We start from the raw sequence: 144,179 nt of genomic DNA on the forward strand, positions 1-144,179 counted from the left end.
TATTTTAGATGCTTTGGGAAAGGAGTGAGTCTGCAAATTTGGTCAGGGTCTGTGCTTTCCTGCTTCTGTGGGAGAGAGCTGGCATTCTGTCCAGCCTCACTCAGAACTGGGAAATGTCAGCGTACGTAAAACCAAAAAGTACTGAGGAAAAGTAAGAAACCAAAATGGAGTCAACCTGATTTTATCCTGGGAAAAGTTTTGCACCGACTCATTCCGGGATGGCTCGCTGTTCCTTGGGGTGGGCTTGTACAAACTGCCGGCCGTGGCTCACACATCGGCATCATGTCTGCTCACTGTTGGGGACACACCGACACTGGGCTCAGGAGAGGTTTGGTGTCTCCTCATGTCTGAGTGCACATCATGCAGGTAAATTTTAGCCAAAATACGCCCAAGCTCTGGCTTTGTTCTTCTTGCATGCGTTGCAGGAGGAACCTGCTGGTGATTTCGTGAGCGGTTCCCCCGGGGAAGCCTCCCAGTTACACACTGGGTGGGATGGTGAAGGCAGCTGGTGCAGCCAGTCTTTCTGGTTAGTGACACCATCCTTCCCTGCTGTTTGTCTGGCACAGTCAGTGATGGCAATTCCACAGGTTTTAACCTTTTTTAAAAAATACATTTCATTTGTAAATCCCTCAGTTTTTCCTGTGGAGAGGAAGACCCTGTGTGAGAAATCTTAGATTATTAACAATGAGCCTTTTGTGCATCGCTTAAAGATTGTGGCCACTGGGGTCTTTTCTAGACATGGGCATTCTCAAAAAATACTCATTACACCTCTTGTCTGGGCATTTGTTCAGTCATCTGTCTGGGGAAGCTCCCTATGTCTAAAAAAAGGGCTGATGTCAGGTTTTAAATGCTATTTTTCATACAGCAGCAACGGAAAATGATGCAGCTGAATCGACACTGCAATTCCATGGCATGTAGGCAGGTTTATTTTCACATGTATGCCATGTAGCCTGGTTTCGCACATTACAGAAAACGGATGCTCTCTGGCTTGTCTGTAAATCGGATTTTCCCCACAGAAACTCCTGCAGACGCCTGGGAGGCAGAAGACCAGTGTGTCTAGGCTTATTCCCAGGTGCTCCCCACTTCCCCGGTCCCCCTGCAGTGCATCTCCCTCCTCGGCTCCCCGAGCTGCACTGCCTGTGCCATGGCTGCAGCCCAGCCAGAGCAAAAGAGGAGGAAATTCCCGACACACAGTGAGCCCCCGGAGTGCCTGCTCCCCGAGCTGCCGAGCTCTCGCCGACACGGCTCCGCGAGGAAACGTCGATGCTGCGGATGAGGGAAGGGCTGGCACGCCGCTAGGGCTAAAAAGAATGGAGCTTCTGGGGTTACTTTTGTTCTGATCCTGGTTTATCTCTCGCTGTGTGACTGCTTTTTAAAATTTCCCTGCGTATAGACTTCTGGGGATACTGCGGCTTTCTGTGCCACATGAAGTCATTGTGAGGATCAGTTATTGATGGCTGTTAAAGCAAGCTAGCTATTAACGTTACTAAGGGGGTTTCCTTTTTTTTTTTGTTACATTAAATGTATTTCAGCAGTAATGTAAAATTTTAATTAAATTTCATCCTTCATGACACCAAGAAAAGCACTGTTATTTTACAAAATGTTCACATCTCTGACGAGTGTAACTTCGTCCTCATTTTTAAGAAGCTAATCCTTCTATACAAAATATGTATAAAACAAATTGCTGCATTTGTGTTTTTTTTTCCCTTTAGATACCTGTAACAATACTATATTATAAAGATGGAAATTCTCAGACAGTCTTTTCTGGAAAGAAATGCAGCTTCCTAAAACTGTATAAATAATATCTGAAAGGAGATGTATTTGTGCTCTCCTGATAATGGAATAATATGGTGCCTGTGTATATTTTAATCTGGCATTCGGTGATTGCACAGCATGGTGATATAACAGTCTTCAGATTTCAGAGCCTGGATTCAGCAGTAGATGCAAAATTGTTTTCAACAGGGTGGAGAACTGTAGCAAGGGATGAGACAAAGCTGTTCAGTGATAGACAAGGGTTTATCTCTCCGATTGCTAGTAGTGTATGTTTTGTAAATTAGGATATGACGGAGTATCTATTTATATGGCTGTTATAAAAATATATGGGTATGTGTTTGGAATGCGTTTTTTCAAAAGCAAGCTGGATGTGCACTCCTGTATGTAGTTAATCATTTTACTATGATGCTTATATCATGAAAGCTCAACAATTGTTTTACAAAACCCCCCAATATTATGATTGTTTGTCTTGCTTTCCTCATGATTGATAAATTCGTGGTGCATCAATACATCAAAAGCAAGTTTATATACTAAGACAGGAGCCTGTCATATCAAGGACAAACAAAAACATTAGATAAAAGGAAACTGCTACCTTACATTCATGAACACCTGTCAGCTTTTAATAAGACAGCATCCAATACAGACCAAAAGACGTATCCTGCCTCGTATCAACTATGCTGTCTCAGGCTGGGGATTTGACTTGTCATATTTGCTTCCCATGTTTCTGCAGTCAGAAAGTCTTTGAGAGAAAACTTTAGTTCTGATTTCTTACTGATGAGAATCACATTTCCGTTGACAGAGAGCTGCTGGGTCTGCAGTTGCTGCAGTCATTTGGGTATTTTCAGTAAGAGAAAAAAGCTTGTGCCTGGGGTCTAGAAAGTGTTCTATTGCTTCTCCATAGCCTGAATGTGTGTTAGAGTGGCTGAAAAGAGAAGGCAGAAGAGCCAGCCCACCATGACTATCCATGCTCCTAAAACAGCGCGCAGAAAACACACCAGGCATTGGAGGCTTTGGGCATTGTACCCATAGTGACTCAGTCACCGCTTGCCAGGGAGGGAGGGTCGTCACGGGAGTACAGGCAGGGGCTGGCAGGGAGAGAGGACCACCAAGCTGCAGGAAAGCAGGTGCAGGTGGAAAGAACAACTAGATTTTGGAAACGTGCGACGGGAAGAAAAGGTGGCTTTAGCTGAAATTGCGAGCTGAGACCCTGAGGACCTGGGTTCAGTCTTCACTTTGGCTTGGGCTCCTTGTTTCATAGTGGGTAAAACAACTTCAGTATTTCTGTCTTTCAGTCGCCCATGGGCACCCGAGAGGTAGCAGTGTATCTGCATGCAATACCAAATGGATGAGGAGTTACGAGTAGTTGCAAATACAAGTCAAGGTGTCCCTCAAGACCATCTCTCCTTAAGATAACCGAAATACAGAAAAGCTTTTGGTCTACAAGGTCCAATCACCTTAGTGTCATTCTTTCTTTGGAGATACTTCCCTGGGAATTTCCCCGGCAGGGTTCTGGCCAGTTCAAGCCTCTACCACCTTTCCCAGAAACTGTCTGTTGCTTTCAAAAGAGAGGTTTGTCCTGCCCTGGCACAAATATTTGCCTTTCGGTTTTCATCTGATTTCAGTATATGGGCAACACCCACTATTCAAGAAATGTATGTTTTCTGTTGCTAGAGGAATTGCTTTTCTTTCCCCTATTGACATCAATCACAGGAGCAAACATCTTCCTGACCCCGTGCTTGGGTTATGAAGCTGCAAAACCAGCACTGCAAAGGAACTAGCACCAACCTGAGCCTGTGTTGACTTAACCAACCCGTCTTCCACCTCTGTTTTGCACCCATACTTAAGGGGAGAGAGCACAAAACCGGAATTCCTGCATCTCAGCGAGTATCTGGAATAGCACAAATAGGACGTGTGTTTCAAAGGGGGTCTGGACACCTAAAGCTCCGGTTTGTTTGAGACATATTGATCTTTCGTGGCCATACGAGAAGCTGTTGTACAGGGGATGGGCTCATGTCAATGTTATGCTGCAAGAACTGTCCTGTAAGACTTTTTTTGTCTGTGTATTTCAAATCCCCACTTCTATCACGTCAACACTAAAATTACAAATGTCCTCTCAAAAATCATTATGCCCAAAACGTTAGCAAAAATTACTTTTTTACCAAAATTATGGTGCATTTTATTCTCCTAGTGCAGCCTACTGTCTGTCTTATTAGCCCAAATTTGCATTTGATGAAACTGCATGCCACGGATTTTGTCAGCAATTATCATTCTTTTCAAGGGAGGATGTTTGTGATTTGGGCTGAAATATGCTAATTACCGAAAACCATCGACACGTGAAGAACTCGGTATTTCAGCCTACTCCCTGTACCACCGAAAGCGGCGAATGTGAAATACCACCTGTCAAGCGCTCGCAGCAGATTTGGTGTACGTTCTGCGGCGTCCTATGGAGTCAGAGAGATGTGGGAAAGAAAGTGCTGGAGGATGCGATGTTATTGCTCACCCCTGCGATTTGTACACGGAGCAGCCTGGCAGCGTGGCGTGGCAGGAATTCCTCAGCTGAGGCACGGAAGGCAGCATCGCAGCGAGCTGCCGAGCTCGCTAATGCTTCCCATGCCAAAGGGGAAAAAAAGTTTGCGGGGGGATTTTTTTTTTTTTTGTTTCTTTAAAAATCCATACTTGCAAACCAGCAACTTCCACACAAGAATGACATCGAGGATTATTTTGAACGTGCTTTAAAAAGATTGTGGGAGAAGGGGACTGCTGATTGTTCAGAGCAACGCAAAGCTGTTGCTGCCTATTCATTTCATTCATCCTAAATACCCAGTCACAGTTTAATTCCTAGATGTACTGTATGCCCTTTCGTATATAATCAGCCTAATTTGTCTTCAGCTGCAAGCAAGTGAACCAAGATTCATTTAGTTAAGCAAGCTAAGCAAAAACATTCTTTGCTCACAGATGGGTAAGCCAGCCGATATCTTAAGATAAATGAAGGGAATTTTGTTTTCTTTTCTTAGCTACTGTGAGGAGTCCTGCGGACAGAAGAATGACAAAACAAACTCTGTCCCTCCATGTTTTTAATTAGTTAAACAGGGAAAGACTAATAGATCTCATCCTGGAATCTGGAATCCTAATTTGCAATATTGGATGTTGTTTTGACTTCAACTGGCACTTTTAACAAATAGACTTTTCACTAGAGGTTTTCAGAAAGACCGTGTGTAATATTAGATGAGAGGTACTTAATTAATGTAGGAAAGCGCCAACAAACTATCAGCCAGCACTGACTTGTCTTGGATTTGAAATAAAAGGTATTTGCTCTGTGCTGCCTGCCTAGCAATTACCATTAAATGTGTGTGGATTTAGGCCAATTCTTAATGAAAAAGGGGCCAGCTCACAACAAATGTCACCCGTGTTGTCTTGGGTTACGCTGATAATGTGGTGAATGAATCAAACAAACTGCAGGCATTAAATCTGGCTCACCCCAGGGCAACCGGGGGAAGGCAGAGATCGGCTATGACCCCCCTTATCCTCGTGCCTGGTCTGAGGGCACGAGGCAACAGCCAAATCTGCGTGTCACACCTCTCTCCCGGATAGCGAAAAGATTTGCAAAATAGCTGCAATAGGACATTGCATTGTCAAAAGAGAGTGTACACAGAGGAAAGTGCTGAAAATTGAAATCCTTTTAACCCCAGCGATCATGCTGAATAGTGGCAGGACTTGCTACTAAGAGAACTGTACAACCATTTTTCAGATGTATCCTTCCTCCTGACTGCATGCAGGTTAAAGCAGATGGGGAGGGGAGAAAAGTGCACCTTCCCAGGCTCTGGCATTTTCTTGGCAGAGGAACAAAGTCCAGGACAAGTTGCAAGTGTCTCAGCCCTGCATCCCAGTGTTGCACCCTCACAGGCTCAGAGAAAAAGTGAGCGCGGACAACTCTTGCTGCCTATCTCCCTCTTCCCAGGAGAAATTTGAGAAGGTGCAGGAGCAAGGGAAGAATGTGTCCCATTCTGCCCTCTGGCTCCAAGGGGACAGGGACCCCCTCTAACTTGGTCTGCAAGGGGAAGAGGCACGGTTTGCTCTGCAGCCAGTGGAGAAGGAGATTTTGCAGGGAAGGGGTTAGGAGAGAGGAGACTAGATCTCTCCAAGACTATACAGGGAACCCACAGATTATAAAAGCCGCAGAAATCCTGCCACTCCTTGCTGAAAGGATTTTGCTCATTAGATGGCAGGGTGATTGCCTTGGGATCGGTAAAAAAAGAGAGAGCTGGATCCCCCTTTTTCTGTCTCCTACTCCCTATCTTCATGAACCACAGCCATGAAGGTCCACTCCCTGATTTCTCACCTGTGTTCGTACAACGGGCAGCAGGGAGCAGGTTGGCAGCTCCCATGAGCTTCAACATAACAGCAGAGGTAAAAAATCTACTAATTCCCTGGCCTAAGGTCTCATGTCATCATCATTACCTTCCTTCTCTTCTTTTTGAACAGTTTCCACGTAGCAGCTTAAGGTAAAGATTTTCTCTGCCACTGTCCTACCATCTCTCCCCTGTCCTCTCCCTGTCTCACCATCTCTGGCCAGTCTCTACAAGAGAGACTTTGTGCACCTGTGTATGTTTTTTTCTAATTCCAGCACTGTGCAAGATGGATTTTAACCCTGGCTGGGGCTGGGTGTCCATGTGCCCTGCCGGTGGATAGAGCCTCTTCTCCATTTCAGTCTCCTTTAGGTGTTTGAGCTCCTCCCAGAGCAACCAAAAGCCAAAGTGTGCCCTGGGTATTGCTCCCTCCCAAAACACCGGCATTCCCCTAGCCTGCTCAGAGATGGAATTCAAGGAGGCAGTGGTGGGCTGGCAGTGCACACCCTGAGAGACACCCGGGGAAGCTTGGCCCCAGCTCCTTTAGCAGTGACCCGTGCAATGGTTGCATCATTTTGGTCTGGCTGTTCTGTGGGACTGCAGCCTCTTCTTCTTGTCTGTCTTTTCTCTGAGTGTTTCTGTCATCACCACCGAAGTTTTCTGGGGACCCACATCACCGTCCCCAAATGAGAGCAAAGTGAGGTATGACTTTCTGCTTTTGGGATGCAAAATGGAGCTTCTGCCTCCTTACAAGTCATTTGCACTACGCTTCTGTAGGTACCCTCTGTAATCTAGAGGTCTCTTCAATAGAAAATTAGTGTCCCAGGAAAAACAGCAGGTGCTTAGCACTTCCCTCTGTCCTGTCTGTTTCTTTTTGGGATATCAGGTTGCTCCAAGGTGGCTGGGCTTTTGGAGGAGATGGTGAGTGAGTCCACCTTGAGTGCGGTCCATGGGAATTGTCTGGGCTCATCCTGAAGCAGGTGAAGGTATCTGCTTGGAAAATAAATTCTGTTTAGACAACTTACTTCTTTAGGTTAGCTGGGCACAGCAGCCAAATGAGGATTTTCCTCATGATCTTAAGGGAAAAAGTGCAGAATAAGCTGTGGTTATACGGGAAGGACCAATCATGGATTGCACTGGCCACTCATGGGTGTAATCACACCTTCAGTCTCACAGCCCTCAGCTTTTCTGTGGTAGCGGCGGTCAGCTGGCCTTTCTCTTCCCAACCAACTTCAGATGCACTGAGGGAGCAACCTTCAGTACCCACCCACAGGGCTGGTTGCCTCCCATTAAACTCCTCTGGCCCCCTGCCATTTGGATGGGCAAACTGCTATTCTTTCCGTTGTTACTCTTTTTTTTTTTTAAAAAAAAAAAAAAAAGAAATCAGACTCATAATGTGTTGAATGACTTTTTCAGCTACCTGGTTGTGTGTATAATTGAAGGAAGTGGTTAATTTTTGAGCACAGTGGGTTATTCACAGCACTAAAATTAGTTTTGCTTTTGTTAGACCAGAGATCCATTTGCCGCTAACACAGTTAAGGCAGAAACCAGTATTTATATGAGAGATGAAAAATGCATTGATTGACTCAAACCTTCTGTGCCACTGAACACTGTGCAGCGATCTAACTAGCGGTGAAACAAATAACTTATCACAGCATTGGAATTACATGCACGTAGCGGGAAATTCTCTTTTTTTTTTTGTTCACAAAAGGACTTGATCACATGCCATTATTCAGAGAGTAGCTGAAATCTCTGCAGGCCTTTACTCTGTAATCTAAAAAGCCCTTTGCTTTTTACTATCGTAGGCTTTGGCAGCTACAAGAAAATGCAAAATGATGGCTGTGCTTGTATCGATTATCATCCTAATTCTGCTTCAAGTGAAGTCCATCACAGACCTGCCACAGCCTCCCATGGGAGTGAGTGCAGGCTGTGTATAATTGCAGTTACTTTAATACAAATTTACTTACTTGACACTTGAAATTCTGCATTCTTGCTGCAGTTATGCTGTGAGCAGCATTAAATTAACTGACTTCCAGAAAAAGGCTGAGACCGCTCTTGCTCACCTATACTATTTTCTGATGGAGGAGTGACAGTCCCCTACATGGAGTGGGTCCTGAAGCAGCGCAGAGCTTTTTTTTCTGCCTCCCCTGGTCACCTGTGAGATTCCTCCGACGTACTATGTCTTTGTGATGGATACGCTGCCCGCTGGCAATTGCTCATTTTGATGCTCTGCGTGACGTCTCTGCTTCACATCTGGCTCCTTATCTCGTTATTTATTTTATGATCTCTCTACCCGTTCTGATCTTCAGTCACTCCAAATTCTCTTTGCTGCCTACTTCTCTTGCTCGGTTTGCTCAGTCAGCGGCCCCGCGTCTGGTTTTTGGGTCACAGGGAACGAACAGGCTCTGGTTGAAAGCCTCCTTCTTCAGGTGGAGAAGAAGGTGACATCTTCTAATAGTTCTAAAGCTGTTCAGTGCCTTTTATCAGTTCTTTGCATTGTCCGAACGCAGTATGTATAGCCATTTAGCTTTGCCAATGGGGTACCTTCAGCGATAGCTTTAATTCATTCTGCACAAGAGGGGGTCACGAGGCCATGGCTTTATCCAGAGTCTATTTTAGGTTTGTGGGTTGGGCGGAGAAACAGAAATTGAGCAGTTTCTACCATCTCTTTAAGAGGTGCAGTGCAAACCTGGGCAACCCTGACGCTGTGTTGTGCAGAGGAACCAGCGCATGGGAAGATTCGCCCCCTTCCAGCTGCTCTATCAGTGCAGCAAAGCCTCTTGACAATAACGCTTGAATTACCTGCTTCTGCTGTGAGCCTGGGCAAGATTAGGACACCGATTTAACCTCATATTAGATCCTAGGTGCCTCCATGCAGCCACTTTTTGTGTACTGGGATTGGCAACCTATGCTACTTAAAATCTGGCTGCTACTTCTGCCTGCAGTTCACCAGCTGCCCGTCAGTGCGACATCCAGATTCTGCAGGGAGCTGCGAAGGAAGAGGCAGAGCTGTGTATCACAGCTGACTTGCATTTCATTTCAGAGAAACCTCTCTGCCCTAAAATAACTGGAACGCTTCAAAGCATCATTTACAAACATTAATATGGAGAATTCCAGGTACCAAGTGGGTGCAGACATCCAGATAAGTCTTTAGAAAATGTCTGCCCCAAAAGTGGAGAAGTCTCAGATTTGTGTTTTAGTATCTATCTGCCTGCCCTGTTTCACTTCTGACCTGTTGCAAATGTATAAATATGTTAAAGATCTACAGCTAAATGTCAGCAAGTTATGCCTAGCCCTGCAAAATCTTATGGATTCCATGATTGGTTTGGGAGGGGACTGTGCAAGCCCAGCTGGTAAGACTGTTCAGATCTGTGACCTTGCGATGGGCCTCTGGTTCCCTGGGTCAAGTGTGGACCACACGGGCTTGGTAGATGTAACCGAAGACAAGGACTGTTCATACAGCCGATCTTTTCATGGCCGACGTATGAATGGACTTGTTCCCACACATCAAAGCTCCAACGGTCCTCTCCACAGAAATCCTCTGTTGTCTCACAACGATGGGATGTGGCTATACTCTGTATAATTCTTTTGCCTTTTGCTGAAGAAGGTATGAATTTGAGCCGAGGTGATTGCGTCACCTCCTGGGAGCTTCCTGGGTGTCTGGAGCAAAAAGCAGGGCTTGGGAGGAGTTTAGAAGTGATGCTCACACAGAGACTTTACTTCACCACATATCCTCCAGCCTTGGACCAAAGGACACTGGCTGATTAGGCTGGAGGCAACTCTGTAATAGGAAGCGTGCTAAAAACCAATTTAAACAGGGAGAACACAGGGCATAATTTGCGCCACATCATTTTTATCTCCTGTGATGGTAGGTTCAATCATCTTGCAAAACTGAGCTTCCAGCTTTGCAGGTTCAGAAGACCCGGAATACAGATGGTTTGCACCCTGGACTGGTCCCACCATGTGTTACACCAGTGCACACCGACATGCACTTCATGGCAGTTTGTGAAAACTAACCTAGAGATGTCTTTTCCTTCTTAGCCCCTTATTCTCCCCTTGCAGGTGATCAAATACACATATTCATTTGACAAGATGCTGCTTAAATCTGATAGGAGAAAAGAGTTTGAGAGTGGGTACCAGCTTTACCAGGGCAAGTTACAGGCAGCTTCTGGCCAGTGGCTGAACCCTAGAGACTGTGGGAGGGTTACAATGACACCCTGGAGGGCCCTGCCCCTGCAGAGAACCAGGAAAAGAGAAGGGATGTGCACATGGATGTGTGAAACTCGGTGCCTCCATGATCAGGCTGGGAAGTTTTTCACGTGTGGCCAAGAGGTTTTACTGAATCTACCAGTGCTTACATCTGTTGCAAATGAGTGGCTGTAGGAAGCACTCAGAGAAATATAAGCCATGACTTTTTTCCCCCCACCCATTATAACATAAAATTAAGGACATGCCAAAAGACACCAGCCGAAATACCGTGGGAAGGACCTGGTCACTGGCTGCCTGCCCTAAGGACTGAGGGAAGGGGCTGGGTCCCCAGGGCGAGGGCAGGAACATGGGCTTATAAGGGTCCCTGGTTCCTGCACAGCTGAGATGTCACCGGCCTTGCAGTTGAGCACCGTAGATACTACGTGTGCTTCTGTGGTGGCTTGATAGGCAGCACGTTTTATTCCCTTCTGAAAATGGGCTACAGAATTCACTCTTACCTGACAATTGCACATAGGCAGGGAATTTAATTTGAGAGAACAAACTCCCAGTCGCGAGCTTTTCCCCCCCTCCCACCAAAGCAGTGTGCTGGAGGACCAGTGTCCCAGCCCTCTCTTCCCCAACACTCAGGCACCGACGCGTCCGCAGAGGCTGAGGCTGATCATCTGTTGCATCTGGAGAAACTTTTTATCGTTAGAGACTTTTGGGTTTTGTTCAGCTGACAAACAGGAGTTATTAGAAACTCATTTGCATTGCAAGTGTGCATTAAAATGCATGAGGTGTGTAAGGCTGGGGCTGGTGGAAGAAAAATGCATGCAATTTGTGGAAACTGTGGCTTGTTATGACTCCTGAATTGGCATATTTGTATGCTTCATTGTTCTTAGATTTGGGATTTTCTGTTTGTCAGATCTAGCGTGTGTGACATACATACAAGGACAGACTTTTCTTTGTTTTTCTTTCACCAAAAACCTTTCAAAGCAACCGATGTCATAGCATAGCCATGACTACTGGGCGATGGGCTAGATGACCCAAGAGACATCCTGTCCAGCCTGAATCATTTTTTTTCCTGGAATACGCTTGCCAAGCTAAGATATTTCTTGAGAATTCATCACGCTACAAATCACAGTTGGGGAATGAATACAAATCCTGTTTGATGTCTCCAACTGAGACAGTACTTTTAATCCTCCTTTCTCAGTTGTCTAAACATGGTAAAATTGAAGGCAAGATTAAGACGTGTTATGCAAAGGATCAAAAAATATTTCTTGAGACATAATATTAAGAGGTTTTTTTTGATTTGGGGATCCCAAATGTTTTTCCGCAGAGGTGCAAAGCCCTTTGGAAATGTAATATATGCAGACACGTACTGAATAACAGACAAGCTCGTTTATCTTAGTCCTCTTTTGCAGGATACTTGGAGGAACTTCATAGATCTTGCAAAAGCTTACGACTCTTGCAGGTGGAAAAATCACTGGTGCTAAGAGAACAGATTTTAAACTCTTAACCACTTTTCATATGCTGCTGTATGGGACCAAGAAGTCATAATATATGACATAGCATGTAAAATGTTATGTCAGTGATTATATAAATTGCATTTCTTCTGGTCTAACAAATACACAAGTGAAAGTTATGAGAATGTATCACAAATTAGATATTCCCACATAAACACAATAGATATTAGTTCTCTGTTAGATGCATTCAGCATTCCACTCAGGGTCCCGATTTACTAGACAAGGTCCTTTTTGATCCCCAGACTGACGCTGAGCAGCCTCGCCATCACCTCCATGAGCTCTGCAGACCTCCACTGTTCAAACAGTACCTGTTGCAAGTCACCTGGGTCATCGTCACGACGCAAACCAGTGGGCCGTGAGGTGGGTTACAACACACAACTCCAGCCCCGTACAGAGGACGGCAGCATGAGAGAAGCATCAGTGGAAAAGAAGAAAGAAATTTAACATCTTGCAGTTTTTATCCTCCAGGCAACAGGACAAGCTGCGGAAGGAAGGATTGATTGACCACTGCAGCTGCTGCCTAATGCTGGACTTGGACTTCAGTAGCCAGGAATACGGTAGGTGCAGGGGAGCTGCAGAGGGACGGGGAAAAGGGGGAGCCGGGGAATTCCCTTTTGTTCAGAGCTGCTCTGAGTGAGAGGCCCGAAAACTGGCATCCTCTGGGGTGACAGAGGTGGTGACAGACAAGCCCCATTTCTTGTGAGGATAACACAAAGAGAAGTTGTGCAGCTTCAGGCAAGAACAAGCTGAAAAAACCAGGGAAAAATACAGTATATTTTTAATGTTTGTGTGGCACTTTGAAGCTGGAAATTGTTATGAGTGCTAAATATTATGTTCCCTAATGTGTAAAACGGTGACTAATACTATTACATTCTGTCATACAGAAGCCCTTGGGATGCAAATTCAAAGAGGCACAATAAATAACCATAAAATAAAATAAAAAAGAAATAGGAGGAGAACAAACCTCCTCTTCCCGTTTCAGTGTGAACGTGCTGATTGACAGCAGACTTGCAGAGACGTTTCTCCTCCCTGCTTGGGCTGCAGAGCCCAGACCCAGCGCAGGGAGAAGAAGGGATGGCGAGAAAATGTGTCTGACCAGCTACTGCCTTGCAGAGCATCTGCTGATGGGCACTGCCCGACGACGGGTCCCCTCAGCCTGTGCAAAACCCGTGGTCACAGATCCCACTCTTTTCCCCTCATCCCTTTTCGAGCTGCTGAACATAAGCCGCCACACTGCCCGAGCCCTACGCCTCCGAGCCGTTAGTGCAAAGCCCTGGGTGGCTTTTTGAGAGCCCATCAGCAGCTTCTCCTACAATAGCCCTGCTTTCAAACTGCTGCTTGGGGGAAGCGGCATCTCGCTGCCACCCACTCTCCCGACTCCCGCCGGACACCGCCAGCGCTCTGCAGTCAAGGATACGGCCCTCCTTCCTCCTACACTTTGCCTGCAATAATTTTTTTCTCCCTGAGTTTTTGCATTGTTTGTGTGTGCCGTTGTCAAATGAGATTACTGGTCTGTAATCAGTAAGGGGTGGGGAGAAGCAGGATTGTGCCCAACCAGATTACTTGCTGCGGTGAGGTGAGATGACAGCCTTGGTGGCCGGGGGGGATGGCAGTGGATGCCATTTTTCCCTACTTGAGCAAGGTTTTTGCCACAATATCCTGAACTATCCTTGTAGCCAAACTGGCAAGATGTGGTTTGGTTCTCTGGGGGTCAGTTCTGGGGCTGTGACGGTGTAATGTTTTTGCCATTGAGCTGGGCAAGGGTCAGAGCACACCCCTGACAAGTTCCCGATGGCACTCTGACAGCTGGCAATCCTTACAGGCTCTGCCACAGGGACGGTCCCAGCTCAGCCACCTCTGATGCCCCACGCCGTTGGGGATGCCTTGCCAAAGCCCCAAACTGGTCGCGGCCACAGATGTCCCTGTGGGTCCCGCTGGCCACTGCTGCCGGCCCTGCGGAGGGGCAGGGTGCTGGAGGCAACGCGCGGTGGAAAACCCCACCCAGTAAGAGAGAAAAAAAAGCCATGGGATTGTTTCCCTAAATCCAGATATAATAAGCGGAGCTTGATGAAATGTGCTGGGTGAGTGCGTCTTACGTGCCGCTGTTTCTAGGGGAGCAATTTTTTTTCTTTTTGCTTTTAATTAGCCAGGCTTAAATTAGCAGCATCTACTGTTGATATTCCTCCGTGAACAGCTAGAACACTTTCAATCAAGAGCCTTATTAATATGCTAAAAAGTGATTTGTTTTGATTTCAATCTGGAAGGGTTTCCCCCCCTCCCAAGTTTCCTTTTCAGTATCTTCTGCTCTAAATGAAGGTGAAATTACTGTGTCGTGGCCATATAAGAGAGCTCGGGTTATCTGGGGAAAGAGGGAAGACTTGATGGAGAGTTTCAGAAACTCCCGTCTGGGTTGGTATTTGTTCTGCTGTATTTTTCTATGCTGCAACAACACGCTGCCATGGGATGGCAGGAGACTCACCCAGGCTGCTGTGCTCCCTCACAGGGTAATTAAAATGAACATGACTTCGCTTCCCAAAGGCATTGGGACTCTTCCCAGCTGCCTCCTCCCCTCCCAGCCTACAGTTTTGGATAGGAGAAAGGTACAAGTTCTTTTATTCTTTAGTTCCCGAATCCATTCACCAGTATATTTGCATTACTATATTCATACTGCAGATGACTGATGCTGGTCTGTGCGTAGAAATATGTCCCCAGTGAGCCTCACGCATGGTGGAGGGTTTCACTCAGTCCTGCCAAGAACATCAGGTCCAAGGTCTGTTTCCTTGCTACGAAGTTTTTGGGCTGATGTGGCAGCAGACTTAATTTGTTCACTTCTCTAATCATGAAATCTTCGAAGAGGGGCAGACATCAAGATCGAAACTGGGCCAAAATGGCAATGAAGGCGTCTGAGAGCCCGTTTGGGGCTGTAGAGCATCAGAGGTCTCCTCCCCACCTTGCAGCAGGATGGTGGGACTTGGTCAGCCTCTTTGTAAACGCTGTAGACTGTGAGGTCTTTAAATACATTTCTGTGAGACACCCAGATGGCTATGGTTGGGGGTTTTTATTATTACGTTTTATTATTATGAGTGTTTAGAAAACCCTGCAGTGTATGAAAGCCCCACCGTGTTATGTGTGATGCATATACGGAGAAAGCTGGGGAAATGCTGAAAGAAAATCTGAAAGGGACCAAATTTCTTGGCCTTTTAAGCCCCCTTGGCAGAGCAGGAGTGGCAGCAGGAGAGCTGTGCCTGCCCACCCTGCACCCTTGCAGGACACACTCGAGGCACCCAGACCCTTCTTTGCCACTGCGCTGTGGGGGGAGGCTGGTGTGGGCAGAAGTTTTGCTCTCCCTCACTTAATCCTAAATTTTATAGGGAAAAAATTCATTTATAAGTGGTTTGGATTTTTTTTTTTCCTTCTGAGAGAATCCCAGAGTTTGTCACTGTTAATCTGGGTGATGTTCAATACCAGAGTGTCTGACTTTTTCAATTAAGCTATTTCCAAATATGGATTTTTCCTTCTATGAATGTATGAGGAAAAGTCAATTTTTTTTCCTGACCAGATCTAACTATGAGACATGGTGGACTCCAATCATGTGCGTAAAGTAGAAGAGTCCTGATTCTTCAGATGTAGGTTAAACTCATTCATGTTGGGCTTGAACCAAGCAGATTGTGAAAAGCAGTGATTTACACAAGCTGGAATCATTCGGTCTGGCACTATTGCCTCAGGCCGGTTGTGTAATTATGAGTTCTGAGTAACAGGACGTTATCTGATGTTCATGCCACCTCCCCAGTCAGGTATACCTCCCAGGAGGAGACATGGGGGTATACCCTCAAGAAGAAAAAGGAGGTTATCCCATATTAGAGTGAGAAGAGGACCTTAGTGAGGGGCAGTGAGCTCCCCATGCTCCCCAGGCAAGGGGTGATGCCTTCAGCTGGGGACCTGCCTGCGAGGCCACGAGCCAGGTAGAAAGTCAGTCACCGAAGTGGGGTTTTGAGTAACCTGGAGACAGGACTGATGGGGCAGACTGATGGACTGACAGACAGATGGACAGAGGCTGTGGGACTGGCACAGAGAGAGCATGTCAGGGTGCTACAGCCCTGGCTGCGGTCTGTGCTCAGGGACCACTTCATCTTCAAAAAGCCTGTGAAGAAAGGGACTTGGATTCCCTAAATATTGCCCTCAAAGGGAAGAGTTTTGTGACTGAGGGGGATAAGAGCAATGCCTCTGAATGACATTTGCTTTGGTGGTTTGGAAGGACAGACTTTTGATGTGTGTTTTCAGTGTGCCTGTCTTCGACTGCAATTCCTCCTATCTCCGGGGAATTGGAGCCCTGCGTGTCCCTGGAAATTAAAACTGGCTTCAGTGGTATTTCCTGAAATGTGTTTTCATCTCATTGAATCTGTCCTAACAGCAGCCCCGAAGCACCCAAGATTTCATTTTCATCTAGTAGTGATCAAAAGCAACATCAGCAAGGAATAAATACACAAAGCCACACTGCGGGGACATTAATTCACATGACAAGGCAGTGCAGTTTGCTTTATTAAAAAAGAAAGCTCACGTGAGGGTTTTCTTGGTCACTGAGTGTTTCAGTCACTGTGAACATCTGTATTTTGCAGTCTGGTATTTTTCTGGGTCTTGGCTTTGAGGGAATAAGTCTTCAGCTCCTGTGAATGAAGCTGCGGCCCCGGTGAAGGTGCCTGAATTTGTGACATGCCTGGGACACAGGCAGCCGAGGCAGGGGCTGAGCAGGGAGCCCGGCTGCATCGTGCTGGAGGCATCGGTGTTAATGGTATTTGGCTATTGGAAATCTGCTCGCTCATCCTGGCAAGGACAGGGAGACGTTTTGGTAAACATCTCCCTTTTCCCCAGCACAAATATAACTTCTTTGTTTACAACGGCAAAAAAACCCCCAACCCCCAACTAGGTGGGCTGTCTTTCACATGGGTTAAAACAAGGCAATTCCACCCAAAGTTGCCTGTGACCGAGCCGCCGGTTGCAGTCCAGGGCATGGAAAGCTCATTTTGGCTGCCCTGGCCCTGAAGTTATTCTCACCTCGATACCAGGGCCACCCCCTCCTGCCTGCACGCTCACCACCACTATGCCAGGGCAGGGGGAATTTCTAGGTTACTTTTGCCTGACAGCAGACGCTTCCCCCTCCCCCGACAGGATGAGCGATGCTGTTCCCTCGGCACATGCTGTTGGGAGCAGTCACCAGCTCCGCTTCCCTTACCTGGTCATTAAGCAGCAAAGACATTGCCATTTTGGATTCAAGGCTTGCAGACAGTATGCTTTTAATTCAAGTAATAAAACTAGAAAGGCTTTTTCAGCAACACAGCTGCCAGAAAGCGATTCAATACTTTTGTGTTTAGACTAGCTGAAAGTGGGAAGAGATCAAAAACCATTCCTGGAGGAAAAGAGCTGCTGCTTCTCACCAGAGAGTTATTACAGATTGCAGCTGACGTGGGAGATGTTGCCATTGTGTTACCTCTCTGGAGGTCCCTGAGGTAGAACAACAACAAAAGTTTATTTGGAACAGTAAAATTATAAACTAGATATATTGAAATGTAGCGAAGAGAGAGGTTGTGGAGAGCAGGAGTGCTTCCCCTGGAAACACCCTGCTGATGTGCAGCAGTTCCCGAGGCACGCGGGGATTTTTATTCTCCAAGAGTCTTCTGCAGCATATCTCCAGAGTTGGGGTAAGTGCTGGCCCACATGGCTGTTACTATGGAAACTAGTATTTTTGCATCCTAAAAAAATAGTCATGTAAAACCCCTGCAGGTTGTCAGCCCTAGAGCTTTTTGCCATTCGGCAAGGAATAGGGCTGTCAGGCGTACAGGGAGAGCAGTGCCTTTTCCAGAAGCCTGTCCTGCTCTTTATCAGTTGAGGGTGTTGGGCACCTACTCCTGTTCAGCCATCAGGGATGGCTCTGGGGAGGGGAGCAGCTGGGTGGGAGCCCATCACTGGGGACATGTGCCTCAGCAGAGCCAGGTAAAACCAGCACAAAACGCTGCCTCCTCAGACCTTCACCAGTTCTGGTGTATCTCTGTGGCTATGAAATTCAGACGGAGCTTTGGAAATGGAATGTATTTTGCAGCATTATCAGCTGCTTCAGTCCACGGCTGCTACTCACAAGGAGGAGCTGGAGGCTCTTCGGAGAGCTTGGGGACATGGTGTAATACTGCAGCTACACATCCCAAATGGCAAGGAGGCAAGGACACCAAGGTGGAAAGAGTTCAGGGCATGAGACCCCCACGCAAAGGAAGGAGCTGAAGTACAGGTTTGGTCCTCTTAATAACCACTTCACTGAAGGCATACAGGGGACAATGTATTCAGATGTTGAGTTTCTGACATGTGCTGAAGAGTTCTTCTCCAGAATTGGGCTGTTCTTCGCAAACCACCAGAATTTTTAGCTGAATCACTGAGATGGCACTTACTCAAAGTATCAATACAGCCTCCCTCCTGGCACCCGGCACAGTGCCCGTGACCCCCTGGGAGCAGAGGAGCTTTCCTGGCATGAAGCAGGCATCAGAGAGCTGCCGACTGTGCTATTTTGCACATATTTTTCAAAAAAAAAATCTTTTTCTGTGGCGGTGAGAGCTGCATGCACTGATCTTGCATGCGCAGGCAGCTCCTTCCCGCTAATGCATGGCTGGAGGACTAGGTCTAATCAAATGCAATGTAAAAACTCATTTATTGAGGCACATGTAGTTAGTCTTGTTAAAGAAGAGAGGCAACTGTTTGTCAAAGAAGCACCGTAATTTTTGGAATGTCCCATCTACACAAAGACAAGGGAGTATGACACAGCAAAGTCTCCGTTGCTTTGGCTTTTAAGCAGGGAGAATCTCCTTAGAGGATGGGTTATAAAAATTCTGAGTAGTTTATGTGATCTTCAGAGACTGCATACTCTCTTCTGTTGTTTACATCAACCTTTGAGTGACACGGTTATTTACCCTAGCTTCGTGACTTTCATCCTCTTTGTGGTGCCACTCCACTGCACAGGGGGGATGTTCCCGCCCCTTTGATGTGTATGTTTGAGGCCTGATTATATACTGGGAGGACTCTGCTTTTTTAAACAATAAGTACCTAATATATATACTTGCATTTGTGGACTGTAAAAATTGCTGTCAATCATTTATTACAGGGTGACGGAGCTGGGCATCGCCAGGCAGGCCGCACTGCCGAGCAATTGCCTTGCAGCAACACGTGCAGGGCTAGCGAAGGGGAGCGCTGAAGTAGCACGACCTCTCTGCTGCCCGAGACATACATTTCCGAGCTGCTTTGCCCACAGCGAGATAATGTCCTCTCGGTGCCATCAGCCAAGCGGCGCTGGCTCTCCAGCCGGCGGTTTCGGCATCGCCCTGGTGGCTTTCTTTGCCACCAGCCATCTTTTTGCCCTGTTCTGGATAAAGCACAAGTCCCACAGAAATGATTTCAAAGTACTGAGCACAGAATAAGGCAATGGGAGTGCCACAGGTTATTTACTCTCATCAGCCTTCCTATCCAAACCCTACTTTGGTTTTTAAAACAGTAGCTGTGAACAAGCCCCTTTTCTTCCTCCTTAGTGTCACCTCTTTCTCACTGTGTTAAGATGCCTCAAGACTGTTTCTATATTTTCTCCCTCCTATTGAGATGCTTTTATAAAAACTGAAATAAAACTTGACTCAGGTTTGTGGGTACCAAACTTCAGTCCCACCTACTGTTTGCTTTGCAATGCTGCCTGAAATATAATTTTAATTTCATATTAGTTGTTTGAAAAAGAGGAAGCCCAATTAAAGAGATGAAAAGGAAACCCCTTAATGGCACTTTTCATGAGGAACCCCACAATAACAAAGCAGCGTGCATGCGAACACAGAAAGTGAGAGATGATGAGCCCTACTGTGCCTGTCAGCTTGGCTTCTGCATGCAGGGGAAAGAGAACAAAATTTACAAGGATGCTACTCTCTGAAGTGCTACGTGCACTGCTGGTGAGCCCAGGAAGGAAAAAAGACAGCCATTCAAAGTAATTGAAGAACAGCCATAGTACTAAGTGAGCGCGCTGAGAAAATAAAACCCATCACATTTAGATTTTCATAGAAACACAGAATGGTTTGGGTTGGAAGGGACCTTAAAGATTATGCAGTTCCAACCCCCCTGCCATGGGCAGGGACACCTCCCACTAGACCAGGCTGCTCAAAGCCCCATCCAGCCTGGCCTTGAACACTTCCAGGGATGGGGCGTCCACAGCTTCCCTGGGCAACCTGTTCCAGTGTCTCACCACCCTCACAGGAAAGAATTTCTTCCTAATACCTAATATAAATGTACCCTCTTTAAGTTTAAAGCCATTACCCCTTGTCCTATCACTACACTCCCTGATAACAAGTCCCTCCCCACCTTCCCTGTAGGCCCCCTTTAGGTACTGGAAGGCCGCTATAAGGTCTCCCTGGAGCCTTCTCTTCTCCAGGCTGAACAATCCCAACTCTCTCAGCCTGTCTTCAGAGGGGAGGTTCTCCTGCCCTTGGATTGTCTTCGTGGCCCTCCTCTGGACTCACTGCAACAGGTCCATGTCCTTCTTGTGCTGAGGACTCCAAAGCTGGATGCAGTACTCCAGGTGGGGTTTCACCGGAGCAGAGTAGAGGGGCAGAATCACCCCCCTTGACCTGCTGGCTATGCTTTTAAGCGTTAATTTTAAAGGATTAAAGGGTGAAATTAAGTATTATTTGCTTAAATATAAAAAGCACTTTCAGAATAACAGCCCTTTAAAAATAAAAAAAACCCTCACAAGAGATTACAGCCCAGAATTTCGGTTTTGATAAGACTTTGCCCTTTTTTTTTCCCCCCACCACTGAGCACAGTGTTTTATTAAGATTATAAACTTAGGCTTTTCAACAATTCTAATGGGGCATTTTTGGGGGGTAAACTATCACTTTTGATAACAGTAAGCAAATAGGAGACAGGATGTGGAAAGGACCAGAAAGCTCTCCAGGCGTACCCGAAGACTGCAAAAGTCTCTCATTTTGGGGGGCTCCCCAGACACCCAGCAGGCCCCTGTTTTTCCAGCTCAGCAGCCAGAACTGGGGTTGACACGAACACGAACTGTAGGCGCTTATTTAACACTCACACAAATTTATAAAAGCCATACCAAACTATTTATTTTGTGCCTTCCCCTCTCACCGCGGCACCTTCTAACATCAAGTACTTCTCTCTGCTGAAGGGAGCAAACAGAAATTGCTTCCATCACCTGAAGCCGAGAGCCGGGCTATTCAGCCTGCGATCCCCCTCACGAGATGACACGACCAGGCTCCTTAATGACAAGCAGGAGCGTGTGATTTTCAGCAGCAGTGCTACACTACGGCATGCATTGATTTGCTAGAAAATCGCTTTAGAAGAGGTTAAGGTGTGATGGATTCAAGTCAGAAACAGGGAGTACAATAAATGCCCGAAAGGTACCTCTGAAATGTGACTTTCCCAAGAAATTCTTTAACAAAGGGAACTGAAAATGCCCCGTCTCCACATCTCATACTTAGAGAAGTATGGAGATGGTCTATCAGGTCACCCGCCAGTGGATATTAAGCATTAACCTATTTCAAATGTTATGTGTATTTACCGACAGAAACGGAATAGGTCAAACAGGTTTCTGGCTCACAATAGAAGATGAAACGGTGTTTAGTTCTATATATGAATACCTGCTCGTGTAAATTGAAGTGTGTGCAGGGGTGACTGGGACTATTTCATTGCTGCCTCCTGTTTCTAAAGAGTTGTGTATTTTACCCCATGAAACAAAGCCTGGAGTGAAAGGCATCGGGTTATAGTAAACAATGAGACTACCACACAGAGCACATGGTTTGTGTTAGCAGAGTACGAGTTTAATAAAATAGACTTCTTGCAACTCAAGTTGATAAATTCATACTCCTCCTTGCTACAGTACCTGAATTAGAAACACCGTCTTGCTTTTCCTCTAATCAACCAAAAAAAAAAAAATAAAGCCAATGCTAGCCTTCATCAACAGATTGCCCTCTCCTAACGTACCAGTAAGCCTCCCATACACACCTTATGTTGTTCATGGTGTTAGTTGTGGACTTTTTGCTATGAAGGGAATTTAGGGTTACTTCTGTAGGAAGGCCATCTGAACAGAAAGATTAAGATGCATCTAATGCAGCCACCTTTGTCTCCTTCCATGTGCGTTTCCAGGCTGTCTCATGCTATTTCTGATCTCATGTATGTCCTGACTCTCCCCTACATCTACCTCCCTGCCAGCAGTCACACATCCAGGATGGGATTTAAGTTGTTTTTACTGCCAGCTTCAATCAGATGAGTTAGGGTAACAAAGGAAACTTTCAAAAAATCAATAAGCAGTTCTATGTTACTGTAATTGTTTGCTCTCTGCATTTCTCCACTTTTCTTTAGATATATCCAGTGTTTGATGTCATACAAGAGAACGGCCAGCCAACACCAAAGCCTGTCTTGGGGGGTGGGAGGAAGGGAAAACCCACCAGAGATGGGAAAACCCACCAAATAAAACCCCATCCCGAGTCCACGAGCAGATGGCTGCTTGCAGAGATCAAAACTGGACCGCGTTTCAGTTCGACTGAAGGGATTGTATAGGGCAATCAGCTTTGTGCTGACCTCCATGAGCACAACCCAGTTGCGGATGGAAAGCGCTCTGCTCTAACCCGCTCCCCTCAAACTAATGTGACGCTGGTGTTGTGGTACAAGGAGGAGGCAGGGAAGAGCCTGCATTTCAGACCTGAAACACATGGCGCGTGTTGCAGGGCCACGGCAGACAGGGTGGGTTTGAGTGTCCTTTGCTGTCCCTCTACACCCAGTAATTTCTGAGGGGTTGCTTAAGCAATACAAAATCAAACGTCTTCTCTATCTTAAGGACAGAAGCTGTACCACTTCTGGATGACCACGCTGTTTATTTTTGGTGCTTTTTCATTCATTACAGCGCACCTAGGGCTGTTTTAGTATCATTTCCAAGGAGTCTGGCTTCTTTCCTGGTATATACAGCATCTCTTATGGAGAACATATGTCAGGCAAGGCCCACAGACATGATAACTACAGGGATAACCACACATGGAGCATGCAGAGGCTTTTTTTTTTTTTTAAATATTTTCCACGGCTTAATAAAAGTTACCCATTCCTGAACATTCCCGGGGCATGCAAGCACTGCCCTGTGCCTGCGGAAGCACTGCTTTGCACTGCACCGGCAAGGCAGGGTCTCGGGGCCAGACCCACAGAGATATTTAGGGGCCGAACTTCTATTTCAGACTTCAGTGGGAGGCTGGTGCCTAAATAGGAGTTGAGCACCTGATTACCTTTGCAGGTCTGGGCTCGGGTGGAGGCAGCCAGGAGGTGCTCCACGTCCCCTGCCTGCCTGCGGGAACCTCCTCCGCTCCTCTCCGGCTGGCGGTCGAACCGTGGTGTGGTGCGACCCTGGTGTTGTGAAGTAGCCGTTCTCCGACTGGTGACGGCCTGATTCACAACACCAGCTGCTGCACGGCACCTTGAGGTGGCCACCCCCGCCTGGGTTCCTGGCCGCCGGGGTCCTCCACGCTCTGCCCTCCTCCGGGGTCCATCTTGCACATCGCCACATGCTGGAAAGCAAAGTGATAGGGTTAGATCTATTGATCCCATGGGTAATATACCCCTACCTGTTTAAAATATGTAAGTGTGAAGGTTGTATGTTTCCAAGCGAAAAAAAAAGAGAACGATAAGCGGCAAATTGGTGCTACATTCAAGACCTACTGCTTCATGGAGGTGGGTGCTGCAGCACGGTGCCGGTAACGCGTACAGCTGCGCTCCTATTCATCTCCTGCGCTCATCTCAGGAGGGATGGAGGCTCGCAGGTGGGGGAAGCAACCTAGAAACTCAGCCAAGCCCTCAGAGACACGGGAGAAACAGGCTGCTTTTTCACAGATCCCAGGACGTTGTCAGAAGGAGAGCGGCGCCCCAGGGACCTCGTGGCTTCCCGAGCATGACGCTGCCATTTTAACCCTCCCGTCTGCACCCTGTCCGCTCCTCCATGGTGGGTGAGACACCAGTGTGCATGTGGTCAGTTCCCAGAATTTGCCCAGACTGTTGGCATTCCGGAAGGTGCCCTCACCCCAGAGGAGTCGTGCTGGGACCCACGAATGTCCTCATTTGCAGCCCTTCATTCCCCTGCGAGGACCCCATCCCTCAGGAGCTCGCAGAAGCTGAGGGACACAACCCACTGGCGACCAGGAAAGCTGATCTTCTTTTAAAAACACAACAGGGAGTTACAGATTCTGGGGCTTTCATATTGCTCAAGGGCAAAAGAAACCTCCCTCGCCTGCGCGGGGCTGAGGCTGGTGAGCACGCCGGCCATGGCAGCGCGTTCCTCGGGCAGCACCAGAGTTCAGTGTTGCAGGGCCACAGCTCTACAGGAACGGCTCTGAGGAGAGCACAGGTCCAGGCAGTCCCGCAGCTTTTCAAGCAGGCAAAAAAAATGTGGAAACGAACACAGGCTTCTCCCCGATTCCCCTCAAAATGCTGCACGGGTGCTACAAGGGTTTGCTCAAAACAGTCAGGTCATTCTTAATGGGTTACCAACAACTCCTTACTGGGCTAAGCACATGCCAAAAATAAGTAAATAATAAACTTCATCCTGTGTATTACAGACTTTCCTCAGCAACCAAAAACCCGAAAGAAAGCAGAGTTTCTGTGAATCAGCTCGGGACTATCCCTGGGATGAGGACCCACCGCAGGAGTCCTAAAGCAAACTGGACAGAACGCAAGCGATGGGAAGCTTAGCAGACCTCCAGGCTGGGCTGGGCTTCAACAGTTCTCCTGAAATGGGTTAGATGTGGAGGCAAAACTTCTGACCCTGATGACGAAGGGAGCATCGTCCCTGTGTCCCCGCCCCAAATTTAATCCAAAGGAAATTCCATGCACTGTTTTGTCCCAGCAGAGAGGGGAGACGTGGTCACATTTAGTCCCTGGGCAGAAGAGCAATTAACATATGCGCTAATGGAAGATACCCCCAGAGAGACAGGTTATGCAATTTGGTGCCTGTAGGAAATGAAGCCAAATTTCTTGACACCTGTGCACGTGTGCGCACTTGTAAAGTCTCCGTCCCATTGTACTAACAGAGCTTTGATTTAAAGAGCAGTTTCTGTAATTTTTATGTGTTGAAAAAAAAAACCCCAACGTATTTATATTTTATACATATCTATTATTCAGCCTTCAATCCTGAAAGGAAGAGCCTGGAAGCCGAACTTGTGCTGTGGCTGGTAATGCCGGATGAAGGTAAGTTGTCCCCCCCGAGCAGATCTCTCACCACACGCGGTGGCACCGAGCACACTTGACGAAGCACATTGTGTCACACACGCACAGTCACGCCAAATACCTTTTTGTACGTTCTCTGTTCTCTGGGAACACTAAAGTCTGTCACTAGTGCTGTGGGTGGGAAAAGAAAAAAAAAACAAACCCAAATTATATGAGCCTTTTTCAAGGTTGTTTAAATCCTTCTGAAACCTTTCATGCAATCTGCGCTGAAGCATATCAGACTACTTAAAAAAAGCAGGCTACTGTATATGCATTGCTTGCTCCCTGGAAGAAGCCGATTTAAAAGCCCTTTTAAGTAAAAACCGGTATTATATGTTGTACAAGTGAGAAACGAACACTTAATCTACTTTCTCTCCCCTTAATGTACCAGAGACAGAGGTTGGTTTTCTGCTTCTTTACCCCCTTGGTCAAATAGTCTGACATAGTCTTAGAGTACGTCTGAGCTGAAATTTTAATATTCTCCCATTTTTACTTGGTGTGATTTTATTCAGTCATCTACTGGCAATAGCTTTCGTGTTCTTTAACGCTATGTTGTTTGAAATCTTTCTTACGATTTCAGCTAGGTTACGCCTGTAAGTGTACAATCTCCTAAACAGCTGAGGAACCAGCAGCTCGGGAACTGCATTTCCCCATGCCACCCGGCCGGCTGGGTCTAAAAACCCTGAGGAAAACCGACAAAACCAAAGATTTACGTTAGGATGACACTAGTGCATTAGGAGAAGAATCTCATCTCCTATAAATAGGAAAACAAACTTCTCAGTTTGGAGGGAAAAAACCCACCAACACACAGAATAAACCCCACAATAGTGCAGATAATCCTGCCTAGGAATTAGCATTTTTTTCATATTCAGAAACAGGAAAATGTAACGAGAAACCAAGTTCCCAGGCGGCGAGCAGGATTCGGGCGCAGGGTCAACGCAGGACTTGGGACAGCAAGCGGAACTCCCCCCCCCAGCAAGGTTATCACCGCCCGTAATATCCCACGCAAATAGATTTCCGTGCTTTGGTCACAGCAGTCTATTAATTCAGCCCCCTTGTCTGGTACATCTTTATCCTCTGCAGGTTAATCCTGCCAAATTCCTTTGCTGTAGTACATGTCACACAGCATATAATATCCAACAATGCAATTTTGCTAATCCTGTTTTATCAGCTTTGTTGCCCTGTCTGGTCAATCCAATGGCAAAAAACTGCACATAAGGTTTTTGCCAAGATCTCCCTCTCTTTTCCCCTTCCCCCCCCCCCCAACCCCCGCTTTGTATGGTTTCAATTAAATGGTTTGAGAGCAGAACATAGCATTTGGATATCCGCCAATGTCCTTCAGAAGCAGAATGTCAAGGCACTTAATTATATAGGTCTCCCAATTCTTTCAGGCGCCCCACCTACCCAGTCAGATGAATTTACTAAATGCAAGTGTAAAAAATCAGCTCAAATCTCTTTTTAAAACACTCTCCACGCATTAAGGACTTGAAGATGGCTGAATAGCGATATATTTATCGCCCATTATCTTACTAAAAGATTAAACAAATGAGTAAAGACTGTCTCATTAACAGTTCTTTGTTGTCTTGTTTACTGTTTAGTGGACTCATTAACATTAATTATTAGAAGAGGAACATCAATTATTGCAATAACCTTTGTCAAGCCTCGCAAACTGACTGCTAAACAGCAAACGGATCCACGTTCCGCATCAGCCAGGATTTGCACGGACAGAAAGAAGGAAACAGGAAAGACCCCCGAAATCTCCGACGTGGCTCTAAGGCAGCCGTGATCCAGCGTCGCGTGTTAATTCTGGCATCAGCCGAGCATCTGCTCAAGACCTCTAGGCAGAGAATAAAAGGGTAAGTAAATTCTGAGCTTAACTCCGCAAGACTTGGTGAGATGTGAACAAAGGGATCCCTACTTCCTCTGCCAGGCTGTATTTATTACACTAATTATTTTAACGCAGGGAACAGCCCTTTCTCTCCCTCGTCATCAGCGCAGCGCATACGCTTGTATAAACATAACTCAGACTGCAGCATCGATTTCAGGATTTTCCTTCAACACGCTGCCGGAGCTGACTGCTTTACTGCCTCCGGCGAAGGGCATTTTTACACCGTTACAAGATATTATGGCTTGGGCTCCCTTCTCCTCCTCCTCCTCCCTCTGATTTCTCTTTCCCTTTGAGAAGTCCAATCCCAGGTGGAGATCTCCTCCTCTGCCTGAGCAGAGATTCAGTGTTGCATCAGTGTTTTAAAGACACCGTGTATTTCAGCAGCTCTGGCAGGAGTTAAGTATCATCAGCAGCACATCCATTATTTAAAACACGGCGAGGAAGAAGGCTGAGTCACTGCGCTGGAGCCGTCACCTCCGACACCGTTTCCCAGCCTAAATACAAAGTGCCAGCCTGTGCCCAAGAACAAAATGAACCTTTCCAGAAGAACCCCGAGCCAAATCCAGGGCTTGCAAAGATTATATTTAGATACAAATAGAAACAAGGGCAGCTAAGCGCCGCACTCTTTGCAGATGCTCCCACTGCTACACGCCGTGTGCCACTGCGAGCGAATATGCGGATTGCGCCTTACGCCAGCCAGGTTTTAAGGAAGGTACCCTTGCAATGTCGGAAAAGCTGCCCTGCGATGGCCACCCCACGCTCGGCATCACCAGGAGCCTTCCTCCTTGCCCCACGGCCCCACCAGCCGCCGTCCACCCACACCTTCCCCTCGCTGCCCCTCGGAGCGCATCGGCTCTGCCTGGATCTCCCCCCCCTGCTAATTAAAATGTGGGAACAATTAAGCTGTTTGCTAAATTAGCGATTCTGGCCCCAAAGCCTCCTGGCCGGAGAGAGGTCCGCAGAGACGGCGTAGCCTGTTACCTCGGCGTGAATTTGTGCTGACAGGAGAGTCCATCCGTCTCCTCGTCTTTAGACAGCTGTGCTTACCTAGCAGAATGTAAACATCTCTGAACTTTGCTTACTGGATAAAAGGAAGCATTCGTTTCCTATTGCATTTCCTCCTACAAGATCAATCATACATGCGGGCCAGACGCAGCATCCCTGTGTTTGTAATTAATCTCGTAAAGGACGAACATCTCCTCTCAATCGATTGCTGTATCTGTATGCAGCCTTCCTGCAAGAGAGGGAGTAGAAGAAGAAAATAAAAGCCGGTAGCAGAATAATAATCAGCTGGTCCCTTAATAAAGGCTGGTACGTGCTATATATGCACAGCAAGATGCTTTTTTGGCAAGCTGATTCTCTGTTGGAAAAATCACCTTGTAATCAATGTTAATCATTAACACTGGGGACCTCAGGATTGCTTTTAGATGTCCTGATAGAGGGACTTTGTTTCATCACGGTGAAATTCAAAAGGATTTTTTGGCTTTTTTCTCCTCTTCCACATGCCTTACTGTCTCTTGCTAAGTGTTATGGGTTACAAAACTGAACACCACACGGTTTGTACACTGCCCTGTTTGCGCAGAGGAGACTCCTTCCCACCAACACATCTGCCCCAGAAGGACCTCTCGATCACCTTTTCCTTACTACGTATGGAAATGTTTAAAATCCAGACTAAGGAAATATTTGTTCAAAAACAAAACCAAAACTCCACACCACAACCTGCTAAGATCATCTACTTCATGAAGAATAATTTCTTCCCCTCTCAGGGAAAAAAGAGGTGTGTGCAACGTTACTGCCCTTCCGAGGTCGATGGAGACTCAAACTAGTAGGCAGAGGGACTCAACCGCAGAGCATTTAAAAAAAGTGGGAAAGCAACTGCTCTTCAGCAGTTCCTAGGACCCAGGCCAGGCTCTTCCTACTGTTTTAGATCTGTCTGTTCCATTGCACAAAATGCATCGAGCTCACTGACATTTACATTGGGCCAGCATATTCTTTACGACGCAAAAATAAAGTGTCTCCGAGACACATTTAGACGAAACGTATGCTTCTGACAGGCACCGTACTAGTCGAGGGTATCACTGCCTGTTTTGATTTAAAGGAATAATATGAAGATTTGCTTGCTGAATACAATACTGAGACAAGTCAGAGCCTTTCCCCCGTTGTCTGAGTAGCAGCAGGACAGGGCTGCTGCAACCCATTACAGAGCTCACTCCGTGGTACTTCACACAACCTGCTTTACAGGCTTGGAGACGAAGGTCTAATGCTCATGTGATCAAATATTCAGAAGTATTGAACTGTACGTGTCTGAGAGGAGGAAAAAAACAACACCATACATTTTAGGAAACGGATTTACAACAGTAGAGAGCAGCGCAAGTAAAACAGCACTTCAAAATAAAACGCAGGCGTGGTGTTATCTACCTGACTGCCAACACTACAGCCACATCAGCAGGGCCTGTGAAGACCTGGAAGTGTCCTTCTACCCACCAGCAGCCCACCGTTGGAGCAGGTATTGATGTGGTCCTTGCCAAATGCTCTGCTGCGGTACAGCCTCTTCGGGGACAGAGGCTGATCCGTTTTATTTTGTACTGTTCCTTTTTTATTTAAACATCCTTTAGCTCTAGAAAAATTAGTTTTGCCTCAAAGGAAAAAGGACTGCAATAGGCACAAAATACTGAAGTGTACCATTTTCTTTCAGTATACTTAAATAATGCAACCTTCGCTTAGATATAGGTAGGATTTTAATTAAGAATTGGATGCCAACACCTCCATTTTAGAAACCCTTTATTGGAAAATACTCACATCTATGCGATAACAAGCTGGCTATTATCGGGGAAATCTATGTCCTATTACCAGATTGCCTGTTCATTGTTTGGTGAAATTACCAGCAAAACCAAGTGACAAATCACTGGTTTGAATCTTTCTGCCTTTATTCACCCGCTCCCTGCGCCACAGAGGCACAGCCCCTGGACCGATGGTGCTGGCACGTAACCCAAAATGATGATGGACACTTCAGGAGGAGCATTTGGACACCTAGCCCCTCACCTCTTCCTCCTGGTCACAGCGAAGGGCATCCTCCCCGACCACCAGCATGGGGATTTCCAGAGCCGTGAGCTGAGCAGAGGCTCAGGTGCCTGCATCGCTCTTTGGATGCCTCTTCTCTGCCCCGACTTTATCACGGAAGTCCTGGATAAAAAGCGTAAAGGTGCAGCAATTAATAGAATCATAGAATTGTCTAGGTTGGGAGGGACCTTTAAGATCATTGAGTCCAACCATTAACCTAACACTGACAAAACCACCACTAAACCATGTCCCTCAGCACAATGTCTACCTGTCCTTTAAATACCTCCAGGGATGGTGATTCCACCACTTCCCTGGGCACCCTGTTCCGATGTTCGATAATCCTTTCAGTAAAGAATTTTTTCCTAATATCCAACCTAAACCTCCCCTAGCACAACTTGAGGCCATTTCTTCTTTTCCTATCGCTTGTTACTTGGGAGAAAAGACTGACCCCCACCTTGCTACAACCTCCTTTCAGGTAGTTGTAGAGAGTGGTAAGGTCTCCCCTCAGCCTCCTTTTCTCCAGGCTAAACCACCCCAGCTCCCTCAGTGGCTCCTCATAAGCCTTGTTCTCCAGCCCCTCACCAGCTTTGTTGCCCTTCTCTGGACACGCTCCAGCACCTCAATGTCTTTCTTGTACCAAGCGAGGAGCCCAAAACTGGACACATTACTCAAGGTGCAGCCTCACCAGTGCCAAGTACAGGGGGACAATCACTTCCCTAGTCCTGCTCATCACACTATTCCTAATACAAGCCAGGATGCCATTGGCCTTCTTGGCCACCTGGGCACACTGCTGGCTCATATTCAGCTGGCTGTCAACCAACACCTCCAGGCCCTTTTCCACCAGGCAGCTCTCCAGCCGCTCTTCCCCAAGCCTGTAGCGCTGCATGAGGTTGTTGTGACCCAAGTGCAGGACCCAGCTCTTGGCCTTGTGAACCTCAAACCATTGGCCTTGGCCCATCGATCCAGCCTGTCCAGGTCTCTTTGTAGAGCCACCCTACCCTCCAGCAGATCAACACTCCCACCCAACCTGGTGTCATCTGCAAACTTACTGAGGGTGCACTCAATCCTCTCGTCCAGGTTGTTGATAAAGATGTTAAAGGGAACCAACCCCAATACCGAGCCCTGGGGAACACCACTTGTGACTGGCCACCAACTGGATTTAACTCCATTCACCAATTCAGTAAGAAGCATCTTGCTTCCCCTGTCTTTTGTAACCCATCACTACTCAGCACCATTCTCATTGATGGAGAAGGGATCTGATTCCCTGCTTTTCCTGCTTTGCTCAGTCCCTGGGTTTTGACAGTTCAGGGTGAAAAAAAAAATCTAAGTCGCTCCCTTTCTGCCACCCTCTCTTAAAAGATGCTGTTTGCAGACACTGATTACTAAAATTAAGGCGCTGTTCAAACATTCAGCGTTTGATAAGGTGCAGAGAAGATACAGTCCAGCCACAAGCTGCAGGCAATATAAAATACAAACGTGGTAAGTATTTGACTAAAGGGCAAATGGTAAGCCCAGGGCTGGGTATTGAGCGTTAACCTACACTTTTTCTCTGTGCCTGTTTAACAGGGGAATTCAAGACACTTGGCTGGCTTGGAAGTTTTGATGCCTCGCCAACTGCCTTCAGGCTGCAAATCTTAGATGATATTTTCCTGTGGCATTTGACTTCTCAAGCCCAGAGAGCTCAGAGGGGCAGACAGAACGGAGGTGAAAGTAACCCATTAAAAATGATAACAAACTCACTGCACCTTCTGAGTAAAACTTGCGCAGAGTGAAAAAGAAAAGGAATTTTCGTATTTGTATTTCCTCCATATCCATGTGACCATCACCGTCCTTTGCTCCTATGTGTACTGCTCTCAAGGAAGACCAATAAGTGCAAACGTTTCTTCAGGCTGCAATTATTTTCTCAGCCTTGATGACTAAAGGGAGAGTCCTTCTCCTCATCTCCTTGCTTTAATAAAATTAAAGACTAATATTAATGCTAGTTCCTCCCTCCTGCCCTCAGCAAAATGCCACAGATAGATACCTCGCAACTCTTGTCCGCTATACCTTTAACAGGCAAGTCACAGTCCGGGGACAGGGAGAACCACCATGACATGATGGGCAGGTTAACAGAAGGTTTAATAAAGCTGTAGGAATTTGAGATTTTCTTCAGTGGTGTGGCACAGTGCCTCTCCTAAGGGAACGCTGCTACATCTTCAGTGGATAGGAAGGATATTCATCATCCACGACAGGATCTCAGAGACCAGCACGGATGTCGTAGGTCAGGATGGAGATGTACCAGCAGAGTTGAGTGGGCGAGGTCTGCACAATGTACCATTTCTCCTTCCAGCCAGACATACCAGCTGTCCATTACCACACCAGCAAGAGAACAACATATATGCATCAAAAGACGTACATAAGAAATCCAGGTCTGTCACCTTACACAAATGCAGCCTTTTTAGCAAAGGGAGTTAGGCATGGTTGAGCCTTACATGGATAAAAGGATGGAAAGCACGTCCTTTACACACTTTCAAATCAAATTACGCTGAGATAAGAAGTATCAGAAAAGCTGACCAGGGGTCTGACAGTGCTCCTTCTTAGGGAAAAAGACCCCAAACTCCTCCAAATTCTATCTGCTGTTTGCTATGCTTCTCTCACAAGTAGCCACCCTTCTGTTCACAGACCTACAGAGGCTGGAGACACATGTTTCTCAAAGCAGGTAGGAAGATAACAATAATTAACGGAATTATTTAGTTCTGTTGAAGCCAGGTAAAAATAAAGATCACCATAGGAATTCAAAATAGCTGGTCCCAGCTATTGTTTCCTAACACCCACCCCCACTCCCTCCCAAACCAAAACATCCCCTGAACAAATCAAAACAAAAACCCATCTCAAAGCAACTCTTAAGGCTAAGGATGCGAGAGCTTCCCTTTTCCTTTGCAGAGACCACACTGCAACCTATGTTAGTGCAAGCCAGCTGCACAAAGCCAGCCCCCTCTTTTTGTTACCAAACCAGTGAAAAAAACATGAATCAAAGTGCAAATACTTCAGAGATTTCCCATTAAAGCTGCAAACTTGACAGAGAATCACATATGGTCAGTCGTACCACAAACACGAAGCTGCAGCCCTAAATCCAGCTGGTCTCCTTTATCACAACAGGATGTGTCTGTCTAGCAGTAGTCACCGAAAGAATGAAGTAATCTAGGGTCTGGAAGATAACAAGTTGGAAGGAGGCATGTTCGAGGATTTCAGCTTAATTAATAGCTACGGATTTTATTATCCTCTGCCTCCAGTTTTGCTCTTAGTTCTTTTTCAGACTTGCTCGCCATTAATGAACAGAATATAATCAGGAAAACCAAGCATAGGAGAGTTTAATTAAGCATTTTTTTGAAAAAACAAAAAACCCAAAAAACCCCAAAAAACCCCCAGACAAAACCAATCAACCCAAACAACAAAAGACCAAGACCACCGTGTATTTGGGATTCTTACTACACAACATCCACGTCTCTGTCGGGGTGGGTGTGTGTTATTATAGCACTAATCTGTTTAACACAAACAAGCACAAGTATCTGAGGACGAGAATCCATACCTAAAGACATCGCTGACAAAACATACCCACACGTGCAAACAGGATGCTTGGGAATGAAGCTAAGCTGGGCTTATTTGCACAAATAAGGGTGCGTTTTTTTTTTTTTTCCTTCCCCGGCAGAGCTGACAATAAAAGTACTCCTGTCATCATCGCAGCCTCCTACAATGTTAACATCGCATTCTTCTCTGTGTGTGCACGTGTGCAGGCAGCTTTTGTTAGCGTTTGTCTACATATAATTTTGTAATAGGTGTCTCTCCGTGTGCACTGGCTTGTGTGATAGCGGTTTAGAAGACAAAACCAAGCCCTGCCTTTAATATAGTGTTATCAGAGGCATCTCCCTTGGGGAGGTGTTACGGCCATCTAGCAGACACCTAGATGAGATACGCGCTTCTTCGGAGAGATATTGCCACAAAGCATTTGAAAGAAAGAACGGATGCTCAGCTAATAGATGCGCATAATTACTAATCTGCGATGTTCCTTAATGGGAGATTTTGACAGGCAGTTTTGAGAGGTCTCACGAAGACGTGCAATAGCGCTCCTGAGTTTTCGACTCATTCCCCTGGCATCCTCCAAGCTTAACTTTTATTAGCTTTAATTTTTTTTTTCCACCCTTCAACAAACATTTGGAGATCCCAGCCCATCGCTGCCCTCCCCTCCCAAGGGCGTGTGTCAGAACGGAAAAGAGCATCCAGGTTTCCCTCGTCTTCATGTGCTGGGCACCGGTGCTGCATCGCAACCGAGCAGGGACGCTTCTAGCAGAGGGGAACATAAAGAGGGCACTAAAGAAATGAAATGGAGTCGCCAGTATGGAAAAGCAATTCCTACCCAAGGTGGAAAATTTAAGGGGAGGGGAAGTGTTGCCACAGAAACACATCTCGGGAGGCCAATCACCCCAAATCAGCCTGGAAGTACAGGGGATCATGTTTTGCTCTCAATATGGGAGCTGCAAACCATACCTACCAGTTGGGTGTAATGGAAAAGACCGGAAATTCAGAGGGGAGTAACTGGACGTATTTCCCCGCGCCTTTCCTCTGCATCGCTGCACCGCCAGCACAGCTGAGGGCAAGATTTCCCACTCTTGCTATTCCCCTCCTGGAGAGGCAGGGTGGCCTGATTCACCGCTCAGCTGCTTTTGCTCCGTGTGATTTCAGGGGATGGCCTAGATGTGCTGCCGGGAATTAACCCCTCGCCCTCCTTCCCGCACTCCCCGTTTTGTTGTGAAACGCAATATTGAAAGAAACCGTGACGATGGCGACGCGTCTTGCTGAGAGAGAGCAGGAACGAGCGGCACAAAGCACAAAAAGTCCCAGCCCCACTTGCAGACCGTTTCGAGTGTTTTAAAGCGGCGTGTATTTGGCTTTTGTCCCTGGCTTTCCTTTGCCTTTGCATCATACCTGGCCACCCTTGCAGGAGGTTCTTGCTAAAAATCCCCCATTTGCTGCATTGTCCATCCCAAAATCACAGCATCCCAACGCTTCAAGCAAGCGACCCAGAAGCTCCCCGGCTTCACCCAGCCAAAGGTGACTTTGAAAAAACCTCGGGAGGCCACGCGTGTGACGGGTTAACGCTATTAACTATTTTTTAGAAGGTGAAACGGAGGCGTTGAGATCCGAGGGCAGCAAGCGGCAACTCCCCCGACCGCAGTTCACGATGCAAAAAGGCCCGCCGAGCGTCTGCGGCGGATCGGGAGCCCTGTCACGCATCGCAAACGTTATTTTGAAAGGTTTTATAAATAAATCCAAAGGAGGTTATTAAATTCGCCACTCTGTGTACAGAAGGCATGAAAAAATTGTTGTGAATCGGGTAGGTAAATAGAAGCCTAACTGCAAATAATAAAACTACATAAATAATACAAGAATGATGACTAGATTGCTGTATTTTGAGTGGATTTGAGGCAGATGTGAAACAGGTGGTAATTATTTGCTACAGAGTAACTGCAATTTACTTGAATTAACTGCATAATACATTTTGGCCACAAATCCTTGTATTCACGCAATGTTTTCTGAACTTCTTTAGGGACAAAAAAAAGAATAAATCAGCAGCGTATCAAGTTGCATTTTACCACGCCACTTGCATTATTTTTTTTTTTTATCCTCCATAAAATACAAACGTTGAGGCAGACCTCTGAGGTCGGGCAAGCTGCCAGGGCGGCAAAGACCAGGAGCTCCAGGCCGAAAATGAGCACTGGCTCCACGCAAGGGCTCCCTTCCCGCTGGTTTCACCCCAAAATGCCAGCGCGGAGGGACCACGCCACGTCTCCTGCTTCTGCACCCAGAAATTTCACCCCTGGTGTCTCCGTGGGCCAAGCGATGGGCGTGCAGGGTAACTCTGTTCCTTCAGTCACGGCCATACCTACTACATCTCTCCTGGTTTCAGGCACATAAACGAATTACGATCATGCTCCAGCGGAAACTTCCTCTTCAATTCGGCACGCTATTTCTTTCAGCACACAACGATGAAAAAATCTTAATTGGCTTCAAGACGAGCCTGTTAGGTGTATTAATAAATTAAAACGCCACAAATAAGAATAGCAGCGCCTGAAACTCCACCAGCAAAAAACGCATTAAGCAAAAAGTATTAAAACCACCGTGCGAGGCATGTATTTGCTATATTTAGCTTTTTACCCTACAGGATGGTAATCCTAAAGTGGAATGAAAAACGTGCTGAATCACGACGTCTAAAAAAGTGTATTCTTCTTCAAGAAAAATGTACCAGCCACGTACAACTAAATCTGAGCACTTTTCGTCCTACATTAAAATACTTATTGAACTGCAAGAGATTAAGGAATACCTGAGACCTTCCTGAATGCACGGTTCAGAGCAGCGGGGAATTAAATCAGAATCCATGTACTCGGAAGTTGGTATTCAAATTGTTTCGCGAAAAGGGGCACTCTATCTGTTTTGATAACCCAACGCACCATGACCGCTTCAGAATACATGCATTACATGAATATCGGATCCCATACTGCCTACCTTATTCAGGAATAAGGGCAAGAGAGCCGATTTCGGCAATGCTATTCACACACGTTAGGATTCAGTCCTGCAAATCCTTCATCCGGTGGCGACGCTGATAAAATTGCAGGGAAAAACACAGATCCTTGCCGTAATTCGCAGAAGTCTTGTCTATGAAACTTGTCAAACGCACGGGCAATGCGCATAAACAGAGCAAGCCTCTAAAAATGCAGACAAATGCTAAATTTTTGAAGACATATTTTAAAACAGGAGGCATATTCTGTCAGCTGAAGAATTATTTTCAGAGAAACTAGACGTATCAGGTTCCTACCTTGCTTGAATAAGCCACCAATGGTGGCAATAATATCTTTTTTTTTGAAATAATTTTCTCTTTCCTCTCAACAAGCTTTACAGATGAGAATAGGAAAAAAACCCACACTTGAATTAAGCAGATGCTTATGACATTCCTCCTGGCAATATAATGTGATTTATTGAGTTATACTGCCGTCTTCAGCTTTTTAACCAGATTAAGGCTGAAAAGAAGCCGGCAACTAAAACATTTTTCCATTTTTATTTATATTATACTTAGTTATGTTATATTTTTAGTTAAATAAACTTGTGGAAGAGTACAGAAGCTACAAGACCTAATGGCCCAGATACGTAATTAATCAGATTTGAAAAGCACGGGCCATTTATCTACATAAAACAAATAGAATCTATTCTATTAAGCTAACCCATTCAAATCACAAACCTGACTGCTGCTAGTGAGAATATTTTGCTTGGCAAAGGTCCTAAAGGTTCTAAAATTATGTATGCTATTTTTATTTCCTCCTTGGATTGGATTAGTTACTAAGCAACTGAAGAGTTCAATTCTGTTGGTTAACAGCCATACTGTATTTCATAAAATCAGTTACGATATAGGACCTAAGTGCCCATGAAGAAAGGATAGTACAGCGGGCTTTTGGAGGCTATTTGCTTGCAAACAGTTTTGTACAACCAACTGTCCTGGCTTATATTTTAAATGCATGCAATTACTACCTGGGTTGCAAGTTTTTTTAAAGTTTTATCTCTAGGTTATATTTTTAAGAAAAGAGGGATGTCTAAGTCAGTATCTTCCTTGACAAGGGAATCTGATCACTTTTCATTTCCTAAAGATCCCGCTAAGGAATCAGAGCTATATCACCACAGCACCATATAATGCTCTTCCGTGCATTAACCAGAAATAGGACACGGTTTAATCAAAAAAAAAAAAAAGAAAAAAAGAAAAAAGTAAGAAGTGGCAGGGGAGATAAAGAAGATGCCCTGAAATAGCTCTTACTCCTGAAAATGGACAAGAATTCTGGCATAAAGGCAGAATACCAGCCACATCCTTTAAGGCACATCCAAAGGTCCTATCTTTAGCCGATCCGTTGCTGTCACTTCTAAGTATATATGTTCTTCGTATGGCCGTACTAGGGAGGAGAAAATACTTCAAGCCTCTCAGGACTACGAAACGTGCTGCTCACTGACACCGAAGCCCTATAAAAGCTCCACTGTGCGCCAAGCTGTTCAACTTCACAAACTATCTACCAAGCCCCCCCTTAAATAGCTTAAAATGTGGAGCTGATGGGCGGTCTGATGGTTGATTCCTTTGGCTTCGGTGTTTCCTGGTAACTTCAGACCCTGTCAGCTCAACCTAACCTCCTTTTGCAGACTCACTCCTGTTTGAAGACGAGGTTATTTCCAATACCCCCATTTTCGGTTTGTTCTGTGGGGTTTGTTTTTTTGTTTGTTTGTTTTAACCCCAGATGAAACCTCTGACACCTAGGAGGAATGAAATATTCACTTTTGCATAAGGTTACTGTAAAGAAGTCCCTGGGAGAATTGTGTACCACCAGACATACCCTGGCACCTATTTTGAAATGGAATCATAGAATCATGGAGTGGTTTGGGTTAGAAGGGACCTTGAAGATCATCCAGTTCCCACCCCCCTGCCATGGGCAGGGACACCTCCCACTAGACCAGGCTGCTCAAAGCCCCATCCAGCCTGGCCTTGAACACCTCCAGGGATGGGGCATCCACAGCTTCCCTGGGCAACCTGTTCCAGTGCCTCACCACCCTCACAGTAAAAAATTTCTTCCTAGCATCCAATCTAAATCTCCCCTCCTTCAGTTTGAAACTGTTACAGACGACCGTGCCTAGGTAAGTTAGCCTCCTCTCTCTCTCATTGCCACTCTTCCACACCGATGGGGTGGTGTGGCTGTGGTTCATGAAGGTGCTCAGACACCCCTCAGCCTGGCAGAGCCCAGGGATGCTTCTGGGCTGGACATGAAGAGCACACGCTTGTGTAACCAGCCGCCACGTCAAGCATCTTCCCTGCTCATGTGCAGCTAGGTCAGGTGAACTGCCTTCCTTTCCAGCCTACAAGAAAAAAAATACTCTGTTAAACCCCGCAAGGCATTTCTGGGCTGAGAATGCACCAAGAACCCAAGTTTGCTTGCTTAGCTGTGAGGAAAAGCCAAGCTGAAGCAAAGGGGTTGCCCGGCAGGGCTTCTCTTCCCTGCGCAAATCACAAGGAAATACCCGGTGAGCAGAGGGACAGAGAGAGATGCTGCAGCGCGTATCAGTCCCCGCAGCTGCCTACGCCATCCGTTTCTTCTACGCACCGTGTTTAAGCTCATACCCATAAATAGACGCTACTGGATGATGGCAGAAGTAATTGGAAATGCTTAAAGCAGCTACTCCATAAATCATTTGCATTCACTGGGTTCCACCTGGGCCCTTGCTGTACTCTCCTTCCCCTGCTCGCTTTGACAGGCAGCGCACAAAATGGGTCACTTTCTACTCCCTTGAATATTTTATGACTCAAAAGGGAAAAGCAAAAGGTCGGTGTTCAAAGGGATTCCTTGTCCGTGTCTCTGTGCAACTTCAGCAATCTGGGTAATCTCAGGAGCAGACCTTTCAAAGACACACACAAGACCTCTGACAAAATCTCTGCCCCGGTATCACAGTGCTTCCTCCTTGCTGTCTCGAGGCTAACACGCACACCAAAAAAAAAAAAAATCTACTTGTAAATACTAAAGCTGACCCACAGCATGTAGTGCACTATTCTGGAAACTAGTTCAGGCAATTCATCCCCTTCTTTCAACTACGGTCTGTTCTTTAAGCATCACTCTTCTACAAGTTTTAAATGAAGCAACACTTAAAGAAGCAGTAGTGATGTTTAAAGAATGCCTACACTGGTATCAGGCCACCTGACTGCAAGACAAAAAGGAGCTTACCTTCCTGCAAACTACCTGTTTGCACTCAAACCTGCTCACTTAAGGACGCGCAACCTCTGCACAAGCAAAGACCATTACCTGAAATCTGTCAAATGAGCTATTTCAAAATCAAACGGAAGGGAAAAAATCCGTAGTTGTGACACCTCCCACCTCTGCTCTCCAGCCAGTTGCAGGGAGAGTGAAATTTCGATCGCTGCTGTGGTCCCGTTTAAGCCCAAAGCCGGCAGGGCTTTACCAGCGAGAGCTGACGCTACAAAGGCCACCAGGAGCACCGATGGCTTTTTTCAACAAGGTGCTGCACCACAAGATAGACTGCTGCATGACCCAAAATAAACGCTCTTTGCGTACATTTGGGTACAAAACACATTTAATTTAAATTCTAGGAACGCCTCAGCTTTTCCACCAGGAATTCCTGAGGGATCACTCTGAGTCAGGAGGGAGGGAGACAGCAGAGACAGAAGATCCTACAGGGTCGATACTGGGGAAGGTGGGGAACGAGGGCGAGCAGCGTCTCAGCACCTGCTAAACCAGTGTAGTCATTTTAAATGATGTTTAAATACCGATGTTGAATAGCGACATGAATGAAATGTACTGGAAAACATGAAGCATTTAAAAATCAATGGGTGAAGTATGAGATGCTGATCTGCAGTTCCAGTAAAGAAAAGTCAGCATTGCTAGTAGTCACGCCACGCTGTGAAACCTCAGAAGCGAGCCGGTACCCTAACACAAAGCACAGCACAAAGCCAGCCCTTAGCCAGCTTTTTAGCAAGCGAAGTTAACGCGGTTGCAGGTATAGGCACTGTTAGACCCAAGAAATAATATGAGAACCAACGTTTCAACACCAGAGTCACCACTTTGCAAACTAACTGTCCCACCATCTCTTATAACCCCACAAGCACACCACAGGAAAGCCCTTCAGCGATCCCTCTTACCAGATGCAAGGCTTTCTTATCTGAGAAAGGCTGACTTGGTGGTCTTCCTTTTTGGCATGTGCATGGTCATCCTGACTTTAGCAGGACTGCTCACGCTCAGGTCTACTCAATCCACAGCTGAGCTTTCAAAACTTCTTATTTCGAAGAAAATAAATGAAGTAAGGAGGTTGAACCTCACAAAGGACGGAATTCTAATAGAAGTGCCTCACCAAGCGTGAACTCTCCTAGACCTTCAATTTATTTTCCAATACAAGTCTATGGTTCTGCAGCCTGCTGCTGCGGGGGGGCTCTGCATCGGTGACTCCCAGGACTTCCCTGCAGCAAGGCATCATCATCTGTTTCCATGCAGGAGCTTCGCCCTTGCAGCTCTAGCCCTAACTGCCCCAAACTGCTCATACTGCAGTACACAGGAATTGCATTTTAGGATTTTCAGGTGAACCCGTTCCCCATACCATCCCAGGAAGGTATCAGGAATAGCGTGGTGAGCTGGACTAGGGAAGTGATCATCCCCCTGTACTCGGCACTGGTGAGGCCCCACCTCGAGTACTGCGTTCAGTTTTGGGCCCCTCGCTACAAGAAGGAGCATGTCCAGAGAAGGGCTACAAAGCTGGTGAGGGGTCTGGAGGACAAACCTTATAAGGAACGACTGAGGGAGCTGGGGTTGTTTAGCCTGGAGAAGAGGAGGCTGAGGGGAGACCTTATCGCCCTCTACAACTACCTGAAAGGAGGTTGTAGTGAGATGGGGGCTGACCTCTTCTCCCTGGTGACAAGCGATAGGACAAGAGGAAACGGGTTCAAGTTATGTCAGGGGAGGTTTAGATTGGATATTAGGAAACATTTTTTCACTGAAAGGGTTATTAAACATTGGAATAGGCTGCCCGGGGAGGTGGTGGATTCACCATCCCTGGAGGTGTTTAAAAAAAGAGTAGATGTGGTACTTAGGGACATGGTTTAGAAGTGGCTTTTGTCAGGGTAGGTTAATGGTTGGACTTGATGATCTTAAAGGTCCCTTCCAACCTCAGCAATTCTATGATTCTATGATCTCCATGCAAGCCAGGCTGCTGATTTAAACAGGAGTACTTGCAGGTTTGCAAAATCAGGTCACAGGGAAAAAAAAACCAATGCAGATAATTCTGTTTTGTAATGCCTGAAGAAGGTACGTGTGGGAGAGATGGGGTTTCTTTTCTAGGAAAAGAAATAGGCAGTGAAACTCAAGGAAAGGAAAATGAAGCCTCGCTTCTGAATTGAGACAAACTGCTGTCTTACTGGCACAAGTAAATTAAAGGTGAAGGCTTTGTCAGGAGCTGTGCTCTCTGGAAGACAGCTAGAGAAGAAGAATTTAAGATTTCTGGGACAGGAAGAGTCACAAGAGATGAACAATGTATGATTTAATTATCCAACTGGAGGGATAAATTAAGCTTTTGACTTGGAGCTGCATATAAAGAGAGCAATTAGACATCTCTTCAAGAAAATTAGCATATGGTTTAAGAAGGGAGAAGTAGTTTAAAATGCTAGTATGAAATTGTTAGTTATATGCAATAGTAATAGATCTGTAGGCTATACGGATTGAACTAGATGCTCCACTGTTTTATATCAGTATTCCTTTTCCAAAGCCAAAAGACCTCGTGCTGGTTTGCACTGTCAGATCTGCCCCAGTTGAGTCCATCTTCAGTGTGGACACACAGTCTCCACCTCTCGCCAAAGTTTTCTCCATTTCCAGACCCACACGGCTGCTACGTATCTTGGATATGTATAATTCACAGAGTATTAATCCCCTTGAAATCAGTATGTGCTGTGAATTTGCTCTTGAAATGGGCTCTGCATATACATGCACATGCTTAGCTTGAGTTCCAAGTTTTCGTGACAGACTTTTCTATAATAATACGCTGTATGAATAACCTAGTCTTCTTACAAGAATGTGTGTGCGTGTATATTTATGCACCTTTACTCTCCAGGCTTTGCTGGCACCGCATGAAACAATTCCAATGAGATGAAGTGCAAAACTTTCAAAAAAAACCCCAAAACATCTCCATCAAGCTTCAGATTTTCCAAGAGGGGAAATCAGTACGAGTCCTTTGACCAAAATAAAACGCTGACAATCTACTTCTAGCTAGGGAAAAAAGCCCTAAATCATTAAAAAAACCCCCAACTTAGTAATAGATTTAAGGTTTAAATTAAGTGATTTTACAGTTCAGGAGTGTATACAAGCTTATTCTCTACCCTGTGCACCAACTTTCAATAAACTATGTCCTCTGTTTGGAAACCTGCCAAAAATTATTGAGAGAGATCTCATCAGTAGAGAGGCAAGCACTTTTGACCCCGTGTAAGATTTTGTTATGGTATCCTTATTTGAACAAGTAACAATTCTGAGGAAGTCAGTGTTTGCTCTGCTATTGTATTTCTATCTAGCAGCGCTTTCCAGAGCGAAGAAATTGCTCTATCATGCGTGCAGAAGCACTTGGCTTGCACATAAAAAGTCCCCGGAGGGTTAAAAAAAACCCCAAACCACAACACTTTTGGAAACCCCCTCAACACGCACACAAATTGCACACCAAAGAACCGGCTAGTATAAATCTGAATGCATTTAATACCCAAGCGAGGAGCAAGACAGCAACTCTGAAGCAACAATCTCTTCTTTTTGTGTAACTCGCTGTCCAACAACATGTTTAAAAGAGTAATCATTGTCCATTCATGATCTTTCACCGTGCACTTTTATGGTTAGATAATTAACTTCTCTAAACTAATGCAAAGAAAAAAAAAAAAGAAAAGGAAGAAAGAAAAAAAAAGAAAAAGAAAAATCAGTGCAGTTTTTTAGTGCGTTAATATAAGAACACATTAGTTTAATTTTCCATTGAACAGATTCGCATTGCTCTGAAGCCCTGGGATCTCAGTGGTAAAAACCTAATGTGATTTGACCTCTTTTATACAGAAAATGGGTTGGTGGAAAGAAGATATAACAACTGCAGCTTTACACATTTCTTAGATTCACCAAGTTTTTATGACTAGTAGTACCGGAGGGGAAAACATTAGGAGTACACACACACACATACACACACAAAAGGTATCACTGTGTTAGTCACCAGTTAGGAACTCAATCTTGTACATCTTCTTGCTATGATAGAGCACCAAAAATGACTAGGAGGTATGTTTACAGTGAAAAATAGCAGCTCTCCCTTTTATAAATCAGAGAGCCTCACTTATTCCAAGCTGAATTTCGGTTATGAACGTTTTTGAAAGTAAGAGCAGTAGGCATCGTGATGACTGGGAAAAGTGTCCTTGGTGGACATCAACTGCTGGGGTGCCACTGGCATCAACTGAGTCACCAACGAGGTCCTTGCCCGCTTGCAGGGGACAACTCAGGCGGGAGCAAAGGTGTGCTCAGGCTGCAGCTCGCAGGGATAGACCCCAAAAGCCTGGTGCTGGCAGGAACCGACCTCTTCACCCACACATTGCACTGGTGCTCCCCCCCCGATGGGCAGGAACAGGTCTTTAGGACTGGGTATATTCATGCTTTTCTCTTTCTATGCTGACACTTGCTGCTTGGGTGTCTTGAATTAAACACTCAGGGTGGGTTGTCTTTTTTTTTCCCCTTCATCTGTGCAAATCCTTGAAAATGCTGCTTTCTACCTTTTTGGAGCTGCCCTTCGGGAGCAGGTTTTTGTAACAGCTGCCCAAGATGACAGGTGAATATTTATCTCTCTGTGTGGTTTAGGTGTGCAACTGCCCTCGTCTCCCACCCTGCAGGTCTAGTTCATGTGGTCCAGGCAGCTCTTCTGTGGAAGCTGTTAGAGAAACGCAGGGAGCGGCCTGTGGCTGCCAGATGGCTACACATCCATCCATCCATCCATCCATCCAACCATCCATCCACCCACCTACCTATCTATCTCCCACTCCCTGGTGCTATCCCATCACGCAGCATCAACTGTGAGCTCCAGTGGGTAATTAATTCTCTCCCTTGCTTCTACTCAGGAAAGTTTCCATTCTGCATTGTAAGTTTACAGCTATGCAACCACCAAATAAGCCCCGAGAAGGGGGGAAGGTGGCCACGCTGATGTTAAGTGACTTGCTCAGTGTCAAACATCAGCCAGCAGCGGAGCCAGGAATACGAGCCCGGGTCCCGCTCGGCGCAGGCAGCACACGCAGGCATTGGGAATTGGGAAGCGGGTTTGCACAGCCCACACCAAGGGTCAGTAATGCCACGTAACAAGGCATTCCTGGCAGAGCTGTATCAGATTTTGCTCTTTTGCAGCTACGTTTGCTAGTTTATAAAGTTTTGCACGTACTTCTGAAAGTGAGTGCATGGTGAGGAAGCACTTGAGTACTTGAGCCTTGGGTTTTTTGCTGTCTAACACCACCACCAGCAGCCCATACAGAAACCCGCTCAGACTAAACTACTTGGAAAAGACAAAAGATCATGTTAGTCCCAGGAGAAAATAAAATGACCTCCCTATCGCTTTCTGTGTTCAGGGCAGCAGGCTGAGTACAAAGTACCATGGATGTAATTTAGCAAATACAGGTTGTAAACACTTTTTATAATACACTGCCCCAGGCCCTTTTTTTGTGTAACACCATTGGATACCAAGGTTTTACATGGCAGGGGGGTTGGAACTAGATGATCTTTAAGGTCCCTTCCAACCTAAACCATTCTATGGCTCTGTGATTCTACGACATGCCTACCTTCCTGTACATACTGGTCGTCAGGGAGGCACAGCACGCCTGAATTACTGCTAGCATGGGCATGAAATATATGAATGCACATCTTATAAAGGCTAGTTTTGGAGGATTACTAAAACCCCTATATTCCTTTGAACAATTAGTTCTGGCAGCAAGCCCTTTAATCCAATAAAGCCTCATTATGTCACTAACAGACCTCACACAACATGGAGGTCGTACTGCCCCTGCAAAGCAGCCCACGTGAGGGTGAATTAGCTGTCAAGGACACAGGTCTGGGCTGAAATTACCCTCAGCGCAAAGGCAAGGGATTCACACCGAGTCGGGCTTCTCTCTTACAACATCCACAGGCTTGGAGCTCACTGCAGAAAACAGGAGACGCTCTACGGGCTTCAACAGGCGCCATGTAAGGTACCCTAAATGGGGCTTTCCACTCTTGGGCCACCCAGCCAAAGGCATTCATTTACCATATGCTAATAATGGGCGAGGAAAAGCCTCTGCCGTTGCAGTAACAGAAATAACTACATGATGCAAGAATGATGACCTCCAAATGAGTTTCCAACCAAAACGTCCTTAGGCGAGGAGTCTCCTGTGCTACAAGGGCAACACGCAGTGAGCGGGAAGAGTTGAGCAACTCCGGCTTCTTCATGAGACCTCTGGCCAGAGGCAAGAGAAGAATGAAGGCTACAAGAACACAAAACTTGTGAGCTCCAAAGCCCCATGTTTCAGAGGGACATAAGGGGATGTGCTGTCCCCCTTAAAAGCAGAGCCCTGTGTGCAGAAATGAACCTAAGCCAATGTCCCGCCATCTCCCGAAACAAATCAGCTGCCACTCTGTGGATTTTTTTTTTTAAATTTAAGAATAAAAAGGATACTGCTATTGTGCTTTGAAATTTTATGATCTGTTGACCTTAGCGTCAACGCCCTGCCTGGTCAACGTTAGTGAGAAGGGCTGAGGGGGTATTTCCAGGGCTTTGGGGATTGCTTCACTTCATATGTAATTTAGTTTGCTTTGCTTTTTTTTTTTTTTTTGGCAGCAGCCTCTAGAAGCCAAAGGGCCCCACAGCATCGCCACTGGGACCATTTGTGTGTGACGTCTGCTGCGGAGAGGTCAGAGCTGAGACCAGCACAGTGGCCACCGCTTCTGGCCACCCCCTTGACTTCTAATGCACCTCACACCTAATGAACCCCCTTCACTTTTGCTTTAAAGCACACTCCCTCTTGGTTCACGAGACTCTCCCCTCGTTGCACCAGGTTCAGCCATGCAGAGATAAAGACTCTGATTTGCTTTGCAGAAGGTAGAGCAAGATGGGGAGGGGAAAAAAAAAAGGCACAAAAGCACCAGTTATGGAGGAATTCAGTGTTTTACCACCACACCCCCAGCTCCAGGCATCAGCTCCAGTCAATTCCACTCAGACAATAAAGTCATTTATCACTTGATCAGGTTCGATACCTGATGTAAAGCAGATGATTGCTTCCATTGATTCAGATGAAATATCCGAGCAGAGCTGTGGCTGGCCGTGGCTAGAGCGCATGCACTGTTTGTGATGGTTTAATAAACCATTGATTACAAAATGGAGCCTGATAAATCCTGACGGGGCAGATCTGCAGCTGTACCTCTCCTCTGGCTCCTATAATTAATGGCTTAGTACTGTGCTGCTGCTAAGTGAGGACCAGCTCTCATCCAGAAGCAACAGCACATGTTAGCGACATTTATGCAAACGTGCGTAATTACTGCACCCAGCATCACCGACAAGGTCACTCTTTGTTTTGGCCAAGATTTTCTCGGTGGAGACCGGCAGCGTTGGCTGGGGATGGCCTGCCACAAGACAGACCACTTCCAATGCCAGGGCTTCAGCTGCCTGCGGGGGCGATGCCGCGGCCGGGGCCGGGGGGCAGGAGACGAACCCCCTGGCAAACGAGGAGGTCAGCCCTCAAGTCAAGCAACCACCAGAAGATGCTGAAGGAGAGATGCGGGGATCGACTGGGCTGGGGAAGGGACCGTCCCACTCCTGGTCATCACAGGTTTTAAGAAAAACTTCACATAAGACACCCCTTGACAAAGGCCCAAAGAGACCTTGACAACTACAACCTCATACAGCACCTTTCTCCCAAGCAGCAAAACTGCAGCCTTGTTGTGAACAGTTGTTTAAACGACTTATTTTTATTTTTCTTGCAGAAGTGCTGGATTTAGAAGATCGCAACCAGCCCGTGAGCCTTGCTGATAAGCGAGAGAGGAGACATGGAGCGGAACCAAGTGGCGTTCGTCTGTCTGTGCGAACGCTCCTGCGCAGCCCCAGAGCTCGGCCGTGGCTCCGGAGGTCTCCAGCCACAGTCCCCATCATTGCCAGCTCTTGCCTCTTATGCGCATGGGTGACATCAGGAGAAAAATATTACGTCTTTCTGCAACGGATACATATGCTCTTCTGAGTATTTCAGTATCAAGCCAGGCTAATACACATCCAATTACCAGTGGAATTGCTTTACTCTTTAACAACCTATTAGACTCTCCAGTCAAAGCGAAGGTGCCAAGTATCAGAGAAACCTAATAAAACAGCTGACCATTTACATGAAACTCATTTAACTTCACAGTGTTTTAACAAGGTTGCAGCTTCACTGATGATTCTACAGTTTCAAGGCAAACCCCCAAATCCTTAAAACATAAACAGAGGAGACTGGCAAAGAGAGGAGAGAAAGGAGAAGGGATTTTGTCTTAAATTTTTATTTGACTCCCTCCAGCCTAACTGGAGACAGAAAAAGACACATCATTTATAGATAACACTAGATTTTATCATGGTAAATTCTTGCAATTTAAAAAGGTGACTTTGCCTCGTTCAATTTGCATGGAAAATGAGCTTTCCTTGGAAACGTAATGTGTAGATCTACAAAATACGTTAAACAACATAGGGGTTATTACTGAGTAATGTCCACCAGAAAGTATTCATCTGAGTTAATTCTGTTTCCCAAATGAAATAAAGTGCAACAATAAATAATGGCTAATGTGTAATTCCATGTAAAGTCAGGAGCAAGCTTTTCTTTCATTAAACTTGGTACAGTGTATATGCCATGCATTTTTAATACCTTTAAATAATTTAGGAGAAATAGCGCAGACTAAGACTGACAGGAAATAGTCTAAGCTCCTAATTTTAGGAAACAGCCTACAAATGAAATTTCAGGAGGATATAACTTCTTGATTAAAGGCAAATTGTTGTTGTCACACCCAGAAAAAAAAATATTGCATTATACCTTATTACTCTAATGCATTACATTTATTACTGTAATTTAGGAGAGTACCACAAAGATGACAACCAAAGCATCACAGCCTGGGACCTCACCGTGCGACGTTCTGCCCAACCACTGCAGAATGAACAGCAACGATCTAAAATTTGCGATGCTAAAGCAAAAAATGGCTCCTCTCGTAAGCATGCATCAGCTTCTGATTTCTGACAGGTGGCATTCCCGTCTCTTTCCATTTTCTTGCTGGCTGGTTCTTAAACCTCTCTCTCCCTCCTCCCCACCCTGTCACTCCTGACCCTTATTTCCCGCACGCGGTATTTCTGTCCTTCCCGGGAATCTGATGTGCCTGATAGACCGGGCATGCAGGATGCTGATTAGCTCCGTGGGCTTTAAAGTTTCCCTAACCCCATTTCTCAGGTAATCTCAATACAAATGCCTATCTACAGCCAGCACATGTGCCAGAGGTGCAGCAGCTCACCTCTTCACTCCAGAAACGCCTGCAATAAATCAGAGAAAAGCTCTCAGCCCAGCTGTTGAAAGGCGGGGGTTGAATCAGCCTGGCTGAAGCTGGGACTTGAACCCAGATCCCACCCTGCGCTTCTGCTCTTCCCTGCAAGCTCCTCCCGCCGAAGGGTGGGTCCATGGAGGGAAAAAGAAAAGGCAAAGTACAATGCACGAGCTTACGCTGGCAAATAGTAATGCGAATGAGTAACTCCACTCACACGAGCAGTCTCCATAAATCCCAAACGATGTTTGTGTTCAAATACTTCCTCCCACGGCTGCAAAATGTGCGAGGAGGCTGAGAAAGAGTCACCCGCAAGTAGAAGGAATCACGCGACTTGAAAGTTGTCCTTATTAAAAATGAACTGTACATATTTACCGAAGGAGTCTACAAGCAACCTCGTCCATCTCCCTTCCTTCGGTCAACGCAAGGAGAGACCAAGCTGCTCCGGAACAGACCGAAAAGGAGATGCTTTTTCAGCCAAGGGGGCTGACACAGCTTCTGCTTCCACTTGGGGGATTAGCTGCAGAAAATACCTAGTTTAAATCACATTTTACAGCTTGTGTCATGCCAACTAAATAATTTAATAGCCCCTTCTGGCTTTAAGATCTCTTAGTCAGGGAGACGTACCTATTGCACCACAGGTGGTAAATCCCTCTACCAAAAGCAGAGTAAACTTGCCCTTGAAAAACAGGGTTTTTTTTTGTTTTAAAACCAATCAACCAAAGCCCCATGCAAGCCAGCGGGTATTTATGGTGTTACGAAAGAGATCAGATGAGTTATGGTAAAATCTTAGAGCCTGGAACTTTTGATGAGTTTGACCTAGACTCTAGAAGACTACATAAAATGACACCTCTTGCCATGAAACACCAGTATATTTGCAGAGGAAATCGTACATAAAGAGGAACAGATTACAGTATGAACCCAATTTAACTCTACTAAAAGCTACAAATACCTAATCTACCACAGTGCTTCAAAAACTGAAGCCGAAACATGAAAAATCCAGCCTTCACACAGCGTCCTGGGCTAGAGGGGCCATATCAGGTTCATCAGAAAAAAAGCAAGAAAAAAAACAAAAGAGAGGAAGAAAAAAGCTGCAGCCGGTTCCTCTCTATCTGAAGGGGACTAGGGTCTTCAAAAAAGCATAACTGTACTTAAAACTCCGTTTAGGGGACTTCTACAGCAACTAGGTATCAATGAAGTAATGGATTTTATGAATTCCAATTCTACAATGTACTTAAGGCAGGACTACTCGTGCGCACAAAGTTAGGCATTTATCTAACCGGGCTTTACGTGCAAAAGCAGCACCCTTTATATTATTCTCCAGTGTTTGCACGGGAGACCCCTTCCTGAGCAGCAGAGCTCTTTGGAGGAGAACTGCTGAGCCACTGCCTTGCGCTTCACACCCGAAATGCAGCAGCTCAGAAGCCCCTTCGACATCTCCCTCAAAGTCAAGCAGCACAAGGCAGGTTTCCCCACACAGAAATGGACACAAGACTCAGAAAGCCCTTTTTCTTTTCTTTTTTTTTTTCGTTTTCCTTTTCTTTTCTTTAAGGACCCGTGCGACATCGGGGTGCTCAGTGCTTGGTCCTAGTTAAGTCCCAAGCCCAGCACTTCCAGCAGTGCTGGGCAGCAAGCCTTGGGGCTCCTCATGAAGGTGCAAGCTTGTTTTTTTTAAGCATTAGCAGCCTCGATATTTGCAATGATTTCAGTGATCAATTAAGATACAAAGCCCAAAGCAGCTTCAGCACGAGGTGGTGTCATCGAGTGCAGAGGAGGAGGGCTGCGGGGCACCGGGATGCCAGATGTGATGCTGCTGGTGGTGCTTCCACCCCAACGGGCACGTCTTGGTCAGAAGGGTCCTAAGGAGAGCAGCTGCCCTGCGAGGGTACGCAGCTCTTTGAAGCACTTGTATCTTGATAAAGTTTTCTCTGCCCAACTGCTCCGAGGCTTACAAAAAAACCCAACCCAAACAACCCAAAAACGACCAGGGGAAACTTCTGGCCTTAGGGGAAGAAGCCACGGTGTCTCCCCTTTAAAAGCAAACCAAGGATAGGAAATTCAGTAAAGTGTAGAACAACTGAGTGAATGAACTATTTAGAGGTTTTGTTCTTTCTGCTATATAGCAGAATGCATACATGTTGTATATACCTTCCCCCCAATTTTCAAATAAGGAACGTGCTTCTGTTATCCTCTGCACACGCAACGCCTCTCCACCAGACCTTGCTCTAGTATTCTGAATTTTTCAGCAATTTCCAACATAATTTAAAAAAAAAAAAAATCTACTTAGCAGAAAGTTGTTCTTCAAACCTAATTTAAAAAAAAATAAAAATCTACTTAGCAGGAAGATGTTTCCTCTTTTTACTGCCAAATCTTTCCACCTCGTTGCTAGTTTCAGATGCAACGTGTGCAGCACCCAGGGAACCACTGACAGATTTAAGGGCCAGCCCCTGATGCCCGTGAGGTGTTTTGGACTAGCACTTTGGGACCAATATCACTAACGGGCAGGTTCACAGTTTTCCAAATGAACACAGAATAACACCTTCTCCTTTTTCATCCGGACCCAGCAGCAGAAAACATCCAACTTCTGGGGAAAGGTAATAGAAGTGCTCCCCATCAGTAACAGCAGAGCTTTCTAAACTGTTTTTTTTATAAAGCCATATACAGCATAGAGCTAAATAAATCCTTTTTTTTTTTTTTTTTTGGTAAGTCCTCACTTGAAGTGACCTGCATAACTTAAAATGCAGCTTTATTATCTAATAAAACTTCCCATCGCACTGAATTGCCCTGTGCGTCCATGCACGCAGAGATGAAACGCGTGTGCGTGTGTGTGTGTGCGCGCGCACACACACATGGGCGCACAGACACACGCAGCCCTATCGCACGTCCTTGCGTTTCACCATCTGGCATCGTTCTAGGGATGAATAAAACCAAAGTTAGGTTTAAAATACCACATACACGCCCAGGGAAGGAGAATGCGGGAGGTTTTTAAACAACCTACGTGGAGGCGCGACGAGAAATACGAGGCAAACCAGTGAAGACGGCGGGCGCGTGTTAGGAACAGAAAACACACGTCTACCGAATCATCAGACCACAAAAGTTACAACTGTATGCGTTTTATGTAGCATAAGTAAGTTGCAAACCAGCACGATTGATTAAAGCTTGTTCGAGTCTAGAGGAATTGAAATATGACAAATGCTAATGTGACAGAGAAATGTCAAAATAGATGAGGAATTACACATGCCAGTGGCTGAACAAAAACTAGCTGAGATTAAGTCAGAGACAAAGATGAAATGCCAGATTGCCTAAAGCTAATTATCTGGACAATTAATGGAATGCCTGCAACTCGTTTTGATTATTAAGAGCCCAGTCTATTGGAGAAAGGACAAAGCTATTTGCAAAAGTCCGCACTGATTTCCTCGGAAGAGGATGCTGGCAATGAAGTGGAAGAAATTCTTACCCTGGAGATCACTAAGCCAGCTGCTAAACTATGGTACAGCCACGTCACCTGGTACCAAAATGATACCAATCCCTTCCTTGGGCTGTCACTGGTGTCAAAATTCAATGCACATCTCATTTCCCAAGCCGATAATTTGACAGGGATCCTAGATAAGGAAAAATATTTGTGTGTCTTCGATGCTACAAAGCAAGCAAGACACGTACAAGTATTTCTATACCTTGACCTGCCAGAAATTAAACTGGACTTCCTCCTCTTCTTCCTTAATTTTATCATGCACCAGTTTTCAGGAAATTCCTACATTCTTCTATATTTATACACTCGAGAACTAAATATGGTTCCCAGATAAATTCTTTATGTGATGACACTTCTTAAACTGCCCACAGACCAGCCAGATGCAAATACCTACTCACTCATTTAATATGAGGAAACATAAGGATGTTTAACAAAAATATTTCCCTTCTTAAAAAAAAAAAAGAAAAAAAAAGAAAAAGAAAAAAAAAGAAAAAAAAAGAAAAAAAAAGAAAAAAAGAAAAAAGAAAAAAAAAGAAAAAAAGAAAAAAAGGAAAAAAAAGAAAAAAAAGAAAAAAAAAAAGAAAAAAAGCTAATCCCAAATCCATAGATGCTATATATAGAGAGTTATCTGTGCCTTTTTCTACATTACCGGTAGAGGACTATGTTAGTATCTGGCATGAGAAATACCAGGCAGGTTTCCCTAAACGCACATTCATGACAGTAACAAGCACGGGGGCCATGTTCTTTTGAAGACACAGTACTACATTTTAGATTTTTTTTTTTTTCCCCTTTCTAGTGACATCCTGGGAAATACGTATGCCTTCCCCGCTGCCATTCAGCATCACATCCATCAGCTGCAAGCCACTTTACCTGAGACAGCAGAGAGTAGGAATAGATGTGACCCAGCCCCGGTGTTCCTCCAAAGGGTTTTCCCCACAGACAGTCCCTTCAAACACCAGCTGTAAATCAGAGCGCCCATCTCGACCGAGCAAAGGCCCGTAGCGCAAACGCCCAAGCCCGAGCTCTGCTGGAGGCAGGAAGGCGAGTGGCACGGACACAGCCAGCTCTGCTCCTCGGCCAGCTCTGACCCACCAGGAAAACTCCCGGGGATGGTTTTATTCATCTGGGCTCTGGCACGGACTGATACAGTTACGCTGCTTTCAGCACTTAAGCTTACACCTTTGCGCTGCATGTATATTCATTTTGCAGGCTTTTACATCATTTAACAGCTCAAGATGTAGGAATTTCCAGAGCTGCCTTGATCCTCAAATGAGGATGTGTTTCAGCATAGGGATCAAAAAGCCAAGCTGTTCCTGCTGCTTGTTTAAATTCGGCATTGTTCCCTTAAAAAGGGAGAGCCTGCAAAGGCAGCGCTGGCTACAGAAGGGATGGCAATCCACCGCACTTCATGGGACAGTCCCTTTGCCAGGCTGACACCAGTTTAACATGCTGTGCGGAGATTAAAACTGGTTTTACAAACACAATTCCTGAACAGGCACCGGATTTTAGCCGAGGGGAAGGCAGCCAGCTTTGCGGCAGGGAAACCAACTTCAAACAGGCGTACTGGGAGGGAGCCCGCGCCTTCAAAACATGTTTTATCCATCCTTGGATGACAGGCGGGACGACGCATTGGGGAAGCTGCACTTCCTATTTTAGTCTCTGCACAAGATGGGCTGGAAAAGGGACTGACATTTAGGGTTTCAGAGCTGATGTACCACCTCAGCAAAAACCTGTTTGGTGAGCAAACACAGCTTTGCTGACACGGCGCCGGGCGCCCATCTAAATCCCGGACCAAAGCCATTTCAGTAAAACCCCAATGAGTTTTACAAACACGAAGAACACGTTGCACGTTATCCAAGAGCAACAGCCTTTGGCCCCTCGGCTGCCCGTGAAATCCCGACTCCCCAGCGCAGCGGTCACGGCGGTTCAGAGGGGGATCGCACGCAGGACGGGTGGTCACCTTGTTTTACCTCACACCGTTGCTAGAACTCAGGCCACACTCGATTCCCACCTCCAGGAAGCAAAAGCAGAAAAATATTTCAGACCCACAGGCTTAAAAGGTATTTTTTTTCCACCACCCTAAATGCTTTTGGTCATTTGTTAAACATTAGGACACTTTTCAAAGTATTTTATCTTGCTAACAGTTAAGGGTTTTCCAGGCCCTTAGAGAAAAAATATTAATATTTCATCTTTCAGATGGGCCAAATCTCTCTTTTTTTTCCCCATTTCAACTAATTTTCAGCTTCTGAGATGGCGATTAACATCTTGGTCAGAGACAGGAACGAAACCTCTCGGCATATCAGGTCATACCGGTATTTGGGAAAATGTGCTTATTCCCTTTTCAGCTTTTATTTTGGCTTGCCAAAACAAAGAAATCAGCCGTTTCCCAGAGGAGAGCTGACAGACGTGCCGGTTTTCAAGACACAAATGTGATGGAGGCTGGTGCGAAACCAGCCACGCACAAGGAAGCGGGAGCGCTCTGTCCTGTGGGATGAAGTCAAGGCAAGGAAGGGGGCGAACAAAGGGCACTGCAGGGTTTCAAGGGGGGAAAAAGGCTCATAGGTCTAGCTTAGCTGCTAGAGTAATGTTTCCTGATCTTTGCTCAGAAAAGATGATTTGAGGCTTCGAAAGATTCCCCCCCACCCTCCAAAACAGCGTGTCAGAATAATGCACGCTTCTGCTGACCCCACAGGAGGCACGGAAATCGTGCCGATCCATCCTGCCGATGCCACTGTCCACCCAGTATCTACCATGCCTGTGCTTTTAAAAGGCTAAAAAAAATATCTCTCAGTTTTGTGAAAGGATATTTTTTTCCTTCAACTCGGGATTCTAAATTTCTAAAAACTCTATCTATACTCGGACAGGCAACGCAGGGGGGAGCATCGTCGCGGGAGTCCAAATTTCTTTACAGGCTTGACAAAACCCAAGCCATGGCGAAACACGAGTGAGCACAAGCCGAGTGTTGCCCTGTGCTTTGATTCCCCTCGTACCAGAGGTTAAGACACTACTGAGAGATGTATCGCAGGCTTCCGCGCTACAATACATCCATCTCGAGTGCAGACGTGAAAGATCTTGCAAGACTGAGGCTTTGGTAAAGCAACAATTCTGTATTTAAATGATGATTTGTTTGGACAAGGTTTTCAGGAGGAATCCTGCACAGCAGCTGTTCCCAGCGAGCTCAGCAAGAGCCAAAGCACTCATTTTTATCCTACCTTTTCATAGCCTTAAAAAAATGGCAGCTCTCTCTAATTGACTACTCTTTTCACATTTCAGGCAAGTTTTTTCCATTATGAAGAATAACCTGTATTCTCCTAAGCCTCATAGATCTTAATCAGAGGAAGAGATGATACACGAGGGGCGGTTCCTCCTTTTCTAAAAATTCTGCCACAGTGGACTTCAGAAAACATGAACATTTTTAGTCAGGGAACATTTTCAGCCTCCAAATAAGGGGAAAGCGAGAGATTAAAAAAAAAATAAAAGTACATGCATGCACATATTTGATTTAAATTATGAAATCCTATTCATGAAAATAAATAAGGTATATACACAAGAGCTGGCCCAAATGATAGCCCTGTTGTCCCATTAATCATATTTATTGCAAAAGTCTAATAATGTTATCTTTAGTCCCAGCTTCTGCAGCCTGTAATTTAACACAAGCACCTTTTTTTCGGTATGCGAATCAGGTATTAACGCTGTCTCTTTCAACCTCTTTTGTGCTTCTAAATTAGAAAACCCAAACCTCGTTTTTCTTCAGATATGAAACACAGTCAAGGTCACTGTAAAATAAAAGAGCAATTAACTTCACAAGCAAACTGTTGTCCAGGAGTGAAATACAGTACTCGGGAAAAGTGGCTAAAAACTAAAACTATTCCTACAAGTGACATCCCTTGTTGAGGCTAAAAACGACAGAAAGCAGCTCCAGAGATTCCTGTCAAACTAAAAAAAAAGAACAAAAAAAAAGAACGAAGGAGTCACAGAAGATATTTCTCCCCCACTTAATTTGCTCACTGTGCTTTTATTGCTGCAAGGCAGGAAGGTTTTGATAGCTCTGACACTGGGAAGCTGGCTCTGTCTCCCCCAGCCCCATCTTCCCCCTCCCCAAAATGAGCCCCAAACACCTAATGAACATCAGCACAGAATTCCCCATTGTGTTTATCAGTGAAATGACAGAAGTTTTATGAATTCTCTGAATAAAACTCAGGATGGAGCTGCCCTAGCTGAAAAGACAAAGAGAAAGCTACCATTAAGGGTTTGGAGTTGATAAGTATTTTAAAATACGGAATTATCTCGGCTCTGACCCTCCTCTAAAATCAGCCAAGATTTTGTAACTGGGTAAAATTAAACGCGTTATCAACACACAACTGACTGTGCAACACAGCAAAGATAAATTATCTCATTATTGCCATAGAAATCAGATGAGGCGTGCATAGTAAGTGACATATTAAATGCAATTATAAAACCCTACTGAAGTGATGTTAGTGACCTGACATATGACAAAAAAAACCCCCAATGAGGCAGTGTAGAATCCAGGCTGGAAGATGCGCTGATATTATTTCTATGCAGCGTACATCAGATATGAAAAAATACTACTTAGCCATCGGTACAAATCCCATAATGGAAAGGGCTGGAAAAATTTAAGAAATTATTAACATACAAAGAAGGGGATATCTTCAAGAGAAGCAGAGCTACCCCCGAACGCAGCGACCCGCAATTGCCAGGATGGGGTGAGCAGGTCAGGAGAGCCACCTTCCCGCATCGCCCACCTCCGTCCCCTGACGATCAGCTGCCAGACAGAGGCATGTCCCCACTTTTCGCATCGGCAGTGATCATTTTCCAGTATTAACTATCATAAAAATAAAGAATGAAGGAACCACGTGGCTCTAAGAGACCGCGGGGAGCCCCCTACCCCTCTCCTGTCTGCAGTATTGGTGACCCAGACCCCTCCTGACCAGCATTAATCCAGCTCTCCTCAAACACCCCCCTTGGTGCTGGACACCCCAGAACCGCCATAAGCAGACTCTCTGCGGCTTCTTTCTTCTCTGTTGCCAAGTTGGGTTTTTTTTGTTTTGTTTTTTTTTTTTTTCCTTAAAATCTAACCTACATTTTCCTCGCCGCAACTTACTGCTCTCGATCCAACTCACAGCAGACAGACCACAGGCTACTCCCCGCTCTGAGCAGGGCTTTTACACCTTCCCGGGTGGCGCCACCGAGCCAAGAGACCCAGTGACAGCTTGCATTATTTCAAACTTGCCATCCATCCTGCATCTCATTTTCTAAATTCCTCATCGTTCGTGTCGTTAACCTTTGCCTTCCCTTATATCTTTCCTGAAGTCCCATGCCCCGAGGTGGACACACAAACACTCCAGCTGAGTCCTTATCGGTACCAGCTACCTCAGAGGGATTAATTAGGCATCGTACGCGCAACAACTGTTTGCATCCAGCGAGTCATCTTCTTGCAGCGGTATGTCACGGTCGACTTGCGTCTAGTTTGTGTCATTTTCTAACTTTCAGACTATGGAAAAGACACCCCTTCGGAGTTGCCCCTGCCCAAATGCCACCCTTTTCACGTGCCCGGTGGAACTGCACCCTGTGTAAGAGCACGGTCCCCAGTGAAAACCGAGTACTGACGGCCACAGGAAGACCATGGCAGGGCCACCTCGCCCGCAGTGACTGCTCTGAAGGAGTGCTTAACTCCACCTTTCACCATCAGCCTCTCCCTCCATCCTTGGTGGCCATGGCAAGCCACCAAATGAGAGACAAATGGGAGACAAATGAGCAGCCTGGCCCCCAAAACCTGACCCCCTGCCGCTGACTGGAAACAACCCAGCAAACATTCACGACAAAGCGACTGCTCCCCACTGAACAGCTCAGCATCTTCCCAGGAACCAGAAAACGGGAGACCTACATGAGTTGGTCTCTGCTTGAGGTAGAAGCTCTGCGGAGCGGTCAGGGATGGCTCTTCCCGAAACACAACCTTGATGGCTGGCAAAAGTGATTTTTTAAAAAAAATTTTTTTTTCCCCTTCTGAATTTTACAGTGAATTTGGAAAGCAAACCCCTCTTCAGGCCACGGTGCTCCTCTGGTCTGAGCCAGTAGCAAAATAGCTCCCTGCTCTATCTTATACCTGAAAGAGCATTGAGTAGGACTGGACTAATACGAAATACTAGAAAAAGTAATCAAAACCTCTGTTTAATTTGATAAAATCTGGTCAAATCAACATACGCTTGTACCTGACACAAACGCCTTGTTTTTACACTTTTGGAGAATATTTTGTAACTGATTGAGAGCCTCGTTTTTACAGAGAAGAAGACAAGAGGCTCCCGCACCTGCAGCAGGCAGTGGTCCGAATGAGATGGGGCATTGCTACGGAGAGCCCCGCTGCCTTCCTCCACTCACCAGCCCCCGCGTAAAAGAGGGTGAAAAAGGTGTGAAAAAAACCTTTACAGTCTTATTTCGCATTGCTAGCAAAGGAGAAACACCAAACACGCACTTTTTATGTGCCTTTTTTCAAGGATTCAGGGATTTTGTTTCCTTATTGAAATGAGTCAGCTTGAAACGCTTTCCCCCTTCTGAATGCAACTCTCAGCTGCCATCAGTGCCCTTGTGAGCGGCACAGGTAGGTGTTAGATGTGGAAAAAAACCAACGTGCCAGGGAGACGGAAAGAGAGCAACCATTTTCTGAGCACACTGTTTCATTCTGCAATAAAGCAAGTCGTGCTGTTCACACAGAATTAGTCTTTATCCATCAGTATACTCAGCAAGACAGGCCAGCATCATTTCTGCTCTTTTTCTTTCTCTGTACAGTTCCGTTTTGTTCCTCCTGGAGGTCAGGAAATAAATTAGGAATTGACGGGTTTGAATCCCCAAAACACAGAGGAGTAATATTGTTTAACTGTAGGTATGTTGCTGGGATGCGGTTCTTCATTTTAACACATTCGCTTTAACCATAAAATTAATTACTTGGCAACACTAGTAAACAGAAATAACCAGTAGAGATAACTGCATTTTCATTGAAGTGTATGTTAACATGCAAAAAATGACAGACAGTAAAAAGATTTGAGCATGTTTAGTTCTGTGTGTGGGGCACTATCCAAATCCTTGGGTTTTAGCTTTGAAAGGGTAAAAAGTTTAATTGGATTAATTTGGTGGTCTACTTACATTATCCAGTAGGGATATTTCGAGCCATTACGGAAGGTCTCTTGTGTTGCCCGAGATACAAACCAATGGAATCGAGGTGAAGATTTGTTATGGGCCAGAACCAATTATTTCTGCTGGGAGAAAAAGATCAATTTGTGAAAAGAATTAGAATGAAATAACAAGGTAAGAATTTGAGAAGTTTTGACCTTACAATAAGTTAACGTTTTCCTTGGAAAAATTTAGATCCAGCTTTTATTTTGCACTCTTTTATGTGGGAAACTAACGTAGGAACAAAAAGGCTATTTTCTATGTCCGGGTTGTTTGTCCTTTCTTGCTGAACAGAAAACACCAACAAATTAATTCTCCCGATTCTGCACACCACGCATTTAATCTCTCAAGTCTGAGTATCAGCTACCAGGGCTACTTTACGCTACCAAGGACTACTCGCAGCCTGTTCACTGATGGAAAGGGAAAACTGACGAAAAACGTGTAGTACAGAAGTCTTGAAACAGCTGGGCTTGAACTCACGTGCCTGTTTTTCCATAGGAACGTCAAACACCTTTTCCTCAGAGTTTAGGTGGCACCTCAGGGACCCCGCTGGAAGGTAGATTCTGTGGAAGCCCTGCCTTGCTGACACTTCGGCCCATCTGCTTTCATTATCCTAGGGAAGTGATCAGCCAGAGGCTGGCACTAAAACCGCACCAACTCTTCTACTCCAAAGAATGTCGCTCATGGGCTTCTACTTTTCCCTGCTTTTGTTCCGTGCAGAGAGAACACCACCTTTTCTACAAGAACATTGCCCAGGCGCTTGTTAAGTGACACTTGGAGCTGTTCTTCATAGAATCATAGAATCATTTAGGTTGGAAAAGACCCTTGGGATCATCGAGTCCCACCATCAACCCCACTCTACAAAGTTCTCCCTTACACCACATCCTCTAACACCACATCCGAACGACTCTTACAAATTACATATCTTTTTAGAATGTATTAATATTTCTTTAGTCATCTACCCCTTAAGTAATTAACACATTGTTGTACCATTTCTGTCTCGTCTTTCATAGAACCATAGAATCATTTAGATTGGAAAAGACCCGTGGGATCATCGAGTCCAACCATCAACCCCACTCTACAAAGTTCTCCCCTGACACCATAAATGAGTCTTAAACACATTCAGGGATGGTGACTCCACCACCTCCCTGGGCAGCCTATTCCAGTGTCTGACCACTCTTTCTGTGAAGAATTTTTTCCTAATGTCCAGCCTAAACCTACCCTGCTGCAGCTTGAACCCATTCCCTCTTGTTCTATTGCTAATTACCTGTGAGAAGAGACCAGCAGCAACCTCTCTACAATGGCCTTTCAAGTAGCTGTAGAGAGCGATGAGGTCTCCCCTCGGCCTCCTCTTCCTCAAACTAAACAGTCCCAGCTCCTTCAGTCGCTCCTCATAAGATTTATTCTCCAGGCCCTTCACCAGCTTCGTTGCCCTCCTCTGCACTCGCTCCAGCACCTCGATAGCAGTCTTTTTAGCAGAGACCGCTAACTTCTCGGGTTCACAACCCCCCTGCACTGTGCCATTCCTGCACGCAGAGGCAGCGAACGATGTTGGGTTTCACACGTAGCACAGATCCAGGCCTCGAACACAAAGACCATTTCGGCTGCCGCGAGACCCTCCCTCCACCACCCGCCAGGCTCAGCACACATAGCCTTTCCTCAGCTCCATCGCCCACAAAGTTTCTAATGAGATTTTAAGAAGTTAGTCTGATCTTTGCTCTCACATTCATTTTGCAGCGATCCTGCTCTGTTTTCCAGGCTAACGAGTTTTGTTCCCTTCTTGCTCTCCCCTTCTTTTATCTTCTTTTTGCTCCTGGGAATGGCTCCGCTGCAGAGGCTCCTCCACCAAGGACGGGGACAAACCCTGCACTGCCTCGCCCCGTGCTAAATCTGGGGACAGGTAACAGAGTTTATGGGTAGTCACAGGGTTGGGTTAAGCCCTCACCTCTGCAGCTATAGAAATTCTAATACTAATATACGCCTTCTGACTGCGTGCTAAGATAACAGAAGATGAGAACTGGGTGCGAAGGGGCACTTCGTCTCCAGCTGCGTTTCAGCTTTGGAGAGCGATGGGGGAGTGGGATACCGTTTGCAATATCCCTGTTGGATTTAAGATAGCGACTTTATTATAATTTTAAACATCTTTTAATTAACAAATCCTTTCGCAAGCCGCCATCAGCTGCAGTTTCCATGGATGCTGCTATCGGATATTGCAGCAGCAGGGGGAGGGGGAGGCCACACGCCGCTCCGATGGAGAGAGGGACCACCGCTGCCCACAGGGACACTGGCCCAAGGGGCAGAGTTAAGGCTGCTGTCACAGCCCTCTCCCCTCGGCAGGGATCACCTCCCACAGAGGCATCAGGAGAGCGGCGCTGGATGGGACACGTGCCTCCTCCATCCACCCGCTGCCAGTCATAGAATCATAAAATGGTTCGGGTCAGAAGGGACCTTAAAGACCATCTAGTTCCAACCCCCCTGGCATGGGCAGGGACACCAGTCAGTCCTACCAGGTCCTCCTGTAGCCCCACTGGCAGGAGATGAGGTCCACACCTCCCCCAAGGAGGACAGCTACGTTCAGCTCTGCTCTACACCTGAGGAACATCCCTGTAGCCCTCTCATACCAGAACGGGTACGGGCTTTAATTTGTTCATCGCCAACGTTCAATCAAACAATCTACAGTAGGTCGACTTTCTGATGGGAACCAAAGGCGATTCTTTAATTAGATTTAAGAACTGCAACACTTGAAGTTAAATCATGCTTAGAAAGATGAAAATTGAAAAATGATAACTAATGGGATTTACAGATGATTTCCTTTAAAAGTAAAAAATCATTATTACACACATGTACCCCAAGGACCTTTCCATAGCTGCTAAAAATATTCCTCTTAACAGCAGGCAATGAGAATATATCCACTTATATGGAAAGATGAACAACAAAGCTTCTGCTAAGACATTTTTAAATAAAAGTAAAGATTCCTGATTATAGACTAGAGCCTGCAGTCCCTTCCACATCCTTCTCCATTTCAGCTTCTGTATTTCTTCTGCAGCTGAAAACGATGTCACGGCTAGGTGACATGGGGACACGCGCCTGGGTTCTGACCTAAGCGACATCGATGAAGGCAGCTGCGAAACGGGACATTGCATCCTAGCACGTAAGTAAAGTGAAAACACATTTTCAAGTATCTGTCCTATTGCAAAATAGTATTTCAACCCAAATTTAATACAGCTTAACAAGCTTAGGACCTTAACACAGATTACAAAAAAGCCAGGTAGCATATTTTTAGCTAACCTTCACGTTGTTGTGGATTTCTTCACCCACGCTACCAATTCACAGAAATTATTGCTTGTGGTATAACATTACACCAAAAAGGGGTAATGATAATTCCAGGGGTTTTCCCCTGTAAATCCAAGCTCTCTTTTGCATCACGCTCATCTCTTCTGACACAGCCCCAAGGTCAACTGAAAAATCCCTGCCGACTTCAACAGGAGCAGATACAGACTCCAAATGTGCTTCATGAAAAAGATGTGTTGCCTTAATTAGCGTATAGAGATCGAACCTGTGAAGATATTCTGGCTGTAATGCGACCACTGCCCAGTGCACAAGGCTTTTTGTGCTTCCGCGCCTTCGCTCGCTCAGGTGAGCTAACCGCTGTGAGATCCCGTTCCTTTCCCACCTCTGGTTTGTGGAAGTCCACTGCCACTGCAAGGGCTAAACCACACGGTCAAACACAAGTATCCAGTGGCAGCATCCACCCGGATGCCAGAACTCACAAACATGCCTTTCTCTGTAGGCTTTGCTTAACTTCAGGGCTTGTCCTTTTGCAGGTGACACACAGAAACTGCTGTGGATGTGATGAAATCAATTCGGAATCCTTCACTAAAGTACTTAACTTTATCACACATCACTAATCTGAGTAACACTTTTGTACATCTGAACAAACTACCACGTCCCTTACAGGGGTCCCAAAAGTTTTCTGAAGGCACGTCTTCTCCCTTTTCCTTCAAACATTCCTCGATAACAACATTTACCATGAATTCTGTGGTCTTGCTTGCTCACTAAAGGAACTGGCAACAAATCCAAAAGGAGACAGAATTATGTTACGAATCCACAGACCAAAATGAAAATGAGGAGCATGTTTGATGACATAATTATAGCATGGTACGACTGTAATAAATACACTGGGACAAGACAGAAGGAAGACAAATAGCTATCGCTTTTCGCACAGATTGTGTTAAGAAACATCCTACAGAACTGGTAAGGAAAAAAAGTGTGATGACAACTTGGCATCTTTCACCTAACGCGGCACAACTCTCGCACTTTGCTAGAACCCAAACGCCAGGGGTGCGCAGCAGCTGTTTGGTGGCTCCTGGTGCGCGGCGGGACGATTACTGCTCTCGCAGGCAATGGCTGCCCCTGCCCCCCAAACCGCTGCCAACCTTGGCAGACAAGCCAAAAACTGCTTGCTTCGAGACAAAATTCTTGTCCCTTCGGTCTCTTTAGAGCGTGACAGACTAGAAGAAGCTGGCGTGGCTTCCCTGTCCCCTCGTCAGAAGAAGATACCAAAATCCTGCCACGGTTCTCTGGCAGACACCTTTTTCCAGTGCTACATTGGTTTCTAAGAAGCAGCTAAAAGTTTGGTGTTGGCAGCAGCAGAACGAACACAGCCAGGGTTTGCCAGGCAGACAAGGTTAGGTGTTTCACCAGCTCAAGGGGCCAACTGGGCCAACTGGTAGAGGAAAAACCACCTGTTCAGGAGCCACAAAACCCTGTCACAGCTTTCCTTTCACACACGTGAATGTGCTAAATCATTTTAAAAAGGTCTCGCTTGACTAGGTAAGGCAGCATTTGAAGGCTCTGGAGTATGGATTATTTGGAAGTTAGAATACATATAATAATTAGAAGTAGCGTTGTGAAGCACAATGCGATTTACAAACTGATTTAATCCCAAAGCCACTTCAGCCCCAGGAAGAATGCCTTTGTGGCTATCCGGCTGTGAGAAACGCTTGCCATTTACCCTCCTGAAAACCCAACAACCTGCTGCGTAGCAGAGACTCTCTTGGGGTGCATCCTGTTCATTCATAGACTCTGGGAGTGATGCTCTATCACTGTTTTTGTGTTTATCCCAAATTATGAATGTTTTCAAACCACGAACAGCATTAAAAAACTTTCTTGGTTTCTCTGGCAGCCTGCAGTGCAAAAACGTTAACTCCGGAGATATTCTACAATGGATTATAAATGACATTTAGTGACATGATGGATACATCCTGGCTTTGCAGTACGAAGATGATCTCAGAGTACAAGGCTTATTCCTTGTTTCACTAATATGCTGCACATGGATCAGTGCTGTCAGCAGTCTCTCTTTGGTATTTTGATTAATCATGTTAATGTGGTTTTCTAAATTGAGTTACTGTTCACATTTCTGATCCTATTTATGCTAATAGTGCGTGGGGTTTTGGTTTTTTTTAATTTAAACATTTATGAAAACATTGGTTTGTGACCAACAGGCTTGGTTTCATAGGTTATGTTGTTCCAAAAATGAAGGCAAGATTATGTGGATCAAAAACTACAACTTGCTTTCTTTTGTTTTTAACTGAGCAAATATCTTCTGGAGATTATTTTACATCTTACCCTATTCTCCAGTTCACATGTCTGTAGTGAGATTCTTCTTAGAACATCCAAATAAGAAGTCATTGAACTCTCCTGTTGACATGAGCTCAGAGAAGGTATGGGTTTCACAATCAAGAACTGGTCTAATTTGGGGGATGTTTTGCAATATGCTTCAAATGAAGCCATTTCAGACTAACGACATCTAATGAACAAGGAGCATGCCTTTCGGCTAATGGGTTTTCATTCAATACCCAAAATGCGGGATACACAGACAGATACAGCAGTAACTTCCAGCCCTTGTGAATAAATAGGGTTAAATGCACAAGTCAAGACAGACTTCCCAGAAGTTCAACATGGAGACTAACGTAAGAAGACACTAAACGTGTTCGAGATTGACAGTTGATGTCAGATCAGCCTAAGATGCCCTGAAATGACCGCACTGGTGGTATCCATGCTCCCCATTAAGCCAAGACCTGGTTCCTTTCCAATCCAAGACCTGACTCATGACTTCACGTGGCCACGGTGAGGCCAGTATTACTTTTTAGGCTCGCTAATTGCAGAAATTGCTCTCCAGCTTCAGGCGTCCGAAGGGCATGACTCACGGCGTCAGCAGGAAATGACGGGGCTGCGCAGCAGGAGGAAGGGTGACGCGAAGCCTCGGAGCAAGAGGACCGAGGGCCATGGGGATGACTCCACCATGAGGTTCTGGCACATCAAAGACAAGCCATGCTTTTATACATACGGACAGGAAAAGGAAGTTCCACCCCCCACCAACCAACGCCTAAAATTGTCGGTTATCTCCGTTGTCTCACTGAGAAAGAAAGAGAAAAGTGTATTTGGGAGCTGACTTTAATTAGTAGTTTTGCAAATCTATACCTTTTTGTTTCTACAGTCCCCATGAACAGAACAACTTTTCTGGAAGGCTGCAGGCCCAGGATGAACCATGTGTGAAAAACCTGACGCTTCTCCTCAAACAAACAAACAAACAAACAAAAGGAATGTAGAATTGCATGAAACACAGTCCTCCTCTCTTCTCCCACTGAGCAGCAGCCAACCACTCAAATCACTAAAGAAAACAATCTGCAATTTTCCTCTAGATGAAGAGCGTAGTCATTTTTGATTCATATGCACCTAACTGCGGCTTTCTGTGGGTACAATTAATCTCTCTAACGCAGCTAACAAAATATAAAGCTGAAAAAAAGGGATCTAAAGCTGAGCCAGCGGAGAGAGGAACAAAATGCAAAAGCAGCTCCAACGCTTAAGGCAACCTACGCGCATGTACACCATCTATAGATGAGTCTCTTGCTAGGAAATGCATTTATATGGATCATTATCTTCACACGATACCTATGCACTCCAGCAGCATTCAAGTGACCACATTATGCACGGCTCAGCAAACCACTTACAAACGCACGTGGGCGGCTTTGAAGAATCCTGAAATTATGTCAACAAGATGTGGAAACGGGGGCTTCCCATCTAGGGAGAGAAAGAATAGCGGAGAGTGCACGCAGAGGGGGCTGGGCCCGTCCCATCCATTGCGCTGGGACGCAAAAAGCAAGACTTGCAGATGAAGTTAAAAATACCATTTTGACTCCATCGAGGTCAGACGCAGAAAATATCAACCCCTGCCCGCATGCAGAAGATTTCATAACCACCTTTGCTGTGCGGCTCAGCTCCTACGGGGAGAAGCTGGGAGAACGCAGCAAGGAGAAAACAATAAAAGACTTTTGCGTAGGCGTGGGAAGGGGAAGATGGCTGTACAAGCAAATTGGTTTGAAAAATTAGCCGGTGATGGGCTGGGGCTGAAAGAGGAATTTCTGCATGAGCTCTGCAGAGCAGCAAAGCTTGGGAACCACAGCAGATCCCTGAAGAAAAAAAACAACCAAAACCACATGGACTTTACTAGAAGTTGCCCAGTCGTGCCCCTGTGCAGCTCCCTGATGTCTAACAGGAGCGGTGCAGCGTGCCCCAGCTTACCACGCAACTGGCCCAAGAGCCGGCTGGACAACCCCACCGCCAACAGGGTCACCTCTCATCACTGACTCGCAGCCCGAAGGACAGGGCAACCAACAGCAGCCCTGGGGTCCTCTCCAAAGGGGGTGCCAGGTACCCCCAGACAGACCTGCTGGAGTACCCAGGCACCGTGTCACGGTCAGACGGGGGGGCACTTTGCCACTTTAGGAAATCAGGAAATCCTGGAATTAAGCCCAAAAAGCACTATTGGCTCCTATTTTACCAAGCTCTGCCTCTCCACTATTTTTAAACTCTATTTAATGGAAACCCTATAGATGGGCTTCTCAAGCCCTGCGAGCACCTGCATGGCATACGTCCGGGGACGGGGACCGGCTCCGTGCTGTCACAGGGAACTGGTTCCTGCTTCCTGCTGATAAGGAAACACACTATACATTCATCTCCTTTTACAATATCACATAAAATCCTAATTACAACCTCATGCCTCCACAACAAACGCATCACACATTCAATTCGTGCACAAATGTCAGCCCTCAACAATTTTTTTTAATGTGGCTGGGTTTGCATTATTCGGCAAGTATTAAGGCATGACCACGGAGTCCAGCTTTACCGCTATTTCCGACAGGTTTTTCCCAGATATAAGCAAAATCAGGACAACTGACCAGATGAAGGAGATCATCTGCATGGTCAGAGGTTTTACAGACGTACGGCTGGAAGAGAAAACCCTTTGTGAGCCCTGATCAATGGAAATAACCAGAAAAGCACTTCATTTGATCACCTAGCAGATGTTCCAGTCCAGGTGACCATTAATCCCCGTGCCTCTCCCCCTCTTTCTTCATGTTGTTTTGAAGATAGACAGACCTGTCTTTCTTCCTTTTACAGATAGTTAAAACCAAACAAACAGTTAAGCCAGATCTTTGGTGGTAGTGCTTGAAACAGATTTTTAAACTGGATAAGAGGGACATACCGTACGGGGTTCACACCTGTCAGTTACTTAGCCACCGGCAGCCTTTCACTACCCAAACACAGGTCAGTCCTGAGAACAGGAACTCAAAAAACTTCTTCAAAATTCACAAGAGCCTTCTGCTGTGTTCGTGGTCACTTCTACGTGCTCTTATCTCTCAATCCCACATGTGAACTTTACTGTTATCTAATGATCTTTGCTAGGAACACACAGAAACAGAGCTGCATGCAAAATCCTGTAAGATTTAAGTTCAAGTGATGAACATGTGTCGTGGTTTTGGCTGGAGAGACAGGGTCCTCCTCAGACGTTGGCCACTGAAGAAAGAAACTTGACCCTTTGATCCCTCAGCTTTTATACTGAGCATGATGCATGTGGGGTGGAATACCCTGTTGGTCAGTTTTGGGTCACCTGTCCTGTCCCCTCCTCCCTGCGGGTGGGACCCCTCTATGCTTTTCTGCTTCCGACCCTCCAACAGGGCAAATTATGAAGTTGCTGACCTTGTCTGTCATAGCAATGAGTGTAAGCAAGAGCCTCTGTGCATACCATTCCTTGGTATAATCAGGACTTACCACTCAGAGTGAACAGTTTCTGAACAATATGCTGTTAATTCCAAAGTTTAGTCAGTTAGAAGAGGCCCAGCTAAAAAGTAAAATTACAAACCAGAAAATTGGTTCTTTTTTACCTCAAACCGGGACAACATGCCACGTCTACCTAACAACACACAATTAAAGGCTGCTGATCCACTACAATATTAAACCATGCTGGAAACTTCCTGTTTTTCGTTCTTTTTGCATCGAACTACATTCCCTTGACTTCAGGACAGCAAACACATTTCCAGGTGTTAGCAGGTAACAACAATCCTTCCAGCTGTAACGAAGTTCCAAGCTTCACAGCAATCAGCTTTTATCGAGCTGAAAGGAAAGCTGGATTCACCAAGACAGAAGTAATCCAGGCTGCTGCAGACACGTACAGCTTTACCGCACCATGTTGTGGTGGAAACTGTGGAGAAAAGTCTTACAGTATAACATGAAATAAATTCACTGATTAGGCAAGAAAAACATTTCAAATAAAGTAGGACACACATAATAGGTTATTTGCTCCCGTTCACCTGAACATAACCATTAAACAATTTTTAAATTACAAAGTTATCATAGTAAATGGTCTTCTGGAAGATCACGCAACAAGAATAAATAGACTCCGCATCACGTGCGAGTAGACGAAACGTGACTATTATTCTTGGATAATTAGCCTCAGAGCTGCAACATATTAGATGAACATAGGTAGTGTCATTGGATAGGCGTGCAACAAGACATACTGCGCCGGTTAATCACATGCGATTTCACCCTGTCATATCCAAAGCATTACAGATAAGGAGGCTTTGGAATGTTCACACAGGAAATATTAAATTAGGAATAAGCCATTTTTCCTCTGCCATCGGCAAGGATGATGAGGCAGGCGGTGTTCAACATCAGAATTTAAGACGACAAAAAACATAAAGAGCAAGAAAAAGACCCATTTCCAGAACCAAGAAATTGGATTAGACCAGATCTGTAGTAAAGATCTCTTTTATAGATTTTGTCTCATGTAATCATGAGAATGACAGACAAGAATCTCTGATTCTTAGGAGGGACAGACTTACCATGGGCCTAATTGGAAGCCTATTGGAAAGGGAATACAGCAGGAATATATAGCGAAAATAATTAGTGTTTAAATGTTCTTTTTGTGTAAAATATATCAAGCATGGAAATGTATTTAAGATCTGGATATGAAGCCAAGTTACTGCACAAATGGTTGAGTACACTGGAAGAAGCTGGATACATACTGTATTGCAGAACAGGTTCTGTACAGACACCTGCATTCCTTCAGGTTACTCAGATGATATCGGATAAAAATCCAATCAATGATTGAAAGATGGGAAGCAAAAGGGAAGAACAGGCCACTTTAATTATGTTCCTAGGCTGCGGTCTCACCAGCTTACAATATATATTACAGCAGAATTTATTGGCCAAACTAGCCAAGGCTCCATTGGCCAGGGAACAGACCAAGAAAGTACCAGCCTGTATCTTAAGGGCCGTCAAAGCTCAGACTTAGCAGGTAAAGAGAACAGAATAATAAAGCAGCGGATATGGTTATTTCTAGTCAATCAGAAGAGACAATGACAGTGCTCCATCTGCTTAGCTACAATCTGTGTTCCACTTCTACATGACAAACCAGAAATCCCGCACTGAACCTTTCAGCGAGTGGTACCCCAATTATGGTGATCTACCATGACGAGAAGTTAGTTGTTTAACTCTCTTTCATGATTGGAATTATTCCACATCTGTCTTCTGCATAATTATAAATGTAGGTGAAATAATCATTAGAAGAGAACACGTTTCACCAAAACTATGTGATTTTCCCCTCAATAAAGATTGCCTACAGCCACCGACTCTTGATTAGGGGACACTTTTAGAGATTGCCTTCATAGACTGTTGGGAATGAAGCCTGCCAGGACATAAGCTCAAAGAACACTACGGGTCTACATTATTGAGGCTAAGGCAACCTTCAAAATGTAAATCAGGGCTCAGCAAATGCTCGCCTATCACTCTGCAGGGAAGATCACCATCCACAGCTAGGATCATCCTGGTAGTCAGCAGGCTACACAGGACCAGGGATATAGATGGTGGCAAGAACTGTCCCTCTCTAGATGCCAAGTACTTGAAACTGATCCTTTGAACACTACACCGGAATCAAAAACATGTAGTCCACTGCTGAAGAGAAAAAAGAAAGGATGCTGCACTGTTGACTCTCTTTTATCATACGCTTGGACCACTGAAGCCATTGCTTTGTAGACTTTACCATTAACATTGGCAGTCTTTCTTCTTCCTTGTCTTGGTAAACATTACTGATATCTAATCAAGAACTCCTCCTCAGAATATTTTAATTCTGAACAGGTTAAACAAAAATCCACAGGCTTCCGTTGACAGAAATGACATTGCTGCGTTTTGTCAGCGCAGGAACCCTACCGAGCAGCAGCAAGTCTGATCATCCACACCCCTGCAACCGGAGAGAAGGGACACGTCACGCTTGCCAGAAATATGTTGATCTATGAGCATTATGCCACGGAGACAATTGAAAAAGCCATAATCAACATTGTCCCTAAAAATAAGGCAATTCAGAAATGTCACTTCCGTTGTCACAGTTGATGTCACTGAAGTGTCACTTGGAGTTAATATTAGCCTAATCAAGCCAATTATAGAGTACTTATAGTATTTAATAGGCTCTTGGATTTGACTTTTGATACAAAAATCTGCATATTCCTAGATGTTTTATGAATTTAAAATAGTTCAAAGTTCAAATCCAACAGAGCAAGGAGCCTGGAAGAAGAGATGGAGGAAAAACCCTTCTGCTGTTCAAGCCGAAAGTGATGCGTCACCTTGCTAGCGGCGGTGGGGTTTTGGCACTGCTTTGGGCAGTGACTCAACATGAATGCAAGACCTGAACCCTCTCTCACCAAGTGCTGAGCACCTCCAGCCCCTCCGCTGGGGGCCACGGTCTCATGAAGGATGCTGCTTCCTTTTGGAGGTAACACAGGGACACGGAGGATGCAGATGCATGGAGATGCTCCAGCCCGGAGCCACCTCCTTCACTCAAGAGTTACCCCAGCTCCTGGTTTGGCCACGCAACCAGGACCACCTGGTTGCACGCTGCGGTCCCTGCTCACCTAGCCCCAGAGATGAGTTTTGCTTGAAAACCCGCGCGCTGTGGCTCCCGAGTCAGAAGAGCTACTTCAACACTCCCACTCTTCTGCTGCAGAAGCAAAACTGGGCAGAAATTTTTCTGTGACATCTATTTTCTCCTTTCTTTAGTATGGAGGCTAATGAAGAGTTTCATGTACACATAATTGTCATGCACAGTAGTTTAATCTCCCGATGCGGTGTTCATGGTCTAAACACACAAGGAAGATAAGTTGAGTCTCGCAGAAATTAAGTGCTGGGGCATAAAACAAGCAGGAGGGAGGGACAGTGATGCTATTTCCTCAAGGAAGAAAGCCCTGCCTTTGGGATAACAGGTGCCCTTGAGGGAAGGTCAGAGCAAAGCAGCTACAGTGTCGGGAAAGTGACTTTGCCTTTTAATAAAATGCAATTTAGTAAATGCGGACACGCAAGGCAAGTTGGTACAAAGTCACATTTTCTTAACTCCTTCAACCCCCAAAAGGCAGGGCTCCCCCTCCCATTAAAGCGCCAAGAGCAGAGGCCTTGAAAGGGATGGGGACGAGGGGGCTCTACCCAAAGCATCGTCCCCAGCCCAGCCCTCGCCTCTCGCGCAGAGGCAGAGGCTGCGCCCCACAGCCAGCATGGGGGTCCCTGTCCACCCCCTCCTTCAGGTCAGGCTGCTTAAAGCAGGACAATCACTTTCAAACCTCGTATGAGCAGCAAATGATCTGTGGAGGGGGAAATTTACCATTTCAGCAACAAGAAATGAAAAAAAAAACCCCACCCACTACGTTACCAGGTTTTGTTTTATTTTATTTTAAAAGGGATGGGTGTTTGGAATATCTCTAGCCACCCTGAGGGAGATGAATGAATGGGTTGTCTGTGAATAAAGTGGAAAAGGGTGTATGATACAGACATTTATCACACGCATACTTATAAGCTACGTGTGGTCTATAGCATAATTAATCAGTAGTTGTCTCCTGTTCCGTACACAAATGCAGCCTCTTGTCTTCCCAGGCACATTCGATAAATAACTAATTGATATCCTTCTGCAATCCAAATACACTTCTCCCTAATGGAAGATTCTGGGAGAAGCGATTCAAATTCCTGCATGCGGAAACTCCAATAGGATACTGGACGCACGTCCCATCGCATCCTTGGTACCTGCATGTTAAATCCCTGCAGACTCCGAGGTGCCTTCACGGCCATTCTGCCACATGTACAAAGCCACGCAGAAATACAGGTATGATTGTGTATACCTGACTTGAACAAAAGGGAAAGGTGGGTAAAATTATATCCTTGGAGAATCGCGGCTGCCTGTCAGCTCTCACCACCAATGCTACATCTTTTTGTACCTTGTCCTGACGCTTAAGAGCGTGAAGCCAGAGTCACAGTCCCGAGAAGAACGAGCCCTCCTTTCCAGGCCAGTCAGTCAGAAATCAGGGGACACACAAACATACATACTTAAAAAGTAAATACAATGCATAAATTTGAGCATTTTCCCCCTGCAAATAATCTCGCTTATGGCACATACAGAAAAAAGCATTCCGCTCGGTGCAGGTCCCCTCTTCGTAATTATAACTTGCCACATCCTCACGATTTCTTACTCTATATTTACTATTCTGTTTTGCTGCTGTACAGAGTTTCCTCTGTTGCAATCAGCGTGGGTGTCTGGAGTGTGAGCTGTTCAGATTTCTGCTCCTCCCCTCACATCAACATGCTGGAGGTTATCATAAGCAGCTACAGTAAGGATCCTGGTTAGAGGTTTGCAAGATCTCACAGAAAAACATGAAGGAGTCACTAGAAAGAAGAATTTTTCCCCCCCTTAACAGGAAGTTCAGGGAACACGTACATATGATTTAATGGGAATAAATTAAAAGAAAAAAAAAAAAGTTGTGCAAATTATTTGTGGGTTTGTAAGCAAGACACAACGTAGTGAAGCATCCACTGAAACACTGTTCTTTAAAATTCAATTAGAGGAAGACTCGCTGGACGTGGAAAAAGAGCATGCATCATGCAAGAGTGCTACCCCTACCTAAAGAAAAGGAAAAAAAAAAATTTTCATACATTTTAGATGTATCCTTTCCTTCAACATGTAAATAAAAAGGAAAAAGGACGTAGTTTTAAAAGAAAAAGATCTATATATTTATATGTATTTTTATACACTGCCCTATCTCACCCCACAGTCGATCCTGTTTTGCAGACAATCGTTTAAAAAACATTAACTTTTCAAAAAAATTAAGACTGCTCAGACAAAATTACAATGATGTATTTTCAGAAGAGGCCAAATGACGGCTTGTCACATAAAGCGGCCCCATATTACCTTCTACTTTGTTCCCGTCTCATGGATGCCTCACAAAGCATTTCCATTTTACACAAGGGCGCACCCGAAGTTCAGATAAAAAGGAATCCTGCAATTGTTCTTCTTTATTTAGTAGGCATAAAACACACACACCAACGCAGGATAAGAATTCGGTGTTCTTTAAGCAGCATTAAGGAGGAGCAATGCCTGCAGCTTATGCATTTTTGTGTGTGTTTTATCTGCAAAATACCAGCACACAGGCATTCCTCAAAGAACCTATGTGGATTTTATCAATGGATCATCTCTAATCCCTCCAACATTTCATCTCTGCCTTCAGCAACTAATGAGTTAAAGATGATAAATACCATTAACAAAGGAAAGAGGATCTTTCCTTTGTTTCCCAAAGAATGCGGAAGCCTGACTTCTAGCAATGTATTTTTATATTCAGCAAAGTTCCCTAAGTGGACAATTTTGCTTCTAGCTTTGTTTATTATTCTGCCTTAAAAAAAAAAAATAATGTTTTGATCATTCAGAGGACAATCATAAAAGTCATTAAAATTACTGTTTCCTATTACGGATTGTATCTGTGTGTGTATTTTACCCTTGCGGGAAAATAAGGGGAAAACGTACACTAAAATGTACACCAACACCACAAAATCCACATAGTCTGTCTTCATTTGACAGAGAAACTCTTTCCAGCGCAAAGAAGAATTGTATATAATCTCAATCATAATCAGTCATTAAATAGTAAACCACCAAATACTAGGCATCTGAACTGCCTTTCGGATGTAAAATTTGCTATTGATAATCCAAAAGAGGCCCAAATAAGCGGCTGATGCCACAAACAAAATAAAATGGTTTCGGGTTTGTTGGTTTTGTTTTAACAAACAGTAGGGAAACTACAAAACGTACAGCTCGGTCCTACAATCTCTCCTTACGCTGGTTAATGTTTAGGTCTTCAATTAATTCTGAAGGGATTATTTTATAGAGCCAGGAGAAAAGGAATCATTAAGCACGAACAGCAGTCATAGCTTCACACACCAACTTCATTAAAAAAAAAGGGCTGAATGATACAAATGTTGTATAAATACATAAGAGAGTTTACCAAACAGACTATAAGTTAGCAAAATATCAATAAAAACCATTGACTCAAGCACCTGATTAAAAACACAGTGCATTTTATTGTTCTTTTGAACCCGTCAGTTACGAGCCTTATTGACCTCTTCTGTAATGAGGGGGCAAATGTTCTGTATTATTCAGCAAACGAAATTACTAGAAGTAACAGACAGCAAGTTTTCCCAAGAAAAACAGCTCCATTGTAAAGACTTATTTGCAAACGTACTCATTTTAAAGTTAACTTAGATGTTTTGTGGAATCTCCGCATTTATATTTGAAGTCTGACAGATATGAGTATTACACTGGAATTCTATCACAAAGATAAGAGGAACAATCAGTATGTTAAAAAAAAAAAAAAAAAAAAAAAAAAAAGAGACAACTACCTGCAAATATAGCCTGGATCTAATAAAAGAGAAAAATAACGAAGTTTTACGTAAAAGTGTAGCTTTGCTTTTAAGCCTTTTCCCTCCAAGTTTTACATAAAATTTTTAAAATTCTTTAATTTCCATCGTTGGGATTTGGACACTGTTGAGAGAAAGAAAACATTTCAGGAACAAACACTGTAAATATCTATGCTTTTAAAATATGCCGGGCATCAAGTTATTAGGATGTTGGTTCACACCCCAATTTAATCGAGGTCTGGTAGCAATCACACCGTACCATTTTAAGCGAAGCGCCTGCTATGTCAGGGCGCATTCACAAGGACAAGGCGAGAGAACGCGCTGCGTCTCAGCACATACAAAGAAGCAAGCAGTACAACAAGGGGTTTTAAGCGTGTGACAAGTCAGAGGCGAATTTTATTTTATGTTTTCAATGAATTCGGGGAAAGATAAGGTTCGTCTACCCTATTCTGAAAGCTGCCTGCTGAAATGCCACAGATGGGCTCACGCAGCACTTCCAAGAGAACCCTGCTCCCGCCTCCGTTGTTTCCTTCTACCTGATGTATCTTTATCCTTCTGAAAAGACAGATGCAACCTGATTCTCCGCTGAGGGTATTCCTGTAGGATATACAGCAGAAATTATGCTTCCCTACGTAATACAGTATTCCTCGCGGCGAGAGGCTAATGGTCATTTGCATAAAGTAATGGAAGAATAAAAGAGGTGGAGAAATAACTCTTCTGTCTGTTCCTTTCCAAGGAGTTAACATCACCTTTCTGCAGGTTTCTAAACTTTTAACTGTAATACGCAGCTGGTGGAAGCAGCTGAAAAGGATCTGGACCCGATACCAGCATTCCCCCCTCCCCCCCCATCCATGACAAGCCAGCAAAAGCGCATACCGCTACATTTAAACACGCACATCAAGATTATATTGCAATACAAGTGCACGCAAGGACAGACATTCACACCTCATATTTGACTGAAGGCAATCCTAAACCTGTACGATGCGAATACATCGGATGCCGTACTGATTATAAAGACTTTTTCCCCATGTACTACGGCCACTAGTATTTTATCACCACTTTTGCAGAGTAATCTGCAATTAAAGAAACAGCGTAAAAAAAAAAAAAAAAAAAGAAAAAGAAATATTTTAAGTCCTTCTGGTATACCCCACCCTCCCCGAGTTAAATGCAGACAGCTATAGAAAGAACATGCAGCGCTATCTATTCCGAGGCAGCACCGTGAATATATTCAATTCAAACTGAGAAGGGGACTCTTGCGGGGGGGGAAGAAAAAAAAGAAAAAAGGGGATAGGGCAGCTACATTTCCCACTGGGGGGGCCAGACCTCACTGCCAGCGATAACGCTACGTGCTCTTGCGAGCTGAAATACTTCTTCCTTCCCATAATAAAAATAATAAATATATAGATATAGATATCTGTCTTGTGTCTGCGAGGAGGAGGAAACGCTTACCTTAATTTCTTTGGGGGAAGGGGAAAAAAAAAAAAAAAAAAAAAAAGAAGAAGAAATAAATCAACAAAAGAGCCAGGCTCCACTACCTTGAAGAGAAGAGGCATCTGAGAGGACGTCGGGGAGAGGGAGGCAGCGCGGAGGCGGCGCAGAGGCAGGGGCGACGCCGCTCGTGCCCCCTTTTCCCGGCAGCAGGCACGACAATGCGCCAACACCCCCCTCCACAGCACAGCAGGCAACTGTAGCCAGGAGACAGAGGTGCTTAAATTAGAAAACCGCTGCCAGAGGAAATAAAGCGGGAACCACAGCGACCCCCTCGACCCCAGCAGCTATCAAATCCGGGAAGATATAGTGCACATCTGTTTTACGAGGCCCCCAGGGAGCTCCAACTCCAGCTACTTACCCTGTCTGCATTATTAATAGATGTTAATGGCGCCATTATATCGAAAAGAAGCCTCTTCCTCTTTATAATATGGAAATTCCAAGGGTTTTTTTGTTTTTTTTTTTTAAAAAAAAAAAAAAGAGGGCAAAAAACCCTACACACCGTGAGGCAGCAAACAGCTTCTTGGTCCTGCTAACTGCAGAACTGCACCACCACCCCCCCTCCACCCTGCTTTCCCCAGCCATCCTCAATATACTGATTTGGTAGACAAAAATCGATTCAAGGCAGTAAACAACCGCAATAAAGCAAACAGGCAGACAAAGACTTCCTGCCCATAAGCCAATTCCTGAATACGCAGTTCTCTTTTTAATAAGGTTCTGAAAAATTTCAGCTAGAGCATATACATCTATATTCTAATGCAGATGATGCGGTGTAAAGAGCAGAATAAACCCAAAGCGTTCGGATGTTCCTTGCCCATCTAAATACGTGGTTTTATTTCTTCGGCAGAAGTTATCCGTCACCTCAAAAAGTATTATTTAGAGTGACTCGATGACCAAGTATCCTCTGTCAAGCCTTTGATTTAGTTGATGAATAAAGAAATGTGATCCTAAAGTATCCCTAGGCTGTGTTTTTGTTAATGCATGGATTTCCTCCGGGCCCATTCATCCTCAAGGTAGGTGTACTGCAGTCATGCACCGAAGTGTCAAAAGACCTTCCACAAAAGATATTGACCTATTTTAATCTGATCCATGTATAAATGCAATGGAGCTACCACTGGGAATAAAGTGAACCAAAGATGTATTTTTAACCCCTTGATAGCACCGTACACAGCAAGGAACAAATTCGCATCCAACAACGAACGTATCCTCAAAGCCCGCAGCTTGCTTTAACTGCGTCTCTTCCACTCATGTCAAGAGTCATGGGAAACGCTACCGCTTACTCGAAGAACCACGTGCATCTTCCCTGCAGTTTAATATTGCTACCAGATAATTTTGAGCAGATTTTAAATAAAAATAAAATTAAAAAAAAAAAAAATTCATCAAGAAATGCCCAAAATGGTAGACTTCACCTAGTCAGCGCTGATTCCGCTCTACAAGATACTCATTTTAAATCGGATATAAAAACACCCGCAAGGTCTCAAACGGCAAAGAAAGGAAGCTATCCTTAAGGATGGCAATACCCCAGCATTAATTGCGTGATGAAATTTTTGCATAAGGGGGTGGTGGTTGGGGGCGGGGGGGGGAGGGAGGGCGGGGAGAGCGAACGTGTCAAGAATCACCTTCTCGCGTTGCAGATGCATGCTGCAGCTGTTTGCCGGCTTTCGGCAAATGAATGAGAAGTGCCGCTAATTCTTCCAAGACAAATGTAACCGATTGGCTTTGTTGCTTGCTCGCCTCTGCGGCTTTTGAGACCACGCGAGTACGCTGCAGACGCGAAATCACAGGGTCTGGCTGTATTAACTGAATTACAGACGGCGCTGATGTGATCATCTTCATCTCTCTCTCTCTCTCTCGCGCGCGCGCTCTCTAATTATTTATCCAGATCAAGCCTGACTGCTGGAAAATTAGCTCTCTACAGGAGGTAACCGAGCTGAAAGGTTCTTTTTTACCAAGAAATGATGGGCTGGCCCCTAGCAGCGCATACGCCAGCGTGCAGTTGTAAGGAAATGTCACAAGATGTAAATTTGCAAGGAGATTTCTCTTCCTCCCAGAAAAAGAAATAAGACTTTTTTTTTTTTTTTAAAAGATATGAAAATATACATATATTTATACAGACACACAAAATAAGTAACTGTCGAAATTCCTGACCCTGAACTTAAAAGGATTTACTTAAAATGGGAAGAGAGGAGATGTGTATTGGTCATACCCTCTTTCCATTGCTTTATATGTTCATTCCCGCTTGCTTTTCTACAAAAAAGTTCATAGTATTTCACTTACGCAAGGATTTCACTTCTTGCCAGCAACTGCAGAGACCAAGTTTTAGTTCTGATGCTTAGGGGGGAAAAAAAGACACCAACATTTTAGCCACTTCATCAAAGCAACTTACAGCAGAATGAACAAAAGCATAAAAAAAAAAATAATAGTAGGGGTTTTTTTCAAACTGAAGATACTGCTTTAGCCTGTAGCAATCTAAAAGCAACTGTGAATGTATTCTTATTTAATATTTATTTAATCTTTAAAAATAAAAAAAAAAGCAGTTAGTGAATCTGCCAGGGAAAAAAAGGCTAGTTTAAAAGGAATAGCTTTGAAAATTATTTTCTGATTAGCAAGGCTGTCATTATGAGCCGGCTTGCTGTACTGCATGCGCATAGGGATGTACACATTTTTAATATACTTTAATGCACACTTTGGTCCGATTCTAGTTGCGTGTAGGCCAGAATAAATTTTAGTGCTAGAGAGCTTTAACTTACCATTTGAAGCACTAAGCGCACAAAATATTGGTATGAAAACAACGCAGCCATAGGAAACAGAAATACACTGAATCTGATACCGATGAGCTTTGGAACTTAATTGTTTAAGAAGAAGAAGAAAAAAAAAAAAAAAAAGCAAGCAGCAGATTCCAGGCTGAATCTCTTTGCCTGCTGCATTTGCAGCAGTTTCAGTATGTCAAGCCTTCCCCAATCTTTTAATTGCACGGGGTGTTACGCGTGCCAGGGATGGGTAAGAATAGTTGTCAGCCCACCTGACTGCAGAACAAAGAGCAGTTTTTCTCCCAGCGTTTGTTACTGATGCTGGCGCCACACCCTGCCGTCCTCACAGAACACGCTCCTTCTCACGCTTTTCCTCCTTCCTACTCACGGAGAGACGCGATCCCTGCCCCGTCACAAAATATTAGCCATTCTCCAGGATGGCTACGTTGGGTTTTCACCTTTTCTTGAATCCCCCGCAGGTTTAATTTTTTACGGGAGGGAGAAGGGCTACGGGTACAGCTGCGTTTCCCGCAGCGCGGGGAGTCCCCAAGCCGGGATGCTCGGCGCCCCGCAGCCCCGATGCCCTTGGGATGCTGCCGGCAGACATCCCGCAGCCCAGCTCCCCTTGCCCCCCTCGGGATGCCGCTGGCAGACGAGGGGGTCTCACCCTGCTCGCTCGGTCGCAGGAGAGGGCACAGCCTCCGGAGCATTGTTTTAGACCGGGCTGATCAATCCTAGGATGCGAGGGCAGACAAGAAAAAAATAAAATGAAATAGACAAATGGAAAAACAAGAGGGGAAGACCCTTGTCTGGCTCTTCTTCCCACCTGCCCGTGGGGTCAAAATGCTCCGGGCGGCGTTAACCCCTGATGCTGACTTGCCAAACCCCGTGCTGCCCATCTCGCCCCCTCAAATCCTCCGGCGGCTCGGGGTTTGCAAGGTTAAACTCCCCTCGGCTTGGGCGAGAGCCATGGGAAGGTCGCTCCCCCACTGCTCCGCGCCAAGGCCCTTCTGCCTTTTGCTCCTCGCCCACGCTCCCCTTAGCGCTGCAGATCACACCGTACCTGGCCCCTCCGGAAACGGGCACAAGAACAAAAACCCCTGTGAGGTTAGCTACATAACACCCAGAAGCATACCGTGTTTTTTGCAGATTTGTATATAAGCGATGCACATTCCTGACTTGCTCTATTTATAACACAAGCAAGCAACGCCAAGCAAGATGCGGACAATGGGAGAACCGGTACCTGCAAAGCAACCCACGGCCCTTTTTCTGCCTGCCAGAAACATCTCCTGCGATCACCTCAGTCTTCGAGTCCCAAAATTCTGGAGGCAATCAACCTCCACAGCTTCTAACCCTGCCCTCACCAAACTTTTCCGGGAGGTTGTAGCAACAACTTGGCTGCGTTTTCGGTAGCTCCGCAGCAGCTGATAAGCCGCAGGCATCCCTACGGCCAACAAGGCAGCCCTTTCCCTCTTCGTTTCCTGAGGCACCAACGTTACACCTTCTGACCTAATGAAAGTAGCAGGAATGGTGGTTTTCCCCCAAGTTTCGGGACAGGTGGAGTTAAGGAATGGCTTGACTTATCCCGGATTATTTTTTTGCAAGCAGGAGCAGAGGGTTTACTCTGTCTTTTCTGCTTCCCTGATGGAGCACACGCATCTGATGCGCTTTCCAACACGAGCCCAACAGGGCCAAACAGTTTAACAACCAGCAACGCTATGGCCCCCGTGAGGTTTGGCACGGGGCTTCTTTTGTTTGTTTTTAAAAAAGAGCTTTTGTTCAGCTGTTCCTTGGTATTTGATACGTTATCATCCACCAGCCACGCAGCACCGAAGGGAAGACGCAGTGCTCTCGGGCTATGGCTGGATTCTGCGTCAAACAGCACAAAGAAACTGTTGCCACTTCAACCTTGGAGACGCAGGAAAAAAAATAAAGCCCCTTTTAACTTTTGATTGCATGATTCTTGAATAAGCAGCAAAGCCAGCTTCAGGAAAAAATGAAATCTGTGTATCCCAGGACGCCATAGACTACCACCTGCTGAATGTTCTTGTTACTATTTTGAAGTGGGGTGTGGGTGGAGATACCTACTGAAGCTTTCTACTGCTGCTGCCATTGCTGTTCATCGGGTACGGGTTTTCAGAAATCCCTGCTCCTAAGGAGCCTGAATTTGCATCTGCACCTCTTCTGGGATGCACTGAAGACACGAGTTCTTGCACCATCTGTTACCCGCGGCAACCCCTGCCCGGGGGACGCCAGCCTGCGGCAGCACCCGGATCTGCTGCAGGCACAGCCGCAGCCAGGGCAGAACAACAACAACAAGGTGAGCCATGAGAAGAAGTCATCAAGACCGAGATGGCAACTGAGAAACACACGGGCAGCGGATTACGTGATGCTGGTGTGACCAGGCAGAAGGTGACGGTCAATAGGAAAAACCCCAAACGCGCTTTCCGTGAGGCAGCAGACCAGTGGCTGTTAAGGCCCCTTGGCGGGGCAGGCGGTGCAGGACGGGAGAAGGGACTCGCACCCCCCATCTCCGCAGGCTTGCTCTGCCGCAAGTGGCCACAGGGCTCAGCCAGGCCGTGCAAGGATTTAATGGATGATGGACAAAGTCAGCAGCCGCTTTCCCGCAACTGCTGCTAGTCACCAGAGGTCCTGCCGTGTATCACGGGGGCAGTGCTGGTACCCGACGGCGGCAGAGGCTTTCCCGACGCGCTTGCCCGTGTAACACCCTGCTAGATGCCCCTTCACACTCCGGCTTCTGACGGAAGGGTTGGCTGGATTTGCTTGCGGCCTCCAACCTGTCTTCCTAACACTGTTAGATTGCCTTTTAAACTGATCAAGCCCTGCTCAAGGTTTAGGCAAACGGGCTTTGTGCAGTTACTTTGATGTTGCTGAAAACTAGATACCTAAAGTAGACAAATCTTAAATAAAATTAAAAAAAGCAGCACGGGGCACCACAGCTCTCAGTGTAAACAGGTACACGAGCGCTCAATAACTTTCTAAGGGAGGCTAATGGTGAGCCTGTGCAGTTTTATCCACTGGGAGGTGACTTTCTTTCAGTGTAGTAGTTGTACCTGCTGAAACCAAAAGCAGAAAGCCAGCAGAATTTCATAGGAATAGAAGTGAGCTAGCAAGTTCCCGGACCTGCTAGTTTTCAGATTGCGGATGCGCCGTTAATCCCATCACCATTCAACCTTTGCACCCTCAAACAGGCTGTTTGTCGTCCAGCTGGAGGCCAGCCTCTCGGCACACTGATGGCGAGAAGCCTGCTCCCACATCCCTTGCGCCCGACACGCTCACAAGCCCCAGCAAAGCCCCTGCAGCATCCAGGTGACCCACCTATTCCCTTTTCCAATATACGCTGTGTCTTCCCTCCCGGAAAACTCTACTCACTTCCCATTGGCTTTCCCTGGCAGGAATCTTAATCCCGCTGACCTTTCTCAATAGAAGCCCTCCTGCCTTTTTTTTTTTTTTTCTTCAATAATTCCTATCTCTAGTTGCGCTCAGGCACATTTATTTATTACCACTTTTCATTCTTCATGCAAATTTCAACTCTCTGAGCAAGTGTAAAGTTGTTGCTGCAGGTCTTTGGGGGTTGCTCCCTCCCTCCCTCCCAACCTCTTTTTCCTCCTTTGAAGTCACTCTCCTACTTAAAAAAGCCTGCCAACCCTGCAAGCTGTTTCTCGACCACAGCCAATCCTCCCGTCACTTTGTCAGGAGCCACCGGACTGTCTTTTACAGTCAGAGACAGTGATGATAAATGACAGCCTCCATAATCCAGCAAGTGATGCTGTCCAGTGGCGAGAGCCGCAGGCAGATGTGGAGCCTTCCTGCTGAGCACACCGCGGAGGGGAGAGGGCACATCACTCACCGCAGTAAATCCCATCCACGCTCCCGTTGCTCAGCTCTGAGCAGCACCAAAGCCCCCTTTGAAGGCTTACGGAGCACCCAGTGCTTCCCAGTCACTCCTCTGGCCAGCAGACATCGCCTTCACTTAAAAGAAAGGAAAAAAAACAACCCTTCCTTCCCCAAAAAGGAGGCTGCGTGGAGCCCCGATAAGCTCCTTATTTCAGTGGTCTCCAACACTGACAGCCAGGTGGACACTGCATTCAAATGCTCTGAGGATCAGATTCCTTTATCCAAGAAAGTCACCCCCATTTTTTGAAGGAGCCCATGGTGAGCAGGTTTGGAGGAGTGGAGATTCAAACCACGCTCCCCTGCCTTAGAAGGGGGTTACAAAGCAGAAGTGCCAGCCAGAAGCACCCTGCACTTCTTCCCAAAGGATCACAAACATTTTTACAAATGTTAGACCTCACAGCACGCTCGCAAGAAGTCGATAAATGGCATTTCCACCACCTCGCCCAATTCTTCGCCAGAAAAAGCAATGTTGGAGGGAAGCTTATCTATGTGTCCAAGGTCAGGCTTGGCGTCTGTGACAGATTGAGCTGTCTGAAGTCCCTGCACACCCAGCCTTCAAATCCAGAGTTAGTCACCAGGCAGTGCCTCTAACTTTTAAAGAGGAAGCTTTAAAGGAAAATGTGGGTTTTTTTGTTGTGTTGGGGGTTTTTTTGGTTGTTGTTTTTTTTTGGTTTTGTTTTTATAGCCTAGCTAGAGAACCAGGGGAAGATGTGATGAGGCTGTACTTCTGGAATCAGCTGCAACATCACCTTTCCCTGCCAGAGCAAGCTTTGCCCAGCCAGTGCCAGCTCCAAGGTCTCTGGGCTGTGCCCATCCTCAATGGCTCTCAGGACCAGTAACACAGCTGGACTGGGGTGGGGGGAAGGCAGAGCATAACTCACACTGGTAGTACCTGGGGTTTGTCCAGTTTTCTGTCTGGTCCTTCCTTGGCTTACTTGGACCTGGTGATCAGTCAACAGCAGAGATTTAAAATACAGCCTCTAGCACCTTCACAGAATCACAGAATGGTAGGGGTTGGAAGGGACCTCTGGAGATCATCTAGTCCAACCCCCTAGAGGTGACCCCTGGTTGAGCAGGGTCACCTGGAACAGGTTGCACAGGAACGCGTCCAGGTGGGTTTTGAATGTCTCCAGAGACGGAGACTCCACCACCTCTCTGGGCAGCCTGTGCCAGTGCTCTGCCACCCTCAAAGTAAAGAAGTTCCTCCTCATGTTTAGGTGGAACTTCCTATGTTCAAGTTTGTGCCCATTACCTCTTGTCCTGTCACTGGGCACCACCAAAAAGAGCCTGGCCCCATCCTCCCGACACCCACCCTTTGAGTATTTATAAGTGTTGATAAGATCCCCCCTCAGTCATCTTTTTTCCAGACTGAAGAGACCCAAATCCCTCAGCCTTTCTTCACAAGAGAGGTGTTCCAGTCCCCTAATCATCTTGGTAGCCCTTTGCTGTACCCTCTCCAGCAGTTCCCTGTCCTTGAACCAGGGAGCCCAGAACTGGACACAGTACTCCAGATGCGGCCTCACCAGGGCAGAGTAGAGGGGGAGGTGAATTAGAGGGGTGAATTGTCTTCACCGATACAAACTTACCACTGCGTGCCAAGAGTGTTTCCACTGGCTTCCAGTAAACCCACAAGTCCTCAAGGGTGTCTTGAATCCCCTCTCTGTTCCTAAGCTCCAGTACCTGCTCCGGCACGGCAAGGCTGCCCATCGCCTCCAAGCACCTGTGCGACGTGAGTCACTAACTCCTAGACAAGAGATTTTTTCCTTTCTTTAGGATAGAGTAATCCTGTTCTGCTAAATTATCTAACTCTGAATTGGAAAGCAGGTGGTAAGAGACTCATCTGGTGCCTTTTGGAGACCCTCTTCCCTGCTGCCGGTCTCTGGGAGGACACGGTGCCAAGGGGAAGGGGACGCGCAGCCACGACACCACTGCAGTCAATAGTACCGCTCAGCGACGCCAGCGCTTTTTGTCTCAACCTTGTGAACAGTTGTTTTAAGAGGTCTTGATGAGTCACGCGGCTCAGGATGGGAAGTCCGTGGCGTGGCAGCAAGCTGAGAGAAAACCTGGAGCTCGTGCTAACAGAGCTGCTGGAGGATGCAAGAAGTGCGAGGCGCATCGCAAAGGCAAAGGGCTCTCAGCTCGGCTAATGGCACCGTGAACTGGCACCTGAGACAACTGGAAACAACCATTTTCCTTCAATATGCTCCGAAAGCGACGACATCACTATCTTGATAGTTAACCAAACTAATAATTTACAACTTTTTTTCAGTCGCAGTCTTAATCTAGGCTAGATCTCTCTTCAGATGCATTCCAACCTAAAAGTCGCACTTCAAAATAACCTATTTCTTATTTGTCAGCCTCCAAGACAAACACCGGTTTTCACCAGAACAAAGAGCATCCAAAAACTCAGGCAGACCTATCCATCCCCGGGTGAGCTCCACGTGGTGGGAAAGAAGGTGTGACCCATCAGGACACCAAGGAACTTGGGTCCAGCGTCGCACCTTCCTGCGCATAAAGCCTGTATCATCCTCCAAGACTTGCATCCCTTCGTACGCTACCCCTTGGTAGGGAAGATGGAGAAATTAAATTGATTCAGCAGGGAAAGCGAAGTCTTTCCCAATGAGGAAAAAACCCACCATTTTTTTCTCAACTCTGCCTTCCTTGTTCATGTTTTTCCCTCTTACGCTTTTAAGAAAAACTGAATTCCAAATTTACACAAAAATTAACAGTACATTGCTGAATTACTAAGGACCACATTGACTACAGAGGATGAACAGCACAAGTCCACAAGAGAAACTGCTGTTTTACATCAGCTAAAGAGGTTGCCATTTATTTTTTATCTTGACATTGCTGTTCTTGCTCTTTAAGTATAAAAATATTAAAATGGGATCAGGCCCTTCAGCTGAAATAAAACAACAAAATCCTAGCCTCCTGGCTTGTTAGAAAGGCCAAACTTCTTCCAAACCACTCCTAATTTTAATTTATTTATATGCAAGACAAGCAGTCGAAAAGACCAGACTCCCAGCTGTTTTTCCACATAGCAAGACCCGCTGGGCAAACAAAACCGTATTCGTTATTTACCTTGGGGCAGGACCCAGAGTCCTTAACCAGGTTAAGGGCCCTATTGTGTTAATCTTTACATTAGTCCAATGTAACGTGCACCATATTTAAACAAAATAACGTCAATCCCTCTTTAGCGAGGGGGCTGGGGGGGGAAACGACACGACGCCAACCCCCTCCTCCCTACACACACATTGCGGCATAATCTGCCACCTTCTATAAATGCTGCCATTTGTCTTTTCTTTAGATGCATTGCAGGAATATTTCCATATAAGCCCTATTATAATAAAAACGACAGTGTGACAAACAGCTTTGCAAATAGGTCTGCTGCTCCAACAAAGCACAGGCGCAACACACTGATTTGCAGAAACACCCCGTATAATTCACAAGTGCTACTAGTTGATTTGAAATCCAGTAAATTTAGGCGGTGGCTTTATCTTCTCCATCACGATGCCTACTTCCTCATAGAGAGCTGAAGATGTAGAGCATGTGCTCTGCTCCCGCAACCGTTCCCCCAATCCCTTCCCTCTCCTCCCCTCCAATTTACACTGATTACGGGTTTCAAAGTCTTGGGAGATTCTTTTTTTTTTTTTAAGTTCTATTTAAAATGCTGATTTTTACTTGTTTCCTTCTCATCTAGATCAATACCGCACAGATGATAAATATGTACCATTTACCATTTATACTTTTTCATCTGAGTATGGAATATCCTAGAGTAAGCTTAGGAAAAATGGGTTCCTGGATAGCACTTTATTTCCCCTCTTTAGACTATTTCCTGTTTTATCTATAATACAATATATAAGCCTGAGTGTGTTCTATTAACACCGACTTCCATTATGACATTCAGGTATTAAGCGCAGCAGGAAAGAACGGCATCTCAAAATATTCACGGCTCATTTTAAAGTTTGTCTTCTAATTTTATGATGCTACTTCAGCATATACATTATCCTTTGCAAAACAGCGCTCCAGCGTTCAGACACCGCCGTATCAGTTCTCTATTCAGTCTCCACGGAGAGATGAGAAGCCACCATTTTCTTTTCGATACATGCAAATTAAATTGTTTGTCTCTACAGAAAGTGTAAACCACAGAGAATTCCGCATTTCAGTGGTGATACTGTCACCTAGCATTAAAAACAAGTATTAATTTGTAAATGAACCTCCTCGATCGTGTTCAAAGGAAGTAATTAAGCATTTAATGGACTAACAAACCAGCACAAATATTAGTTTTATTATTTCCAAGGTACCTCACAACTGTGTAAAATTCCCCTCAGACTGATGATAATCTGCATCAGAACAATCAGACTTTTGTACAACACAATTTTCAGTAGATTCAGGCTTCCTAGGGTCTGGCACAAGCTATACAATTTATACTGTTTCAAATTTAGCAAAACATAAATAGCTGCTTAGACATATCTGGGATTATTAGACTTGATTTTACATTCTAGAGCTTTTTTTAAAAAAAAAAAAAGCCCATAACAGCGACTTGCAAGTACCCTGCTTACTAAATGCTACAAATTCTCTAGTAATCATGCAGTATTTTCAGCACTTAAAAAAGCTCAAATACATTTTTCTAGCAAGAGCACTTAAGAATGCCTTATCTCATTAAAATAAGGGTTTTAAACAATGCCTACATTTAACTTACATAATGCACTAGGTTTTCTGTAATTATCTAGTAATTCCAACTATTCGGTAATACAGGAGACTTAAAGCGCAGCTTAGGAGCAGCAAGATTTGTATTTTCCAGCAACCCTGTGAAACTCTGGTGAAGTTAATTCATCGCACCGACGTGAAAAGAAACCTTGAAAAACAGTCAGGCAAAGTAGTTTAGCAGCCGTATACAGGGCTTTTCTTTAGCTCGAGGCTTTAATAATTCCAAGCGGTGCTACTTCACAAATAATCTTTCAAACTCTGAAGAGCCGCGCTGCGATCGGAACCGAAGCAGCACGAGTCGTGGCTCTCTTAGCAAGGCTCAAAAATCCCGACGTGCCCAAAGATACGTTCCTTAACTTTGTTTTCCCGCCTTTAAAAAAAAAAAAAAGGTCCGGCAGGATGCTGGCTGCCAGACAATCACTTTGTTTCAGACATTTTTATTAGACAAAAGGCTTACAGTTAGCGCTGCATTGTGCCCCACCCAGCCGGCTGAGAATTGTCATCTTCTCACTCCGTTAGGCTGGAGGGCTGTATTGCAATTTTCTAATTAAGCATCCCCTCCCAGACATGTGTCTACCTTAAAAAAAAAAACAAAACACAACAACAACAACAAAAAAAAACCCAAAACAAAAAAAACCCCACAAAACACCACACCAAAATCCCAAACCACGCCAACATCACACTCTCTTTCCCTCCCCTCCCAAATAGTCTTTCGGCAGGTCAGCCCGCCGAACGGAACAATGAAGGAAGAGGATAGCACTGACCTTTTCTTTGTAACAACGTCTCGCATCTCTCCCTCTCTTGGCTGGTTTCTTTAAACTAGGAAACCGATTCTTTAAAAATCAGAATTACCAGGAGAAATAAAAATAACCCCTTTCCAAAGCACCCACACCCCCGCAAAAAAAAACCCACAACAAACCACAAACAGGCAAGCCTATATTGGTCAACTTAATTTCCCTAAAAATATTTTGAGAACAAGGGGTTTTTTCCACCCCCGCGCACCTTTTTAAAAACACAGCCTGCATCAACCTCACTTTATCGCCATATGACATATTAAATGTAATGGTTAAAAGAAAACAAAGTAAATATTATTGCTTCCTCTCCTTGCACCATGCGTATATATTGACACTACCACACAAGTGCACAGTATGTGAGAAGAATGTTAAAAACTTTATACTTACGAAACCCAAGTCGTAAGATTTTCAATAAACACATGAATTTAACCACCTAATTCATAGGAATAGTAAGGGACAAGTTTCTCATCAAAGAATGTCACATTTACTTAATCACTATTTATGGGAATGATGAGGCAGCCGTACCTTAGCATTAAATACCAAGTACACAGCATGAGAAAATACTGGAGACGCTGATACAGTACCAGAAAATATTTTGTTTTCCAAACAATTTTAATATCATGTTCTCCTAGGTCTCGCTATGTACACTCAGTTTAATTAACGACAACCAGTAGCCCTTATCCAGCTTTTAAAACTCAAGCTTGACGAAGACTAGCCAACAACTAACTTGTGTTAACACAAGTCAAAATGGAGCATCATTTAGCCTGATGTATTAAAGGGAAAACAAGCAGGTAGGACACGGTTTTCACTGTGAGGACCAATTCCCCCCTCTCTTCTATTTCTAAAACCGATCTTATGAGCATCCATGATTTCTCCCCTCCACAACATCCTTTTAGAACCTATTTTACACTTCCAGATAGCCATCACGCATCTATGCGGTACTTGGCAGTTTCCAGAAACTTGGACTTCTTTTCAAGGTAAAATGCAGGCGTATTAAGGAGAATCATTACTTCTCACACTAATATTTTCCAGCATGTATTTGACAGAATCCTATTAACCCACAATTACTTAACCTGTGGTGAAATGCGGCCAACTCTTCCCTTCTGAATGGGCATCTAATACGTAGCATGTTTCACGCTGGTAAGACAGTTTATATTCTTATTACATTAAAAACACAATTTTCACATGAAATAAGTTTTATCCGTTACCGTACCTTAGTTTTGCTTTGTGGTTTTCATCTATTCATTGACTGTTGAGTGGTATTAATGAAATCCTCGGGGTACCTACCGTCCGATACTTCAATGGCTCAAGAAAGGCCATAACGTTACCGCAAGTTAATTGAAATATATCTCATTCTTTCACAGGGAATAGGTGCTGGTGATGTGAGCACTGGAAATACAGGCAAATTCTTTCCTAGTTACTATCTTTTTGGGGGGGTGGGTATGAAAAGCAGAGTCTTTCAGGTATTACCCATGATGCCTCCCAACTAAAAACATCTGCAATATGCTCCGTTCGCTGTTTGTCGCAATCAACCCGCCTATTTGAAGGGGGGAGGGGGGGGAGGGGGGGACAGAAATCATTAATCTACCAAAATCCACACACCCAAAAATTTATAGGAACATCTCTGGTACTTACACGTTGCACTGAGCCGCAGGCAGGAAAGTAGCTGTGGCGGTGCCAACCACGTTGAAGAACCTGCAAGATCCAGGTATTTGTGAAGATGTTAATTTGTCAGCTTTGTCACTTTCCACCATAAAACATCCCCCACTTCCCCAGAATTACCTACAGTTTTGCTAACGATGCTCTAATTTTAAATACGGTTTGTGAGAGGCAGCTACAAGACAAGGAGGAACGTTCTAGGTATTTTAACCTCTGGATGTTACAGCTGTAATGCAAGAATGTGTAAGAAAGACCTGAAACGTATGTTCATGAATAACTATTTCCTTGCTGCTAAAGTAGCAAGGGTAATAAAATAGGAAAAAAAAAAGCAAGTCTTTACACCATCCACTTCACACCTTCAGGTAATAACTGTGCTTGGTTAGGACAAATGGTAGGACACACAAAGTGATGTTTGAAATCAAGGTCGCCTCAAACACTCTTTTTCCTCTCCTCCCTCTAAGCAGGTCGCCCCTCTCAGCTGATTTTTGTGCAATTTGTCTAAGTTTGTTCGGAAGCAAAAAAGAACCCGTCCCACGGCACACATTGTGCCGATGCCTATGCCACAAAGGCGGCCAGTGCTCTGCTGGGGGAGGTCAGGGCTCGTTAAAAGGGAGCATCATCGACTGTTGCCGTCCTAAACTTCTTCCAGGTCGCAGCCACCCGGCTTTCTCACAGTCGCTTCAGCAGAAGCTGCACAGCAAAGGCGTTCGTTCTCTGGTGGCTTCCCCGTTATCGACTGCGCCGAGCTACCGCTTGGCCACCCAACGACGACTGCACGAGGGAAGCCCAGCTCTCCTCCTCCTCCTCCTCGCACACGCAGAAGCTTTACATAGTCATCCCTCAACCCCTGGGTCACGGCGAGATGCGCCGCATCCGTGTGGAAGCCTGATTGCTCATTCCCCTTGCGGGAGGTGGGTGCTCTGGGGCGCTCCTGTGCCCGGGGGAGGGGGGGGGGAGGAGGGGGATGGGGAACGGGTGGCACCACCATTCTGGAACCTTCCTGCGCACGCCAGCACAGTGCGCGGCACCTGCATCCCGAAACCTGCCTGGCTCCTGCAAAGCAGCTGCTCTTCCCAATGCACCGACAATCGGAACCGGGTCTTTTTTCATACACTGGATTTCCCAACAAAATTAAAAAAAAAAAGAAAAGAAACTGTGATTTTGCTTGATCCTCGCGAGGCAACGAGCAGCTAGAACGTGACGCTTGCAGAAGTTCGGGGGGCGGAGGGGGGGGGGGGATTTTAACTTAAAAGAGAGACCCCAAAACCACGCACCCCAACAACTGGAGGCATCGCAAAGCCATTTTTCTCTGCAGCTATTTTCGCAGGGAGGGGAGCCTTTGCCACCCCGCCACGACCCCCCGCCCCCCCCCGGTGCCGTACGGACCCGACCACGCCGTGCCCACCGCGGGGAGCTACGGCGGAGCCTGCGGCACCCACCGCACTGATGCCGGCAGCCCCCCCCCCACCCCGGGCAGGGCCACGCGTGTCCCCCGTGCGGGAAGGGCAGGTGGCCAAGACGAGCCTCCCTCCGCACCAGCATCCTTACGGGGCCGCGACGGCAGGGGAGCCCGGTCCACGGGAGCTTGGCTTTTTTTTTTTTTTTTTTTTTTTTTTAATAATTTTAAATAAAACTTGCCGTTTTGAGGAGTTCTAGAAACTTTCCGGTACGAGCCTTGCCCTTGCGCAGCGGCTGCCCACGTCGCCCCGGGGCAGCGCCCCCCCCCCACCCCCCGGAGCCGCGACCCCCGGGGGGGCGGGCGGAACGAAGCCGCTCCCGGTCGCACCTCGGGGCGGGGGGGGTGGTGGGGGGGGACGACGACACACACCCGCGGGGCTCGACCACCTACCGGCCACCTCCACTCCAAACTCCGCACGGCCCCCCCGCCCCGGCCACCCCCTACCCTAAACTCCGCACACCCCCCCCACGCCCCCGCAACAGGTATGACCCCCCACGGCGGCGCCGCTCCCCCCCCCCCCCAACACCGGGTGGGGGGGGGGGGAACGGGACGACACACATACCGGGGCCCCGCACCCGCCACCCGCGAACTCACCCCGTGGTAGCCCCCGATGCGGCGCCGGCTCGTCCACCTGCCGGGGCCCGGTGCGGCGGCGGCGGCTCGCAGCCTCCCCTGCTGCAGGAGGCAGGCAGGGGCGGGGGCGGCGGGGCCGTATATACCGGGCACCCCCGCCCCCACGCGCGCTCGCGGGGCGGGGTGGGGGGGGGGGGGGGGTGAGGGGGGGGCGGCGGTGCGCGCGCGCGCGCGCACCGCCGCCCCCCCCCTCACCCCCCACCCCCCCCACCCCGCCCCGCGAGCGCGCGCGGCGGCGATAAGGGCGGCGGTCGCGGGGGGGCGAGTGGGAGCGTCGCGTCGCGCCACGCCACGCGCTGGACGGGCGGGGTTCTAGAACGCCGCGGGGGCGGGGGGTGGGGGGAGGAGGAGGAGGAGGATCGGGAACTGCTCCCCGCGGTGGGAGGAGGTAATCCGCATCTCGCCCCCCCCCACCCCCCCAAAAAAAAAAATAAATGGTGTGGGAATAGCCTTTTTTTGGAAAGCGGGCAGGTGGGTCCCGCGGGGGTGGGGGGGTTGGAGGGGGGGTGTGGGGTGTGACCGGCGCGGCGGGGAGCGAAGGGGTCCAGGGGGGCGAAGAGGCGGGGGGGACACGCCGGGAGAAGCCGCCTCTGCACCCGCAGACGGAAGATGCGGGTTCTCCGGGGGGGGGGGAAGGGGGGGGGATACGCTCGTACTCCCACGCCTAGGAAGGAATGAGTTTAATTAAAAATATTGACCCCGGCGTTATCTCTTTCGCAAAGCCGGGGCGGGGGGGGAGGGGGGGGGGGGGGGGCTGCAAAATGCCATTAAACCGGAGGGGCAGCCCGCTGTAAGGGTGCGCTGAACGCTCGTTTTCAAGTGCGCCTCCGCTTCCGAAGATCGATATTTGGTGCAGCTTCCCGATGCGGGGGGAGTGGGGCGGGGGGAACCCACCCTGCCAGGGGCCTTGCCCCCTGCCCGCTGCCTGCAGGGGCTGCAGGCTTGTCCCACGCGTGGCCCCCACCGTTGAAACGCGTGCTTAAGATCACCAAGTTACCTAATTCTGGCTCCTGGACCCCCCCACCCGGGCGATGGGGTTGTTCTTCGATGGAGCATCCCCCCACCCTACACCTTCTCCCCTCCGCGCCCCCCGCCCCGAGAATGCAGCCCCACGTTCCCCCTTGCGGGGTCCCGTGCCTGCAGCAACGCCGATGCCCTGATTTTCGTCCGACGCAGAGCTGGGATGAAATTTTGGGAGCACCCGCCTGCATCAGCGGGGCACCAAAGCACGCACCGGGGCTGAGCGGCGCGCTCACCACAGCCCTGTGCTCCCACTGGGAATTTTGGGTTTAAAACAAACAAACCCAAAAAAATCCTCCTGACTCCCCAAACCGCCCCTCCGCCCCCAGAAAAAATATCCCAAACCCATCCAAACACCCCATTTGCCAGAGCAGCCAGTGGACATCGCTGCCTGCTGGCATTTTATCACAGGCTTTTTTGGGGCCCATTGATGCTCGGGGTGGCGGGGGGGGGGGCAGGGGACAGGCGCTTTGTGGGTCCCCTTTGTAAATGGCACATTTTTGGGTAGTTCTCGCAGAGGGAAGCACAGTGGCGCAGGGCGGCTGCTGCTACCGGGTGGGCTTATAGCCCCCCCTTGGGATCGGGGCCCCTTTGGTGGCCTGAAGCATGGCCAGACTGATGTGCGGTCTTCCCTCAATAATCCTTAGGTCAAAATGTGTTTAATTGCACGGATGTTTCAAATTTTCATGGAAACATTTTCTTCTTGTTCAACCTTTACTCACTGGTGTAGTCTCTGAGGAAAAGGTACCAGAGGTGTTTATGGGTTGGGCCTTTTCCCCTGATGGAATAGGTACCCGTCACGTTACTGCATTAGCATTTTTTTTTTTCTCCTGGAAAATTCTTAAAACTTTAACCTTGTAATTTATTGCCATGTAATCGTAAAGCTGTGTTTTTCCTGCTAGAAATTTCTCACAGGAACTTGTCTCCCTGACATGATCCACTTACTGTTTTTTTCCCTTGTCAAGCGCGGGCTTGTTTTTCAATAAAAATAAAAGCAAAGAGCTAATTCTGAAATCCTCAGTCAGACAAAGCTTGCACTGAAATCAAGGGGAGTCTTGTCTCGGTGTAAAGATTGCAGGTTCGGGATCAAAATCATTATAATAAAACGTTGTCACAGGAGCAACATCTCCCACTTTGAAAATAAACATCTTTGCTCCAGTTAGGTATTTATGTAGCAACAGGAGACTATTGATTTAGGAGAGCTTTCTGGTGCACGGATACTCCAAGCCCTTAGCGCTACTAAGCAGCAGCGAAGCTCGGGAGGAGCAGGCTACAAAAGAAGCATCACGCAAAGCTCCGCTCTCTCTTTTGCTCCTGGCAGAACCCGGGTAAAGCCTCCGGCTCCCCGTCCCCTGAAACACCCCTTCGCCCGCTCTTCTCCCCATCCCTCGGCCAGATGTTCCCAGCCAGGCTGCAGAGCTGATGGAAGTAAACATCTGCCCCGTGGTGGGGTCACGGGGCTTCCCAGCCTGGAGAAGGCGCTGAAGAACCAGGGCAGCATCCCTGATGGAACGTGTTACCCCTGTAGCTTCTCCCTCCTTCCCTAAGGAATGCTTACAAGAGGTACAACAGAAATTTTGGTAATTGTACCAAAATAAGAACCAATCTACTAATTCATCAGTAGCAGAGATCAACAGAGGAGGCGAAGGGCAAGGAAGAGACAAAGCAAGCGTGCACAAGCAGCCTGAAGCAAAGAGAAGAAGATTTGTCATCATATTTGTATAAATTTCTAGAATTTCTGTAGTAATGCAGTCATCCCATTATACTTAACGGCAGAAGACTACTTGTGGAGCTATTTTTGAACAAAAGCTTCCAAGTGGTTACATTACATAAAACAGAAAATTGAAAGTCTTTAAACAGTGTTAGGAAGCGTTTCCAAAGAGCCTGACTCTAATCCCAATAAATAGCAGAGCCGCGAATAACAGGAGGAGTTGATTACTTTTGAGTCTTGCAGCTTATCGTACGTAAAGGAGCACTAGTTGCCTCACAGGGTACGTTTCTAGGAATTAGGTTGGCGACTTCAGTGGGAAAAGAGCTGGGCCGTAAATGTGTTAGAGTTGTTTTTACGGGAGATGACGAAGTCGTTCCCCCTGCTTCTGCCATAGAGGTCTCCTTACAAATTGTGTAAAGAATTCAGTGTTTTAATAAGTGATGGTCAACAGGAACCAGCCTTCTCGCTCTCCCCTGCCCCCCTCCCCCCCCTTTCTACTTTAACAAGAAATAAACTTGAGTCCGTGAGCAAATTTTTATCCCAGGGGAAGGCGAGTATGGTATTTCCTCACTAATGCAAACAAATTTTAACGTAAAAGAAGCTGAAACAACACATCACTCAGAGAAAATCTAAGTTGCTCGGCCTTTAATCTATTTAACATAAATAACTGCCATAACTGTGGTGAATAGGGCAGTTGATCAGAAGTCCCAGTATGGAGGCTTGGAAGTCATGGTATGAAATCTATTCATCTTGCATCCCACATCCCGAAAAAGGGCGATATCCATGCCTGATGTTCTGAGAAGTGCCAATAGGGCATAACTCACTTTAGTGGCCCATTTATGTAGAAGCTACCTCTCTGCTGAAGTGCGAAATACTGTTTTGGCATAGTTGGAGGATACAAAAATAAGTTGCCCGCGCTGGATCTGTGCATTAGTTTTTTTACATCCTTTGAAGGCAGGTGGATGCTGTAGTTCAGCCATCGGGCAACCCTCCGGACACATTCGGAACTGCCTTCTGCTTCCCCAGGCACTTCCAGCTCCTCTCCAAAAATGCAGGAGGTGAACTCTGATTTATTCACCGCGCCGTAAGAAGAGGGTAAGTGCCGTATTACCCCGGTTAGAAGCCGGGAAACCCCGTTTGCCCGTGTTAGAACTGTGGGCTCTTTCTCTCCTCTCTGAGCAGAGGAGCTTGCCTTGAAAAGCCTTACACAGGGGAAGGGTGACCTCCTGGTTGTGTTGGGGGCAAGACTTCGTAGATTCAGTTCTAGTTCCTATCCCGAGCTGTGGGTACCGTTGCCTTGCTGTCCTGTCAGCCATCAAATAGAGAGTAATTTTGCCTTCCTCTGCCATGACTATTTAAGTCCTAAACACTCGTGACCACAAACGAAGCATGTCTAAAACAAGGCCCTGAGCTTAGCTGAGAGGTCAAGGTGTAACACGTACTATTTATCCATCTGTTATCTACGTGGGGCCACGTGCTTGGAGTGAGAGCGGTGCTAAAAGCAGCAGAGTGCGGCTCAGACCTTCAGGGGCTTGATAGTTGCTACTGCCCCTCTGCCCAGAGAGCCTGGGGAGGAGACAGCCCCTGCTTCCCTCCCTCAGCCCCAGAGAGGACCTTTTTTGGGCCCTGTTGCAGCAGGTGCGGGGCCAACAACCCTCTATGAAGCACAACCTAGGAAAGCCGGGAAGAGGTACCAATCCACGTGCGACTGCACAGCTGGAGGGTGGCCCAGAGGACATCCCTTCTCATGTCCCTGCCCTCTGTCAGGGAATGATGGAGCTGGGGCCATTGCCCATACCAAAGGGTCTACAAAAATTTAATTTATTATTTCTATGGGATGGCTGAGGTGAAGCGGACGAATCTAAGGTGTTAATACTCAGCCTTTCCAATGAGACTTGCCCATTCATTTAGCAGTGGAAAAGGAAGAGAGAGGGACCATGACTCCCACCACCTACTTGTAGCCTTTCAACCTTGAAAATCTTGGTCTAAGACATAGGCTGCTTCTTCGGCTTTCCCACGCTGTGCAATGCTTGTTGTAAGAAAGAGCCCTTTGTATGCTACCTGCCTTCCAAAATGCAAATCCCTCACTTAAAATGAGAGCTGCGGGCAGCCTGCAGACTACGGTCACCCAAGTTCGAGAGCTCCTGATACCATAACATGGAGCACAAGCTGCCAATGTTTGCATCTAAACCCAGCTCTCTCAACAAATATTTTTTGGAATCACTCATAAACAACAGGTTCCAGTAAAGATGTGACTAATGCCATTAGTCATCAGAATCGGACCTTCCGCATCACCATAGACATCAGTGGCAAAGTTCCCGTTGACTTCAGCGGGAGCAGGTTGTTTTTCTAACAGATTTACTGCCCTTACCTAACATGTCAAAACCGTCAAGGTCCATCAGAAGACCACGGTATGTGAATTGTTGTCATATTAATAGCAGAAGAAAAGACCGTTTTGGAACACGAGGAAGCTGACATGAGAGCGGTAATAAAAGAGTGCATTAAATGATGATGCCTCTTTGAAAAGAAATTCACAGGCATCTGGGGCCATTACCTTTCATATTCTGGCAATCAGGAAATTAACCTCTAACCCTTCTCTGTTGACCTCCTCTCCTTTCTCTTTTTCTGTCATTCATTCTTTTTTCCTCATGACTGGAGAAGATAGATATGGTCTATGATTTATGCTTCCAAAGGCTACAGTCTGCCTCCTTCCTATACCTTCCCAAGTGCTGCAATGTCTGTGTTCACTCAGCTCTTTCTAGAGCCAAAGCTTCACTCAGATTTACTTCCACCTCGTCCTTTCCGACACCTGAATTGTTTATACTTCATTTGTTCCAAATCCTGTCTTATTTAATTACGCCTGAACCTAGGTATAAACCTTACTCCCATCTTCTGCTGTCACCTAGAGGTAGGCAAAGCACCCGAGGTGCTGGATGCATTGGGCGCCCTCTGCTTCAAGGAGGGGTTGGACCTTTTGGACTCGCGTAGGGTGATGCTGCACAGGTGGTACGTAGAAATACACCGTGACCACATTACAAAATCAAAATCAGGAGTAAGATTAGCCTTTAACATCTGTACCCGAGGGAGGGGGGTGCGGGAACGACTGTTTCACCCCCTGATCCCAGGGAGATCTGACAAATACAGCATCAGGCCAGTGGGTTTCAGAAAGAACATGCCAACTTCACTTCTAAGCACAGAAAAGGTGACTATAAAGCCAACAAGCAATGGTTACAACTCTTTTCGGGCCTATGATGACTATGTACAAAATTTCTGAAGTGCTGTGAGTTAGAAATAGTAGCTTTACGGGGACGAGAGCTAGGAGAACAAGACATGAAAAATGTCACGAAAAATGGAAATTCTGCCTGAGTAAGGTCTGAGCAGCCTTTGCCTGCAGAGGAACGGAAAGTCCTGAGTCATCACGCTGAATCGCAAGCTGCCGGCTGCAAATCCAGGCACTGAATTCCCACCTATCTTCACTGCACGTATTGCAAACAAAACTTTGCTGACATAGATGTTTTTCACAACCTGCCAAAACGTGAGTTTCTCCTATGGTTTTCTTTTCCTTGGAGGCTTCCCCTCCCTGCCTTGGGTCGTGCCTATAGCGTGTACCGAAAGCTAAGTCTGGCTTAACTAGTCCTCCGGCCATCATGCTCGGGGACACACGGTGATCTGGTTCTTGCCTACACACCTGGTTTTTGGACTTTTTTCCCTGCAGAAACCAAAGGTGGGTGGGGGGATGTGGTTGAGCTCTAGGTCTCATCCTTTTGTGAGATACGGCTGTGGCGTGTACCTGGCAGCTTAAAAGCATTGCTGGGTCCTTCCCTTTAACCCTTATTAAAGTCACACTGGTACTGCTCAGCATCTCTGGAGTCACCCTGAGGGTTTGTGCTGTTTTAACCTTGAGCGATCGCTTTTCCTCCAAAACCATCTGAAGCGGTGCTTGACCAGAGAGATGAAGACTGCGTGAGTACCACCTGCAGTTCCTGAGGGCTGGTCCGGCTTTGCAGGTAAGATATATGCGGGGAAGAGGTGAGTTTTTTCAGGCTATTGGATAGGGACGTGCTCGACGTGATGGAGCATAGGAGTCCGCTTCCCCACCAGAGCTGCCCCATCAATGCTTGTCCCCTCCTCGTGCACAGACCCTGTCAGCTCACAGGCACCAGTCGATTTATTTCCTCCAGGCTCCGTCAGAGGATTTGCTGCTGTTTGCAGAGAGCTGCTCTGAAGCATTTGGGGAGCTGTAGTTTTACCCGGTGTATTTGCCAGCTGCTCGAGGTGACTGTTTCCTCCCCTGGCTGCGGCATCCCCCGCACGCCAGGGGTGGTGGGCTTTGCTTTTTGACCGGTGCTCCCATCCCCACGTGGACTTCAGCAGTGGCATCGATGCGTGGGACAAAAGCGTGCCCTTTGCCTGGTGTCCCGCTCCATCTGCGACCAGGAGTGCTCAAGGGACGGCATGTCAAGGAGCTGGTAATAGAAATAAATGAAGGCAAACCCCCCTCCTGTTGTCCACAGAGGTTATTTTTGGTGGAACTATTTTAAGGGTTGTTCTCCTGTGATTCCACATCCTGACAATTCAGCACATTTGCCTCACCTACTGTCTGCGCTAATGGGTTTTCAGCTACAGATCATCCCTATCGAGCCACTGCAGCGATTCTTTACGCCCTATCTGTGTTGTACACACAGTGTCATCAGCACCTTTTATTTATAAAACAATAACTCCAGGAATAAAAGGGGCGTTTCTGCTCTCCCCCTGCCCCCGGCGCTTAAGAGCTACAGCATCATTTTAGTATTCACTGTACGATGCCTTCGTCGAGCAAAACACACTTTGTGCAGAAGCTGTTTAATAAATAAAATAAAAACGTGCTCCGAAGTGACCCACATGGCAGGGGTAATTTAGTATGCTGCTCTTCATGCTTTCTCTCTTACTTCTGCTGTTTACAGATATTTTTTTTCTCATCTGTTTGCACAGGGAATAGATGCTGACATTGTCCTTTTCATGAATAAATCTCTTATTAGCATGTTGGCCTGCACAATAAAAAAATTATCAAACAAATTAGAGCCTGAACCTGCAACCTTTTCTCATGAAAGGAAAACCTGTTCCTGGGCCAGCTCCCTGGCTTGCAAGGGGCTTTTTCTGTAGGAAGAGCTGCTCACGCAAGCTACACGTACGAGCTCTCAGGATTTTTGTGCTGCAGAACCTGACTGCCAGCCAAAGCTGGAGGCGGCTCAGCAAAGGGAATAAAGGTGGGTGTCAGAGACCGGTCTCGGTTTCCTTTTCCTCTGCCACCTGGCTCTGGCATTCACTGGAGGGGACAAAGGTTGCTGTAATTTATACCATGGCTTAAGGTCTCGGCGGCATGGTTCACCTCTAAAGCGAGAATTATCTCTGTGGTAGCTCTTCCAGCAGGACAATTAGGGGGCACAGACCAAAATCTTGAGGAGGGGATTCAATGCAAAGAGGGGGAGATGCTTCTCACGCAGCCCACAGGTGCTCTGAGGAGCCTCTTATCTCAGGACACGTTGACTCCAAAATTACACAGATTGCAAAGTAAATTGGTGGGAAGAAGTGCCCACAAAGGCTGTTAAATATGAAGGCAGCACCTCAACCTCAGGCATCCTCCGAGCTGCCAGTATCTGGAGGCTGAGTGTGTCTAGCAGAGAAGCGCTACTTTACGTTGCTCCTCTGCCATTAGCCATGTGGACCTTCCTCTGACCTCTTGTGTCTGTCCTCATGTCCAGAAGTAACACCAATGATTTCTAACTCCAAGTTGCAGTATTTTCACTTGGCTACATCCCAGTAAGCAAACGATGAGAAATGGTCAGGCTATGGCCCATATTGCCCCAACTGTCATACGCTGGGCTCCTCTCTTCCCTCCTGTCTTCAGTGGAGGAGGAGTCGTACCTATCCTTGTGCAGGTGTTGGGGCACCAGCACAACACAAATACTTATGACCTGCATCTTCACCAGCTCATCTGGAAATGGATGCCCTGGCCAGACCAACCAGCCTGGCTTAGAAACACCACCTAGCTCCAGCCAGGGGATTTTATCTATATACATCAGGAGGTTGTATGGGACAATATCTGAGAGGCAGCAGAGATCTGCAGCTGGTGTTTTTCCCACCACGTGCTTGCTGCCAGGCAGTGCAGAAGGTCCTCAAGCGGGCTCACAGTAAGTACAGATGATACTTCCCACGCAGGAGAGGTGCCTTCTCTGGGGTTTCAGCCCAAACAGCATCCGTGGCACGTCAGCCGCCTTGCACCCTGGCTCTGGCACACCTTTTGCCAGGTTCCTTCTCAGCGTGGTGAGGAAAGGCTTCAGCTTTCTCAGCCTTTCAGAAGGGGAAAATGGTGTTCCCACGGGCAGTTCCCAATTTACAGGGTTGTGGACACCGGCTGCCCAAAGGTGGAAATAAAAGGATAGAAAATGTGTGTACACAGAACTATTTTTGTCAACTGCTGAAGTGTATTAGGTGCAATAATAAAGAATTAAAAATTAACATGACTAACCCAGGCTCTCAGCTGCCTTGTCTCCTGCTGTGCTGAAAATGGTATCAGCATAAGTCTTTCAAGCGCTGGAGCCTACAATGTAAGCAAAACTCTTCTTGGTATCTTCCTTCACTCAAGCAAGAATAGTCAATAAAGCCTTTGTGTTGTGCCTGGCGAGGAAATGACAAGAACAACTGCATCTTCAGCCAAGAAAAGCCTCGCAAGGGTAAAGATGATAGGATTTCAAATAAACAGCAGAAATGCACTTTGGTATGAATAACTTTATAGGCTAATATGCTAATGTGCCCAGCAAACGTGGTGCTGCCAGCTAGTGTTTGTCAAGTGCATCCAACAGCAGCAATCAGTGTGCGGACACCAGTTTTGACATGTATTGGTGGTTAGTAAAGTTTTAAAGGGTAACCAGGTAACCACCAGCCAAAGTCCTACAAAATAATGCTGGTTTTACAGAGCCAGAGATACAATGTGGATTATTTAATAGAAAAAAAAAAAAGGAAAATAAAACCCACAAGGCAATAATTCAAACAGTCGCAGCTGACTGGATGTGTGTTAAAAGGGAGACTAATTGAAGAGACTTTTCTGCAAATACCCAAAACAAAAAGAAGACCCTCCTGCCTTCTGCATTGCAGCCAAAGGTCTTCAAGCACTGAAGTAAGTCCAGGAGCAGAATCATCAGAGCCCCCCTGTATAGGGCAGAAATAAGTCCCAATATCTCACTTGCCATGCAGAAAAATCTGTCTTCTTCCTCTGAGGGGGCAAGCAGGTCCCCTAAGAGCATGAAGGAGGTTAGTCTTGGTGGTTGTGTCCAAGGCCGGAAAGCTATTCTTGTTTCTTCTTGCTTCCTCTGCCCCTCTGTTTAACACACTTATCTCTGTACGAAGCACAGGATGTTCATGTTTGCCTGAAGCATATCTTTCAGAAAGACTTTAATAATTCATTGGAATAATTAAGGGTGAGGAAATCCATAACTTTCTGTGGCAGTTTGCTCCCAGTGCCCATCAACCCTCATGCTAAAAATGTGTGCCACGTTTCTGATTTGAAGGGGTCTGAGCTCACCATCCAGTCTTTGATACTTGCTGTCCCTTTCCTCCGTGAGGTTAAAAGAGCTCTTTAATACCCAGTACTTTTCCTCCCTTAGAGTCCTTATCTGCTGTCTATCAAACCATTCCTCGGTCTTCTTTCTGATGAGCTAACCACATTGAACTCCCAGCCTCTTAACAGAGAATAGCTCTCTGGTTGTCCAGTTGGTTCGAGCCTCTCTTCTTTATGCTGACCTTTTCCATACACTTCTGGTAACATGTATGTCAGAAGTACACTCACTATTCCCAGTTTGGTTTCACCAGTGCTGCATACAAATGTGCTTAGTTACCTTTTTTTTCAATGAAATATCCCTTTCTTCCTTAGCCACTGGGGTCCCTGAATTTCTCTGAAGGACGCAACCGCATCTGGGTTGCATCAAAAGAAGTGTGACCAGCAGGTCAAGGGGGGTGATTCTGCCCCTCTACTCTGCTCTGGTGAGACTCCACCTGGAGTACTGTGTCCAGCTCTGGGGTCCCCAACATAAGAAGGACATGGACCTGTTGGAGTGAGTCCAGAGGAGGGCCACGAGGATGATCAGAGGGCTGGAGCACCTCTCCTATGAAGACAGGCTAAGAGAGTTGGGGCTGTTCAGGCTGGAGAAGAGAAGGCTCCGGGGAGACCTTATAGCGACCTTCCAGTACCTAAAGGGGGCCTACAGGAAGGATGGGGAGGGACTCTTTATCAGGGGGTGTAGTGATAGGATGAGGGGTAACAGCTTTAAACTTCAAGAGGGAAGATTTTTATTAATTAGGAAGAAATTCTTTCCTGTGAGGGTGGTGAGACACTGGAGCAGGTTGCCCAGGGAAGTTGTGGATGCCTCATCCCTGGGAGTGTTCAAGGCCAGGCTGGATCGGGTTTGAGCATGGGAGGTGTCCCTGCCCATGGCAGGGGATTGGAACTAGGTGATCTTTAAGGTGCCTTCCAACTCTAACCATTCTATGATTTTATGATTCCATGATGACCCATTCCAGGATGCAGACCTCTCTCTTCTAGGAGCAACCAGCATTTGCTGCTTCTACATGTGTTGTGTGTGTTACTGAAAGGGACCGTCCAGTCCAAGCCATATGGCTGTCCCATGCATACCCGCATGTTATTTGTTCCCCCGCCCATTTTAGTGTCATCAGTGAAGTGTGGTGTACATGAGGGCAGCCTGGGGAAATGCGGCCAGGGTGGTACACTCAGCGCGGGACTTCAGCAAGGGAGGGTCACAAAGGTTAAGTATGTCTCCGTCTCATCCCACGATCAAGGGATCCCAAGTATCCCACGGGGCTTGTGTTGTGAAATAAAGATGCGGTTGCAGGTTATTTTTGGCTTGCTGTCTGGTTTTGAGCTGCCTACATCAATACTCTGCCCTGATTGGCTAGGACGCTGACCCGAATGGTTTTGATAAAAGAGCACTTAATAGGAATAACATGTCTCTGCTCGAGTTTTGGCCCTCTGAAGCCAGGATATGGACATGCAAGCCTCAAGGAGGGCTTCTGCTCGGCTGTCCCGTACTTCCCTAGAGGATGTGTCAGCCGTGTCACCCATCCCATCTCACTGAACCTTACCTTGCATTGCTTGTGCCCACGGCCACCACATCTTTTTCACGGTATGGATCCCTCCTCCTCATATTTTGGGGCTGGCTCACCCAGTCTTTGCTGCGAGGCCAGTTCAGTGAGTTGTCCAGGCACTTACCTAATCCTGGCCATTTTTTTTTTAGTGTCTTTTAGTGTTTTTTTAGTGTCTTTTAGTGTTTTTATTGTGAAAGCGAGGGTTTGCTGGGGGAGCATAGATACAACAGCTTTTTTAAAATTTCCTTTCTCCTACACATGAGACTAGCCAGCATAGATGAAGTCCATGAATAGCCAGAGCAGAATTGAGTGCAGAGAGCATCGCGCCATGTCCACATCACCCAGGGAAGGATGTCTTTGAACAAACATGGTTTCATGGAAGTCTAGGGGGACCTTGTGGGACTGGTGGATTCAGAGCTGGTTTAGGTCTTTCGGTCTCAGGGAAATAATTGGGAGCATGGCTTGGGATCACAGCTGGAGAGTGCGGCTCTTTTCAGGAAAGGAGGAATATTTTGCTTTGTGGATAACCACATGAGGTAATGAGGGAAGAACTTTTGAGAAGTTTTGTGCTGAAAGCTTTTCAAATTCCATTAATTTACGCCAAGACATCTCTTCTAACATCCAGGAGATGATTTGCGTAAACATGTTGGTGATTAGACAATCAATGAAGGTCGCACATGAAGCAAAATCTTTGCCAGTGCCATTAGGGATAATGGCATTAGGGAAAAATCCCGAGCAGAGCTAATTAGTCAGTGTTTAGTAGGCCTAGTTATGCAAGCTGCCAAAGAAGTAGTGAATGTGAGTACCTGGAAGGAAGAACTTTTCTTAATGATGGCTTTTTGTTGTACCACCATCGTGCTTTTGTTTGGTTGCAAAGGAGATGCACGTGCTGTTTATTTCCTCAAACTGATGAACAAAAGGAATAAATAAAGCTCAGTGAGATGAAGTGAGGAAAGATGGGCAAGTCGATAAATCACAAGGTCATTAAGAGTGGGGAGCAGATTTTGTATTGGATTGTGAAATGCACACGAAGCCACTGAACATTCCCGCACATGGGGATGAGTCCAGTCACGTGCATGTTAAGAGATGAGCCTTTGCATTTTGAAGATTATTGTTTAATGAGTAGGCATCGTAAAAGAAGAATTTACAGGCATCAAAACTGAAGGCTGTGAAGGGGTAATTGCTCACTTTGACCACAGACTTCGCAACGGAGCAGGCTGGTTTCCATATGCGGTGCTGTTTGCCAGCTTATTTATTTGTTGGGTCGTGGTGGCATGGAGCTGTGGAGGAGCAGGGCAGAGCTGTAGGGCCGCTTGCTGCAGCTGAGCGAGATGAGGCGATGGAGAAGAAGGGGGTGAGAGGAGTCTCCATCCTCAACTCCAGAAAAGGAGAGTCCCTCACTCTCCAGAGTCCATACCAGATGGATTAAAGTAGGGCAGATGAACAAGAAATAGAGTCTCCTCTCCCTTCTTCCCCCAATCCTCCCCAGATGACTACCGGTACAGCAGAACAAAGGAAGGAGGCCAGTGGGAAGGTGGTGGTGCCCGTCCTTAGCCTGTTTAGCAGCTAGGTGGGTCATCACACCTGGTGGAGGTGTCCAGCAGGTGCAGCAATAACACAGCCTGTAGAGCATCTGGGTGCTTGAGAGAAACCGGCGTCCACCGTTCACAGAGGGACCAGTGACATATGGGTGTGCAGCTTGTTAAAAAGAAATTAAAAGCAACAGCTAAAAGGGTAAAATGCTTGCACGTGGCAAGGAGGTCATCTCAAAAGACACTTTACTACCAGACCATAGTAAAGGTATTTCCAGTTATCAGAAAGTATTTTAGCAAGAAAGTAAAACAGGCACAAGGTAAGCAGCTGGATGAAGGCAGCTGTCAAGGACAGCCTTAAGAAGCGTACGTTGTGTCCAAATCAGGGAAAGCAGAAGAGCACGAGCTCTGCAATCAGATGCAAAACCATAGTAAAAGAAGCCAAACTGGATTTTGTGGAATAATTTACTAAAAGGCATAAAACCCAATCATAAAACCTTTTTCAACTATATCAGGCGAAGGCCACTTGCCAGCAAACACGTAGGGCCAACAGGTGACCGTGGAGTAATGGGAGCACTTAGAGTCGACAGGACCATAATGGCGGAGGCAGATGAGCCCTCTGTGCTGGTGTTGACTGGAGAGGAGTCTCGGGAAGCCTCCCACGCCTCAGCATTTTCCTACCGCGGATGAGTGAGAAACTGCCTCAGATTGAACTGTCAGAAGAGGAGGTTTTAGAGCAAGCTGGTGAAATGAACAGCAACAAATCACTGGGTCCAGCTGGGGTTCACCCTGGGCTCCCGAGGAGACTCAATTACAAGACTGCTGAACTACCCACTGCAGTGTGTAACTCCTGCCTTCCATCAGTCATACGCCAGGAAATGGAGGTGGTAAATAGGATACCGATTTTTAAAGGAAGAGCTCTGGGAGACCACAGTCTTGTCTGTCTGCTTCCCGTACCAAGAAAATTGTCAGGCAGTGTGATGAAAAAAAGACCGGACAGATAGGTTGGATTGATACCGGAGGGACGTGTTGCATTGCAGGTCTATTGGAGTCCTTCAGAGGAGCCAGTACGTCTGTGGATGAGGATGACCCTCTTGACACAGTATATTTGGCTCCCCCAAAAGCTGATGACAGGTCTTTCGCCAAAAGTGTCTGCTTAGTGTTTAGAAAAGCCCACAGCTGCGACTCTGTAGCAGTGGTTTGGATGACATGCACCGAGTGTTGTTTTCACCCTCATGTGTGAGCTGGACCGAGATCTGCAGGGGCTGGGGGAGAGGAGAGTCACTTGCCCTGTGGCTCCCACATGCCCCACTTGGGCCTCCCACTTGTAGGTCAAACCTCACCATCTCTTGGGTCTCCTACTAGGGCTGGGGAGTCAGTAAATATCATCATCATCTTTGTTACTGATGGAGTGCTGTAGCTTTAAGACAGACCCCATAGTGCCACGTGATGTCCAGAGACAATAATAAAGAAAAAAGTGTGTTCTTGACCCCAAATTTTGCAGTCTAGGACAACAAACAGTAGAGGCATACAAACACTATCCAAGACTGGATTTGGTTCTTCTGTGAGGGGTGGTTTCATGCCTTGGCTGTTCCAGAGCGCACCACCAGCACTTATGTTAGGGTCAAAAGCCCCTTCAAGCCCACATCCTTCTCTGCCGCACTACTGCCTGATCACCCTTCTGCTTGTACAGTGGATTATTTTTACTTTGTTCTTGTATTTATTGGATTGTATCTCCTGCTGGGGAAAAGATCCCAGGTTTACCAAGATGGGTTTGAACTCTAATCTCTGGCCTACTTGTAAACCTATTTAGTTTGGAGCTATCAGCAAGTAAAATAAATGTCTAAGTTATTCGTGAAAATATGAGGAATTCCCATTTTTGAGCTGACAGCCTCATTGCTGTGCCCTGAATGGGCTGTACTGGCAAGGAAACTTGGAATGGTTCTTCTTTGTTGGGATTTGTTTGCTCTTCTTTGCTAATTAGAGTGAAAGCCCGTTGCTTGAGGTTATAGAATCAGCTGATAACTTGTTTGTGGGGTTTAAAAAGATTAAATCAAACAAGGAAGCTGCTGGATGTGCATTTAAAACTAAACTTCTGGTTTCGCATTTGAACAGTAGTGGTATATAATGTGATGATTAAAATGGAAGATGAGAAAATACGTTGCTTTGAAAGATTTAATCAGTTATTTCCATAGGAGCATGTCAGGGAATCAAGGACACTTGATTTCCCTTCATTGTTCTGCATAACTGAATATATTTGGGTCATTATATCTGAATAATCAGAATAACATTCTTAAAAACAAAAAAGGAGTAGTGATAGCAGCATACGATTAAGTGCGGCTTGTTTCTAATCTTCTGGAAAATCAGATTTAACAATTTTCAGAGTCCTTTTTCCCATTGATGAACCGGGGATTTACATGACTAATATCTATTAACACATGTAAATACCCCTTGCCTCAATGGCAACCGACAATGGGAAAATAAATCCTGCCTGCAGCCCATTCTGTCGTATGAATCGAGCCATGAATGGTACGGTTTCATGGTGGGATATTGGCTGGGCCGGTAAACACAGCCAACGTTTATATAATAGGTTTTCATCTCTGAAGGCAAATGTCAACATCAATTTACCTCCGGGATAAGTGAGACCTCCCGAGGGATCTCAACCCCGTGCGGAGGGGTCACAGCACGAATCCATTGCCCACATTTTAGCAGACGTGAGAGCGAGCTGGCAGGCACACGGGGAAAGGCCGAGGAGTGTGGGAGTGGGATGTGCTCCAAACCAGGATATGTTCTGAACATGGAAGAGAGAGGTTCAGTGATCAGAAATGGAGTTTGATGGCCTGGGCACCGGGGGACAGTTGTAAATAAGTTTCGGTAGCTGTTTTGTCTGTTAATAAAGCAAAACATGTAAACATATCCTAGGTGGCCATCCATCAGAAAGACGTTTTACATCACATATGTTTTATGAATATTAGATAATGGAGGAATGTAACAAATAGTCATTTTTGTCTCTCTCTTGAATACCAAATAACGGTTATTAGTATCTGTCACATAAATAATGTGAATAATTTAACAAGACATCACTATTGTGCAAGAAATGATATCCCGTTTTATTAAGCTTTGGAGTCAGTTATTGTGCTAAGATAATAAATATGTGGAGTAGCGACAGCAATTATGTCCTAGAAATCCACTTCAAGTGGTGCGCTGCTTTAAGAAAAGCAAACCATTTGGACTCTCCGTATGCCACACAAATGAAAGGCTAGAATGCACAATACCTGCAAAATCTTCGGCTCGTGTCAGCTGGCGCAGCTCCAGATGTTTCAGCTGTGCTCTGTATATGGTGCCCTTCTGCATATGGTGATTATATACACACACACACTCCCCTTCCTAGTTCTGTCTCCTTAATAAATGTGTATGTGACCAAATCGTGTCAATTTGCCCTCTCTGCTAACTCTTGAACCTTTTCCGGCAAAATCTGCCAGAGGTCTGGCTACAAACCTGGATGAAAACAGGGGACTAGGAAGGGAAGGGGGATCCTGTCAATGAAACCAGCATCGGTCCCTGCCTTGCATCTACAGGAAATCCAGCTTAACGCTGTTGGTCAGAGAGACCCTTGTGAAAAGACAGGTATCAGATGAAATACTAGATTAAAATGATTCCAGTGATCACTTTGAGGTGATGCTCCTGGAAGGCGTTGGCCTCCCGCTGCAAAACAGGGCGCACTCACCTGCTGACAGGCTCAGGATTGCATATCAAATCATTAACGACTGTTTCATTGATCCTTCTAGATTCCTGCTTGTGGCTCAGTATTTAATCAATCAAAATCACTTGGAAAATACTATTATTTAAAATTACTCTTTAGGACTGCAAAAGTTATTCTAATCACCGAAGGTACTGGGGTCATTACCTTTTGCTGAAAAGACCTGGTATTTTCTCTGGTAAAACAATCCTTTCTGAATGTAGGAAAGTATTAAGTATTTGCATTAAGTTTTCTGTGTTGGATGTTTACTGCTCACTGATTTTTTTCTCCGAATGAAGTTTGGGAAAAACATGTATGTCTCAGCTGAAATTCGAAGGCTTTGAGGTAGGGCCTGGCGATTCTTTTGCAGCCCAGACCTTGTGTCAAGGACATGCTTTTTACCGTCCCCATCCCAGACTTGTTTAAAGTACAAGAATATGAAAAAAAAAAAGCCATTGTGGGCTGTATCTGCTTCTTAACTACTTGTCCTACTGAATGGGTTAAAATGTCCCTGGGGACCAACCTCACACAACGTGCTACAATGCCATCTCCTGTCTCCAGGACCTCAGTGGGTGCAGTACAGGTGCATGGAGCACCTGAGCACTTGGGCATGCCCAAGCCCAGGGCCACTGGTGGGGACGGACTTAACCCGACACTTACCTGCAGTGCCTGCATATATGGGGTAAAAAGGAGGCACCATCTGCAGTGCTCTCAGCTGCTTTGCTGCCCTTGCTTGCCCCCAAGGAAGAGGGATGGGCATCCAGAGCTTGCAGTGGACTCCCAAATCCATGACTTCTGCTGTTCCTCAGCTATATGCGTCATCTATGAACCTCACCTGGCTCATCCTCTTCTATTTCTGGTCTGCAAAAGCTAAACACTGTTATCAGTTACTTGTCTGTCTCCAGTGCCACGGGTTTATGCTGTGAACATAGAAGTTCCCTCCAGCCCAAATGAACCACACGGATGTTATCTGATACTGAATGATGGGATTAATTTTTTAACATTTTTCTTAGAAAAAGAATGCAGAAGACTACATGAAAAAGCTACTGTCTTAAAGCTCATAAAGGAAATGCCTCAAACATTGAAAGCTGCCAGAACTAGGGCAGTCTGGACAATTCTCATTTGATGCTGTTGTACATCTACAGCATCTTATGGCCAAACTGTGTTCTCTAAAGGACAATTGGGTTGTTGAATGCAATGGGTCAGCATTGTGCACAGCCTGGGTTTGCTTCTGGACTGAACCAGAACCATGGAATCAGTTCAGCAGTTCTCTGCATCTCATTTTTTACGCCAGCTGGAGCATGGGTAGTGCATGGGACATGGCATGGTGGCCAGACAAAGGCCTCTTCTGCGGTGCAGCCAAATCCCCACCTGGGATGTCACCCCAGCCTTTTTTTTTCTGCCACAAAATCCATTTCTGATGGTGGAAAGCCACAGAAACCAAGCTTTTCAGAGACGGCAATTTGCATGTTGCGGTACCCAGCTTGAAATCTCAGGATCGGGCTTGCAGGAGTACTTGGCATGCACAGTTGCATCTGAAATCAATAGGAGCTATTTTCCGGGCATATGAAGTGCTGTAGAAAATATGATGTATTACAAAATGATAAGCCTTAGGTATTCCAAACCTTCCACCCTGAATTAGTGGGTAGTTTGGACCATACGCTCGGCGTGTCTTGGTTCTCTATGTGTAACCGTCCCCACTGATAATTCATCTCACCAGAAGCACCGTGGGAGTAAGTTAAATGTTTGTGAAACACTGATACCGCGCGCTGCGGCAAAGCCCAGGAAGGCATGAATAATTCTGCTTTCAGAGCAGGGCGTGAACAGTGCGCAGTAAATGAGACAGTCATGCATTGATGATGAGGAGGAGCAGGATTTTGAGGAGCAATTAGCGAGGGAGGGGTCAAGTAGAAAAAAAACCCCCGTAGTATAGTGAGATAATTAAAGATGTTTCATAAGCCACAGGCCCATAGGAAGCGGTAACGATTGCTCAGACAGCCATGCAAAATTAAGCACTCATTTAGGAGATCTTAGGTAATACACTTCCCCAATTGCTTTGGTACTTGCAGAATTGAGGTCTGAGCACATCCCCTTGGTCTAAGATGACATGATGGCATCAACGTTGGTATTTTACATCAGATGAAAATCTGACATTTGTGTTTTGAAGAGCGGCAGGGCACAAATACCACCTCTGCCAGCCTATGCTAGATAGCCTCCTGCAACTGCTATTTCATACGTAGTTTAATGATGTGGAAATGGGGAAAACCATTTCCCCATCATAAAAGCCCCTGCCAAAACTCCGTGGAAGGGTGTTTCTGTGCTACAGAGATGATCTTTGCCTACAAACGATTTTAGTTTGTTATTCACCTCCTTCTCCTCATTCAACCCGGACTTTCATTAAATGTAAATGAAAAGAAAAGGAAAAATAAACTAAGAGGGAAAGAATTAAAAGGAGCACCGTATGGATGTCTTTACTGAGACAGGGTGGGGCTGAGAAGCTTTCCTTCCCAGGACGAGTTTCTGATGGATTTGCCCGCAGTTTTGAGAACATGCAAAAATGAGGCATGTGTAAGATCCCCTACAGAATTAACATATTTTCAGCTCATTTTTCAGGGGCATAAAGCAATTGCTGGCTTAACCCAGCTGAAGGTCTGTCTCAGTAAGATATTTATTCCATCTAGTAAAGGAGGGTGTAGGCCTGGTAGGGCTGATGAGGCTGTTGCTCTCCATTCTCATATCAGCTCTTGTCCCAAATAGTCACAGAAATACTATTTGACAAAATGACAATGTTTTCCGATATCTGCTCCAAATACACAAAATGCAAAGAGATGAATAGTGTGCTGAGAAACCACCATTCACCATTCAATTAAATAATTGGTTGTGAGCATCTTTTCTTATTAAAATGAAGCCACTGTAAATAACAGAATGATATTTAAATGAAATGGTATATAAGGGGAGTAAGAAAGATTTGCAAAAAACATTTGTAATTGCATTATCTCTAAGTAGAAAATTTATAAATTATAGTGAATAATACAAATGTATCCTGATATAAAATGGAAATGTTTGATCAAAAGACTGAATATGTAAGGATTAAGTTCTTTTTATTGAAGAAGTTTCTCCTGTCTGTACGCAATATTCATAAAAAGTGTTACAAGTTTATAAACAGAAAAGATATTTGTTAAAATACAGATTTAGTATGGAAGGTATATTTTAAATATTTAATGAAACAATTACGCTGTCTTAACGGTATATTCTTTATTTCTCAGATTAAAAATTCACAGGGACTTTTATCCCTCCCATCTTCATTAAAATTATTCTCTACACATTTGCAGAAACAGCTGCAGAATACTAAGTATTTACACCTACATTTAAGAGTACCTGCAGTTTGTGCTTCAAACTTATTATAGACATATACAAAACATCTTGGTATTTATTACCCAAATAGTCTTCACACTCTATGACTATGTAACCCGGCACATAGCACGTGAACTGGCTGCTGCTTACGTGTACCTGTGACAAAAGCGGCTGGCCAGGTGAGGGGAGGAGAGGTGGGAAATGGCCAGCCGATGAGGAGCAGCGGTGGTTGCCAAGGCTGGAGGACACCAGCTCTGTTCGCTGCATTGCCTCCCAGTGCTTGCCAGCACCCGAGCCCAGGTTGTTAGGTGAAATTAGGCAGTACTTCATCTAAGCAATATAAAAAAAAATAAAAATCTTTCCCTCTCCTCCCACTGAGGACATTTCCTCGTAGATCAGCCTCTGGCTGCTGAGAGGTAGGTCCTGGAACATGAGGGTTTACCTTCCCAGAGCAGATTGGTGGGTGATTAAAGCAAACACGTCGTCATTCTGAATATTCTCATCATTTAAAATGCAGGTCTAACATTTTCTGGACCTGTATGAAACTCAGTGATGCTTGACATTGCCCTCTGGCAAGAAGCCCCACAAATCAGTTGCCTGCAGTGCAGCAATCCACTGGGACCTGCTGAAAATACTTCCATGAAACCTTTTTTTCTCTTCTCTTGCCCGTTTTTCTTTGGGGGAATTTTTCGACTGTTTACATTTTCACCTGCAGAAAATGTGGGCTCCTGTACTAAAAGGGTGAACACCTGGTGAAGAGGCCAGCAAGCTCGGCCCCTGCACAGCCTGGGAGGAGGGTTGGTGGGGGGCTGCACCTAGGCATGGGGACGGGGACCACCATGGTGGTGGCTGCGGGAAGCCAGGGACCTCTGGAGCCACCAGGCAACGTGGGGAAATGCTGCAGGTTGCCTGCAGGAGAGAGCAGATGGGGCAGGGCTGCCTGAGCTGCGGGTTTTTGAGGGACGTGGTTCTGCAAAGCCACCTCTGCTGTGCTTTGCAAAAAAGACGCTGCAAACAGTCAAATTAAGACTAACAGGAGGTGCATTTTTTTTAGATGTAAGAAAGGGAGCACAAAGCCTGTCCTGCTGCAGACCTCCCGTGTGCCTTTGGGGCACACTGAGCTTTGCTTTGGCATTGGTTGAGTTGGAGACTTGATGCCCAATATCTTCCTGACTGAACTTTCAGACGTTGCCCAAGCTGAAGCAGTGCCGAGGCATTTCTGAAGTTAAGTTTCTCACCATAGGAGCCACCCAGAAGTCAACAGAGAGCCAGTGCAGCTTTCTGTAGTACAGACACTGCTTACGGCAAAGGACTCTTCCCACCAAGTGTTGCACCAGCTTAACCAGCTAACTGGATTTAAGGTGAACCATCACGTGAAGCATAGCAGCCCATGCACTGGCATGGACGTACAATTATGAAACAGAAAAAGAATAGGCACAACCTCCTGGCTATTTACAGCCTGGAGAACAAAAAGCTCTTCTGACTGCTAATCATTTCTTTTAACTTGTGGAAACTACTCTGCCCCTTAGGTTGCAAACCCAACGAAGGGCAAGAATTGAAACCAACAGGTCAAGTATCTTTGTGACTTTTCCACCACTATCTAAGAAGTTAGAAACTCAGAACTGCAGGGTCATCTTGCAAAGAAGCTTTTAGAGAAGGATCTAATACAACATCAGGCAGGACAAGGACTACTGGGGACCTTCGTGTAGGATTTACCCAAAGGTGGTGGAAACATCCCGTGAAACGGAGACTGGAACTCAGCGTTCAAAGGTCATATTTACTGATAACTTTACAAAGATGTATCTACATTTCTCTTTGCCCAAAATACCAGTGTAATACTTGCGAGGAAACTGTTTTGGAAAATGGCTCTCTAGAGGTCTGTCCTCTGGAGTGTAATGAGGCAGAGCTCACACCTCATTTCAGGCAGTGTTTTTCTCATAAGAGAACTGATCCCAGATTTATTGTTTTTAGCCACGGAAAAAAAACTTTGATAAACTAAGTGCTTTAATTGGTGTAAGACCCATTGCTTGAGCAGCTGGCTTTATCACATGAACAATTTCAAGACAAAGAAAGAAGATCCTACCAAAGCAGAGCCCAGCCTGGGTACTGATAGAGCACTGTCAGCATCTGCAGTAAATGACTCAGTCTGACAACCAAATTTATTAGAAAGAAGGATCTGGGCCTCGCTGGATTCAATCTTGCTGAAAAATTAATGGATTTATAAGTCTCCTTTGAGCTTTTTGAAACATTAATACCTATTTTTATTTGTATTACCTTGATTTTAAAGATTATACCATTATACGTGAACTGTACATAAATATTGCCTTTGTCAGATGTCCGCTCCCTCCCTTGGTGGAAGGACCCTGGCAGCTCTGCATTTCCTGCTGGACACGGAGACGGTGTCTAGCTGATGTAACCATATTTTTGCTCCATTCATACCATCAGTTTGAGGATATTTTTATAGAATAATTATCTGAACGTAGCGTAACTTGATGGAGGAGTGCCTTCTAAAATCAGATGAGTTGAGCACAAAATGTCATTCGTGCTAATCTGTCTGAAACTAGGAAAGTGTGAAATGTGCTGTAGGGAGGAATTATCTCTTCTACAGTGTTACAGGCCAGGAAAAAAATATCTGTTTATTCCACTAAATAAAATGTATTTATAACAAAACCTTAACTTATTCTCACTCATTCCTGTCAAGTTAAAGTGTTATTAATTGTGCATTTTTGGATATAATTTGAGAGTTGGGGAGGACGACCTATCTCTAGCACTGCAGCCCCTCAACTGTAACAATCACATTTTCATTTTAATAGAGTGAGTTAATTTTTAAAGTGATTTACAGAGGAACAGACGGGGGAACGAATTCTCTATGGGTATCTCCTGGTACACCGACACTCAGAGCCCAGAGCAGCGGTTTGTGCCAGGCACATCCACCTTGCTGTCCTTCCTCCCCTTGTTCTCCTGTTATCTTATGTCTGGTGACCAGACATGGAAAAGCAGCCTTGGAAGGTAAGAATTCCTCCGGCGTTTGAGCTAGCCTCGCGTTGCAATCAGCTTCGTAAACAAACTCCTTGCTGGGCTGAACGTGGGTGCAAAAAGAAAGTTGGGAGAGGAGTCCCTGGCCCACTGATCACAGTGAAAAACACTAGAAAAGTTAACTGCTGCCTCCTCCTCTATTTCGTTTCCCTGCTGGCATGTGAACTGTTGCTACGCAGGAAGCAAAAATCCCACTGGTTTCGGTTAAACTGAGATTTCAGTCTGGATTCCATCATCCTCATATTTTCTCATTAATTATTGCTCCACTGCTTTATCCGTAAAAGCAAAGAGCAGCAACACATCAATCACAAAGCAGACTTGAACTGTGGCTTCTCCATGCCCTGTGATTTTGGAGGGAGGTCTCAGACAAGGGGGACTTGGAGGCTGGAGGCTGCTCTAGCGGGTGGTATGAGAGGCTCCTTGTGCTCCTGCAGCGTGCCCCGACCTCCTCTCCTCCCCAGGCACACACCCCGCCACCAGCAAAGGGGCAGGGTATTAGCACCCGATATTTTTAATCCAAATTCTTAAAATGGAAAGTGTGCTTTCAGGTTACCAGCAAGGGTATAGCGTTAGTTCAGGCAGCTGATTCCAAGTCACGGTGGGGAATAACCCCACCACCGCAGGAGGAGCTGCCTTGGGTGGGCGATGCTCCTTTAGGGTGCCTGATCTGCACTAGAAGTGAAAGAAGACTCCTGTAACATACAGTTAAAAAATCTTTAATAATGGTAGTTACAGCAGAGCAAATAGGATAGAAGCTGAAAAACCCCACCCTTTTCTTTGACATATATTTTTGTTTAAAATATTGCCTGTGTCTTCTACCAACCTCTGAACCTCAGCGCCACCCTCCTAGAGTATGTAGAAGCTGATCATTGATGCAGGAGATAAATGTACCATAGATTGTAGTTTGTGATGGTGGGAAGCATTTTTAACCCTTCTATTAAAGTGATTTACATAATAGATAGAGCTGATTTTGAGAGGTCTGAATTTAGACATGCAAGAAGAGAAAAAATAAAACTTAGCAAAAGCTGATGCCTTCTCATTTTCAAAGAATGACATTATCATCTATCGTATTTATTGCTAGTAACAGTAATGTTGTGTTTATCTGACAAATTTGGTTCCAGATCTTCAAAACAAGCGACGAGGTGCCCCAAAGCTGTGCCGCGGTAGCGCTGCATCTGCCTGAGCTCAGAGAAGGAAGGGTAGTGCCAGGAGCTGGTGGGGAGCAACAGACTCGGGAAGGAAGCCCACCGCCTGGAGAAAAGCCCCCGTGATACCTCGTAGTGTGTGCACACGCGTCATCCCCCTGCTACCGGACTGGGTTTTGCAAGATGCAGATCACAGAGACGAGAGATGACAGGGTGCTGTGAGGCATCAACCATGTTTCTGGGAAGATGTCTCAGGTGACAAGTATTAGCGTGACAGCTACCGACATGCTCAGCCCCTGCTGCCGACCGCGCTCCGGTAGCACGGGTACCTCACAGGGCATCTCCTCATGAGGATGCCGGCCATGCCCCTGGCTCCCTGGACCTCCTGTGCCCCCCACAGCAGCTTTGCCGCAAGCAGCAGCATTTCTCCAGGCCATCAGGGCTGTCCCCGGCTGCCAAGAGCCACCGCTCATGCCCTGCAGTGAGGTGCGCAAGCCATCGAGGTATATTTACACGTCTGCTCCTTTGGGACTGAAAATCAGGGATCCTGAGTTGAAGCCTCATCTTTAAACCAACTCCTCCAAAGTTGCCCATGTCTGTAGGTGCAGCAGGCTGGGTTTGACTGAAATGTGTTTTTTTCCTCCTAAACAAGGAAGTTTCATGGGGTCTGTTTTGGCTCTGAAACCGCACAGTCTAAGCAAAACTGAAACACCCTCTCTGGAAAAAATGCAGTTATCTGAGCATTTTAGAGTTACGCGAAGAATTTTGGACTCCCGTGCTGGGAGTCCATTTCAATTTTGTCTGTATTTTAAGAAGTGTTTTAGTTGAGCCTACCCATCTCCTGACTATCCCTCTCGGTCCTCAACAGCCACCCCGTACATTCATGCAACTGCGTGCAGGGAGGTGTGCGGTACGTGCCTTGGTTTGTTTTCGCAGCGTGTTATCTGCTTGGAGGGTCCAGGAATGGACGGGCCAGACTTCCACGTACCCAAGATGAACCTACCTCAAAATTGGCACCATATTTGAGGAGATGGAGATTTTGAAGCCCAGACTCTCCGAGCACCTTGGGCCTCCAGCAGAGCTGGTTTGCCTTTTGGCCAAGCTGAGGAGCACTCTTTAAGGTAAACCGTGCTAAACGGCCCATGTCTACGTGGATTAGAAATTATTCACTCTGTCAGGAAAGGGATCTTTTAAAGGAATCACAAATCGCTTCAGTGAGCAATGCCTCTCATGGCATTGCTTTAGGTTGTGCTTTATGCGCGACCGATCAATATGATTGTGTATATAGGTATGTAAAGCTGCATCAGTTCTTAGCAAATGCAATATTCATGGAGGTGTGGTGTCATGGGCATCTCTCCTCATCCCTCCCCATCTCCCCACGGCCAGAGCAGTCTGCGGTAAATGCAGGACAGGCAATCTCATACCTTGCAGCTTGACCACCCTGTAGTGAGCATCCAGGAAAAGAGCAGAAGACTGATAAATTCAATATCTGACAGTGTGGCAGAAAAGAAATTATCAATATCTAGTCCAATTAGAACAGTGGTCTGACTCTTGCTAAAGTGCTTTTTACCTGTTTTGCCAATGGCGGTGCTTAGCAATGGCAAGAGGCGGCTCCTTGGGAACATGGGAGCCTGTGGTTCTGTGTGTTTTCCCCCACTGAGAAGCTCTGCCTAGAGAGGATCCAGAGCTTTTTCTTTGCTTTGTTACATTTCCTGGGATTTTTGTGGTCTCTTCTTGAAATAAAGCTTTCAAAACTGCGACTTCTCTGTTAATTTTAGAATACTATTTTACATGTTTCACAGAGCACTTCCTATTTGGTTAAGACAAGTTGTCTATCCTGTGGCAAAGCCAGACTTGATAGCTCTCCTGTTCCTACTTCTTGCACTATGGAGAAGGGGTTTCTCACCCTTCCTTGCACCAGGCTGACTCCTTAGCCCAGGGCACGGAGGGGACCAAGCCACGGGTTGGTGGCACTTTTGCTGTCTCCCTTCTCCCTCACCCCTTGCATTCTCCTGCATGCAGCACAGGCTCAGACCAGAGGGGCAGGAGAATTAAGGTCACAGTGCTGGGAAACATATCTAGTCCTCAGCCCATCCCATCCATTGCTTCCTCACCCGTAAGGACTACAACCCATGTTTTCATACATTACATTAAATGGGAATTGTGTGCCCAGCTCTGCTCTCAGTCAGGAGACAAGCGCTTCCCAAAGTAGCCATTCCTCCAGACACCTCCTTCTTGGGGTCCAGGTACTTCAGGCCTCGTGTTTAGGACCTGGGGCTTTTCTCTCCCCCACCGAAGATGCTGGCAGCCGCAGGGGTTCAGCCCTAAGTATGAGCTTAGTCCTGGATAGCTGAGGGCAAGGTGGGGCTGGTCATTGCCTTTACTTTCACATCCACCTGAAACTATTGGCTCTTCCAGCACATGAGTTAGGAAACATTGATTTACTCATCAAGACGGATGTGCACAGAGATATACAGGAAATAATATGTACCTCATAAAGCTTTTTGCATCTGTAAATTTCATTTCTGATTCTGTTATGTCGTGAGTCTAGGGGTTTTTTTTGTAGTCAGGATGGTCTAGGGGTTTTTTTCACCACCTTGCACCACTCCTCCAACATGTCACTAAACAATTTTTAAAATGCAATTTAGATGGCCCAATTCCCAACAGAAAAAAACAATTTCCAAGCCCTACCAATGGCATCTCATTTATCCTTCAGGAACCAGCTATGGGACTTAAAGAGTGAACCCATGTTATGGGTGCCAAATCTCGTAGTTTATCATTAAGTTGATAATACTCTTCACCCTCATTACTATTCTATCATTAGGATCTGAGTGGTTTGAGTGTTTGACTAAGTGGCTGTTTTTTCTCCTCAGAGGTATATGAGATGCTGCCTCTCAGCAAGGTGTCCTGAAAACCTTTTCTTAATGAACAAGTGATTAAAAGGCTTAAGTGCAAGCAAGCATTCAAAACACAAACTGCATTATCACAGAACAAGCCAGAAACAGGCTAACCCTCAGTACTACCAAGAGCACAGAGGTCCTTCACTCAGATGCTCTCGACAATCTCTTGTTTTGTCTCAGTGGTAGCTGCTGGGCAGGGTCTGTGTTGTGGCCCAGTCTCCGTTGCAGATGGCTGGCTTGTCCTCTGCCGCCCCAGGACAGAGCTGGCTTTTCCCTTGTCCCCGTACATGCCCCCATTCCTGGTCTCAGGCAACTCAGGAGCATGCTGTGAGCGTCCTGCTCCTACCAAAGCTGTGTCTCCTTTGGCTTGGCTGCCAGGAAAAGCAGAGCCAGCGACTGAGAGGGAGACAGTCAGAATCCTTGGTGGTTTGTAGGTCTGTGCTACCTTTCACCAGGTCAGATTTTAATATTTCATGTAGAGGTACAAGAAAATAACTCCTGGGCTGCAGCAGTCAGCATCCCTTCCCAAGGAATGGAGATGGCTGCGGCAAATGAAAGCACATCCCCTCTGGAAGGAGCGTCAGCCAAGGAAATGCAACATCCCTGGAGTGAAACCCTGATCCTTCAGAAATCAGGAAAAGCATAGCCAGTGGTTGCAGCAGAGATCAAATTTCACCTCATTTTCCTCACCAGATGCAAGTGTTGTGCAGACACACCATGGCCTTCCCCTCTGGAAGGACCATGTCTGTACTTGATGCTTCTTCTCCGAGGGTTCCCTTGGTGCTGCCCCACTGCTGAGGCAGCCCAGGCGCGGAATCACCTTCCTTCCCAGTTAGGTATGGGATGAAGAAGAAGGGTCTGGGGGAGCAACGATGGGTGTTTAACACACCATGCCAGAACCTCCAGGACCTCAGCATAGCACTAGTGCTGATGCCACGTGTCTGGTCAGGGCCCTTCTGGTGGCACAGGCTGCTCGTTCTCCGAATGAAGAAAGGTGAAGAGATAAAAATAAAGGCCTCTCCCTGACATCTGGTAGAAATTTCTCTTCCATTTGTTTCTATTTCTGCCCTCTTCTTCTGCAATTTGTTCCAGTAACTGCAACAGCAGCACGAGCTGACACTATCTGTCATTACCCACATCATTTTCAGTGACATTGGTTCAATTAACTGCCCTCACAGATGTCTTCGTGCTCTCGAGAATGAAGTTTCATTTCCCTGGCTCTGGAGAAGCTATTTGTGGGGACGGGGTCAGCTTAGCTGTCTCAGGTGTCCTGGGAAGTTGTCTGGCTCATGTGTGGTGTTCCCTATTTCCTGGTGACCCCAAAAGACCTGGGTACTGGGCACCCATACCACCTCCAGCACCCTGTCTGAGTTTCACCATCACCGAGTGAATTTAACCTCTGGTCTGGTCTTCCCAGCAGCCGGTACCCTGTGATTGTTTTCCTCTTGTTAAGGGGTTGTGACAGCCCTGCTCTGAGAAGTATCTTTGGTTGGGCTGCCTGGGCTAAACCCGCCGCCAAGAGGGCTACCTCTCCTGCCCAGAGCTGCCAGTGGGGAGGCAGGACAGGCACGGCAGCTAAGACCTGAGGAAGAGCCGTCCTTCTCTCAGTACCATGACCTGGAGAAGAGCTGCCCAGTTTGCCTCTGTCTCTCTGCTCATCTTGTTCTGGAGCATCTTGTTTATTGCAATTCTCTTCAGTGGCCAGAATTTAGCATCCTTAGTTTTGATTTAGATTGTGGTTTCTATATAGATAGCATCTCGGCACTTATGACTTCCTCCTAGGCTGTCATTAAGGGCTGTGTATTAGTTTCCAGCGCTGCCTATTTTCTCCCAAAGGCACCTCTTCTCCTTCCAGTCATTTGAGACACCTGGGGAAAAGGAACATTTTGCATTTGCAGGCACTGGGTTATGACCTTGCTTCATCCGAAAAAGACTTTTGACTGAAGAGAGGTTAGTATAATCCAGGTTATAATAGACTTATCCAGTCCCGGACCTTGGTTAACATCTCATTCCTCTTCTCCTGAAGAGAAGAGGCAGTAAAAATCATCTAATATACCTTGCCCAGGGCTGCGGGCACAGCGCTGATTCACTGGAGAGCAGGGAATCCAGGAGAAATGCTTTATTAACTTCTCACCCTGCTGGCAGTCTAGGTAGGGGGGGTGGGAAATGGAGGCTTGGAATTAAAAGTCTGATAACTTGCCAGGGAGATGATGACAAAAATCAAAAGGGAAAGCACATTTTATTTGCAAAGTTCAAGAAGGGTATTACAATCAAGAAGAGGAAAGCAAATTGAAGCATTAAAAATAAAGCACTTGATAGGAGCTCTTTGAAAGGGTGGCTAAAAACTGTTTCACTCAAACTCTCTCATGACACCACCATATTCCCCCCTCCCCTCCATTTCTCCCCCACCCGCCCGTCACATCAATTAATTGGATTACAGCTGTTTGTGATGCCAGCCCGGCTGGTGCTGCTGAGCGCAGGCGGTTTCAGGCCATGTGGGAAGGAGCCATGCTGGGTTATTCCAACCTCTAATCCCCGAAACCAGCTCGCTGGTCCCTGACCCCGTGCGGAGCTGCGTGTCGCAACAAGGTTTATGTCACAAGCGAGGAAGGTTAAGCCACCACCTTGAATATTGAATTTTATGGCGCTGATATGTCAACAGTCGAGAACTTTGTCTCCTTCCTTCCAGGACAGGCCGACCCAAAACAGCAGTGATGGGCTGGGGGCAGGTGGACCCTCTGCTTAGTCCTGCCTGGAGGTGGGGAGCTGGCAGAGAAAAACACAACTTTAGCTCAAGCCTGGCTTTTGTGCTCATTGTTCACTTGTGCGTGCAGGGAGCTCGGGGACCCTCTGCTAGAGCTCGGGAGCAGAGCTGCCACCACCATTGCCCCAATGCCCCTTCTCGCTGCCGCAGACATCCCAGGGTAACCACTGGCACAGTCGGTGTTTCGCATTCCTGTGGACAGGCTCAGCTAGCAGGACCAGGGCAGGCATTTTTTTAAAGGTCAGGTTTATTGAAAAAAGGTGTAACCTTATCTTTGAAGACAAGAAATTGCAGTGGGAAGGTGCCCCCAGGTCAGGAGTAGACCCCTCTGAGAGGAGGAGAGAAAACTCAACACCTTGCAAGTCTGCTGGCATTTGTGCAAAAATATCCGTCTCTTGGCGCGACACCAGAAGCCTTCTCCTCCTTCCCAGCCCTGGGTCCTCTCTGAAAGCTTTGCCTGGTGACACCTCAGGTACTTTGGGCTTTCTCTTTAAAACCTAAAACCTATTTCGTTGCCCAGCTTCAGAAGAAAGAGGAAATGTCCTGTGAGAAAGGTGGGCTCTCTCCACCATGAGTGCTTTTATAATTGTCCACTACCTTTGATGAAGATAGTGATACTGTAATGATATATATATACACATATATATATATATACTCACATACATATCTATTTCCTTCCAATCCATCAGGCTGCTGCTTTGTTGCCACTCTTGGCTACCTGGTACAGTTTTACTCAAGCAATACTCCAGCCCAGGCTGTGTTTTAGTTGCTGAGCCTGAAAGCTGTGAGAGCAGGGACACCAGGCCAGGCCATGCTCTGTTTAGCTCAGTCTCAGAGCGGAGAATAGGAGAGGCCACGGGGAAGAGGTGGGAGCAGGACTTGTGCCACCGATGCTCTCCCAGAGCCACCAACCCACCTCTATCATGTTGCCACCAGAGACTTCCAGGGAGACCAGAAACTCTCTGAAACTCGTCCTTTCTCGCAGCAGGAAGCCAAGGGAGAGCCAGGACTTTAAATAGTCTGCATAAACCTCAGCTGGACCAGCTCTTCCGTGTAAGGTGCATTTCTTCAAAAGCATAGCATAAATATTTCAACAGTTCTTCTGACATTAGAATTACTGAGATGGCCTGAGATAAAAAACAACGACAACAAAACCTTAAACAAACACAATGCATCAAATTGCATTGCATCAAATCCCCCCCTCTTGCCTAGTACCCACCAGAACTGCATGAATAACAGGTTAAGTTGCATGGGCAGGTCACCAGAGCTCAACAAGAGCATAGCAGGGCTCAAAAAGTTTCAGGGGGAGGCAAGCGAGAAAGGCTAATGCAGGAAACAGCTTCTCTGCAAGGCAGAGACGCAACAGAGCGTCTAAGGGACAAAAAAGGACCATGGGGAGGGCAGGACAGAAGATGCTGGAGACACAGGAGCAGTTGGGACAGGGTGCGCAGGGGGCCATTGCTCATCCTTCCAGATCTTGCGTAAGAAACCTGTGGAATCACCAGTAGTAAAAGAAAATTAAATATTTAGAGATCAGATTAATGAAAATTAAATGCATAACTCCCCCAAAAAACCCCACACCTTTTTTAGCCAAGTGCTCTATGAATTTGAAGAATTTGTTGGCACAGGGTGATGAGGATCCCAAAACCACAAGTAAATTAAAAAACGTGTTTAAACAAACATACATGCCTCTTGCTTGCCATTGGAAGCAGGACGCTGGGCTAGAGGATCCCTTAGCAGAGTAAATCATAGAATCATAGAATCATAGAATCATAGAATCATAGAATCATAGGGTTGGAAGGGACCTCTGGAGATCATCTAGTCCAACCCCCCTGCCAGAGCAGGGTCACCTAGAGCAGGTTGCACAGGAACGCGTCCAGGTGGGTTTTGAATGTCTCCAGAGACGGAGACTCCACCACCTCTCTGGGCAGCCTGTGCCAGTGCTCTGGCACTCTCAAAGTAAAGAAGTTCCTCCTCATGTTTAGGTGGAACTTCCTATGTTCAAGTTTGTGCCCATTGCCTCTTGTCCTGTCCCCGGGCACCACTGAAAAGAGCCTGTCCCCATCCTCCTGACACCCACCCTTTAAGTATTTATAAGTGTTGATAAGGTCACCCCTCAGACGTCTTTTCTCCAGACTGAAGAGACCCAAATCCCTCAGCCTTTCCTCATAAGAGAGGTGTTCCAGTCCCCTAATCATCTTGGTAGCTCTCTGCTGCACCCTTTCCAGCAGTTCCCTGTCCCTCTTGAACCGGGGAGCCCAGAACTGGACACAGTACTCCAGGTGCGGCCTCACCAAGGCAGAGTAGAGGGGGAGGATGACCTCCCTTGACCTGCTGGCCACACTCTTCTTGATGCACCCCAGGATGCCATTGGCCTTCTTGGCCACAAGGGCACATTGCTGACTCATGGTCATCCTGTTGTCCACCAGGACTCCCAGGTCTCTTTCAGCTGAGCTGCTCTCCAGCAGGTCAGCACCCAACCTGTCCTCGTGCATGGGGTTGTTCCTCCCCAGGTGCAGCACCCTACCCTTGCCCTTGTTGAACTTCATAAGGTTTCTCTCTGCCCAGATCTCCAACCTGTCCAGGTCTCTCTGTATGGTGGCACAGCCTTCCAGTGTGTCAGCCACCCCACCCAGCTTGGTGTCATCAGCAAACTTGCTGAGGGTGCACTCTATCCCCTCATCCAGGTCATTGATGAATATATTGAACAGGACTGGACCCAGTACTGACCCCTGGGGAACACCACTCGTCACTGGTCTCCAACTAGACTCTGTGCCCCTAATCACAACCCTCTGAGCTCTATCTTTCAACCAGTTTTCTATCCACCCCACTGTCCATTCATCTAACCCACACTTCCTAAGCTTCCCTATGAGGATGCTGTGGGAGACCTTGTCGAACGCCTTGCTTAAGTCAAGGTAGACCACATCTACCGCCCTCCCCTCATCTATCCATCTAGTCATGCCATCGTAGAAGGCTATCAGATTAGTCAGACATGATTTCCCCTTGGTGAATCCATGCTGAGTACTTCTGATAGCTTTCCTTTCCTCCACGTGCCTTGAGATGACACCCAGAACGAGCTGTTCCATCATCTTTCCAGGGATGGAGGTGAGGCTGACCGACCTGTAGTTCCCCGGCTCTTCCTTTTTGCCTTTCTTGTTGGACCTGTTGGAGTGAGTCCAGAGGAGGGCCATGAAGATGACCAGGGGGCTGGAGCACCTCTCCTATGGAGACAGGCTGAGAGAGCTGGGGTTGTTCAGCCTGGAGAAGGGAAGGCTGCGGGGAGACCTTATAGCGGCCTTCCAGTACCTAAAGGGGGCCTACAGACAAGATGGGAAGGAACTCTTTATCAGGGAGTGTAGTGATAGGACAAGGGGTAACAGTTTTAAACTGAAAGACGGTAGATTTAGATTGGATATCAGGAAGAAATTCTTTACTGTGAGGGTGGTGAGGCACTGGAACAGGTTGCCCAGGGAAGCTGTGAATGCCTCATCCCTGGAAGTGTTCAAGGCCAGGCTGGATGGGGCTTTGAGCAGCCTGGTCTAGTGGGAGGTGTCCCTGCCCATGGCAGGGGGTTGGAACTAGAGGATCTTTAAGGTCCCTTACAACTCTAACCATTCAATTTATCAACTCTATTCTACTTATGAAAGTGGAGGCAAAGCCCGTGACCTAGCATGTGCTTCTGTGTGCATGCGGTCTCGCTGTGGCTAGCAGGCAGGCTCCTGGGCTCGCCAGGGCTTTGCCAAAGTGAAAGTCAATATGAAGCAGGGGATTTGGGAGAGACCTGGCACAGGAAAATAACAGCAAAGCAAGGGAAAGCAACCGATACGGTGTGAGATAAAATGAAGAATGGAAGGGCTGTGAGGTAGCAGCAGCCTTATCGGGTTTTTTTAGCCTCAATCTAATTAAAAGAGATACGAAATTAAAATGAAGTAATTAACCGTTCTGTAATTAAATACAAAAATAATTAAGTTGAAATTGAACATGATAACATCCAATTGTCAGGACAGGATTTATTTGTACTTTAATCTGATGAATTATTTTCATTGTTCTACTGATTGCATTCCTCAGGAAAGAAATTGGTCGTTTCTGCAACAGGGGACACAGGCTGTTATTCCCTGTCCTTTGGGCTTACTGAAACCCAAATTGGTCTTATTGATACTACAATACAACATACAGGTGGTCCATGACTCTACGTTTCCACAGAAAGGGCTGCATTTTTGCCAGTGCACCAAATATTTCATGTTATAAGCTACGTTTTCCATCATACTTGTTTGCAACTATTTGGCCCGTGTAAAAGATAAAGCACTTTGCCTAAACACTGGTTTTGTTGCTGCATTGTCGGTGATGCTCTGTCTAGAATTTCAGACCAGAATAAATAAGTTCATGGACATGAAGTCTATGGCAGTGTAGCAAGTGAAGGAATAAATTTACAATCACATTTTGAGAGGTAGACCCTGATCTATTGATGTTTATGAACCTGCTTCTGTTTCACTGTGCTTATGTGGAAGGTGTTTATGTGCTTTGCTAGATAAGGCCATTAAAAAGTGGGGTTACAATTGCCCAGATTAAGAGTAGGTCGCTTATTCTGATGCCTTTATGGAGGTTTGAGTACATGGGTTTATACTTTCCACCTTGAACAGGGGAACAAAAAAGTCTTTTCCCCTTTCTCCGCGCCAACAGTGACAACTCAGTATTGCTCATCTCAGAACAAGGGCATGTCTTGGTGCCTTGCTTGTCTTCAGTGGAGCTGCGGTGATTTATGAAATAACTGAAGTCATCTGGGCAAAAGACAACGAAGAACAGTTAGAAATACTGTAAGGATGGAGATCCATCTTTCATTTGGACATTTTCAGCTAACAAATTTCTTGCTGGTGTGGGGATTTAGGACATGAGTAGTGTCCTTCATTGCTCTTTACTTGAAGCATATTTCTATTTGTGTAGCTTTTGGTCTTCTGTACTACAAGTCTTGTGCTGGCAACAGTGATGGAGTGAGCCGTGTCCTGCATGAATATATAGTAGAAGTTCGGTGGACTCTTCCAGATGAAGCATCTGTTTCAAGCAGCTGCCTGTAACCGAGGGGAACGGCAACCTGTGGACCTTTTGCAGTCTCAGTTCTGCACTTGGAAAAAAATCCAATAATACAAGTGTGGATTTATCTGTGAAAAGTATCATCTCAGTTAAGATCACAGGAACTGCCAAATTTTTCAGGCTCATTGGAGATGGGATACTGGGCAGGCCTGGCATTAGATTCTTCAAAGAGAGGCACAAGAAAACCAAGACAGACAGATGTCAAATAATCTCCTGCTGCTGCTCACATAGTTATCTAATACTTAGACTGCTATAGGGCACAAAAAAACAGTTTAGTGTCTATTCCAGAACCTGTTGTCCAACTTAAGGAGCAAAGTTGATGGCGGGGGGTAATTAATAAGAATTCTGTACTGCAGAGAGAAACCCAGCTGTGATAATGGATATAAAAATAAGTATGGTAGTGGAGAGTCATATAGCTCAGAAAATACCTATCATATAGTAAATGTCATCTCATTGTTCAAGAAAATGATGGTCCTCCCCCACAAGGCTGAAAATACAATGCTAAATTCACTTATAGATGCCTCACTAATACTGGAAAGATGGCAGAGAGGGAAAAACTCATAAATGAGAAACATAGAGAAGGTTGAACAAGCTGATTTATGGGGAAAGATTAAAGTAACTAAACACACATCAGTCAGCTAAATGACGTCTCGGGGGAATGTGGTTGCTGACTCCAAGGACTTAAGGATTGGGCACCAAGGACTGAGAAGGATCCCCAGGGCCACGCAAGGCTGGGAGCTATGTAATGGGGAGAAGTGGGTGAAATCGGACAAATGAAAATTTGGGTGGAGGCATGAGAAATGAGTCCTTATGGAGAGATTTCTTGAACTGTGAAATCGTCTCCTAAGGGGACCAGTGAAATCTTGGGTTACTTGGCACTAGACTAGAAAAGCACTTGAAAATATACTGAAAGGCACAAATCTGCATCCGCAGCGGGGGCACTGGGTAAGTTATAACTCTTTTCTATGTCTAAGTACTATGGCTTTATTTGTATTTTTATTTTTTAATGGGCTATTTGTCCCTCTTCTGTAACAGCTGCCTGCAACCCTTTGGTGCTCTGCGTTCAGCATCATTCATGGCCCCAGCCCTGCTGAGCTCCGCGCTCTGATACAGCAGATTCTCCGAGCTGAGTCACACCTCAAAGGGAGCCAATGCCACACCACGCCCAGACGACATCTCTGCTTTGGTGCCTGCAAGAAGAAGCGGCGCTTGCTAATTGTACAGCACCTCTTGTCTTTCACGTAGTTCTGCTGGCAGCAGCAGAAGATGTAGCGGTCTGTTGGCACACACCGGCAGAGACGGCCCTGGGTGGCAGCCAGTTGCACACATGCAGCGACAGGAACAAAAATCTTGACCTTCACTTCCAAAGGCAGAGCCCTCTGCTGAAGGACACAGAATCACAGAATCACAGAATGGTAGGGGCTGGAAGGGACCTCTGGAGATCATCTAGTCCAACCCCCCTGCCAGAGCAGGGTCACCTAGAGCAGGTTGCACAGGAACGCGTCCAGGTGGGTTTTGAATGTCTCCAGAGACGGAGACTCCACCACCTCTCTGGGCAGCCTGTGCCAGGGCTCTGCAACCCTCAAAGTAAAGAAGTTCCTCCTCATGTTTAGGTGGAACTTCCTATGCTCAAGTTTGTGCCCATTACCTCTTGTCCTGTCACTGGGCACCACTGAAAAGAGCCTGTCCCCATCCTCCTGACACCCACCCTTTAAGTATTTATAAGTGTTGATAAGATCCCTCCTCAGACATCTTTTTTCCAGACTAGAAAGACCCAAATCCCTCAGCCTTTCTTCACAAGAGAGGTGTTCCAGTCCCCTAATCATCTTGGTAGCCCTTTGCTGTACCCTCTCCAGCAGTTCCCTGTCCTTCTTGAGCCGGGGAGCCCAGAACTGGACACAGTACTCCAGATGCGGCCTCACCAGGGCAGAGTAGAGGGGGAGGATGACCTCCCTCGACCTGCTGGCTTCCCCGGCCTGGTTAGCTAGCCCACAGTAATTTGAGGAGTTGATGCATGCAGTCTGGTAAAGGATAGCAGAGTAAATAAATAAATAAGCTTTCTCACCAGTGACCCCAGATTGCAGAGTCATTTCAGGCACACCATAATACTCAGAACACAAATTGATCCAGGGCATAAAATCTCTTGAAAGACAACGGTAAAAAAATCTTTCAAAATCAAATTGGGACTGCTTTTTGTGCTGGTGGAAAATATAGGGGTCCAGAATTTGTCGTATTATTCATTTGATTTTTTTGATGTCAATCAAGCAGAGCTGGACTGGTCGTCCTTCTCCCCAGCAAGCTAAGAAACCCCACAGAGACAGCTGGTTATGTGGGGACAGCTGGTTCCCAAGCCCACCCCACACCCCACCAGCTGGGGCTACGTGCCAGGGAAGGGGCTAGGGGAGCGAGCTAGGCCGTGGCCACGCTGAGATCCACCCCAGCTCTCCTGCTGGGGCTGTGCCAGCTGGTGCAGGTCAGGCCAGCCCATACCTTGTGCCGGTGACAAGGACAGGAACGAGATGTGCTGTCAGACCAAGGCAGGCAGAGGCTGTTCGCTGCTGTAACAGTTAGGTGGGCAGAAATTGTTCATTGCCTTAATCTGCGCTAGGTGACGAAGAACAGCCAGGCAACGATTTTTACCTCTTTGCCCTTTCTGTCTGGGTTTTCCTGCTTCTAAATTTTTACATGAAAAATGGGACAAACCGAAAATGCTGTCTGCATCAAAAGGATGGTAGTCTCCGCGTGGGTGTCTACAAGATGACGCTTGCATCGGTCGGCATTTGCAATGCCCAGGAGCACCCGTTACCAGCAGCCAGGATCCTCTTGACTGGCTGAGAAGAAAACAGCAGCATAAACGTGTCAATAGAGCACCGGCGACTTGTCAAGCGGTTGTCACGCAGCAATCAGGGGGGTGGAGGGGAGAAAACCCTGCCAAGACTCAGCCAGCTCAAAAGGCAGCCGCTGCTGGGGCGTAATGCCGGGGCTCTATCGTCTGCGGGCAAGCCCAATAACTTCCTGGGAGTCGCTCAGTAATGAAGCGGTGCTGGATCCCTGGGTGATCTGGCACCCCCAGCCCCTGGGCAGCCACCTCCTGCCACCGAGGGATGCCACGGCCCCTGCATGCGAGAGCACCCCCAGTGTCCCAGCAGCAAGGGAGGGTGCTGGGAAGCATCAGGACGGCCCTCAGAGCCACCCGCAGGGAAGCTGCCTGTGGTTGTCTTCTGCCTGTCCGGGCTCGTGTCAGAGACCCAACCACCTCACCTTCTAGAAGGTCGAGAGAATTGGTCTCATTTAGAGCTGGGTTATTTGCCACTAAGTACCACTCAGCACCTGATTTCCAGAGCTGGCCTGACACATGGAAAAGCATTCCAGTCCTTCCGTGGTACTCTCCTTGGGTTTTTTTTGTTAATGCAGCACATTTCAGTTGAGAAAGGCACTTGAAAAGCATTGGTAGGCACAAATAAAAATATACCCATGCGGACAGGCAGCAAGGAAAGGAGTGCTGCGGTCATGTGCAAAGTTGGGGGATACTTCTGCAAACCAGCCCCCACGGTCTTTTAAGATGCTTAACCCCCTCCCCTCCCCGGCACTGGTGAAGAAACCTTTGGAAAAAGAGATCTCCCCTGCATCCAGCGTTGTCTACATTCCTCTCCTCCGCGGCCAGACCAGATAGGCGCAGTATTGATTCATTACTTCAAGATTTTGGGGGGGCAATGGCTGTACTGCGTATTCCCTGTGCTATCTTATCATTAATGCATTAAGGAGCTGAACAAGCAATAAGGGCAAATGGACTTCAAAACACAGGGAACTGTCTCCATAGGGCTCAGACTGATTTACGGCAATTACGTCTTGGCAGCATCGCCAAAGCCCATTAAGCCCCGCACCTGGCTGTAACTTGAACATCCCCTGGTTTCGAGGGGGGACTCGCCATTAGTCACCCCGGCACTGCCACGGACCCTTCTTCTCCGTGATGGAAGGCGAGATGTAAAACAATGTGGGGAGGATTAACAAAAAGTTAATAGGCTGCAGAGGGCAAATTGATCCGAACTTCAGCGTCGGATACTGTTTCAGATGCCGGGATGCTCTGCTGGCCTCCTTCCAAGGTCTGAGGGGAAGGGACTGGAGACGGAGCCTGGAGCCATTGCATTTGACTCAAGTTCTCCTTGTCTATCCTCTTTCTGTTTCATTACCAGCGGTGGGCCGGTTGCCCTGCTATTAATTTTCTTTCCCCAATTTTGAATTTTTATTGCTTTTTAAAAGGTGTCTCTTTGTGACACCATTACATCGTCGGGGCAGCTGTGTACAAATCACCAAGAGAAAGCGTAGCGCCACCGGAGCCGAGGGGATGGCTTGTGCAAAGCCCTCTGAGGGAGGATGCTGCTTGCTCTGAGCGCCGGGGTGCGGGAAAGCCGGGTTTGCTGTGTACATGGTGTTTGCACCCACGGGGGAACTGATAGTGGGGAATATCACACCAAAAACACAAAAGGGGGGAATACTTCTGCAGTGCCAGTGCACCAAGGATGCATAAGGAGTCTCATGACAGATCCCAATGCTGGGACGGATGCGGATGGACAAGGTTTTTGAGGGGAAGGCAGCGAAATATTTCATTGAAGATACTACCAGCGCAAAAGACCTTCAGAGGAGTTAAAATTTACTCAGTGCTCCAGAAGTGTTTATGGCCCATGTAAAATTTACCAGAAAAATGTCAGATGTCAGTGGATTGTATTAAATGTAAATATTATACAACTTGCAGCCCGCGTTTCGTATTGCAGCTTGGCACATAGCTCTCGTGGATCTCCTGTTTGAAGGGGAGTCTCTGGAGGTGCCGCTGCTTGGCAGAGGGTTTGGAAAGGTTTTGGCGTGAGCTGCGCCAGCCCGTGCCTCTCCCTCACCGCCATGACGCACTGCCAGACCGACCGATGACTCTTATGGTCGCAAGGGTGTCTGGTTCGTCAGAGAAGCCCACCCTGATGTGTCTGCAACAGAGACTGCTGCGACACCGACATCCATCACCTCCAAACTGGCCGTGTCCTCGGGCAGCATCCTGGCAGGGAGCGGAGCGGGTGGCAGATGATGCTTTCCTGGGTCCCACCATCGCTGCCGCCGGTCCCAGGGGCTGAGCCGGCTGGCTCTGCCCTGGTGAGGTGATGTCTCCTGCGGGTGATTCAGGGAGGAAGGAGGGAGTGTACTTGCATGGCGGCTTGCTTGGAAGAGGCTAAAGTGCATGGCAGCGATGGGATCGTGCAATCATTAAATGCGCTTGCATTTAAGGAAGAGGAAGGTGCTTTTTGCATCTGTTCTGGGGGCTCAAGCAAGTTCCACCAAGGCTCAATGAAGCTTTCTCCATCAACTTGTCCCCCATGAGCCTGAGAGACATCTGGCGTACTTACATTACCACTGGACCACTAATCCGTTTTCTCGGATGTTTCACCAATTTAACAAATTACTGCTTCTTTGGCCTGGCCTGTGGAACTGAAATGCTGTGCTGTGCGCAGGATATGACTAAGGGCTTGGTACGTCTTTGCAGTATGAAGACGTCTTGAGGAGCTGCGATGCTAAGTCACATCCATGTGTTTCCGCAGCTGGGCCGAGCCAGGGAAAGTGAGTCAGTGTAGTGCGTTGCAGCTGGTAGCAACAGATGCTGGGAAAGGACTCCGTGCCATGGAAATGATGGTGTGTGTTGCCCTGTTTTTCACTCTGTATGTTACTTTCGTGGTACCAGCTCTTACCAAAAAAAAACACAAGGAGGAATTTTTTTTGCTCAGCTCCTCAGAACGCGTGACGAGAGAAAAACCCAACCCCAAACACTTCTTACTACAACTTATATCATTTAGTGCTGCGGCGGATTCCAGCGTACTTTTCCCCCAAAGGATTAGCTTTGATAATACCGTTCCTGAAAATCCCTCTCCTGCAGTCCCTGGGAAGCTTGCTGGTACAGCACGAGCATGCACACAAAACACGGGAGCCTGGCCCGTTCACGCTGCAAGATAAAGGTGGTTCAGAGTCATGCTTCTCCCATAAAAACCGTAAATATGATCACTTTTACAGATAGAAAGATTTTTCACTCTGTGCTTTAAATAGTGAGTTTACTATTTTTAAGTCAGGAGAATACACGCTGGTATTATCTGGAAATAGCTTCTGGAAAGCAGTTGCAGTTCCTGCAGGCATGTAAACAGGGATGATCCTCAAATACAAATTATATCGTGTTTTTTTCTAATCCAAGAGACAAGACCTATTAACGGTTCATTCATGTGTTTTCCAGGAAGCTGAGGAATCCTGTTGATATTTGGAGGAGGGAGAAATTGCCTGAATGAGCAAAATCTCTCTAGGCGTTACTGCAGAGCCACATTGCAGATTTGGCTTTGAGAACAGACACCTCTTGTGCAGACCAAAGAAACAAACTCGCTAAAACCGTATAAGACAAGCACGTGCAATTCCTGCTGATATTCACAACAAGCCGAGGTGCCATGTGCTTATTAGAGACCTTGGCTTTCATGAGAACAGCAAAATATTTAGCCCTCCCTTCACTATTAAGCAGCTGAAAGATGCCCCAGCAGCTCACTGCATCTCCTGGCAGGCTTAGGCTCAAGCACGTGCTGCATTCCTGCAGCTGGCTTCCAGAAGATGATTTGGGGGAAAAAAAGCAGAATTTTCCTGCTCAAGAAACCCCCACCAAATCTACCCAAAGTGGTTGAGATAATTCTAGGCATTGTTCATGTATTTGGATCTGGCTGTATGTAAATGTGTTTGCTTTTCCAACAATAACAACAGCTGGGTATACACGGGAGAATTTCATCCGGGGTTTAGGGCTTGTGTTTCAGCCTTTCAGACTTGGGGCACAGGAGGAAGAAGCTGTGAGCCCCCATAGACACCTCCACTCTCCTGACAGAGAAAGAGCGTGTTTTTTCCCGTCTCGTTTGACATATGCAATAAGAACACTTTGCTTTCAATCTGTTAAAGCAAGCGATTGCTGCAGCGGTGAGAAGATCTCCTTGGACGGACAGTTGAAAGGTTAGCAGTGTTTATTGATTTAATAATTCTCACATTCTTTCTCGACAGATTATCTTTCCAGAGACATTAGCAGAGGCAGAGCCCAGAAATGTAGGAGAGCATCTCCGATATGTTAGCAAGGCAAAGGACAGGGGGGAAAGGTGATGAATTTCTCTGGTCCTGACCTATTAAGCCCCCGGCGCAGATTGGAAGATAGAATAGGAAATCCTTGGACCTTTTTTCTATGGGGAACGTTTATAAGGATGCTGTTTATGTTGACCTTTCACACTGAGGTCATGCACCACTTCGTATTACATATTGGTTAGTCCATCACGGGTGCAGACAGCAGGTAGGGAGAGATCAAGGTTCAAGACCCTCTTCCCGTGGGACCTGGTGAGCTCGTGGACAGGGAGGAGCCCTGGGGGGTCCCGTGGGACCCTTTTCTGAATTGGGGTAAAGTGCTTTTCTAGCGGCAGAAGAGTGGGATTGCAGCCCCAGAGTATGTTGGTCCTGAGTAGCAGCAACTATCAGCCTCCTGCGAACACACCGTGGACTTCCCCAAATAGAGGGATAACAGTCCATCCCTACTACCCTGCTTTCCGTTACCATCTAGTTACCATTTTTGATCATTTTCACAGCATCGGAGGGAATCTGTGACAACGCTTTGTGTTCCCTTTCGGCTCCTTCCAGCAAAAACCAGGTTTGTTCCATGCGGGGAGGAAGCCCCATACATCTGGGAGCTGTTTGGAGCAAGCCGAGTGCCCACAAGAGAAGTTCACCACACCTTCCAGCCAGACCGTGGCAGCGCTTAGGACCTTGTCCTCTCGCCACTGAGATCAGTCCAAACCAATGCGCTGATTTCCATGATTTCACTGTATCGATGGAAAACTCCTATTCTGAGCACCCGACCCCTCCTCTCGCTGTAGGTTTGTTGTCCTTCAAAACAGGTTGTAGCCAGTGGGTCTTCTGCCTGAGTTTTGTAGTCGGAGTGGGCCTGCTTCTGAGTTGCACTCCGTACCCTTGCAGCCCTGGGTGTGCTGAGACCTTTAATGGCTTGCTAATTGCTCCGATTACAAGTGAAGACCAAAGAGGAATTGTTGGATGATGAGCTCCCTGGCAGACAAGAAGATACCAGTGGAACATTTTTGGATGAATAATTCAGTAGGCAGGAATGGGAAATGAACAAGTCTTCTGTCTGCTGAAGGGAAGGAAAAAAAAGAAAAAAGAAAAAGAGAAGACATCTCCTGCTGGAGTGAGGCAGACCCCTCCGAGCTTGGCTTCAGCAGCATTAGCCTGGCCAAGCACTTGGCCAGGTCTTCGCATGATTGCACCATACCTAACTACGAAACACTTTGCAAAGCGGAATAACACCCACGTCTCTGTGGTGACCATTGCAACCAAGTGCAAGCTCACAGGCTCAGGTTCTCATGGGGTGTAAAATCCCTCCAAGTCTGTTCAGCTGAAAGAACATACGCTAGTCACAAGCTTGCAAGCCATGAAAGCTAGGATAGAGATTTCACTTTGGGGAAGATGTTAAAAGGGGTTTTTTGCATGTTTTTTTAGTTTTGTGTCAGTAGAGTTGGAAGGCCATAGCACAAATTTGTTTCTCCAACAGGAAGAGGAACTTTTTGTAAGTGTGACTTTTTTTGCTTCCATAGCAGAGAAGGATGTGCAAGTACAAGTCTTAGTGCAAGACTAAGCTCTGCTTTTATTTCATGCATATTCTTAAATGTGCCAATAGCAGTGCAAAACATTCTCCCCATTCATGGTGCTGAGTTCCGGTATCTTTTTTTCTCTTTCCAATTACTCCTCTCACACCCATTCTGCAGATACAAACTAATTTAATCTCTTCGCTAACGAAGGTCTGCTCTCTTAATCCAATGGTGACAACAGCAGCAAATATTTCAATTAAAAACTGCGTTCCACAGAATAGCTTTATTCATTATATCGTCTCCCTTCCTTTGGAAGAGAAGAACTAATTGAGAACAGCCACGTGAAGGACATGCATCCAGAAGCCTGCAAATAGAAATACATGGGTTGCTCTTCCAGCAGACAGAGAGGCAACTGCCCGAGCTACTAGAGCAAACAGCCATGGTAGATATCAGCCAACAGGAAACACGTGTGCCAGGAGTGAAAGTCTTCAGCCCAGTGTCCTGGACCATGCCTGGGTCCATTCCAGATAAATTCTCCACCCTCTTGAGAGGTTTCAGGGCTGCAGGCTGTGGAGGAGCCAATTCACTCGGTTGCTACAAAGCTGTCATGGGTAGGTGGGTCTGTCCAGACGAGCTTTGGTCCTTGCTTGGGCACTGAAGCCTCAGAGCAATGCCCATCAGCTGCTGCTAGAGGCTCCCACAGAGAGGGGCAAGGGGAAAACTCTTGGTTTAGGCTCCATTTTCTCTACCAGTTCATGTGCGTAATTCAGGTTATGGTACCTTCTGCAGTTTGCTTCCTCCCTTGGAGTCAAATTCGGGTGCTGGTTCATTTGGCTGAAACTGATCTGATCTCATTTGAGACTTGAGGTCTTAAACCCAGGACATGGGGCTTTGCATCCAACCATTATTTTTTTCGTGGGAAAAGTAGCTCACGTGAGGAGATTATCCCAAACTCCATGCAGTTCTTCTTACAAGCAAATGCAAAAATAATTTCCCTGCTTCATTTACAGCAACCTCTAAAGAAGTTAAAAGCTTGCTGAGACAAAGACTGGCCACTCCCCTCCCCAGTGAAGAAAGGTTCAATTTTTTTGAGAGCCTATTGAATAAGTGAATTATACATTGAAACCTTTTGTACTGAAAAGCAGCCAAGTTTGCCACTGAATACTTTCGTAACGAAAAATAAATGAATGGCTGCAGCAAGGTGTGTTGCAATCATTATTCTTGAGCAGAGAGGGTGGCACAGATCCCCACCCGGATGCCTTGCAGCAGTGGAAAAGCACAGACACAGGCATAGCATGCAACATGTTGTTGTGGGATTTACTGTCTCTGCTCTCCTTATCCAGAGGCTGAAAGGCATCACAAACACCCTGCAAGTCTGTGGCTCAATTTACTGTCTTTTTCCAGACAGCTTTAAGCAAGTTTTTTTTAAGAGGGTGATGGATCAGCTGGTAAATGTGTGCAGCTGTTGGTAGAGCTCATCGGTCTGATGATGTCTAGTGGGATCTAAGCAATAACAAAAAGGAGAGGATTAGAGTCCAAAGTTTTGGTGTCCACCTGCAATAAACCCACAGTTTTCAGAGGATGCAGGATTCTCACGTCTGCTTTGGTTTCAAACACTGAAAGAGCATTCACCCTTCATACCACACCAAGCGCTATCACCATCGCTTGCACTCCTTGTTGTGCACTTCTGTCCCAGGATATTTGTAATTTGAGCTGCTGTGTGTACTCAAAAGCTCTCCTGCAACCCAGCCCCCACTGCTTGATCCCTGTGTACTTATCAATTCGTCCATCGTGGAAGAATATGACACTTATGAGGGCAATGTTTGCAGCATGGAGGTCTTTGGTGAGGTTGGAGTGTGCCTCTCACTTTCAAGTGTTGGACATCCCTCCTTGGCCACTCCAGTGTTATTCTGGAACCTCATTCTGCTGATTCAGCCTGAGAAGAGGACAAGGATGGATTCAGCAAAATGTTGCAGGGTGGATTCGAAATCTTCTTTCAGATGCTTCTTTATGGTTTTCATGTCCACAATGAAATGTCATAGACTCCATAACACTTCTCCTTATGCCAAATTTTATTTCAATATCTTAAATAGGAAATAATCTTCTTTTTTTCAGTGGCAACAATAGACACTCCCCTTCAAATGAGGTGGGACTGAAGCTTCAGGGCCTGGTTTTGCTCAAGATATAAACAAGCTTTGGATAAAAATTCCCTGATTAAATACACCCTGTGGGATATATGGCTCTAGGGCTATAGGTGACAGTCGCAGGCACTGGCTCAAGCCTCTTAAACATACAATCCTTCTTCACTGTAGTTGCATTATCTTTCACTAGTTCTGAACTTGATCTGTATGAAAAATATGTGTGTATGTAAGGGAGCACAAAGACAATTGTAAAGTAAAAAATATTAAGGAGAAGACTTATGTAAAATCTGGGCAAAGTATTCGTGATACAAATGAGCTTGCAAACACAGCCCATCTGCTCTGCTTCAGTACTTTTCTGACAATTCAGCGCATCATTTATTTGCTTAGATAATTTTCTGACCTTCCTCTTGCCCTCCCTCCCCAAGGAAATAACCTTGACCTTTTTTCTTTGCAGAGAAGTCCTTAAGAGTGGCTTCTGAATGAAAACCCATTGGAATAAGAGCAAACAGCAAACGTGCTCTAAATGAAAGCAACTCCATGTCAAGAGGGGCCAAAGTCTTGCTAAGCATCGCAAAGAGCACTTCTGCTCCTGAGAGGGAAGGGAGACTTCCTTCTTCCAGGTGACGCGGACGGTGGGAGGAAGGGTTCAGTAACAGTGGTAAATAATTTTTGGTTTCAGGTGATTTCCCCAAAAACTCTGAGGGGCTTTATGTGCTAAATCGACCCAGCCACAGCAGAAATGCTTCCTAAGTTGAGCTGGGTAGTGGGGTATCCATTACGTGCCCCTATTTAGGCTCATCCCGTGGGCTCTTCCAGGTAGGACCGTGGCTGGCAGCACCAAGCATCAGGAGCAGCTGGACCACATGTGCCCGTCCGGGCAAGACACGGCACGGCACAGCCAGGGCGATGCTTATCTTTCACAGCGGAGAGGAGGGAAGACTCACCATGCAAGCAGAAACATTTTCAGAATCAAGAATATAAAAAGAAAAGGAAAAAAAAAAAAAAACAACCCAAACTTTTAGAAGTCTCGCAGCTGCTATTGCCGATCGTGTGTGTGACTCAGAGGGTAGACTGTACGCTATAAATGGAAATGGGTTACTTACAATTTGACTGATAATGTCTTAGTTTTTGTCAGAAAAATGTCTTTTGAAGAAATACTATAGCGGGGTGGCAAGCTGTACCATATGTTCTTTGCTGCAGCTGACTTTATAATACATCTCAGCCACACTTTAGACTGTATAGCGCTGATTGCATTGTAACTCCTATGTCCTCTGCAGATAAAGTTATGGAAATATAATGATTGCGCTTCAGATACATGCCAGCCCTGCCTATACTATTTCAAATCATCAGACAAGAGAGGAGCACCTGCTTGCCTAGGCTTTCCCCACTTGTTTACCACCTTCTGCACCACAGCAAGGGAGGCTTGCAGGTCCCCCAGGGAGAGCTGCTACCAAAAATAAAAATTCCTGTCTGCTGGAGCTGTGCTTTGAGTGCGTAGTACTTTGCGGCAAAAGATGGATGCCTTGTGCCCCAACACAGGGCAAAATTGGTAACTACAGCTGCTCGGGCCATTCCTTTAGAGGGCTAACCGGGGAGAGGACATGCAGGAGAAAATCTGGAATGTGTTCTCCTCCCTGAAGGAAGACAGGCCTGGAAATGATGGCTGTTGCATCCCAAATTTATCTTGAAATGGCTTTTCTGTTGGGAAATTCCAAGGACCGTCTCCTGCCATACCTCGGGAAACGCTGACGCTGCTTGCAAGAGCTGCGGTTTTGGCCAGCACCCCTGTGATTATTGACCTATTAAATTTTGATATTGTGAGAAGGTTGAAGCCGTCCGAAACGCTGTAGTGTGGCCTCCCAGCGGTGCCTTGCTGGGTCGGGGCTAGCAGAGCCCTGCCTCTCTCTGTCTCTGGATAAGCAAACTGGCAAGATGTCTATCTGCGCTTGAAAGCCTGTGCTAAGTATTGACATTTGCAGGGAAAACAATTTGTCACTGTAAAGCTGTCTGTACAGGGTGAGCCATGGAAAATGGTTGAATAATAACTTTCTCTCTGGAGTCTTCTATGCAGTGTCTTTGCTGGTGATTTTACCAGCAGGATGCCTCTACCATCGCTTTAAATACAATATTTTAACGTAGGGCTGGACGAAAGAGTTGTCACTCCAGAAAGTCTGTTCGCACCATGCAGTTGGCCTCAGTCCTGGGCTGTTCACGTGCCTGAAAGTCTTTACCATGTATTATGACAGAGAAATTCCATAAAACCATTGGGCTTCGCAGTGTAAGGAGTTCCTAAGTCCCTGTGCCTTACCCTTTCCAACATCCTACAGCACTCACTGCTGCCCAAAAGTGTTGGGGTGGTCCTGCATGTTGAGCCAGATCTGGGCAGCTCTTCCCCTGGCCGCTCCGCCCCATCTCCCTGCCTTCATGCAGTATTTTATAATTTTTCATGATACCGCAGCTTGGGGACTGTGCTAACCCACACCAGCCAGGGCTGGCCAAAGTCTCAGGCAGGGCAGGTACTCAGGCTATGTTTTTCCAGCAGTAGCCAAGGCCAGTTTTCCCAGTTCCCCTCCAGCAGGTACTAGGGCGAAGTCCCCTGCGCAGCTGGTTGTAGTCCCATTAGGCACGTATCACCTCTGGAATTCAGAAAGGGACCGCGCCAGGACAGAGGGCTTGATCTTTCTGTGTCCTCCTAAGCAAGGTTGCCTTGAAAGGTTATCATTTAAGCCACATGCTGATTGCAAATCATTTTATATAAGACCAACGGTGAACAAGCAGGAAAAAATGCTGTGAGAGATGGGAAGAGGTGACGGTTTAGCATTGCAATGTCGTACGCTTCCTTCATGTACATATATATATGTCAGCCTGAATGCATTGTATCTACTGAATGCTTTGTGGGCTGAGGAATGCACAGGCTAAAGGTTGAAAGAAAAACTTAATATCACATTTAAACAGTGACTCAGTGACTTGCAGAGATAATTCCCGATATGCTGGATGGGTCAGCATGAGAGCGGGAGCAAGCGTGACTCAGAGGAGTGGGGAAGTGGGGTGAGGGACGGGGAAGGAGCCAAGACTGGAAGAGGGGGGCTTTAAGGTTGGGAGGACGGGGTGGGACAAGCCCTTGGGAAGCTCTGTGGGCTGGAAGGATACCCTGGGAAGGAGCTGAGGGGTAGGCGAGTGCCAGCGGCTGTGGCAGTGCATGATGAGAAGACATCTCCTGTCCTCAGTTGGTGGGAGCTCTCAGGAGCTCCAAAAATTTGGGGAAATGGCTTTGGAAGCAAAGTAAAAATACAGTGTGTGTGGGAGGAGTGCTGGCCCTGGGGAAGAAGCCGCAGAAAAAAAATCCCTCAAACAAAGGGTGTTGTATGTTGACTGTGTAAAAATAACGTATCGGTGGAGGTGCCATGTGGTGGGAGGAGCAGGACAGGGACAAGGGCAGCAGACCCACGCCATGCCTGCAGCCCCACGGTGTGCCATCCCTCAAGCATCCTTCGCCGCTTTGCCTGCAGTTTGCAGCATCTGCGAGTCGGGGAGGGGAAGGTGGTGCTCTTCCCAGCTTGGACTGCTCCAAACCCGAGCATCTCGGGCACAGTCAGTGTGTTGTTATGGTAAGACAGGAATAAAAAAGAAGGCAGTAGAGACCCAAGACCTTGAAATACACATACATATTCTCTGGGGTCAGAGCCTGAGCTGGAAATAAGAATTTCAGCAAAGCCAACCAAGAGATGGGAGCCTGCCAGCAGGCCAGAGGTAAGAAGCTATTTATAAGAAAAGGCGAGGAAACAGGTAGCTTGTGGTCCCAAATACTGCAGAAGATGATGCCCTACCCAGCTCGACCCCTCAAGGATTCCCCGGCAGGCAGCTGGGAGACAGCCAGGAGGTGACTGAGCAGCCAGCCCCGGGGGATATCTACACTGGTGTCAACCATGGGGAGGGATGGACCCAGGCGGAGCAACGAAGGAAAACATCCTGATGGAAGAGAAGGGATCTGGAAGGAAACTGGGCACGCATCCCTCTAGTGCTCCTTCCACGGCATGGAAAGGAGCGTGGGGGTGGGAGTGGTGCCGAGGGAGAGTCTGCCGCTGCCAGCAGGGTGGGAAACACGGCTCCTCTGGGTGCTGGGGGGACCTGGATCCCTCAGCAGCGGCAAGGAGTGAGCCATGAGGCCATTTTTCGTGGGCGATGCTTCAGCGTGAACTGGTGGATGTTTAACAATTACTGTGCCTCCTGGCAAGAAGACAGGACATGGGATCTGAAGGAATGAGCGCCTGTTGGCAGTCAAAGATAAGACATGTCAGGGATCTGTTTACTTGAAGGAGTCAGTCCCTTCTGTCTCCTGTGAGGTTATTAGCTGTGATCCACTCCTGATGTACAATAGATGTAATTTTATTGCAATTTGTGAGTAATTAATACCCAGTGCTCACTGTTCTATGCAACTAGGTGCGCACATTTGTTTTAATGTACCTCAGATGAAGTATGGTACGGGAGGATAGTCCTTACATCAGTATGCACCAAATTTCATCACTTATGCTCCCATCCTAATTTCTTTGGCAGCCACAGAGGAATCACAGGATTCACCTAGACTGGGAAAAGAAACCCCACATTACTATCAGGCAGGATACCAATGCTGTTCCAGAGTGTTGTGTATTATTAATCCAAATATCATTTTTCTCCTTCAGC

General features: G+C 46.4%; 1 long non-coding RNA gene across 3 annotated transcripts; it reads right to left on the bottom strand.

The window, feature by feature from the left end:
• Positions 1 to 22,921: 22,921 nt before the first annotated feature.
• On the bottom strand, positions 22,922 to 93,406 carry LOC141738934 (uncharacterized). Of its 3 annotated transcripts, XR_012585533.1 has the most exons (4): positions 93,251 to 93,402; positions 91,174 to 91,233; positions 59,796 to 59,905; positions 22,922 to 23,406 (listed from the first exon to the last, which is right to left on the bottom strand). It is a non-coding gene; the product is annotated as an uncharacterized LOC141738934 (long non-coding RNA). The 3 variants fall into 3 exon arrangements; XR_012585532.1 differs by lacking the exon at positions 22,922 to 23,406 and having other exon boundaries at positions 57,562 to 59,908; positions 93,251 to 93,406; XR_012585531.1 differs by lacking the exon at positions 22,922 to 23,406 and having other exon boundaries at positions 57,562 to 59,905; positions 93,251 to 93,399.
• Between the last annotated feature and the right edge of the window lie 50,773 nt (positions 93,407 to 144,179).

Source organism: Larus michahellis, chromosome 2 (genome assembly GCF_964199755.1).
Source record: "Larus michahellis chromosome 2, bLarMic1.1, whole genome shotgun sequence".
NCBI classification, from domain to species: domain Eukaryota; kingdom Metazoa; phylum Chordata; class Aves; order Charadriiformes; family Laridae; genus Larus; species Larus michahellis.